The following is a 137,518-nucleotide window of genomic DNA, read 5'->3' on the forward strand; positions in this document are numbered from 1 at the left end:
CCCTCTGAAAGCATGTCCCCCGGGGCGAGGCCTCTGCCTCCTTCTAGATCTGGGTATGCTCCTCTCCTCCATGAGTTCATCTGTTCCTGGGGCTTCAAACGCCATCCCTGCTCATGCCTTATCCTCGCGGTCTTGGCTGGACACCGTCACTTGGACGGCATCTTAAACCTTCAAAATGTTCCCAACTGTTGAAAATGTTCCGAACTGGTAAAAAATACAAAAAATAAATAAAAAATTTCCTCTGCCAGGGGTGCCTGGGTGGCTCCGTCGGTTGGACGTCCGACTTCGGCTCGGGTCGTGATCTCACGGTCGGTCTGTGGGTTCAAGCCCCGTGTCGGGCTCTGTGCTGGCAGCTCGGAGCCTGGAGCCCGCTTCGGATTCTGGGTCTCCCCCTCTCTCTGCCCCTCCCCCGCTCATGCTCTGTCTCTCTCTCTCTGTCAAAAATAAATGAACATTAAAAAAAATTTATATAAAAAATTTCCTCTGCTGTACCCGTGAAATCAAACGACCTCTTGCCCTCCTATAGTCATGAACTTGGCAACTTGTACTGCTGTCTACCCTGTCACCTTGACCCTCAAATCCTAAGGTTCCCCCTGGATCCCTCCACCACGGCCGGTCAGTGGGCACAAGCATCCTAGGGTCACACTGCATTGCCCCTGCCTCCCTCCTCAGTGCCTCTTCCCCTACAAGACCAGTATTCTGCTCTCTTTCCACTGTATTCCACCCTGCGTCCTCTGATTAGTTGTTCTCCCCGTTTCAAACACCTTCAGTGCCTCCCTATTACCTAAATATGTTATAACTCCTCACCCTGGCATTTAAGGCTCTTCAGAGAACAGCCCGTTTCCAAGATTCTGTGGGGGCTGCTCCACCAAGGTGCTCTTACGTCCCAATGGGTCAGTTGGATGGCTGGTCCTTCCTTACACCTTCTACACCTTTCTCCTTCCCCTCCACGGCGCCACCTCTGCCGTCTCCACTTCAACACCCTCCCGAGCCAGCTTCCCTTGCCACAATCCTGCACATCTATCAGTGTCACGTCGGGTACCCCACTTTCTCTTGTGAAGCCTTCCCGGGAGCTTGCCTACTACAGTCACACTCTCGAGAACAGAGGGATGTCCCTGGTTTACCGCGCCTGTTACGTTGCATTGTATTATTATCCCATGAGTCCTTGTCTAACTCCCCTCCCCACCAGCGTATGTGCTCGTGACGTTAAGGGCTATTGGCTGTGAGCAGTTTACCCAGGGTGGTCCTGCACTGGCCCTCAGCGACATGGCTGTCGACTGAATTCAGCAGGGGCTGATTTGCCTGGAAATACAACTCAGAAGACAAGACGCCTGGCTTCTTGTGCCTGTAGGACTGTTTGCCCTGGACATGCAGCTTAGCCCCAGGAGGACAGAGTATCGTCCCTGTGTCCTGGGGGTATCCTGGAGCCCCGCACGGTGCGAGCTCCCTCAGAGGAGAGAGACTTCTAGCACCCGCCCAGGATTTGGATAGTTCTCCCGCCTTGGCTCTCCTCCCTTAGCCCTTTGGGTCTCCCAGTGCCAGGCTCACACACAGGTGCCGGGCAGCGCTCGGAAAAGAGCACGTCGGGCATTTGCTGCCATCTAGTGAAGGAAGCGTGGCTCAGCCTGTGGCTAAAGCGAAGCAGAGCCTGTGCCCTCCCCGCGACAAGGAGCAGCAGGTCAGAGGCTCAGACCCGAGACCCGGGGCCGCTGGCAGGCACCGGCCCCTCCAGCCTGCCTGCAGCCCCGGTTTGCACAGGGTTTTCCTCCACGCCTCCACTGTCACGAGGTAGGTTCTCCGCCCCCAGGGCAGCCTCTTGCCAAGTCTGTCTTGGTCTGTAGACACCTCCGGTTTTTAGGGAGGTCCTGGGCCTTTTGAGAGGCCTGGTTGGTTCTCTGGACTGCATTTCACCCATTCAGCCAGAACTGAATGTAGGGCTCATCAGCTCACCCGCTACGGCTCCCCCACCCCGGGGTCCGTGTGTGGCTAAGAAGGTGCTCTCCCTGCCCAAGGTGGCCACTGCAGATATTTTAAGTGAGGCTTTCTTTCTTTTTCCCCTGATGTTTATTTACTTTTGAGAGAGAGACAGAGTGCAAGCTGGGGAGGGGCACAGAGAGATGGAGACACAGAATCCGAAGCAGGTTCCAGACTCTGAGCTGTCAGCAGAGAGCCTGACGCGGGGCTCGAACTCACAAACCATGAGATCACGACCTGAGCCGAAGTCGGACGCCCAACCGACTAAACCCCCCAGGCGCCCCATTAAGGGAGGCTTTCTTACTGGTTCCAGCCAGTGGTGTGCTGGGGCCAGCTCATGAGAACTGGTCGGGCATCTCTTCCCCGCTCCACATTCAGTAATATCATGTCGGTAGCCTGAAATCAGGCCTGATGGGAGAGTTCACCACAGAAATCAGTACATGTTACAAATCGTGGCCCTTTTTTTTTTTTTTCCTGAAGAGCCAGTTGCTATACATTTATCAGCAGATGACTGGCTTCCACCGAAATTCGAAGCAAAGCACCACTTTTAAATGACTAGACCACCGCCAAACAAGATGTTTTTTTAGTGTGCCATCTGAATGAAAGGCCAACTAAAAGTCTCATTTATTTATTTATTTTTTCGAAATGTATATAACGGAGATTGCAGCTGGTGAAAGATAGGGTGGTAACTGAGAAGTCAAGATCATGCCTTAGGTTCAAAACAAAACCAAAACACTAATGGCTGGTAAAAAAAATATCTGCAATAGGTTATTTATTTATTGGCAGGTTTTGAATTTTTACTCATCATGCAAAGGAGTTATATGGGATAAGCCACATACTTGCATTGGGGAAAACACTGAACGAAGGTATTGAACAATGTGCTTAGAAACAATATCGAAAAACACCATCTACAGTTTTAATGTGGTTTTTGTTTTGTTTATTCTTTTTTTTCTCCATGATTTGAACTGTGTTTCAATCCTAACATTGGCGTGTCCTCTACAGCCCTTCTAGTGTCTTCCTTGCTAAGATACTGCCAGTGGTTGATAGTCAGGCAGCCTTATCGTGTATCTCTGTAAGAACCATTTGAAATACACATTGACATATCACTTCTTTTAGGCAGAAAAAGAAATGGGATGGCTATTTTGGGGAGTCAGTTGCTTGTTCACACACCGAGCTGTGGACCCCTGGAGCTGAGAGGCCGGAGGCAAGGTTGTGAGGCTGTGAGGTAGGGGCTCAGTCGTAGTGGACCTTGCCCTCGGCCACCCCGGAGCTGGAGAGGTCTCCGTTGCAGAGTGTCTGGAGTGGTGAACGAGGCCCGTCTTCTAAGGCACACATGGACATCTTCAGCTTGTATTTTCGAAAGGCCTTTTGAATAACAGCAGCACATCTTTCCTCTTCCTTCCTCTTGGTGGTGGTGACTATGGGTTCGTACAACTTCTTGGAAGGGTTGGCCTCCATGAACTTCTCCTCCATCATTGCTTTCATGCTGTCCAGGCCGCTGGAGTCACCAAGTACCCTAGTGGTGAACGCGAAGAGGATATCCAGGCAGTGGAGGCGATCTCCACTCACCATGGGCAAGTCCATCATTAGGAACTGAAATCTGTTTGGCTTTGCCACCCGTAAAGGCTCAGGAAGGGCATCGGCAAAGTCAGAAAGGGCGGGATACTTGATAAACTGTGTTGCCTCTGGGTCAAACTTTTCCCAGACTTCATAGAATATTTCAAAGTCATCTTCACCCAAAGGGTCCTCGCTTTCTTCAGTGGCAGTATTGAAGTTCTCTAAGATCACAGCAATGTACATGTTGACAACAATGAGGAAGGAAATGATGATGTAACTAACAAAGTAGGCTATGGCTATGGCAGGGAGGTGACGGCTGTCTAAGTTGGGGTTGCATGAATCATTTGATTGCAGCATGGGCCTGAGGAGGGCATCCCAGCCTGCCGAGGTGGTGATCTGGAAGAGACAGAGTATGCTGCCAACAAAAGTCTTGAAGTTGAATAGGTCATCAATTCCAAACCCTTCCTTCACTTTGCAAAAGCAGTTCATACCAAAAATGGCATAGATAAACATAACCAGAAAAAGCAGAAGACCGATGTTGAATAGAGAGGGAAGGGACATCATCAGAGCAAAAAGGAGGGTTCTAATTCCTCGTGCTGCCCGAACAAGTCTCAGGATCCGACCAATCCGAGCCAAGCGCACAACTCTGAAGAGCGTTGGAGGGAAGGGAATGTGCTGCTGGTTCTCCAAGGCAGAAACCATGGCACCTTAGGAGAAGGAGATAGGTCGATTAATTTCCAGCAGGCACACTGCTTTCAGATCCAGCTTGTCGCTCCTGCCTCGGAATCTTAGCGTGACCGACTTTTCTCGGTACTTTGCAATTTACGCACCGCACGCTTACCCATATCAGGGCAATATCTATCTGTGCCTTAACTTGGAAAATAATTTCCAAGCACTGTACAACTTTAAGATGGGACTTTGGATGGAATAGGAGATGATCTAAAATATTGAAGGCACCCAAGGAATGGAAAGAGAATGCAGTTTATAAAAGGCTATTTTGTGAGTTATCTCATACACTCGAAGTACATTTTCTGTGCCGGGTATTGAAAGTCATTCACGGGATAAATAGTTTTCCATATTTGTTGGAAATGGAAGTGGAAAACAGATGGAAAACAGGTAAACTAAGGATGGAGTCCTTCAGATTAGAGCGCAGGGAGAAGTGTCTGTTACCGAAGGTTGGCTTGAACCTGAGCTGTCATCAGAAACTGTGGAAACCCTAACCCCAAAACTCCTTAAAAAGGCCAGTTACTCTTTGTGTAGGGGAATGTGAGCACAGCCTGCTACAGGTGATGACAGGGCTGGAGGGAGAAGGTGTTGGGAGGCTCAAATCTGGGCGGAAGCTGCAATGGGCGTCTCATATTTGTCAATGCTCATCCCAAGGAAGGACTCCTGGGGTCTGCTCAAAAAGCTTGAGGGACTGGAGATACTTTCCGTATTGCTGTGGACACCCCCCAAAAGAGCATCTCGAGCAGAGGTTTCTGCAAACAGCTGAATATTTGCCCTAAAATGTCATCCTGTTCTCTCATCGCCTGCTGTGGAAGGAAATGATACAGGATTTGAAACAGCTCACTTTTTGGCCTAAATATTATAGAACGGCTGGAACCTGCTTACCCTGTGTAGATATGGCCTTGGTCTTGCTCTGGGGGGTCCTCTGAGGTCATTAGGGGGGGTGGGCAGCCAGAATTGTCTGCTATCACCTAATGACTAAAGAGAAGTGGTGGATAATATACTTCACCAACTGCCCTGTTGTGCCAATGAAGTTAAATTCACATGTTAATTTTGCAGCCAACGCTGGTAGATGTGGAATTTATTAAGTTCCAATTTAGCAACAACTGGAGGAGGTCCACCCTTTAAGGCCACCTCCTCCACGAATATTTCTCTGACTAATTGAGCCAACAGTAATCCGTCCGTTATCTGAGCTCAATTCTTCTGGGTACCATGAGATTTGGTGTGCAGCTAATTTCTCGGTTTCTGACTCTTTAAGGTGAGTAAGTCTCAATACGTCACCTGCCTCGTTAACTCCTAGAGAGATTCACTTTGACTCGCACTCATTTTGTATTTATCTAAAAGCTTAGGAAAGAGCTTGAGAAAGCGTAGAAGCTTAGTGTTGGGTGGCATATCTATCTACTGGCAAAGGCAGATAAAATGCTGCCCACATCGGTGAGTAGGATTTGGCTCAGCGCATGCATTTTCTCATCCACTGGAGCAAAATGCGATACAGGGCTCTGCTGGGGTCTGTTCAAATTGCCTAGCAGTTGTTCAAAGGACAGAAGTAAGAGATATTCCCACAAACTGCACAATGGCTGGCACTGCCTGGAAGGAGCTCAGTAAGTGGTGGGATAAGTGAGCTGCTCTCTACATTTTGGAGGAAGGGCTCTTCAAGTTCTCCGAGGGCTGTGCCAGACCCATCCTTACCACAGTTTTCTGGTTTTGCTGTTGCTGTCAGTTTCACCAGGACTTGGGATTGGAAGTGATTGACGAAGATAAGCGATCCATTTCACTGTAGGCGTGTGCAAGGATCTATTGCTAAACTTTATCTACATAAGTTTCATGGCTTAGAAGCCAGAACAGACTATCATCTGTACCATTTTCTCGTTCTTGGAAACATCGGCATTGCTGCCGTAGTGATAGGAACCAAAATATTTTGATCTCGCATATCTGTTGAACCCATCCTTTCTGAAGGAGCACAAAAGCTCCCACTTGTGAAATCAGTTTTCATTATCTTCATTGCTTTTTGAACTACGAGAATGGCCTCTGGGTGGTTGCACACAATTATAAAAAGTCAAATTATCGGTTTAGTTAAAAGCAAACTGCAAAAACCCAGAGTGTTAACTCTCACGGTTTAGCCATGAAGATAATTTCAAAGTTGATGTGTGTGTGTATGTATGTGTGTTATAAAAGGTATACAGCAACAGCTCTTTTTTTTCTGTATTCTTCTTCCATAAATCTTCTAGATAATCCTGCTTATGTTAAGAAAAATATACTGATTATAGAGTAAGGCTGGTTGGTGAATGGGGTCCAAGCAGTAGAGACAAGCATCGTTCATGCTGTGGTTTAGGTTAACGTGGGATTCAGAATAAAGAGAAAGCTCTGCTTATCTTTAGGACACACTCTTGGAAGCCCAATTTGGAAGCCATGGAGGCCCTGTATAGGAGGTGAGAGAGGGCCTAGGAATGTCCCAGGGATACAGTAATTGTGATCTGATATCCACATGGATTTTGAACTAAGGAAAACCATGGGAACTAAGTGCGAAATCCTTGAAACTAAAAGATGCTGACGAGAGCTTATAGTTGCACAGGAAAGGTAGAGCTTTGGCTCAACTATGTGACTGTACCAGGTACCCCCACAAACACTTTAAGGTCATCTTAACTTTGTCTCTCTCTACTGAATAAATGGATCCGCACATTTATTGGACTCTCTATTTCACTCATGTAAACAGTCAAGAGAATGAAAATTGCTCCGTATCTCCTAGCAACTTCCCAGGAGAGAATGGCATCAGTACACCTATTTTTTCAGAATCCACGTTAAGCCTAATTTGTGGCGGTGCGGATAGTCTGGACACGCTACCAAATGATAAGATTTACTTCTAGCTCTCAGATGAAGGCCCCTCTGGCTTCTGATTTTACTTACTAACAATAGAGAGAACCACGATCACACAGTCGAATAAGTTCCAGCCATTGGTGAAGTAGTATTGCCTCAAAGCAAAGATTTTGATGAGACACTCAATTGTAAAGATGACCACAAAGGCCAGGTTGAGATCCTCAAGGATGGCTTTTGTGTCTTCGGGATGGTTATTTGATTCAGCCATCATGATAACCATGTTGAGGAAAATGAGGATGATGATGATGACGTCAAAGACCTGGTTTGTGACCAGGTCGAACGCGAGACCCTGGCATTTATTCTGAGAGGGGGAAAAAAAAAAGAAATCTTAGATCATTTTGCATTGTAAGAACGAAGTCACGTACATAAGGAAGACACACACGACAGAATTTGTCCTCCCTTACAATTAAAGCAGTTTCTTGAAAAATGAACACCCTTTTTAAACAAGAAATTCTTGCATATACATGTTCATTTAAATTTAATTACATGACTGCTTTTAAGCTGTAGGCTTACAGCTTTAATTCCATTTTAAAACACAAAAAATTAAAAATTCTTAGTAACAGCATAACTTTGATATGATGGATGATGTTTTGCTAAAATAGAACAGCTCATGTTGGATTTAATGACAAAAAGATGACCTTTGGTCTCTATACTTCATCTGTTTCTTTACTTTGACTTCAATAATACCTGCTCACATAAGTATGCTGGACAAAATGGAATTCACATCCCCAAGGCTCCGTTCATTAATTCAGAATAGTCAGACCTTGTACTTAACCCAAACTCTGTATGCGAGCAGTTCTTGAATGCCAATGTTCCACATGTGGCTCACTTGAAAATAAGGCTAGGTAAATGGGATTGTGAGGCAATGATTACTAAAGACAGAAGTGGAAAAATGATTTCATTTTATTACTGATGGTGAACTTGCACAGTGGCTGGTACACAGATGGCCATACGATGCACAGTTGCTCTGGTACAGGTTCTATCTCAAGTTTGCACACCTAACCCACCACACGCAGTGATATGACTCAACTATTCCACTATATTTTCCGTAATCTAACGGCTGCGAAGCACTACTTTGCTCTTAGTGGAAAGCTATTCTTGAACACAAACTCAGACACTAATATTGCATGGCATGCTTGACTATAAATTGATTGTTTTATAATATATGTACATGTTAAGGTATTTTGTATTATCACCCAATCAAAATATACACACGCCAGTCTACTTGGAAAACTCCTAAACCCCTAAGAATCATCGTTAGAACCCTAGCATCTGTTACGGTAATCAGGCAAAAGATGATGGTTGCTTGTGGTGGTAATAGTGGAGAGAGATATAAGCATTTAGGTCGAAGAGCTAAGAGGGAAGTAAATGCAGAAGGAGTGTGTTTTCATGGCGGTGGCTGCGGGAAAATGATAAGCTGAGGCTATCATCTCAGGCTGGTGGAACCGGGCCAGCCACAGAGCAGACAATGCGGAATTTCGGAGGGAGATGTTAAGATCTGTCCTGAGAACATTGAGTTTGAGGCACCAGTGAGGCATCCGAGGGCCCTGGGCAGGTAACGGTATGGGTACGGAGCTCAGGTGCAGAGCTGGAACGCAGATGTGGAGTTCAAGGGCACCAGTGCCGACATGACTTAAAACCATGAGAGTGAACGGTATCAGTCAGGAAGGGCGAGAGCAATGAGAAGAGGGGTTAGGGACAGCACTGGAGGGATACTACACGTAAGTTGGTGTCTTCCAAATTTTGTCCCAGAATCATTAAAGGAGTCTGGAGGAGAAACTTGAAAGTCAATTGCATTTGCTATGTGAGAATGCATCTGGGAAGTCAGAAAGGAACTGGAGAAAAGGTACTTTTAAGGGCGCTGTCCGGGGAAGCCCAGTGAGTGGCAAGAATTAAGAGTGAGGGAGGGTAAGCCTAGGCCTAAGAGTTCAACTCTAACAGAGGAGATCAAGAATACAAGGTAGCTAAGTTGGCAGAGATAAAAAAAAGCATTTGCATGTACAAAAAAGCATTAGAATGTACAGTGAATCCTGCACCTCAGTATCATTTTTAAACCGGTAATGGAGCCCCCCTCCCCCCCACCACTGTGTGGATGGTTCAGGAAGAATCAGAAATGACTCCAGATCCCTTCCTCTACTGTTAAAAAGAAAATGCATCACTGCTCAGGTAAAAACAGTTAGATTCCCCCCCCCATGCAATTGTTATTCATCTGTTCCAAAGATAATATTTAGATTTTAGAGATTGAAAAAAGTCAGTAGGAGGGGCGCCTGGGTGGCTCAGTCGGTTGAGGGCCAGACTTCAGCACAGGTCATGATTTCACAGTTTGTGGGTTCGAGCCCCGCGTCGGGCTCTGTGCTGACAGCTCGGAGCCTGGAGCCTGTTTTGGATTCTGTGTCTCCCTCGCTCTCTGCCCCTCCCCCACTTGCCCTCTGTCTGTCTCTCTCGCTCTCAAAAATAAATAAGCGTTTAAAAAAATTTTTTTTAATGTCAGTAGGGAGATCAAGTTGCAAGTTAAGTGCTAACAGCTGATGTAAAGTCCTAAATTCAGGGACATCGGGGAGTATGTATTTACCTCTTGCAAGACTGCTGTCTGGAACATAGAAGTTAACGTAAACGTGATGCGTTAACTGGGGAAATGATACTCGGTTGTTGGAATCGCTCGGTGTGAAGCTATGACTGGTAAGCTGCAGCTACACGGGGGATTACGGGGTGACACCTACCCGCAGACAATCCATGGGCCACAAACGCCCTAAGACACGGTTCAAGCACGGAGGTGGCAGCTTCCCTGGGGTAAAGTAGCTCGTGCCCACTGGAAGCTCGGCGCTTGCAGCCTAGCATGCAAAGTGCAGCGGAAAGGCCTAGAAGCTGCATCTGTGCCCTTGCAACATCTGTCTGGCTGTGTGCTGCCTTGCTTGCTTCATACCCTTTACGAGGTCGACGGGTAAATACGTGGGAACATACTGTGTCTCTTGAGTCTTCCAGTTAATTTCAAACCTAGGACCAACCAGTCCCGAATCAGCGGTTGCACAACACCCACGGGCAAATAAAAATTCTCTCTGTCTTTTTTGTTGGCTCGAGGTCAAATGACAACCTCCTCAAATATAGTTATATCATTAACCTCCCGGTGAAAAATTCTTCCTGGTATAAATTCTAAACCCTTTGCCCGAACACTCACAGGTATTTTTAGCGCAACGCAAATATTTAATCCTAGTGGCGTGGACTCTGTGTGGACCCTCGAACATAACCTCTCACTCAGCTAATGGTCACGGACAATACACGCTGTGCCACGCTCTATTCTGCGTCACGGGAATAGCAGTAAACGAAACATACCTTGGATCATTTGGGGTCTCGTGTTCGAGTGGAAGTCTCTATGTCCTCTACATGCTGCAGACATCAAGCCCCTCTTCCATATTGCCTTCCTGAACTTTTCAGCCCCCTCCCTACCTTGGAACTCACTTGTCAGAGCTGCTAACTATGGCTAGCCATCCCCTTTTAATCTGGTGTGCCCCAATTCCAGAGCCTCAATTAAGCTGCAAGCCTGAGACAGCCCCAGACTACCTGAGAAAGCACGATTCACAGAGAGCAGGGGTCAGATCTGGCCCGCAGTTGGTTTTTGTGTCGCCTGGGAGCTCAGCATGGGTGTCACATTTTTTTTTAATGTTTGGGGGAAAACTCACGAGAAAAAATAAAATGTCAGCATGTGAAAATTAAAGAAATCCAAGTTTCAGTGTCTATAAACCAAGTTGCCCTAGAACACAGCCATGCTTTATGACCATTAGTTCAATACTGTCTACGGCTGCCTTTGTGCTAATGCCAGAGTGGAGACCACACGGTCCGCAAAGCCTGAAATATTTACTATCTGACCCTTTGCGGAAAAAGGTGTGTCAACCCCCGACACAGAAACTTCGTGGTAAATGCTGGTGAGGTGGAAACCAGTAGGCATGGCCTAGACTTCACACCAGAAAAGACCGGTCAAGGATATAGTATAAATACATTTTAAACTGGTCAAGATTTAGTCAAAACTACAGGGAGAAATCACCTCACACCTGTCACGGTGGGCAGAATTAACAACATAAGAAACAACAGGTGCTGGTAAGGACATGGAGAAAAAGGAACCCTCTTGCCCTGTTGGTGTGAATGCAAACCGGGGCAGCCATTGTGGAAAACAGTATGGAGTTTCCTCAAACACTTAAAAGTAGAACTACCTTAAGGTCCCACAATCGCACTCCTAGATATTTGCCCAAAGAACATAAAAATACTAATTTGGGGGGATACATCCACCCCGATATTTATAACAGCCTATCTACAATAGCCAAATTATGGGAACAGTCCCAAGTGTCCATCAACTAATGAATGGGCAAAGGTGGATATACACAATGGAATATCACTCAGCCATAAAAAGAATGAAATTTTGCTACTTGCAACAACATGGAGGGAGCTAGAGCCAAGTGAAATAAGTCAGTCAGAGAAAGACAAACACCATAGGATCACACTTGCATGGGGAATTTAAGAAACAAAACCAACGAGCAAAGAGAGGAAAAAGAGAGAGAGACAAACCAAGAAACAGACTCTTAACTGCAGAGAACACACTGAGGATTACCAGGGGGAGCTGTGTAGGGGGAGGGGTGAAATAAGTGATGAAGATTAAGGAGTGCACTTGTCGTGGGGCGCCTGGGTGGCTCAGTCAGTTAAGCGTCCACCTCTTGATTTCGGCTCAGGTCACGATCTCACGGTTCGTGAGTTTGAGCCCCGCGTTGGGTTCTGCAATGATAGTGTGGAGCCTGCTTGGGATTCTCTCTCTCCCCCTCTGTCTCTCTGCCCCTCCCCCACTTGTGTTCTCTCTCTCTCTCTCTCTCTCTGTCTCTCTCAAGAAATAAACGTACAAAAAAAAGGGGGGGAGTGCACTTGTCACAATCATCACCAAGTGATGTACGGAAGTGTTGAATCACTATACTCTACACCTGAAACTAATATAACACTGTGCGTTAACCACACTGGAATTTGAAATTAAAAAAGAAAAAAAGATTTAAACTGTTAAGTTCACATCATTGCAATGAGCATATTCTAAACACCTATTGTGCGCTTACCAAAAAGCAAATGAAAGGTTTTTTGCCCAAGTTCTTATTATTGAATTTGAATGTCTCATTTCCTTAAAGACACTAGTGTATCTGGGTTTTTATGGAGTTCTTAGATAATGTGTGTAAACTTAGAAAATAAAGGAGAATGGCACAGTAGACATCTGAGCTCAAGACTACTTAATAGATCTATGTGTTTAGAACAAATCAGTTGCTCTCACCAGAGGCCTCGGAATGGGCTTTTGAGGTTTTTTGGATCCTAATTTTTTCATTGCATTATAGTATTTCTTCTGTTCTTCTGTCATAAAAATATCTTCACCACCTAAGTATATGGAGAAGATGAGAGCTAATTATCATTAACAGTATTTTTTTTTTTGGAAACAAGTTCTAAATTTTCAGAAACAGTTTCAAAGTTCTACTACATTCTATCCTAAAATTCCAGTGGGAAGCCAAAGAGGCGCGACTCTAGGGGAAGGCTGAAAGGTAACAGGGTTTAAATTAAGGAATGAGGAAATAATGTCACTTTTATCAGCTATATTTTACTTTTTAGAATGTGAACAAAGATTACCTACTCTTTGCAAACAGCCATGGAATCTTTACAAGAACTGAATATATTTCAGGTTTCATAAATCAAACCACAGTGCAACAAAAATCTAGTAACAAACATTTAAACAAAAACTCTCACGAAGTGGCAATTAAAATTCTCCCAAATAAGTGTATAAATGCACATACCACCATTAATAGGATTTCATAAGATTTGTTCCGACCAATTCTCAGAAAACAGTAACAACTAGAGAGCTTTAAATGTCACTATTGAGCAAGAAAGAATAGAAATATGAACAAGAATTTCTGTTTCTGGAAAATTTGGGAGGGAGTAAAATATCTAGAAATGCTGGGTAAATCAGAACAAATTCTTTTAAAATGTACAGCTAAACTGGCACAAAAGACAGGAAAATCTCCAGGGTCTGAAAATCAATAGTGATCAAAAAAGACAGAGAGTAGGAAACTAGCTTGAAGCCATTGTGGGCCAAGAGCATTTGCTAATCTCTGTAAAAACTAGAATCTTGGGCCTTAATAAGTATAAGGGAGTCATGAGGGAAAAAGGCAGTGGGTTTATGCCAAGATGCCTCCATGAATCTGGGACTCCCCAAGTGCTACCAATGAAAGGGTGAAGAAGAAAACAGAATCTGTCTGTTGGTGGAGGAAGATAAGTAGGAAACTTAGTTTGGACTCAGGGTAAATATCCAGTCTTCCCTGATAATTTGTGAATCCAGGCCTGCCTTGATGACAGTGTGGGATTTGAATTTTCACCACTACCAATGTAGACCAAAAATATACAGCCTTATGGCAGTGTTTTCAACAATGGTGCTGGGGAAACTGGATATCCCCAATTTTCCCAGCACTAAGAATAAAGGTAAATCCTTAACACCACACACACACAAAAAATACTCAAAAAAGATCAAAGACATAAAGGTAAGATCTAAAACAATAAAACTCTTAGAAGAAAACATAGGACAAAAACTTCACAACGTTAGATTTGGCAATGATTTCTTGCATGTGATGTGAAAGGCACAGAGAACAAAATTAAAAAGAGACAAATTGGACTTCATGAAAATTTTTAAATTTTGTACATTAAAAGACATTATCAGTGGAGCCAAAAGGCAACTCACAGAATGGGGGGAAATATTTACATATATATATGTATATGTATTTATTTTATATATGTATATATCATATACATATTTTTCTATGATTTTATTTTTAAGTAATATTTATACCCAACATGGGGCTCAAACTCAAACCTGAGACCAAGAGTCACATGCTTCACTGACTCAGCCAGCCAGGTGCCCCTTATATATCAGAAATCATGTATCTGATAAGAGATTAATCAGAATATATGGAAAACTCCTAAAACTAAAAAACAAAAAAAACCAAACAGCCAATGTCAGAGAAATGACTATCCGTGTTCTCTTCTAGAATTTTATGGTTTTAAGTCTCACATTTAGGTTTTTGATCCATTTTGAGTTTATTTTGGGGTATGGTGTTAGATAGTGGTCCAGTTTCATTCTTTTACGCGTAGCTGTCCTGTTTTCCCAACGCCACTTATTGAAGAGACTGTTTTTCACCCATTGTATATTCTTGCCTCCTTTGTCACAGATTAATTCACCAGATAAGCATGTATTTATTTCTGGGCTCTCTATCCTGTTCCATTGGTCTGTGTGTCTATTTGTGCCCTGGTGCCATGCTGCTTTGATTACTACAGCTTTGTAGCATATCTTAAAATCTGAAATTGCAATACTTCCAGCTTTGTTCTTCTTTCTCAAGATTGCTTTGACTCTTCAGGGTCTTTTGTGGTTCCACACAAAGTTTCGTGTTATTTGTTCTTGTTCTGTGAAAAAATGCTGTTGGTATTTTGATGGGGATTGCATTGAATCCATAGATTGCTTTCGGTAGTATGGACATTTTAACAATATTAATTCTTCCAGTCCATGAGCATGGAATATCTTTCCATTTGTATCATCTTCGATTTCTTTCATCAATGTTTGTAGTTTTCAGAGTATAGATCTTTCACCTCTGTGATTAAATTTATTCCTAGGCATTTTATTCTTTTAAGTGTAATTGTAAATGGAGTTGTTTTCTTAGTTTCTCTTTCTGCTACTTCATTATTAGTGTATTAAAATGCTACCAATTAGTGGGTATTAATTTTGTGTCCTGCACATTTACTGAACTTATCTATTACTTCTGGTAGTTTTTTGGTAGAGTCTTTAGGATTTTGTTTGTATCGTTTCATGTCATCTGCAAATAGTGGCAATTTAACTTCTTTAACAATATGGATGACTCATTCCTTTTCTCTTGTCTCACTCTCTTGTCTCCAGCCATGGCTGGAACTTCCAGTACTATGTTGAATAAAAGTGCCAAGAGTGAATATCTTTGTCTTCTTCCTGATCTTAGAGGAAAAGCTCTCAGTTTCCCCTCCACTGAGTACGATGTTAGCTGTGGGCTTTTCGTATATGGCCTTTAATACGTTGAGGTATTTCCTTCTAAATCCCCTTTGTTAAGAGTTTTTATCATGAATGAGTGTAATATTTTTGTCAATATTTTTCTAGATGTCTCCTGAGGCAAGGGGGAAAAAAAGCAAAGATAAATTATCAGGAATACATCAAAATAAAAACTTTTGCACGGTGAAGAAAACCATCAACAGAACAAAAAGGCAACCTACTAAATGGGAGAAGACCTTTGCAAATGATTTATCCAGTAAGGGTAAATATCCGAAATATATAAAGAGCTTATACAACTCAACAACCCAATTAAAAAATGGACAGGGAACCTGAATAGACACTTTTCCAAAGAGGACATACAAATGGCCAACAGACACATGAAAAAGTGCTCAACATCACTGTTGGGATCTTGATGCAAATCAAAATCACAGTGAGATATCACCTCACACCTGTCAGAATGACTAAAATAAAAAGGATAAGAAAGAACGAGTGTTGGCAAGAATGTGGAGAAAAAGGAACCCTCACGCACGTTGGTAGGATGCAAAATGGTGCGGCCACTGTGGAAAACAGTACGGAGGTTCCCCAAAACATTAAAAATAGAAATAGCATATGATCCAATAATTCTACTCCTGGGTATTTACCAAGAGAAAATGAAAACGCTAACTTAAAAAGATGCACACACCTCTATGTTTATTGTAGCATTATTTATAATAGCCAAGACATGGAAGAAACCTAAGCATCTATTGATAGACGAATGGAGAAGGAAGATGTACTACAGGGGCGGGTGCCTGGGTGGCTCAGTCCGTTAAGCATCTGAATCTGGCTCAGGTCATGATCTCACGGTTCATGAATCCGAGCCCCACATCGGGCTCTCTGCTGTCAGTGCAGAACCCGCTTTGGATCCTCTGTCTCCCTCTCTCCCTCTCTGCCCATGCAGGGCACGCTCTCTCTCTCTCTTCCTCTCTCCCTCAAAAATAAATAGACATTAAGAAAAAGGGAAGATATGGCACACATGTGTGCAATATTATGCGACCATTAAAAAAGCAGGAGTTTGTGCCATTTGTGACCACCTGGGTGGGTCTAGAGCATATTATGCTAAGTAAAATAAGTCAAACTGAGAAAGACAAATACCACATGATTTCACGCCTACGCGGAATCTAAAAACCAAACGGATAAACAAACAGAAAGCAGAATCAGACCTAGAATACAGAGAACAAAGTGATGATTGCCAGAGGGAAGGGGGGGTGGGCAAAATGGGGGAAGGGGAGTGGGAGATACAGGCTTCCAGTTATGGAGGGAATAAGTCATGGGAACAAAAGGCACGGCATATGGAATAGAGGCAGTGATACTGTAATAATGTTGAAGAGTGACAGATGGCAGCCACACCGTGGTGAGCACACCGTAACGTATAACCTTGGCAAATCACTATGTGCTACACCTGAAAGTAATGTGATATCATGTGTCCACTATACTCTAAATAAATAAATAAATAAATAAATAAATAAATAAATAAAACAATCCAATTCAGAAACTGGCAAAGGACTCGACTAGCCATTTGTCTAAAGAAGACATATAAATAGGCAACAGGCCTACGAAAAACAAAAATGCTCACCACCGGGAGTCAGAGATATCTGCACACCGATGTTCACGGCAGCTCTAGTCACGAAAGCTAAAATGTGGAAGCAACCCAGGTTGCTTCACCGTCCATCAAGAGCTGAGCGGCTGGGCAAAATGCGGCATATATACGCGGTGGAATATTCTTCAGCCTTAAAAAAGGAGATTCTGACATACGCTACAGCACGGACGAACCTTGAGGACACGATGCTGAGGGAAATAAGTCCATCACAAACGGACAAATGCCATAGAATTCCACTTACACGAGGTACTCAGAGCAGCCAAATTCATAGCAAAAGAAAGTAGAATGGGAGTTGCCAAGGGCTGGGGGAGGGGGAAGGAAAATGGGGAGGCAGGGTTGAACAGGTACAGAGTTTCGGTTTTACAAGACGAAAAGAGTTGTGGGGATGGGTAGGGGTGATGATTGCACAACATTATGAATGTACTTAATACCCCTGAACTGTACATGGAAAATGGTTAAGGTGGTAAATTTTATGTTATGTATATTGTACCACCGTAAAAAAAATAAATACATTTTTTTTTGTAAAAAAAAAAAATGCAGCCCTAGAAGTTAACCAGATTGTCTCAGGACGCCTGGCAGATATGCGTCTTCAGTAATCATATGCATCATGACAGTATGTATTAGTGCTGTTATTCTGAGACTGTCCTGTGTGTGTGTTGGGGTATAAAGCAAAAATGAGTAATCATGGAAAATGTTAATTCTATCATTTCCTATGCCCGTGAGAATCGGTTTTCTCAGCATGGGAAGGAAGAGATTCAAGTTATTATCAGAGAAGAGGTTAAGTGAAAACCTTATAGTTCTCAACTTGAATGACCAGTATTCATATTTCTACGTACATTTCCTTGAAGTCCTAAATGTGAATAGCTCTGGCCACTGAAAAATCCTAGAAGCAATGGCAATGAGCGTTCCAGGTTGTGATCTTGGGATACCACCTCCCCACCCCACCCCCACAAAAAAAAACAGAACTCCTTAGAGAAATGGCTGATTCTTGATCTGGCACAGGAGTGATACCACTTAGCCCTGGAACATCTTGTCATTCCAGATGGCAAGGAAGCTGTCAAACGGGAGGACCTGATTTTAATCCTGATTTGAAAAGAAACAAACTTTAAGATCACTTGATCAAAGGATGAAAGATAAATATTTTAAGAAAGTGAAAGACTCAAAGAAATCTGAATGTTGACTGGGTACTTGACAAGCTTAAAGATGTAATGTTAAACTTTTTAGGTGTGATCATGGACTGTGTTTATGTTTAAAAAGAGATATGTCTTGAAATATCGGTGGATGAAATGATGTGCTGTCATTTGCTCTGTTGAAAAATCTGGTGGCAGGATTGGATAAGGGGAGAGATGCCATAAAGATGGGTTTTTTTTTTTTTTTTTAGTTTTTAAAAATGCTTTATTCACTTTTGGGTGAGAAAGAGACAGAGCATGAGCAGGGGGAGGGTCAGAGAGAGAGAGGGAAAAATAGAATCTGAAGCAGGTTCCAGGCTCTGAGCTGTCCGCACAGAGCCCAACGCGGGGCTCGAACTCACAAACAGTGAGATCATGACCTGAGCCGAAGTCGAACGCCTAACCAAATGAGCCGCCCAAGCGCCCCCATAAAGAAGCTCTTAAATCAATAAACATGTTGGGTGACGGGTAGTGTAGGTTTATTTTAGTATAGTCTTGTGCATGTTGGAAATCTTCTATAATAAAAAGTAAAGACAAAACGAAATGCCATGGCCTGATCAAAACAGTGATTTCAAATGTAAGCTGAAATCTAAAATCACAAGGCCTTGACATCCAAATTGTAAGTATTGACTGCAGTCAAGCCGCATATAACAGAGGTGACGCCACACCACACACCTCCAAGTAATAGCAGCAGTAAACTTACAGAAGGACAATGAGTGACTTTCCCAGAAGTCACTAAAGGCTAATCAGGGGCACCTGGGAGGCTCAGTCAGTTAAACGTCTGCCTTCGGCTCAGGTCATGATCTCACGCACGGTTCGTGGGTTTGAGCCCCGCGTCAGGCTCTGTGCCGACAGCTTGGAGCCTGGAGCCTGCTTCAGATTCTGTGTCTCCCTCTCTCTCTGCCCCTCCCTTGCTCTCTCTCTCTCTCTCTCACTCTCTCTCAAAAATAAACATTAAAAAATATTTTTAATAAGTAACAAAGCTAATCAGTATCAGTCTACATTTTGGATAGATTACAAGAGTTCAAGAAAAATTAAAAAGAGCCATAAAAAAGTTAGAAAACCAAAGGTGAATATTTAGTTACCTGATTTTAGGATTTGGGGATTCAGTTCCTACATGTAAGAGAAGAAGCCAAAAAAGGACAAGATTGGGAGTTCGGCCCCATAAAAATACTAAATGCCTACAAATCAAAAATGTCATTACAGAAATATAAGAAGCAAGTCACAAATTGGACTTAATATATAAAAACATAAGAAAAAAATGACAATTTCCATTTGGAAAAGAGACAAAGGGAGAAATATAGCCATCAATCTGAAAAAATATATAAGCTCACAAATGATTAAATAAATGAATATAAAATAATGAGATAATACCTTTACCCATCAAGCTGGAAATGAAAAATTATAAAAATATGAATGATGAGAACAGAACAAACAGGCATTTTTATATCTGGCAATCCTGTTGCAAGGAGCGCCGAGCACAGCATTTCTGAAAGGTTATTTGGCAATATATGTTTAATGCCTTAAATTCTAGAAACTTATCCTGAGAAAATAATCACAGATACAGAGAGAATTTCAAGAATGTTCATGATTGTTTCAGAAGAGCAAGAAATTTAGAAATGACCTAAATGTCCAAAAAAGAAGGGAATGATTAAGATAAATTACTATCTATCTATAATATGAGATGCAATTCAGCCCTGAAAATTCTCACAATAGAGATGATTTCATCACATGGGCTCAGTACTAATGGGGAAGGGGGGTGCTACAAAATTAAAAATATTCTGTCATCTCAACCATGTACAAGGAATACATATTTAGTGAGAAAGTAACTGACGAGGCTTACTCTAAACCTGTTATCATCTAGTGACCACCTTAGTGGCGATTAAATTTTTTTAGTCTTCTTTTATTTTCCACATTCACTAAACATCCCCTATAGATTACAGAATCAGAAAAAAAAATACACATCTGTTTATTACAATGCATGACGAAAAAAAACTCCCTAAAAAAACCCTGCCTCTTTCCCAACCAACTTGTTTCCAAGTAAGTTCACAAAATCTGCCGAGACTCGCGTGCTGGGAGCCAGGACGCAAGTTTGCTGGAAAAGGAGAGTTCTTCTTTTTATCTTGGATTACAAGGTACACTTGAAAGGTTACTTAAATATGACTGTAGAGTCATAAATACTAATCCTAGTACGTGTTTTTCTGTTGGGGTTCAACAATGTCCTCTGTGTAAGGGGGTAGAATGGAGAATAAAAAGCAGCGATTTAATAAAAACCAGCTATCCGCAATCTCTTTTCAGCCATATCTTCAAGAATCTTCTCCAGGTGGCTTTGTTCCCATGCAGATGATGCTTTGCACCACAATCTAGATCAGCATTGTGTTCCTTCCAAGCCCTTTGGGGAAGACGTAAAACCACCAAATCAGAACAACCCCCATACTTATCTTTTTCTGCTGTTGGTTGAAGTTGTCAATAATAACACCGATGAAGAGATTCAGAGTAAAGAATGAGCCAAAGATGATAAAAACCACGAAGAAAAGGTAGTTTTGTGGGTTCTCCTCAAACCCTGGCTGTAGTTCTTTCTGTTAGGGAGTTTTTTAAACAAGAAAAGAAAACAATTACCGGAGAGAATTAGAAGCCATCTTAACTACCTTATCTAAAAGACCACAGTGTCTCTCGGCAGGAGCTTTAGCTCCCCAGCCTCCTCCAACCAGCCATGGCTCGTGCAGGGAGACCCTCCTTAAGCTTCCCCTTGAGGGGCTTAAGTGGTACCAGCAATGGGGAGGGCATGTGAAAAGAGGCGTAGGCTTTTTCTCCTAAGCAATAGAGAATCATGAAAGGGTTGTAAGATTGGGGAATGGCATGACCCCATGTGTCCTTTGAGAAGGTCTCTAGAATGTCTATATGGACACATAACTGGAAGGAGCCAGACTGGAGATGAGGCCACTGGAGAAGGGGCACAGTCCCTTCAGGCAGAGGTGACTACCAACTCTTGATGAACAGCTACATCCTTCAGATAGAGCCCACTGTTGTATCTAGTCTGTGCTTGTGTCCGGTCACTCTTGAATTCCCAGTGCCTGGCATACTTTGTGACATGTAGATTCTCAATACACCTTGGATGGATGGATGGATGGATGGATGGATGGATGGATGAGTGAATTAATAATCAAGCACTAGAGCAGACGCAAAAATGGACCACAACTAAGTTCCCCCAACTCAAGGTGTGACCAAAAGCATCCAAAATCCCCTTTGTCCAAGTTCTTCACATTGTCATTGGCTTTATGCAGTTTGGGGACAGGTGGCAGGAAGATTTCTCTTTTCTTTCTCCAGATTACATGCGAAGATATATCTATGAGTGTTGATAGCTCTGTCACTTGTTGAATGTTTTTATGATGTTTGCTATTTAATACCCACCACACAGACTAATGTAATGAAGGTAATATTTGAAAATATTTTTGTCTTTTGCCTTGAAGAGTACCTGGCCTTGGTCTCAATTGGCTTGAGATGTCCATTTGTTTGAACTAAGGGTAGCCATTAGTACAAAAACTATATAATGGAAAGAATCATTGCTTGAGATGTCCATTTGTTTGAACTAAGGGTAGCCATTAGTACAAAAACTATATAATGGAAAGAATCACCACTCAGCATCTGACATTTAAAATAAGGTTATAATGCAGGCTAACCATCCTGCAAAGGGAGGTTCAACTAGGGAAAGTAAATGATAAAAGCTCACCTCTCTTGTACCCAGAAAAAGCAGTAGAGCGACAGAGAACATCAGAGTCATGAGATGTGTATCCTGATTCTCCCTCCACGGGTTTGGAGAGGGGACTTGGGATTCAGTAAATTGAAAGGAACATGAAGGGGGGAAAGAGGATGGTTTTGCTCAACTTCTGTATTTTTCTAAAAGGAAGCTGCTGCTGGGAAGGCCTGGGATACATTGCGCAGGCAGGATGACTTAAGAGGTTAGAGTGGCATACTTGGACCGAAAGAGTCTCTCAAACTTTTCAGTTTTCATGAGGCTGGGAAATGGAGTTGATAGCCATGGGCCCGCCCTGATGGGCTTTTGGTAAGTGATGGGAGTAGCCTGCTGGGCCAGGGAGCCAAGTAGAGGACATGACACAGAGTCAGTGTTTAAGGCCAGGAAGAGTTAAGGGAGGAGAAAGGCCCATGTTTTCACCAATATTTGAGACCCGCAAGATTCTCTGTGACTACACAGACAAGGGTATCATCATGCTAGGTGCCAGCACATACCAGCTATAATGTCCCAGGACCAGCATCAGGATGGGCATCCCTCCACCCACCGCCACCCACCTATCATTCGCTCAGGGAACATACGTAAGCCACGCTTCCTGCAGACTTCTGCGTAAGATTCCCTCCCCATCCCCCATCTCCACCTCAAGGCAAACGGATGCCTAAGGTAAACTAGGGTGAAGGTCATATACTCAAGAGACAAAAATTAAGCACATTAATACTTTAAAATACTGCGTTTGTTATAATTTACTACTGTACCACTTCTCACACCCCCAGTGCTGCCTCTACCAGCTCACGTGTATTGAACATCTACTCTGTGCCAGGCATCAATTCTGCAGACTCTCAGACAGAACATGTGTGTGACGACAGGAAGAAAATAATGCTGGCTCCATTCCTGATTCAACCACTTGCTTACTCCATGGATTTGGGCAGCATTCTTCCCTTCTAGTCCTCAGTTTTCCCTACTGGGAAATAGAAATGGCCTAGATGGCTGAGTACCCTTCCAACTTTGGGAATCCATGATTTTACTTCTTACTTAACTAGAATTTAACAGGTGGCCATCGCCAGAAGCCCGTTTAGTCTCTGGAGAGACTGTAGCCACGGGAAGCCTCTCTTATCAGACGCAGTCCATCTGTAAGGTCTTCCCACAGCCCTTGGCTGGCACCCTTTGAAATCTGGCTTCTGCCTGTATACCCATTTGGAAAAGAAGTGAGAGAGGAAAATCAAGGCATTCTGTGATTCTGTTGCTTCTGGCTCCAAAGCATCCCAAATCCCTTTTGTCCAAGTTCTCCTCCATAAGAGGTTGTTCCTTGGTCACTATGGAGAAACAGGACTGGGCTTTGGAGCAGAATGGAATGGAATACTCATCAGAAGATGAATGGAAACTTTTTTTTTTTTTGATCCCTATTTCATAGTGTTTGTCCCAAGGAAAACAGGGCAAGAACGCTAGCCAGTGGAACTACGACGTGGGAAGTTCTAGACCGTGTAGTGATAACATCCCTGATGTGACCCTGGCACTCTGTGTAACATGGCAGAACACGAGCTCACCCCTCTGGAGTCGACAGCTGCATACATGATATCCATCCAGCCCTTAAATGTTGCCTGTAACAAAAGCAGAGAAACATGAACACAGAGACTTGCTATCTACAGATGAACAGCAAGCGAGGCCCAGTGGGCAGATGCGTCGAAGACGATGCCCCACCCTTCCAGGACGGAATGGCCAGGTGAAAGAGAATTCCTTTCCTTTGCAAAGGAATTCAGACTATGGGTGTCTTGTGGGTTTTTTTTTTTTTTCTTCTTCATTTATACAAAATAAAGAGTTTTTTTTTTTTTTTTTAAAGAAATTCCTGCCTTAAAAATTTCTGGAGAAGCTGTGTTAAAGCTGCTGGAAAGAGCCTGGCTGAGGCTTCCCTCGTGCCTCATGTTTGTGCCGTTCAAGCCCTGGCAACCGTGGTTTGACCAGAGGACTGACTTCCAACGAAGAAGTGCTGCTTAGCAACTGAGTCTCCGCTCCTGTTTGGCTCTGGAGAGTAAGGCGCCATACGGAACAGGGTGAGAGATGTACAGGGCCTTGCGTGGAGGTTGAGGCTCAGTAAACAAGAAAGTTGGAGACACTCAGTGGGGGGCAGTTCCAGAGGGCACTGGCTTCCACATGAGGAACTGGGATTCGATTCTACCAGCTCAATGCAGTCACTGTGTTTTTCATTAACCCGAGAAACGATTTATGCTTCTTTTAAGGTTTCTCTCGTCAGAGTGAAAAATATACCAACGGCACTTACCACTTGCAAGAGGGCAAGGTAGGCCATTCCCACATTGTCAAAGTTGACCGGCGGGGTGACCCAAGAGAAATTTCCACTTTCGCATTGACTTTGGTTTGCAACAACGCTGTAATTTATAACTGAGTTTGTATCTGATGCGTTAATGCATCTTCCAAATTTTCCAGAGAAGAAGTTTACTCCCAGGATACAAAATATGAGCCAGAAAATGAGGCAGACAAGCAAAACATTCAGAATGGCAGGTATGGCACCTATGAGAGCATTGACGACCACCTTAAAAAAGAAAACGGAAGAAAAAGTAGGATTCACCAAGCTCTGGATCTCAGGATGGGCCTGATGTGCAGGACTGGACCTCTTAGGGTCTGTCTTTACTCTCTACCCTCAAACTCCCAACCCCGCATCCTAGGACAAGCCCTGCTCTCGGCTCCATATGGACCCGTTTCTCTTGTCACTGAGGATCACTTGAGAAGTGTCCTCTGATGACAGTGTCACAGACCTATGGGACACCTGCCCTAGGATTGAAGGAAAGCCGGAACCCATCTTGCCTACCACAGAATGCACGCTACGTCCTAAATTTTTCATCTCTCAAATTCTAAACAGCGCTTTAGGTAGGAAGGAGTCCAGAAACAGCTTGACGATTTAAGGGAAGCCCAGCCCAAGAAGAACGATTGGTGTTTCCACCTCTCCCTGACAGCTGACCTTCCTCCCCTTTGCTGAAGAACGTACCTTCATTCCTTCAAACTGGGACAGTGCGCGCAGGGGCCTCAGTGCTCGTAGAGTCCTGAAGGACTTCAAGCTCTTTAGGTCGATGAGACTGGTCACAGAGACCTGGTGGGAAGAGAAGCGATAGGTAGTGTACCTGACTTGGCTCCCAGGGAAGCCAGTGGGGGGCTGGTAGCCCTCATTCCGAGAGGCAGACACAGGGTGTCCTCAGTGGATTATCCAGAAACAGAAGCCGGCCAGCCTTCTAGAAGTCGGAAGGCAAGTGAAGAGGCTATTTTTGCTCCAGTCTGCCAAAGCTACAACCCATGCAGGTGAGGGCAATGCACTTACATGATTTGTTTAATGAAAGACAAAGAAAAGTGAGAAATTGTTAAAGGAAACCAAAGGACATGACAATGATGTGTCACTTAGGGTCCTGAATTGGATCCTGGACTAGGGGGAGGTGAGGGAAGGTGACACAGGTGGATAGAAAGAATTAACCCTAAAGGACCTTACTGAAACGATTGACAAAATTAGAAAATGTGTATGGATCTTACTATTGAGTCACGTTAAATTTCCTAACTTTGATAATTGTGCTGTGACCATGTGAGACAATTTCATTGTTCTCAGGAAACACACACTGGAATGTTTAGGGGTAAAGAGGTGTGGTGCCTGCCACCTAATCTCAAGCAGTTTAGCAAGAAAAATGAAGAGAAAAGGACAAAGCAGATGGGGTGAAATGTTAACAACTGGTGAATCTGGGGAAAGAGTATAAGGGGTTCTTTAGGCTGTTTCTTGCAACTTTTCCGTAATATCCTCAAATATCCGTTTCAATATCAAAATTAAAAGTTACAATGAAATAATAAATTGTTTGCTAGTATTTCCCCTCACTCAGTTAAATTTGGGGGGGGGGAATTAAATCCAATTTTCTCTCCCAACATACTTCTTCCCAATGAGTCAGGACTAAGGACTGGATAGCTCTATAAACACACTAAATTGAAACTTAAATATAATGAGCTTAAGTTGCACACCACCATTTGCGGATTCCAGTCACTCTCATCGATTATGCAGAGGCTCAGCTTGCGAGACGGGTTGCTCAGTGGGACAGGAAGTGAGTTATCCTACAACTGACTATGCTGATATTAGAGTTCACTATTATCTAAAACCATTCCCCACTAATCCTGTCAATCTCATCGTAGTAGTAAAATACTGGCAAATTCAGAGAAATTAAGTGAGTTGGTATGGCAGAATGACAAAATTTTTAAATGGGTAATTCAGCTTTTAAAAAATTATCGATTCAAAATGCTCTTATTTATAAAGGTTTCCTAAAATAGGCTGTTTGTTTGTAATGGCACTGCCCGTCGGGAGAGTTATTTCAGCAGCTTTTCCACAAATACTCCTTCTACCTGGTTCCTGGCAAGAGGGAAAAGAACGGCACAGCTTAACGGTTCTTCTGGCTTTACCCAGTAGCTGTTATGGGTGGGGAAGAAGGGTCCCTAGAGGGACATCGTACACCTTTTCACCTGGAATCCGATCCCCAGTCTCCGTTCCACTAGATTCAGAAGCACTGATGAGACACGCAGACATGAAAACACCCGCATTCTTTCCCACTCTACAGTCTTCTGCTGCTTTTTATCTTATCTTTTTTTCCTATCTAGCTTGCATTTATCAGTCCGCACCGTGTGAACAGTCACCATTTTGATACATATCTTTTTTTCCTTGTGGTTTATTCCTTTTAACTGTTGTAAAATATTACAGTATATAAATATTCATATTTTATGGATCCATTCCCCCTTGGTGAGTATCTAGGTTATTTCAATTTCTTTGCTGCTATGAACAAACTGGACAGCTGTATGCATTTTTCCTGCCTACGTACTCAAGAATTTTCCTTACATGTCTAACTAGAAGTGGTATTTCTGGAGAGTAAATTACAAATTGGGCTCATTTGCAATTTTACTTAATAGTGCAAAATTTTTCTGGGGCACCTGGGTGGCTTAGTTGGTTAAGTGTCTGACTTTTGATTTCAGCTCAGGTCATGATCCCAGGGTTACAGGATCGAGCCCCACATCAGGCTCGGTGCTGAGTGTGGAGCCTGCTTGGGATTCTCTCTCTCCTTCTGTCCCTCTGTCCTGCTCTCTCTCTCTCTCTCAAAATAAACAAATAAACCTTTTTAAAAAATACTGCGAACATGTCCCTGAAATTTTATTACATTAGTAGCAGTGATTAGAGATTCCATTTTCTTATATCTTTCTAAGTATTAGAGATTTTCCAACTTTAAAATTTTTGTCAGTCTGATGAGTAACACAGTTTCTCATTTTACCATGTACTTCTGTGCTAATTGGTGATGCAGCTAGTATGTATTTCTTCATATATTTATTACAACTTGAGTTCCTTATGCGAATTACCTGTTCGCATCCTTCTCCCATTCTTACATTGGGTTGTCTTTCTCTTGTTGAGCTGTAGGGAGTTTTTTATACTATGGATAATAATTTTCTGTTATGTATATGGCAAATACTGTCTCCAGGCCCGAGCCTGTCTTTATAATTACAATTCTACTGAATAAAAAACCCAGAAGTTTTACATTTTGGGATAGTTGAATTCAATTATGTTCTTGTGGTTGTGTTTGTATTTTTCTTTTTACATACATTTTTTTTAAGCCCGACCATTTATTTTGAGAGACAGAGTGCATGCAAGCAGGGGAGGGGAAGAGAGAGAGAGGGAGAGAAAATCCCAAGCAGGCTTCTTGCTGTCAGTGCAGAACCCAGTGCAGGTCTCCAACTCACACACTGTGAGATCATTACCTGAGTTGAAATCCAGAGTTGGATGTTTAACCGACTGAGCCACCCAGGCGCCCCTCTATTTTTCTACTTCAAAATTATAAAGATCATTTTACACAATGCTGATTAACAAGCAGTGTAAAAGGATTATTCACAGACATTCTCTTATTTAATCTGCACAATAATTTTCTGAATTAAGTACATTTTATATCACCTACCATGTTACAGACAAGGAAACCCAAAGCCCAGAGGATTAACAACTTACTTCAAGTGGAATTGGCGTTCACACCCTGGCCTATGTGGTGCTACAGCTAATAATAGCAATAGTGGACCACGCTTATCCAGTGCCTTGTCTGGGATTTATAAAGCATATAATTATAGGATTATTTCTTTCCTTGTTCTACTCATTTTTGTTCCGTTCATTTTGTTATCAAGGTTATACTTGTCTCATTAAGTAAAGTTCGTAAGCTTCCTCTCTTTTCTTATTCTTTGTGACAATTTGAATAAGGTTGGGGGTAACTGCCTATCTTAGTTCAGGCTGCTGTAACAGAATATCGTGGCCTGGGTTGCTTATAAATAATGGAAATTTATTTCTCACAGTCTGGAGCTGGGAAGTCCAAGATCAAGGTGTCAGCAGAATCACTGTCTGGTGAGAGGCCACATCCTGGCTCACCTATTGCTTTCTTCTCCCTGTGTCTTCCCGTGACAGAAGGGGTGAGGAAGCTCTGTGGGGTTCTCTTTTATAGCAGCTGTAGTTCCATTCATGAGGGCTCTTCCCTCATAACCTCTGCTCGCAACCTAATAAACACCTCTAAATAGGAACACATTGAGGATTATGTTTCAACATATGAATTTTAGGGGATGCAAACATTCAGCATATAGCACTACTCCTTGAAAGTTTGATACAACTTGCCTGTAAAACCATCTCGGCCTGGTGCCTTTTTTTGACAGTGTGGTATTGAACTACTGTTTTGGTATTTTAAATGGTTATTGTTAGATTTATGTTTTCCATTTTGTATCTGGTCAAATTTTGGCACTCGGTAAAAAGTCTATACTCTCATTTTTATTAATGTGAAGATTTATGTCAAAAGAAGGAAGCACTTTGCTTAAGGTTGCACAGAAAAAGCACAGACAAGAGAGCTTTAGGATCAGTTTCCTGAGTTGAGGTCAGTGGACCACAGGTCCCTAGAATGGAGATGCCAATCATTTGTCCACTGTCTTATGGGTTCTTCACTATAATATAAGAAGATAATGGATTCAGAATGATTGGCACCCTGGAAACTGACAGGGTTGACAGACGTGGATATATTTATTTCCTTTCCTTTTATCATTCCTGTTGGAGCTCCCATAGCACTGCTGCCTTTCTAAAATGCCTGAAACACATGGCTACTTGTGTCCACCAATAATTTTTTTAATTTTTATTTAAACTCTAGTTAGTTAACATACAGTGCAATACTGGTTTCAGGAGTAGAATTCAGTGATTCATCACTTATATACAACACCCAATGCTCATCCCAACAAGTGCCCTCCTTAATGCCCACCACCCATCTAGCCCATCTCCCTACCCACCTCCCCTCCAGCAGCACTCAGTCTGTTCTTTATTGTTAAGAGTCTCTTATGGTTTGTTTCCCTCTTTCCCTTTTTCCCCCCTTCCCATATGTTTATCTGTTTCTTAAATCCCACACATGAGTAAAACCATACGGTTTTTATCTTTCTCAGTGTGACTTATTTCGCTTAGCATAATACACTCTGGTTCTATCTACATTGTTTCAAATGGCAAGATTTCATTCTTTTGATGGCTGAGTAATATTCCACTATGTACATATATACCACATCTTCTTTATCCATTCATGAGTCGACGGACGCTTGGGTGTGTCCACAACATTAGCAACATTATGGTTCTCCAAATAGGTATGCTGACCACATGGTTTATGCACATATCATGTCTACTTCTTTAAATAGCAGGGACAAAGTCTAACTAGTTAGCTCACGGTAGAAAGGATATCAATGTTAAAATCAAGGGCTTTAGAGTGAGGCTTCCTGGGTCTTTGAGTTTCACCTCCGCCATTTCTAGCCAATCTTTGACACGTTTCTTAACTTCTCTATGACTTAGTTTCTTCCTGCGTATATGAGAAAAGTAATAGTGCCTACCGTACTGAGTGGTTGTGATAGCTAAAAGAGAGAATGCATGTGAAGCATATAGCAGAGTACCTGGTACAGACAAAGCTTTTGATAAGTGTGATATACTATTATTAGCTTTAGCATCACACAGACCAAGGTGTGAGTCCCAGTTTCATCTGAAGCAAGTTGCTAACCACCTGAGCTTCAAAGTTCTTTGTCCGTAATCTGGTAGGTGATGTATAACTCTGCTTAAGCCAGAGCACTGATGTGCAGATTAAATGAAAGAATGTTCTTATGTTGCTTGACAATCAAAAGGGAGACCAGCTTAGTCTACTGGCTTCTGACCTGCTTTGAGAAGTCTTCAGAGAAAATAGAAAGTTGGAAGGAGAAGGGTAGGACACTCAATATTATTCTAGGCATACATCAGACATAAGCAGGGCTTATGGAGAGAACTGGATGAGTCATCATGGAAAGGGCTGGGGTGGTGAGAATATGAAGTGCAGTGTGAAGAATGTGACCCAGAACAGACGGGACTGCTGATGGGTAGATGACGACTATTTGCAAGTACTGTGGAGAAAAATATTTTGGAGAGGCACCCATATAAGGCACACAGGAAAGGCAGCTCCCGTAGGATGCCCACCCCTCCCCTCCCCCCAACCCTTGCCCGCATGGGACACAGAGACGGTAAACTTACAATTACAATGATGAAGTCAAGCCAGCACCAGACACTGGTGAAATACTTCCCAAATCCAAAGGCTACCCATTTTAGACCCATCTCCAGGATAAAAATGTATGTGAAAATATGGTCAGTACAATTAAGTAATGCTTGGATATTGGGTCGTTTCTCAAGGTGAATATCTTCAAATACCTGAAATGATAAAGCATAGCCATAGGCCAGGTTGAATATTTGCACAGAACTGCTTGAGGACTTTACTTTTTAATTTTTCTTCCTTATTTGAATAAACTAGTATCTCTTTTGGTGACAAGGTTTTGCTCAAAAGGTATTAAGGATGAAATGTCTCAGTGGAATCAATTCCTTGAGTAAGTAAAACCACAAGAAGGAAGATCCTATTTCTAGACTTCCATTGCCACAAGAGCTCCCTAGGTTCTCATCACTGACCCCTGAAATGTGAAAACATCTTCCTAACAGATCACCACACAATTTCCTGATCTTCCTGATCCTTCCAACTCTTGTCAACAATATCTTGCCAACGTTTCCACCACCACTCAGTGAAATATTCCATCTCTCTCATCCTCCTAGTTACTTTAGTAGCCCTATTCAGTGGCTCTCCATTGCCTGTAACACCTTAGGTCCAAACGCCTTAGCTCCCACTCTAAATCCTGCCAACCCTGATGCCAACGACCTACCGCAAACAGCCTTACCACTTACCCCTGTGCTCACGATGGATGTGCTCATTTTTATGTGTACCAACACATGCAAAAGTTGAGGAAGCTCTGGGCTAGTGTAACTTACTTTGAACGTGAAACATTCGTTCAGTGTGATCATGAAAATGAGATGCCTTAGCTTCTGAAGAGACCCTTTTTCATGCTACATGCAAGCATTTCCCTCATTCAAAGTGCATATGTGATTCTTTGGGGTCTATATAACTAGGGTAAAAACTGAGAATGAAACAAAAAGAAGATAAGGGGACCTAGTACTGAACCTGTCAAGACATCTGGGCAAACACTGAAGGCAAGAAAGAAATTGGTCCTGCTGTTGAGTACGAAGGTAAGCCCACGGCCCCATGGCCCTAGGGAACAATAATGCAAAATAATAAAACAGTCTGACTTTCAACTCCTAGGTGGGCTTTGACTGGAAAAGACCCTCCACTTCCTCTTGTCCCCTGTCATCTCCTCATCATTTTTGAAGTCTCAGTTTGGCTGATATTTTCCATAGGAAACTGTCCTTCTTCCACCAAGAATGAGTTAGATGCCCATTCTACATGGCCCCATGTCATCCACTGCTTCTCTGAGTGTATCACTATGGTCCTGGTCTACAATTCTTGGACCCCATCTGTCTTCCCTACTAGACTCCCTGCTCCTGGAAGTCAGGGACTTATCTGTGTGTTTGCCTCTTAAAGACAGGCAAATGGGAAGGGTGTAGAAGCTCAGTTCCTCTGTCATTTTGGAAGCTGGGCAGCAAGCTGGCTCAGCAGATCTGTTCGCTCCGCAGAAGAGTAGGCCAATATTAGCAACTGAGCTTTGGAGGCTCCCACATTATAATGAGGACACTTCCTTGTCCAGGAAGCTCCCATTATTACACAGTTGTCCAGACCAGAGCTTCCCAAACTCTCATGAGTCCCGAAGCATCTAGGTTCTGATTTCAGCAGGCCTGGGGTGGGCCCAAGACCGCATTTCTAACAAGTTTCCAAGTGATACTAAGGCTGCTGGTCCACACAGCACAGACAGTGGCAAGAGACCAGATGTTTCCTGTCTTCCTTTCTCTGCAGATACGTTAAGTGGAACTAGACCCGAGTCCCTCTCCTATAACCCTCAACATTGTGTGTTCAGTCTTGCTTTGTCCAACCTACACTTCTCTTAACATAACAAAGATGAGAACTAGAAGGAGGGTACTATGTCTCCCTGGCCTTCTGACAACACCGTGCTTTCCCACTGAGTAACATAGGGTTTGGTAGACACCAGTTACCATTGTGGAATAAATGAAGAGCCCTATTACTTGAATAAGGTAAATAGCCAGTGAAAATGTAAGCCCAGAAGACTTCAGGGGATCCTAGACCAAGGGTTCGCAACAAAAAGTAAGAGAGTTCTCTGATACGGTTTAGAAAAATTTATTTTTTTTTCTTGAGAAAGAATTTGTACTGCAAGTAGATAAATGGAGACGGGTGCTGATCATAGGTCCGGGGGGCCCCAGCGTGCACTCATCTGTTTTCACCTGGAGATCACACAAACGTAAAGCACTAGCCAGGAAAGCAATGGTGACGAAGCAAGACATTTCCTTGTCCCTTCCAATGGCTAGTGACTTAATGTTCTGTGACCCCAAATCAATAAGGGAGAACCTAAGGTTCCATTCACTTACATACCAAATAGTAAGAGAGTTTAGTTATATATTATGTCCATTTTAAGGGAAAACACAAGATAGAAGGGGACAAAGGGAAAGAGAGAGAGAAACATGTAGGTAGTAAGGAAGAAGATACTATCACTCAAGGGTGGGAGGCAAAGAGAAGGCAAGGACCAAAAGGTGAGGAGAGAGAGAAGGAAGGATATATGCTATGGAGGCCAATGGATTTGGAGTTATTTCCAAACCTCACTGGGACACACCTGACACCTCAATCTAGAAGGGTCTGCCATGTACATAAAGCAGTATCTCTTTGTTTCTCCTCCCCAGGGAACATGAGTGGTGGAAAATACCAAGACAACGTATTATATCCTCATCTGGTCCCTGTAGCCTTTCCCTCTTAATGTTTTACCTTTTGGAGAGCAGCTCTATGTTCTTCTGGAAAAGAGAGGTAGAAACATTGCTGTCCAGAGGAAGAAATATGTAGGATACAGTGAAAATGTCTAGAAATTCTCCAAGAATGAGGGACAGGCCCGGGGTCAAGGGCAGGCTCCAGTAGCCACTTTAAAGTGCTGATTTGAGTCACGCTTCCCCACAGGTAAAGTGCCTTTGGCTTGGGGACTTGCCAGTTGGAGCATGACTCTAGAAGTTGTGTAAAATCTTGCCCTTGAGGGGACCCAGCAGCACAGATCCCACTTCTGCCTTGTCTCCCCACATTCACAGTCCCATGTCAGAATGTAGCCCAGCTGCCTTGATCCCCAATGTCCCCACAAGACCGTGATAATTTACCAGTGCCCCACTGCTCAGCAGAATCACAAAGATAACAAAGCTCTCAAACCAACTGTGTTTCACTATTTGGTAGCAGGTTTTCCGCAGGTTCCACCAAATGATCCAGTGGGACTTTCTCTTGTCCGTGGCACAGCATGGGAAGCAGTGACCCAGGCCTGCAAGAAATAAGCAGTAGCATTATCATTAGTGCCTGCCTTGAACTGTATTAATAATCCTAACTCTTCATCCCTGCCTTTATGTTTATCCCTTACCTTTGCAATTTTTCCCACTGAAGAAAGAGGTGAAGTCGTTTTCCAACCCCTCAGTTCCGGGCTTGGCCATATGACTTGATTTGGCCAATAGAGCAGAGTGAAAGTCACACATGCCAGTCACACACACATTACAGGCCGTGCATGTTTCCACTTGCTCTCCAGGACCATTTCCATAAGAAAGGAATATTTGGGCCAGCTCACTGGTTTCAGGAGAAGGAGGATGGACATGTGGTACAGAACCAAATGGCCCAGGTAAGCCCAGGTTAGGTTGGCCAGCTCCCAGTCATTACCACTCATACGAATAAAGCCAGCCAAAATCAGCAGAGATACCAGCCTAGATGAGCGGAATCATGTAGATGCATGTTCACTCTTGTGTGCCACTGGGGCTGCATGGCCGTTTGTTATACTGCAATTTCTTTTGGCAATAGTAAGCTGTGTCCTAAGGACTGAGGGGAATGAGGTAAGGAGGGGCACAGGCTCTGTGAACCACCCAAACCACACAGGGGAGAATCTGATCCACTGTCGAGGTGCTTACACATAGCTGGACATTTGACTTCAACACACACGAGCCCTCGGCATGAATCACGTCACCCTTCTCCCCTTGTCTCTTCCGCCCATCCTCCAAGTCCTGTGGATGCTAATTTCACAGCGATCACAACATTCCACTCCCTTCCTCATCATCTTCCTAAGCAACCGTGAGGTCTCCTCAGTCTGTCCCTGCCATCCTCCATTGTTTAGAACACCAATAGGTCAATCTCCCTGAAAGGTTATTTCTTCTTTTATGCCACCCCTCCCTTCTTGAAACCAACCTTTCTTCTCCAACTCCACTGTTGACAACCTGTGCATACCTCAAAGACCAGTCCAAATGTAAGTCAGGAGAACGGTGATCTATTCCTAGCCTGACTTCTGACCCCGTGGGAAGTTGGGGGGGCCGTCAAACCACCTGGAATATGTTTGAAACCATTCTTGGTGTCTTGTCTGAGACCGGTCTAGTGTCAAACTTATGGAGAAATTTTTAATTTTTAGATTCATTCATTCACTTAAGTCCCTATCTATCTATCTATGTTGAGCCCATAATCTAGGAAAGATTCCATTCTCACCCTAGAGATACAATATTAAGTCACTGCCTATGTTTTTAAGGACCTCACAAGAGAGACAGACACAAATAAATTCCCCACATGAATATAGGAAATAATAAAGGCACATAGGAACGAACCACTATAACTACTCAAGGAATCAGGAGAGACTGCATTTATTGATCGCTTATTATATGCCAGATACTCTTCTAGAAGGTGATTTACATTCACTCTTAATACTAACAACCCTTCGCAGTAGATACTAGTATTATAGCCATCTTATAAATGAGGCACAGAGTGGCTAAGTAAATTAAGTCACACAGCTAGTAAGTGGAGAGGCCAAAATTAGGCTCAGGCAGTCTGGGTCCAGAGCCAAAGGTCCTACCTACAATGCTATCTTTCTTTCAGAGAAAAATCTTGAGGGATGGCAGGGCTCCATTCAACCCTGGTCAGGTTCCCTCTTCTACCACCTCGTCTACATCCTGACAATGGATGTACTGGGGGTTAGAGAAAGGGGAAGACGTATCGGCCCAGAGGGCTCTCTCGGAAAGTTTTCTAGAGCTTCTACCCTAGTTGTTAGGTGATATAAGTTGAGCCCACCTAAATCAAGAATTTCCTGAAATCTCCTTTGCCTGGATCTGATAATGGCCCCGAGAATCGATAGATGCCCTCTCTTCACTTTTGTCTCCGGTAGAAGTAGAAAGAAGGCATCTACAGAGCTTCCAAGAACAACAGAATTTCCTCCAAATGTTCTGCGAACCGGATGCACGAACACTGCCACTTACCTTTGGGAAAACATCTCTCTGGTTCTTTTTTGGGAACCATTTCCGGTACCCTTGCAAAAGGATCCTGTGGATCAATGGTGCTACATTCTGAGAAAACACTGGTAGTATCAGACTTCTGCACATGAGAACAAAGGAAAAAGGGGATCATTTACCAGGACTGTCTCTCACCATCGTAGCACCTAATACCTTAGTGTGCGACATTTTAGGAATAAAGCTAGCTAGACAAAGATTCCAGGTATCGGGGTTTCTAGAAAGTGTCCCTCTCATTGGGTGTTTCTAAAAAGTGCTCTGAGTAGCCCTGACATTAGGAGAGAATTTCCTAACTGCTCTCCCCTGGCTGAAAAAAGACAAGGTATATGAAGATACAGTGTCTCAACCTTCGTATCTCTGATACACTACCTAACTCCAAATAGGGAAGCTGGGTGATGAGGTGAAGGCTACTTTACTGAGACTAATTTTCAGCTCTCTCAATCCCTGGAAGAGTAGGCCTATGTTAGTGGCTCTCATTGATTTTTGTCTTCCAGGATACATTTTGACAATGTCTAGAGACACTTTCGATTTCACAACTGGGGGATACTATTTGCATCTAGTGGGTAGATGCCACGAATGTTGCCAAACATCCTACAGTAGACAGAAGAACCTACCACCATGAGGAATTATCGTGCCCCAAATGTCTTAGTGGAGAGGTTAAGAAACCCTGGCCTACACCTTTGCTTAAGATCTGACTCTGGAAATTGGTTCCGCATTAGTCTTGATAGCCATAGTGACTGTCTTGGAGAATGTGTATGGATAAGCCACAGGTTCCTCTTGGGAGCACCCTGGGAAAATTACCTTTCGGGGGTTCTGTGCTGACAGATAAATGTCACCTTCAGAGAACACATCAATTTCCACACTTTGAGCTCCTGGGCTGGTAGACGTCTTGGTCTCCTGAGGGAGTTCATAGGCCTGACACAGAGGAGGCCAATTAAGTACAATTAATATTCCTCCTGGACAGCTCACTTGAGATAAAACAACTTTGAATTATGACGTTTTACTCCTTTTCTTTTCACTTTTTAAAACTCTCCTGGAGAAACTCCACACAAAATAATTCTGGGAAAGCTACCATAGGAAACAGGTAATGAAACTTACCCAAAAGTCATTTAAGCAAAACTGTATGGTTTTGGTACAAAATTCACCAAATAATTCAGAAGGGAATGGCTAAATAATAAATTATTTAAAAAGTGGTGCTGGTATAATTATCCCTGAAAAAAATAATATAATACAGAATGCAGTAAAAATAAAATCCATAATGATTTGATGTACTAATATAAAAACAGATGAGTAGAAAATGTTAGAAGAATAATTTGGAAAATAATTTTTTTTATTCTTTGGGGTACAGAGGGTTGGCTTGGTGAAATAGAAAAGGGCATAAAGAGACAAATGAAGATGTATTACTACAGAAAAATAAAAAGTAAATTTTGTGTGACAACCTGCTGGTATATTCAAGAAAGATGAACAAAGTCATGCAGGTATATGTGATTACACCTGCAGGTATAATCAAGGAGGATGTCACGGTGTATGTAAATATTCCTGTGACTCTGACACTCTAAGGTCATCATTTAAGAACACTTCTCCCTTTTGAACACATGCATGGACACATTACACACACACACACACACACACACACACACGAAACACAGGTAAATGTATCTATGGACCAGACACAGAACAGAAATATGAAGTAGTAACAATTTAAAGTGTGTAGCAGAGAGGGGCGCCTGGGAGGGTTCAGTCGGTTGGGTGTCTGACTTCAGCTCAGGACATGATCTCATGGTTTGTGAGTTCGAGCCCCGCGTCGGGCTCTGTGCTGACAGCTCGGAGCCTGGAGCCTGCTTCAGATTCTGTGTCTCCTCCTCTCTCTTCCACTCCAACGCTCATGCTCTGTCTCTCTGTCTCTCAGTCATAAATAAACATTAAAAAAAAAATTAAAGTGTGTAGCAGAGAATGATAACTAAAAGTGCCCCATAGGAGGAAGGGAACCACAGCTATGCCCACAGCTTGAAACTGTGGACTGGGTTGAAGTTCTTGCACTTAGGAGAGAAGGCCAAAACAAGTTGTCAATGCTTGGAATTACAATTATACACAGCTGCCTATCTAGGGAGGCAGAAGGAAGGAAGACCTCAGCAATAAGTCCTGAGTAAAGGTACCCACTGGATCTGAAATACGCCTAGTGTCACTATTAGACAAGAAGCTCTGGTTGGCAATTTAAGACTTGGTTCTGCGCTGGTTGCCCCAGAAGTATCTATTAAAGACATCACAGAACTTAGACTGCAGAGGGAGTGACAGATCCTCTCACTACAGATGAAATTTTAAACGAAGACTCCAAAATACAGGAGAAGACAAACAAATCAGTAGCCCTGTAAATTAACTACTAGGAGGTGGATTTACCTGAGAAAAAAACGAAATCATATAATAATCTGGAAGTGTCATCAAAATGAGTAAGTTTAGGATTTAATCAAAAGTATACAGAGTTTCACTTCCTGAATGGCAATGTAAGGAGCTCTGTGGACATGTTCTCCAGAGAAATGAGCCTAAGTGGGGAAAAATATTTTTAAGAAATCACTTAGAGTCTCTGGAAATTGTCCTAAGGGCATACAGCAAAGGAAGAAACATTCATTCAAAAAAATCTTCAGAATTCAGGAACAGCAGCAGGAGTCCATGGCAATCGAGCCATGATTTCCCCTCTCCCTCTCACCTTCCAGCTCAGTTTGATGGAAGCCTTACTCGAGGCAGCTGTAACAAAGATGAGGTTCCCTCTACCCTCAGCCCCCAAGGAACGGATATGTATCTTATCAGGAGGTGGAGATCACTAGCTTTTCTTATCCTCTCCAATGCGGAGTTGACGAGGCCACGTTCCTGGTGAATGTGGCCAAGAATTTGGGCTCTCTTTTTCAAACCAGTCTCCTAGGACAGAGACTATTCCAGGCTCCCCAGCTTGAGAATACTGGAATCCTGATAAGCCTCACGCCAGCTAGTTTGTAGGGAAGAGGTTCCCTCTTTTTACAAAGAGGGAAGCTGAGAAGATGTGAGACCACTGTCCCTCCAAGCACTTGCATTAGTAGCTAAGGGCTTTTGTCTATGGAAGGAGGCATTCCATAAGAAACAAGAACTTTGAAGCTCTCCACAAAAGAACCGACTTTATCTGACACAATGTGAGGGAGTCCAAGCCTAAGGGTATTCTTGAAAACAACGGAGATTTTGACGGTAAGCAAGTAAGAAGAGACTGGTAGCTCTTCATTAAAAGCAACAAACTCTAACTAATTTGGATGTAAATCTTAAAAAATAAAAAAATAAATTTAAAAAAAGCAACAAACTAAACCACAAGTCAGCAAGTTCACCACAGAGAACCAAGGAAAGAGACAACTGAGAAGAATCTCCCTGGGTTGGGGGCGGAGGGGAGGGACCTGAGTGGCTCAGTCAGTTGAACATCTGACCTCGGCTCAGGTCATGATCTCGCAGTTTGTGAGTTTGAGCCCCACACTGGGCTCACTGCTGTCAGTCTGTCAGCGCAGATCCCACTTTGGATCCTCTGTCCCCTTCTCTCTGCCCCTCCCCGGCTTGCGTGCCTCCAATAAATGAATACATAAATAAATAAATATTTTTTTTAAAGAAGAAGAAGGAGGAGGAGGAGGAAGAGGAGGAGAAGAATCTCCCTGGGGTCAGAACAAATCTCCAAGACTGGCCTAATGAGTAAACCCTACCTGAATTTAATTAGGTCAGACTGCGGAGCAATCAATGCCCTGTGGTATCGTCAAAAACAGTAGAGCAATTAAGCCAGCAATTAGTTGAGCCTAAAATCTGGGTGTGACGCCATATATGGCAGACAGAGTAACAGGGAGATCGTGGAAAGAGACAGTCAAAGAGAGACCTACTAAAATAACTGTCATCCTGCAGTGACGGCCAGCAAACCCAAGGGTGTGCCCTCCAAAGCGGCACCAAAGACTTCACATTTGTGTGTGTGTGTGTGTGTGTGTGTGTGTGTGTGGTGAGGGGAGGTAGGGAAAGGAGGGAATAGACTTCACTAGAATAGTCTAGCCAAGTCACCAAAGAATCCCCAGAGAGGAGAAAAGGGAATAACTTCCAGGTCCGCTACAATATATTAAAATGTCCAGTTTTAAACAGAAATTATAAAACATGGGAAAAAGCCCAGGAAAGTATGACCCATACATAGGAAGAAAGCGGACAACATATACTGCCTGTGAGAGGGCCTGGATGCCAGAGTTAATAAACAAAGAATACAAAGCGGCGAGGTTAAATATGTTCAAAGAATTTTTAACAATATTTAATAAATAAGGGATGCTATGATAACAATGTATAATCAAATACAGATTATCAATGAAGTGAGAAAAGTTATTTTAAAAAACAATAAAAATTCGGAGACCCTGGGTGGCTCAGTCGGTTGAGCGTCCGACTTCGGCTCAGGTCATGATCTCACGGTTTGTGAGGTCGAGCCCCGCGTCGGGCTCTGTGCTGACAGCTCAGAGCCTGGAGCCTGCTTCAGATTCTGGGTCTCCCTCTCTCTCTGCCCCTTCCCTGCTCATGCTCTGTCTCTCTCTGTCTCTCAAAAATGAATAAACCTTAAAAAAATATTTTTTAAAAAACAATAAAAATTCTAGAGTTGAAATGTGTAATAACAGAAATGAAAAACTCACTAAGTTGAGCAACAGTACATCTGAACTGGCAGAAGAAAGAACCAGTGGACTTGAAGAGGGACCAGTACAGATTGTACAATCCAAAGAGCACAGGAAAGAAAGAAGAGAGAAAACCTAAAGGAAACTCAGAGGAATGTAGGACACTATTAAGCACACCAACCACAAAGAAAGGAGAGAGAGAAAGGAGCAGAATAATGGCTGAAGACTTCCCAATTTTGACCAAAAATATTAATCGACACCTTTAAGAAGCTCAGAAAACTCAAAATAGGATAAACACAAAGGGATCCAAACATAGATATACCATAGTAAAAATGCTGAAAGCCAAGGACAGAGGAAATATTGAAAATAGCAAGAAAGAAGCCATTCATCATGTACCATGGGATTCCAACAAAATTAACAGCTGACTTCTTATTAGAAACAATGGAGACTAGAAAGCAGTGGAATGATATGCCGTGAGTGCTGAAATTAAAAAGCAAATGTGAACCAAGATTTTATTATCCAGCAAAACTATCTTTCAAAAATGAAGGTGAAATAAAGACATTCCCAGATTAACAAAAAGGAAATTCTTGGCTAGCTGACCCACCTTACAAAAAAATGCTGAAAAAGATCTTTCAGGCTGAAAGTAAGTGATCCTAAATGATAGTAAAAGTGCACACAAGAGAGCAAAGAGCGGAGGTAAAGGTAAGTCTGTAATTATAAAAGGTGAGAAAAATGCATATTTCTTTTCTTCCCTTCTGATTTCAAAAGAAATCGTCTGAAACAGTTTAAAATTAACGTATTTTTGGACATGTAACATATAAAAATAAAATATATGTGAGAATAATAATACCAAAGAGGCAACCAGGAGCAAAGTTTTATTGTAGTAAGGATATGACACCTGAAGGTAACTCACATTCACAGAAACAAATGAAGAGAGCTAGAAATGATAAATGAGAAAATTAATAAACTCTATAAATAGATACTTGTTTTCCTTCTTTTCTCAGCTTCACTAGTAAACATATAATTATATAAAGCAATGATAAAAGTGTACTGTTGTGTTTTTAACATATATGAATGTAATATGTATAATAAAAATAGTACAAAAATATGGGAGAGGGAACAGAGCTCCACATGAGTAATGTTTCTGTATCTCATTAGAACTAAGTTAACTTATCAGACATCAATTCTGAAGAAGTTAGATGTATGTGACAGCTCCTAGAGCAATCAATAAGGAAGTAACTCAAAAAATGATGTGAAAGTTGTTAAAGGAATTCAGATGTTATATTAGAAAATACTCAAATAATGCAAAATAAGGCAATAAAGGAGGAAAAGAGGAATAAAAACACATGGAACTTATAAAAACAAAAAGTAAAATATTAGTAGATAAACTAAATCAATAATAGTATTAAATGTGAATGGGTCAAAAAATATAATTAAAAAGGTAGAAAATGTTAGACTGGATAAGAAAACAAGATCCAATTATGTACTGTCTACAGAAGAGACATTTTCGATTCATAGATACAAACATTTTGAAAGTAAAAGAATGGAAAAAGCTATCATACAAGCAGAAGCCAGAATAAAGCTGTAATAACTATATTAATATCCTACAAAACAGACTTTGAAACAAAAAAATTTACTAGAGATAAAGAGGGACATTTTATAATGACGACAAATCACTGTATCAGAAAGATATAACATTTATAAACATGTATGCACCTAACAGAAGAGCCACAAAATATATGAGGCAAAAACTGACAGAATTGAAGGGAGAAATAGACACTTCAATAATAATAGTTGGAGACTTCAATAACCCATTTTCAAAAATGAATATAACAACTAAGTAGAAGATAGAAATAGAAGACTCGAACCACCTGATCTATCCATTATACTGAAAAGACACCTGTGGAACCCTCAACTCCAAACAGCAGAATATACATTCTTCTCCCATGCACACAGAACATTTCCAGGATAGACAATATGCTAGGCCATAAAACAAGCCTCAATAAATTTAAATGTATTGAAATTGTACAGACTGTGTTCTCTGATCATAATGAAATAAAATTGGAAGAGCAAAAAGACACTTGAAAAATCACAACTATGTGGAAATTAAAGAAAACATTCCTAAACAACCAATTTGACTTGTAGTCAAATGAAAAAATCACAAAAGATACTAGACTTTAAGGCTGAAAGTATAAAAGACTTTAAGATAAATGGAAATAAAAATATTATATGCCAAAATTTGTTGGATACATGCAGCTAAAGTAGCACTTAGAGGGAAATTTATAGCTATAAATACCTATAATTAAAAAACATCTCAAATCAATAACCTAACCTTCCACCTGAAGGCACTGGGAGAGGAAGAGAAAACTAACTCAAAACAAGCATAAATAAGCATACAGTAAGTATTTGAGCAGAGATTCAGAAAATAATAGATATAATCAACAAAATCAAAAGTTGATTATCTTAAAAGATCAACAAAATTGACAATACTTTAATAAGACTGACCAAGAGAAAATGAAAGGTCAAATTGCTAAAATCAGGAACAAGAGGGGACATTGCCATCAACCTTAGAGAAACCAAAAGGATTCCAAGGAAATATTATGATTAACTATATGTTAACAAATCAGATAACTTCAAAAAAAGGACATATTCCTAGAAATACAAAAACTACCAAAACAGCCACAGGAAGAAACAGAAAATCAGAATAGCCCTGTAATTCCTATAACAAAGTAAACAGATTTAATTTGTAATTTAAAAACTTCTCACGGAGGGTGGCTCAGTCGGTTAAGTGACTTCCGCTCAGGTCACGATCTCAGGGTTTGTGAGTCTGAGCCCCACATTGGGCTCTGTGCTGAAAGCTCAGAGCCTGGAGCCTGCTTCAGATTCTCTGTCTCCCTCTCTCTCTGCTCCTCCCCTGTTCATGCTCTGTCTCTCTCTCTCTCTCTTCCAGTTTCTGGTCTGACATGTAAGAAGGCCTGGAAGTCTCCACTCCATCCTAACATGTGAAAAGCTAAATGAACTGGAAAACCAATAACTCTTCTTAGAGCCATAAGAGAAATAAGTCCAGGGCAAATTATTGTCCCCCAAACTGGAGAGAAAGACAGGATAATACAGAGAATCACAATTTACCAAAGAGGAAGCCCAGGAGCAAAATCCTCCGTGGGAATCAGTCCCCGAGGAGGGAAACCTAAACTGTAATGGACAAACTGCTGGAGGCTCAGTGTGAACAAGTCTCAGAGATAAAAGTCCTAGAGGACCCAGTCAACAGAGGCCCCCACACATTTGTGAGTTTTAACTCTTAGAGCTCTACCAGGTTCTCACAGTAAATGTAGGAGAAAAATCCACACTTGCTTCCAGCAGGGGGAGAGTAAAAGGAACCATTTTGAAACATGCTAGAGAATTCTATTCTTAACAAGCCCTTCCCTCAAGAGAAACTAACCAGAGCCTAACCTGCTGGGGTTTTATCAGGACCTAACTGACCCGGGGGTAGGAAATAACCCGACTCTAGCTCACGCTAGCCACACTGAGAAGGACTGTTCACGGTCCAGAAGCACAGGCTCACTAAAAGACTGAGATCTAATCATAGGACCACAGAGCTTCTTCATTCCCCTCAAACCTCACCAACACATTGATAAAGGCCCATTTAGAGCATTTCCATCTACCCAGCACATCATGTCTGATTCTGAAGAAAAAATAGAAGGCATACTAAAAGGCAAAAAATATAGGTTGAAGAGACAGGCAAGCATCAGAACCAGTCTCAATATGGTAGTGTTTTTGGAATTGCCAGACCAGGAATTTAAAACAGCTATGATTAAAATACTCAGGGCTCTAATGGACAGAGTAGACAGCATGCAAGAACACACAGGCAAATTGAGCAAGAGAGATGAAAATTCTAAGAAAGGATTTAAAAAATGCTAGAGATCTAACACATTGTAATAGAAATAAAGAATGTCACTGATGGGCCTATTAGTAGACTGGATACAGCTGAGGAAAGAATCTCTGAGCTTGAGGCTATCTCAGTAAACATCTCCAAACCTGAAAGACAAAAAGAAAAAATACGGGGAAAAAAAGGAACAGAATCCTTAAGACCTGTGGGGCACCCACATAGGTGAAACATACATGTAATGGGAATACCAGAAGGAGAAGAGAGAAAAGAACAGAATATTTGAAACAATACACACAATGTTCTAGCCTCAATTATAACTGATAATATTTGGATGGACCCCAGGACATCACACTCAAGTGAAACAAGTCAGAGAAAGACAAATACAGCATGGTATCACTTATGTGTGAAATCTAAAAAAGCCAAATTTGCAGAGACCGAGAACGGAATGGTAGTTAACAGGGGCTGGGGGGTGGGGGGTGGGGGGAGTGGGTAGTTGTTGGTCCCAAAATACAAACTTTCAGTTAGAAGATGAATAAGGATATAATGTACAGTGTTGTGATTATAATTAATAATACTATGGTATATACTTGAAAGTTGCTAAGAGAGTAAACCTTAAATATTCTTACCACAATAAAGAAATAATTATGTGACATGATAGAGGTGTCAGCTAATACTATGGTGGTAATCATATTATAAGGAGGCCCGTGTTAACCTGATACCAAAACCAGGCAGACACATTATAAGGGGAAAACCTAGGGATGCAAAATCTTTAACAAAATACTAGCCAGTTGGATGCAAATATACATAAGAGGATAATAATATACCATGCCCGACTAGGGATAATCCAAGGAAAGCCTAAGTGATTTAGCATCCAAAATAAATGTTAAAAATGAGTATCCCAATAAATATAGGAAAAGTATTTCAGAAAAATCGATATACATTCATAATTTAAAAGAAAAATAAAACCTCCTGGCAAATGGAATGAAGGGAACTTCCTCCCCTAAGATCTTACTTAATGGGAAAAGACTTTATGTTTCTAACTAAGACCAGGAGCAAGGCAAGGAATACATTCCCATGATTCCTATTCAACATTATACCAAAGGTTCTAACCAATGGAATAAGGCAAGAAAAAAAAAGCCCACATAAAAAAAAAAGAAGCTTTTATTTACAGATGAAATACTTATATGCCTAGAACATTTTAAGGAAACTACAAAAAAGCTATTGGAATTAATAAGTCAGTTTACCAACACTGCAGGATAGATACAAAGTCAAAACACAAAAGCCTATTTATATCCATGTACTAATACCGAACATTCAGAAACTAAAATTTTAAAAATTACATTTACAATAACATAAAAATATTAACAGATAGAGCCAATTTGATTTTTGACAAAGATACCAAGTTGATTCAGTGGGATAAGAACAGTCTTTTCAAAATACGGTACTATAATCACTCATATATACAGGAAAAAATGACTCAACTCATATCATACACAAGAATTAAGTTGAAATGGATCATAGACCTGAACCTGAGAGTTAAACCTGTAAAATTCTCAAAGAAAACATATGGGAAAATATGTCCAGTTTTGGGTTATACAAAGATTTCTTAGAATGGAATGAAAACCCACAAACCATAGGAATAATATTGATGAGTGATACTTCACCAAAATTAAAAATTTCTGCTCACTGAAAGATACCGGGAAGAAAATAAAAGATGAACCACAGGCAGTTAGAAAATATGTGCAGTATTATACCTATCAAAGGACTTGTATCAAAATATGTAATAGACTCTTACAACTCAATAATAAGAAATAAAGATGGACAATAGATACTTTACCAATGAAGATATATTATGCAATATCATTATTTATCAGTGACATGAAACTTGAAACCACAATGAGATACCACCACAAACCCGTTAGAATGATTACAACGATTGCTAATGGGAATGCAATATGCTACAACCACTGTGGAAAACTCAGGAAGATTGAGACAGCCCAGCTGCATCCAGAATGAAGCCTGTCGTTGTTTATTTAGGGCGCTCAGCTCCCTGCCACTCCCTGACCGCCTCATCTCCCACCACTCCTCGCCTACTGGTCCCTTCAGAGACTTTGTTCTCACCACCATCTCCTTTTCTGTGCTGTTCAGTTCACTTCCCACCTTTCAGCTAATCCAAACGTTACGCTTCTTTTAGGGCTCGACCACAGTCACTTGATTCCCCTGTCACCCTGGCCCACTCTGATCTCGCTCCCCTCTGGACTCCTCTGCCATCTCTCCACCTCCGTACGTGCGGGACCACGATTCGAACCGGCACTAGGATGTGCACGCAAATACTGCGTGGCGCTCAGAACAGGGCGGGCCACCAGTGCCCCATGGCAGCTCTCCCTTCATGTGACCTCTACGTCTACGTATGAAGCTTCGTACCTGTTTGCTAGCCTCAGGTGGTGCAACGCACTGTGCATTGATTTTGCCTGAAGATTCAAAATCATCCTCCTCCTCTGCAAGTGGGGCCAACCAAGTCCGGTCATGCTCCACACTCAAGGTCTTTGGTGCAGACGTGACTACACCGAACTCCTCCCAGGTCTCCAAGCCCCTTTTCACCCCTGCGGCCAGTGGAATGATGTCTTTGCTTTTGGCAGGAGGGCCTCCCGACACCTCTTTTTGCTGCGGTAACGTTTGCCTCCTGCACCACGTGTGACAAAAACGCGCAAGAGTATGGATTACAAAGCAAAAAGCCCGGTGGAACCGATCCAGGGCTAACTGGACTTTGGTTTTTTTGGCCTCTCCATCCAAGCTTCCATCCCTCTCCTCATTACTGAAGGAATTGAGCAGCAAGGCAATGAAGAGGTTGAGTACCTGGGGCGGGGCGGGGGAAGGGGAGACACAAGGGGAATAGGAAGTTTAGCAGATGGGAAGATAGTGTAGGTTTCCGGAGCAACTTCTCCCCCAAGACCCCAAACTAACTCAAATGAGAGTTCTACGTCCTTCTGGCTTCTAAGAAAGTTTACCTATAAAATGAATAAGAGGAGAAAAATTGAGGAAGAGAGCAAGGTAAAAGAAAAACAGAAGGGAAATGGTGCAAACAGCCCAAGTCTGGCTTGTCTACATACAAGCAACAGATGTTGTAAACCCTGGCCACGGTAAAGCAGAGCTGTGTGGCCATGTATATTCCTTGGGGATCCGTCGAATCCTGACCTTGGTTTTCCTGGAATTGCCCACAGGGATATGGGTCTGATGTCTCATACTGCCGTGGAGTCCTCTCCTGTTGGTACAGTCTGAGAGAGGATGTGCTTTGGGCAGGCTTTTTAGGTCCTGTTGCCTGAACCACAACAAAGTATTGGGACTGAGCCGGAGGGGTTGGAATCGAATCTGCGACTCTTCTGTTGAAGCTTGGATCAATTTAAATTCAGATCATCTCATCAGCTTCCTACTTGGGATTTTTTTGCTGACACTTACACACCCTCCCATTATCATCTTTACCTCCTCAAGCGCCTTTGTGGCTGTCACCCACTCAAAAATAGACTGCCTTCGGGGAGGCGTATCTCATGAGCTCGAATGGGTCTCATCACTCTCCCTCAGCTTCACCATAAGAATTCCCAACTGTGGATCTTTGCTCATGCTTTCCTCTCTTTGCTAAGTCCACCTTGCCTCTTTTTTTTTTATAATTTTTTTTTTTTTGAGAGAGAGTGTAAGCAGGAGAGGGGCAGAGAGAGAGAGGGGGACAGAGGATCCGAAGCACTCTCTGGGCTGACAGCAGCGAGAGTGATGTGGGGCCTGAAATCACAAACCGTGAGATCATGACCTGAGCTGAAGTTGGACACTCAACCGACTGAGCCGCCCAGGTGCCACCTCCTTGCCTCTTGAGTACCCTTCTCAAGTACTGTATCTTCCACACATCCTTTGTTAACACTCCGTTCCCACTCCCATTGGTGGTACCCTGTTCCGAAACTTTTGTATCACTTATTGTCTTTCTAACAACGCTGATCTCGTACATAGGATGAAGCAATGGTGTTCATGCGGATGGTTCATTATATTTGCACGATAGCCCCAACTTGATTCTCAAGACCTTGTGGTCAGATGTCCTGTGTGTCTCTTGTCTCTTCATATCTTTACTGGGTACCCAATTAGCTAATAGTGTCTATGTTTCCGGCTGCAGGTAATAGACTCAAGGTAACTTACACAACAAGAAAATGTAACACAACAAGACACTTGAAAATAAAACAGGGGGATGGGGTGTCTGGGTGGCTCAGTTGGTTAAGCGTCTGACTCTTGATTTCAGCTCAGGTCATGATCTCACAGTTGTGAGATCAAGCCCCGTCCCAAGCTTGGGATTCTCTCTTTCTCCCACTCTGTCCCTCCCCTGCTTGCACACATGTGCGTGTTCTCTCTCTCTCTCTCTCTCTCTCTCTCTCTCTCTCTCAAAAAGTAAAATAAAATACAAAAATAAAACATGGGGAACACGAAGATAGGTTCGTTCCCTTTTCCCTCTACCTTCCTAACAACTTTGTGTTAGGCTGGCTCTTCTCCTGCTTGGATAATGTTTGCAGCTCTGAGATGAATCAGTCTTTAATAAAAAGGCCCAGGGAAAGTAAAAGGACCCTTTTTTTTTTTTTTTTTTTTTTTAGCTCATCCCTTTTTTTTTTTTTTAAGAGCAGGAAATCTTCCTTACTAGATATCCCTTTACATCTTATTGCCCAAATTAAGTCACACATCCCTACCTCAGCCATTCATGGACAAGGAGAATACAATTATCTTAGAATAATCACCTGTAGTAGAATAGATATTGAGGCATCTGTCAACATGAGTGCTGTGTGACAAGGAGGTTTTGTTTCATGCTTATAATAATTTCCTCAAGTCAAATTCAAATGCATATTTTAATATCATGTAACATTACATGCATAATTTTATATTTAGAGTAATAATCACTAGCGAAGCATTGCAAAAGAAGGTAATGCATCCGTTTAGTCCGTATATTAAAAAAAAAAGATATAAGACACTCACCACGAGTTTTCCTATCACCATGATCAACAGAAAGACGACGACGCACAGTGGTTTACTAGTTTCTTGCATACATTCCCACATGTTTTCGATCCATTCCCCACAGAGGATGCGGAATACCACCAGAAAGGAACGGTAGAAGTCCCCCATGTGCCAGCGTCGTAAACATGGGACTGTAGGGCCACAGGATTTGGTGTTATTCCTTACAGAATTGAATTTAGAGCCAAAAAGCTGCATGCCAACTACTGAGAAAATGAAGACCACAATGGCCAGGACCACGGTCAGGTTTCCCAGGGCTCCGACGGAGTGGCCAATTATCTTTATCAGTGTGTTTAAAGTCGGCCAGGATTTGGCTAACTTGAAAACCCTTAGCTGTAGAAACAGACGATAAACAAAAGTGGAAGAAAAGCCTGTTAAAGACAAATTCCATCTGCTCAGCTATGTAGTAAATGACACGTTCCCAAAGCACAGCATTTATGATTATCAAAAATCTTTTCAAAGCCAAATCCATCCTAAACATAGTCATCAACTCCTTGTCCTACGCTAACACCCATATTTACTTTTTGTTTTAAAAATGGAAATATTTGGGGCGCCTGGGTGGCTCAGTCAGTTAAGTGTCTGACTTCGGCTCAGGTCATGATCTCACGGTTCGTTGGTTGGAGCCCCGCGTCAGGCTCTGTGCTGACAGCTCAGAGCCTGGAGCCTGCTTCGGATTCTGTGTCTCCCTCTCCCTCTGCCCTCCCCTGCTCACGCTGTCTTTCTCTCGCTCTCTCTCTCTCAAAAATAAATAAAAATTTAAAAAGTTAAAAAAAATGGAAATATTCTACAGAGAACAAACTAAGGGTTGCTGGAGGGGAAGTGGGTAGGGGGATAGGCTAGATGGGTGATGGGTATTAAGGAAGGCACTTGTTGGGATGGGCACTGGGATATATGCAAGTGATGAATCACTAAATTCTACTCCTGAAACCAATATACACTATATGTTAACTAACTAGAATTTAAATAAATTAAAAAAAAGAAATATTTTGTTCTGATTTTTGTTAAATGATACTTTGGAGTCATGACGGTGGAATTAAGCATACGTGTCTGTTGCATAAAATGAAATGTTTTGGAATTCTATACTATAGAATACTATAGAATACTATACCCAGAGTCAAAAAAGTCTGGCCCAAGGACCAAATCCAGGCAATGCCTGTTTTGGTATGGCCTAAGGGCTTAGAATATTTTACATTTTTAAATGGTTAGACAATAATCAAAAGAAGGGTATTTCATCACACACGAGAACTGTATGAAGTTCAAATTTCCACGCCTGTGAATAAAATTCTATTGGAACACAGTCACGTCCATTTCTTCTCGAATGTCTGTGGCTACTTCTGTGCTATAACAGCAGAGTTGAATGATTTCGACAGAGACCACATAGCCTATAATGCTGAAAATATTTACCATCTGGCCTTTTACAGAAAAAAACTGCTAACTCCTGCTTTACATAATTCAGGTCACAAGTCTGAATCTAAACTGTATAACAGTGATGAGAGTAGTATGACATTTTGTACCCAGGAGAGAAAAAGCAATCAGCTACTCAAAACACACACACTTTTTCCAAAAAGAACATTTTTTCCCTGGAACCTTATAGACCCTGTAGGAGACAACGTGGCAACTACGTTCATGGGTCATTTCCTACATTGACTTCCAATGTAAACCAATGGGTTTCATTCCAAAGTACAATCCTATCAACTATTTGGGAGAAACATTTCAGGTCAGTAAGACTTATGGCCCAAGAGAAGGATCAGCGCTGTGTCCCCAGAGGGTAGATGGGGGAAATCACGGTTCTGTTCTCATATAGACAACTCCACAGAGTCCCTCCCCTCAGAGCATGGCTGTAATAAGCCTAAACGATCGTAAAGCAAATGTAACTTTGCTCACCTGAGCACCAATAAAACTTCAGGCGAGCAGCCTAAAACGATGCATGACTTTGGGCAGTGTGATCGCCTAACATATCCCAAGTATAAAATGTACACCTTCTGTAACTGGGGCAACTGTCTTACTCCTGGAAATCTCACCCCTGCCCAAATCAAAAGCAAATCTCTGGAAGGGGACAAAAGGCCACCTTTTCCGGCTTCCTGCTTCCCCTGTTAGATGTGGTCTCTCTGTAGCTTTCCATCCATTCTTCTCATGGGGTCTGTCACGTTCTCTACTTTGCCTCATGGTCATTTCTGGCCCTGCCTTGTCTCGTCTCTAGATGCCAGACTCCTTGAAGACAGTTCTTTTCCTCACCTTTCAGCCCTCCTTTGGGTCAGCTCCTATCAGGTGCCTCTGCAAAGGTCACCAGCATGCCTCCGTGGGCAGTAGACGGAGGGCCGAGACGACAGGATGGGAATGTGGCCCTGGAAGCCGTGAGGTGGAACCTCGTGCCTGTCGGTCTTCACCCCCCTTGGTGAGCCCAGATGTGAGGGTGCCTGGCTCGGAGCTCAGGGGTGGATGGTGGGGAAGAGATGGAGGGAGGGGTGGTACGCTAATCAAGGAGCAGAATCCTGACACCAGAAGACACAACACTGCACCTGCTTGCCTAAATGATCATCTTGGGAGTGGGGAGGGAGGGGTTCAGCTGGGAGGAGACCCCCGCGGACTCCCAAGAATATGCAAAACCTGGGTGGCAGGAGGAGCGCAGTTTTGAGTCTCTGGTAAAGGCAAGAGGAGTCCAAGTTGAGTGCAAAATAGCCACTGAACTCACTCAAGACTCTCGTCAACCCTGGCAGCTAAGGCATTTCAGTCAAATACAACAGTAAGTGCCTTACCACTCTTAAGGAATGGAAAAACAGAGGACTTTGTTTTCCTACAACTACACTGTTCATCACATCTGCAAAACTCAGAAGAGCGACGATGCTGTCAAAAATGTTCCAGCCTCGGCGGAAGTAGTTGTAGGGATCGAGCGCGATGATTTTTAGGCACATCTCTGCCATGAAAATGCCAGTGAAAACCTGCAGTGAGACAGGGAAGAATGAGAAAAGGGAGCTACTGCTCCTTGAAGATACAATTCTAAGAATGGTCCGAGGGAATTGCAGAAGTCACGAAGAAATACAGCGCATTTTGATTTACTTGACTCCTCTCCCCCCATTCCTCTCCCCATAGTGCCCATTCCAGTGTTCCCAAGCTCGCAGACATTGGCGTGGAGAATAAATATTATTTCCCATTCAGCTGAAAATAAGGCAGAGTGATAGAAAATGTCAAGCGATCCCTCCTCTAAGTTCCTTTAAAATGTCAATGAAAGTTCCAAAATGGGGGAGGCGGGGAGTACACGGCAGCTCTGAAAACTGAAGATAAATATTCTCCATAAAGCAGAACCCAGGAGGAGTTCACCCAACCACTTTGATCAGAAAAAGATTTAAAAGGGGCCCAGAGCAGAGACTTGAAAAAACACTGCCGGGAACAGGAAACATCGTTGAGCAACTCGATATGTAGGCTTAGCCTCTATGATGAATACCATGGGCTAAACCCCACATTGGTCATGGTTGAAAGGAGAAGTGAGTTGGCATATAATCCTAAACATTCACTCGCAGAATGCAGGGTTCCTTATTCCAGAACAAAATACTGGAGAATCAAAAAGAAGGGCAAGAGTTACAGAAAGCGCTAAACGATGTGATTTCCACGGGCACAAATATATGTTTTTGGTTTTGTCTTTGAAAATTAGATAAATACAGGCTGAAAAACACTGCAGTGTTGAATAAGCGGCAGCCAAATTCTACATCATCTATCATCTACATCTTTGCAGACGATAAAACAAAGCATTTCTTCATAGCAAATAGCACATTCTCTCTCACACATATACAAATAAATAGATATGAGAAAACAATAGTATGAAATAATATGAAATATGAAAACAATAGCATGAAATAAGTAATAATAGTATGAAACAATAGTATGAAATAAGGTAATACAAAAAGGTTGTCAGCTATAGGACTCTACAGCTTTGGAAAAGAAAAAGAAACACCCCTGAAATGATTTTTAAATGTCCTTATTAAAAGTAACAGATGATCCATTTTTATAAATAATTTGATGACGTACTATTTATCTTTAAAAATCCCTAAAATAAAGTGACACAAGTTAAAAAAAAAGGGGGGGGGAGGGGGGAATTGGCAAAGATAAATCCAAGATAGGCAAATAGAAATCAAGGGGGCAAAACCAAAAACCAAAAACCAAAAACCAAAAAACCCAAAGCTCGTATCAGTCTTTTCCCTTTAAATATTTCTATCTACTTCTGCCCAAAGCTGCAACCAGAGTCTAAAAGCACACAGTGTTACCTGTTCTAGTTAACTGTGCTGGACTGATCCCTTTCCCCTTTTGAGCTCCTCCTCCCCCTCCTGTCCCCTTCAGGCTTAAGCCGTCTAGCCCTACAGCAACCCTACATGCCTTGGGACCATGGGTTTTGCAAGCCGACTCAACTGCTACTCGTGGCTTTTCGGGAGCTCAACGTACTCCCCTGATTTAAGCTGTCCCAAAGCCTAGAGAGTCCATTTTCAAGTCCAGTCCCACAGAACCTCCACAGGCCAGTTAAAGCCTCGTCCACCCATCAGAGGAGGGAGGCTTGGATGTGTTCTTGGGAACTCAGGGCTCCAAAGCCTCCTTCCACGGCTGCTACGGGGGCACAGATGAGGTGGCTACCACCCTCGTATCGTGTGCCTAGGGAACGGGGCGCAGGGGATGGACGCACAGGCTACGTGGCCAGCAATGCAGGTTTCGTGTCAATTTTCAGGGGGCCGGGGTGCAGCCTCTGCCTGTGAACTCAGACACCAACAATGTCCCTGGGCCTCCTTCTATACCACTTCTGGGGAGAGTGAAGAAGAATGTCACTTAATTATCCAACTTCTGACTGCAAAATGCAGCTTCACCTCAACACCCAGAACGTCTAATCAGTGGGAAATCTGAGAGGGTGGCTTTTGTCATTTCCCACACTTGGATCAGAAAATGAAGGGATGGACAGACAGGCCACCTTTGCAACTGGAAAGCCCTATCTAGGGGCATGACTTTGGGTTCTTTGGGTTATTCTCTGGAACTAATCTAATAACTCCATCCACCAGGAGGTGATGAAGGATGGCTCTGCTGACTCCGTTGAGCCGGGAACCATGGTCTCGTGGGCACAGCTTTCTGTCTCCAAGGGAAATAACACTGTCAGCCCATGTCTGGGATACGTCAGCAGGAGATAGCTGAATACGCTGGCCTAGAGCCCAGAAGACACCAGCCTATTAGAAGGGACCATGTGTGTTAGTTTCATCGAGCAGCATGAAATCTGATCTGACCCACACACACCCACAAGGGCACTTCCTCCCAAGGGCAGTTTGGGGAAAGAAACGTAAATGCAGACTGTATGGAGAGCCACCTTGGTCCTGCCCTGTGGTCCCACTGGACCCCTGCTCCTCCTGAGGGGCCCTGGAACTGAGGGTGACAGTTACCTAAACCTGATGCATGGAAGCAGCTCTGTGAACCAGCTTCTGATTCAATAGGCATAGCGGGTTCCGAGCAGCGGAAAATAATTAATTAAAAAACACATACGTACATATTGCCTAGAAATCCTCTGCAATGCTAAAAAATGATCATCTTTGCCAACAGGACCATAGGAAATAAGTTTCTGCTTTGTATTCCCCTCATCTTTAAAATTTTCCTTAGTTTTAAAATTTAAAAAAAAAGCATGTATTACTTTTTTAAGCTGGAAAAATAAAATAAAACTTTAAGAATAAATGACTACAATTTGCAACTATGTGGATGGAACTGGAGGGTATTATGCTAAGCGAAATTAGTCAGAGAAAGACAAATATCATCTGACTTCACTCATATGAGGAATTTAAGATACAGAAAAGATGAGCATAAGGGAAGGGAAGCAAAAATAATATAAAAACAAGGAGGGGGACAAAACATAAGAGACGCTTCAATATAGAGAACAAACAGAGGGTTGCTGGAGGGGTTGTGGGAGGGGGGATGGGCTAAATGGGGAAGGGGCATTAAGGAATCTACTCCTGAAATCATTGTTGCACCATATGCTAACTAACTTGGATGTAAATTATTTTTTTTTTTTCCAACGTTTATTTATTTTTGGGACAGAGAGAGACAGAGCATGAACGGGGGAGGGGCAGAGAGAGAGGGAGACACAGAATCTGAAACAGGCTCCAGGCTCCGAGCCATCAGCCCAGAGCCTGACGCGGGGCTCGAACTCACGGACCGCGAGATCGTGACCTGGCTGAAGTCGGACGCTTAACCGACTGCGCCACCCAGGCGCCCCACTTGGATGTAAATTAAACAATAAATAAATTTTTTTAAAAAAAGAAAAAATGGCTACATACTCTGGTAAGATTTTTAGCCTATTCACTCATTAGCTAATTAGGATAGAACGTTCAGCGGGTAATTTGCTATTTCTGATATTTAGGAGACTAATTAATCCTCGGGAAAAATGCCTTCTCCGGGAACAATAAATTGAGCAGTTCATGAAACGTCTGCTCTCCTACCTTAATTTTCCCAATTTAACTTGGATTAGATACATCTAACGAGAAACATACTGAAGCAGGCTCAAGTCGGGAGCCCCACCCCACCTTCATAAGCATTGTACTTCATAAGCTTTGCACATAAGCGTAAGCTTTCCCTCCTGGGAAAGCAAGCCTCCCACAGCTGCCACGCCCTGGCCCACCTTTCCAGGGGGAATAATAACTAGTAATGGCAGTCACATTATTTTGTGACAAATGATGCCATCAGCATCACTGGGGACCATGAGACACGTTACAAGGGTCTCTGGACATCATTAATGTTTTCTTGCCCCCAAGGTCGTGCCAAATAGCTGACCTTTTAAGATGTCTGCTGCCTTCTGGCTTACCACTGGAAGGCTAAAGAGGTGCCTTGGCATACCAGAGGGCCAACACGGGGGCCATGGAAAATTACCAAACGAGTAAAAACAAAATTCTAACAGTTGTATTTGCCCTCGACTCTACTTAAGGGGACCAGGGATCTAGGCTAGGTTAGGCCACTTACAAAATGTTTAGACTTTGAAAGAGTTATAAGTCACAGTTTGGAATATTTGTATATTTTAAAAAGCCTAAAGTTACCAAATTCCCTGTATACAACATATACTCAAAACTCTGGTCCATTTTGTAATGCTCCAAGGCCAAGAAGACAGTGTTGATTACGATGCAGATGGTGATGACCAGCTCAGTAAAGGGGTCGGTCATCACGACTCGCAGGGCCTTCTTAACGCACAGCCACTGGGGGCTGCAGTTCCACACGAGGTATCTGGACGCCACGTTTCCCCCACACGGGAGGCAAGGCTCCTGTGATTTCTCTTGCTCTGGAGAAGGAGAATGGGAGAGCAGTTGAGTAGTTAGCTATGAATCCATCTGGCCGCTGTTTGCCTGAGTGCATTCCACTCTCTTCCCTCCCTCTTCCCTACGGTCTCTTGTGAACAACGTGATCAGCCAAGGAGGGCGCTGACGGGTGCAGCCTGACTTCCCTGCGGTACAGCCGTGTACATCCAGTCTTCATACTTGTGTCGAGCATCTGGGAGCTGAGCCGCACCGTTAGAGATACAGATGGGGAAGTCAACACTCACAGGCTGTGAACCCGTGAGAGAGAAACGTATAAGCTCAAATTATGTTCATTCAAGGCAGACCACGGTGACAGCTGTACCAGAGGCACACAGAGCTACCAGGGCTCAGAGGAAGGCCAGGTATTCAGGCAGGGGCATCTTTTGTTTTGAACCAAAAGGTACTCTATCAGCAGGTTGAATTCAGGCCACAAGGCCACTGTACCCCTGATTTCCGATTTCCCCGGCACCATTTCAAGGGACTCATACAAGCCAAATGAAGTGATGCAATAGGGCTCAAAAGTGCTAAGGACGAATCTGACCCCGTCCCTGTAAGGACTTGGGTCCTGCCTTTGAACACCAACCCCTCAGTTGGGGGTCCTGGTTACCTGCTGTTGATGAGGTCCATCAGATGATTCCAGCCTATCTACACAGGTCTTCCACTTTGCATGCCAGATTCCTAACTCTAACTTCCATGACAACCGTCACCTTCTGGAAACTTCTGTGTCGTCTCTTCTTTGGTCACTGTCATTGCCACTGTGACCCCCTGTGACTGCCTGGCCTGATCAGGGTGGGTAAGGGTGGGGGTCTTGTCTGTACTCTTGGTCCTAAATGCCAAAGCTAGCCAGTTCCCACCAATACCCAAGGGCCAACTCAGGGTGGGCCTGCTTCCTCAAGCCACTTGGCTCCCATGCTCCAAAGAGGCACAAGAAGTCACTCTGCAGGAAGCAGAAGGGGCTACAGAGGGCTTCTGGGGGAGATGGAAAGAAGGAAAAGGGAGGGACGTCACTGCAGTTGGGCTGTCCCTGGGGCCAGGAGGGCAGAGCTTACCCTGCATGGTGATGGTGAGGATGCTGACAGCACTCAGGGCCCTCTGCCTTTGGAAGGGGTCCCCGTGCTCATCACAGAAATCCACTGACAGATTCTGGGACAGCCGTTTGGTTTGCTCTAGGATGTGTGGCTGTAAGAGAAGGAAGGCATGGTAGACCTTCAAAGGGAAGGGACTGCCCCTCCTCAAAAGGTCACAGGCTACTCTGTAAGACTTAGTATCTTATATAGCTCTGCTCCCTTCCATCTCATGGCAGGACGAAGGTTCAGCTTTCCTGTTTCAGATTTCATAAATAACTAAAATGCAGGGTGGCGTTCATACTTTTTAATGTATGCACATTTCCAGGATCCTGACTATGGAAATGTTTCTTTCTCTGTGATTTATTCATTGTCAACAAAGAGCAAACGAAATTTTACAAAAAACGAAGGAACAATAAACGGTTCAGGACACAAAAGCAATAAAAAGTCAAAATTAGAAATAATGTTTTTGAGTGGCAGGAGTGGGGGGATAGATACATTTAGAAGGGTGGATCGGGGCCAGGTTAGAATGGCTGCCTAAACTGATTTTGAAACAGTCAGTAACTAAAAAGAACGGCCAAAATAAATATGACAAAGTCTATATACTAAACCTCAAGCACTCTCTCAGGCTGTGCTTGGGGGCTCGACTCTCATCTTACCTACAATTCTAAAGTCTCTGGACACGACAGTACATAAATCTTCAGCTACCTAGAGAATTACCCATAATGACTTGTTTCCCCGAAGTTCTGACCAACCGTGGCCCCAGAGGGAACTATTTTTATTTTAGTTAAGTTTATTCATTTATTTTGAGAGAGAAAGCATGAGTTGGGGAGGGGCAGGGAGAGGAGAGAGAGAGAATCCCAAGCAGGCTTCACGCTGTCAGCATGGAGCCCCATGCGGGGTTCAAACCGTGAGATCATGACCTGAGTTGAAGTCAGATGCTTAACTGACTGAGCCACCCAGGTGCCCCAGTGATAAGCTATTTTAAAGGCAACCTGTAGTCTTTCTATAGCTATTTCCTATTTTGGCTTAGGGAAAAGACACTTTTCATTAGCTGTCTGCTCTTGGTCTATTGTTTTGTGAAATGAGAAAAAAAAACCCTTCAAAATACTAAAAAATATTTGCAGGCTCTTCAATATGCTATGGTCTGACATTAGAGAAGCCTCTAAACGGAAAGATGGGTCCCTGTCACTCCACCAGAGAACTGCACACAGCAATGGACGAGGTCTGCCCGCCTACTTCTGTAAAGGCCCCCGACCCCCTTTCCCCACCCCCCCTCAGGCATGCACCCTCCCTTCCGACCACTTCACCTCTTCCTCCCATCTCAGAAAAGTGGCTCTCGCCATGATTCCCTGGCCTGTATCTTCAACGTTTTCCTCTCCTCCGATTTCTCTCTCCACAATTAAAACATGTTCAAACATCCCCCACCACACTGATAAAGATAGGGTTTTTCTCTACCCCTCATAGCTTCATATCCACTTGGCCTACAAAATATCCCTGCTAGGATGCCCCCCAGGCATTTCAAACTTGCCACACCCCAAACTGAGCTCGCCATCCTTCCCTCCCCCAGGACAAGCTCCTTTCCGGTCTCGGTAAACTACCGTCCATCAAGCTGGCTACCCAAGCAGTCAACCTGGCATCTTCCCCCTCTCTGCATCTATCTAGTCAAGTGCCAAATTTTCTCTTCTGGAAATCACTGTACCACTATTGTCTCTTCATCCTCCTGCCCTCACCACAGTTTAAGCCCCTGTTGCCTCTTACTTGGATTGCCGCCACAACTTCTCAACTGGTTCCCTCCAGTCTCGTCCTGCTCTGGTCCGGTCTCTTCAGTGCATCTAGGATTTCAAAACTGTCAACCTAGTCAAGTCACTCTTTTGCTTAAAACCTTTCACGGGTGCCCGGGGGCTCAGTCGGTTGAGCGTCCAACTTTGGCTCAGGTCATGATCTCATGGTTCATGAGTTCAAGCCCCGTATCGTACCAGGCTCTCTGCTGTCGGCTCCGAGCCTGGGGCTGCTTTGGATTCTGTGTCTCCCTCTCTCTCTCTGCCCCTCCCCTGCTCGCACTCTGTCTCTTTCTCTATCTCAAAAATAAATAAATATTTAAAAAAACTAACAAACAACTTTCAATACTGCTTAGCCCTTGGTCCCTGAGTAAAGGGTGAGCCCCTCAGCTCGGCTTCAAGGCCTTTTGTGATGACCCCATCCTACCGCTATAGCCTCTTGCCAGGCCGTCTCCAGCCTCATACACACATGCACGTGCACACACACACTCACAAGTGTTCTACGAGGTCACATTCTCCCGCTCTCCTTTGCCTCCAGGCCTTTGCGTGTGCCGCTCCCTCTACCTGTGGTGCTCCATTCACTTTTTACCCAGGGATGAAACATCAATTCATCCTTTGGGCACGGATGCTTTTTTCCTCTGGGAACTCTTCTGATCCTTGGCTCTTCTCCCGCCCCCCACCCCCCCCCCCCAAGTCATAGATGCTGCCGCTGGCTGGATCTGTATGTCCCCGGGTCCTCCCTGAGGGCCTTCTCTGGCGACCTGACCACCCTCTGCCCTAATGAACACAAAGTCAGAAATGCAGGAAAATGATTGTCACCTGAATCCAGCAGTCCGGAACCAATGATGGACCAAAGTCGGTGTATAAATACTCTAGTGCCCTCACTCCACGGAGGTTAAACTCCAAGTACCTTCAGTGGTAACCAGCTTAATGACGAACCTTAGTTGGCCACTTTATCTTCCGTGTAACCCTTCTTCTCACTCCTCTTGGTGCTTCTTGGGATCACTTCCCAAATAATCTACCTGCACTTTAACGTCTCAGGGTTTGCTTCGCAAGGAACCCCCACTAAGACATGGCTTCTCCTCTGTTCTCCCATATGGGATCATCATGTCAGCTGTCATACTAAACAATAACTGCCTCCTTGTTCGTGTGTCTTCATCGTTAGTCGTCTGTTTCAGACATCTCACATAGCCCTCGTACCTACCCCAGTGCCACGTGGCTGGTAAACCCTCTCAACACTTCAAATAGATGTTTGTAAAGAAATGGGTAGTTGAATAGATGGATGGATGTGGGAAAGTACGTGCAAATGGATGAATGACTAAATGAATGAATGAATCCCTTCAATTAGGCTGACAACTTGACCTGTCCCCCTAACGGTGCTATAGGATCATTAATCCCTGGGCCGAGACTTGCCTTTTTCGTGGAATCTTCATCAGAATCTGATTCTGGAGGCTGGTCTTTCCCAGAGTCTCTCAAAAAAAAGGACTTTCGTTTCCTATTACCAAATAGCTTTCTCTTCTTTGGGGAAAAAGATGATGCCTCAAGGGAATTAAGTGAACTTCTGTCAATTCCCATGGCAACCAGAGCCTTAGAAAGTGAACAAAAGCAATTAATAAACAGATTATACCTCCCCATAAAACACTGCAAATGACCTGACCTCCGTGAGCGTTCTCTCCTCCCTTCTGGAGGCGTCCACCCACTTAGATTGCTCATCGCCGACTTGGAATATGCTAGCTTTGTTATTATTTACCAGAGGGACATATCCTGTTTATTTATCCACAGAGACTGCAGCCTCAAAGCAAGGTTAATGCTTTCATGTCTCTATCGCTAAACCGTAGCACGGCACTCTATACGTGTCTGTGCCTGATGATGCCGGTATTAAACATGGTGGGGCCTCCCTCTGACAAATCTCCGTGGAGGCTGAGAAAGAGAACAAAACATGTTCCTGAAGTCTTCGAATTGGAAAAATGTAAAGACGCCAAGAAACAGTGAGAATGGCCTGTAAATATGACGGGAATTTCAAGAAGGGAGAGGTAATCACGGCTATTGTGTCTAGAGCACCATTGTACTTTCCCAAAGCCTTGGCAAGCAAAGGTCCTGAACACAGGCATCTCCGGGTTCCCATAAACAAGCCTGGAGCACAGCCTTAATTTACATATACGTATATTTTATCCTCTAGCCCCGGTTTGGGGTCTGTCCTACAAGGCCCAGGTCTCAGAAGACTGAGGATTTCCTGCTCTCAAGAGCTCTGTGCCTGGACAGCTCAGTAAGAACAGCAGCAGAGCCAGTCTTCAAGGGGCTTAAATTCTCCAAAAAGCATAGTAGAGAAGGCTCTGAGCCCCGGCCTAAGGCTCAAGGCTTCGTGACCTCTGCAGTCCACCCTCTAAGCAGACCCCACTGTCTGACGCTGCGTGTCCCTACCTCCTTTTCCTCCTTCAGCAGCCGCTGGGCTTCCTGGAACATCTTCTCCTTGGCCTCGGTCTCGGCAGCTACGTTTCTGTTCTGCTCCTCGTAAGCCATGGTGACAACAGCCAGGGTTAAGTTAATCAGGTAGAAGGAGCCCAGGAAGATGACCACCACGAAGAAGAAGACTGAGAAAAGCCCTGAGGTACGCAAGGTCTGCAAAGGACACAGCACACGCTTGCGTCTGAAGCCTTGTTCCGCAGGAGGTGACCGTCACCTCAAGGAGACACAGCACAGTGGCAAGCGGCCCGCCCCCAGCACCGGTTGGCTGAGCCGCCCATAGCAGCATCATGGATAGCCTCCCGTTCCTGGGGGGCTCCTGCTGCCCATCAGTGAGGAGAGGCCGGCCCTGAACTCCCATGTGAGTCTCGGAACTTTATGATGACTTTCTCAAGGGTATTTGCATTTTAGAATTGAAAAGGCAGGAGAGAAAGGAATGCTTCCTGAAAACCCCAGCATGGGTAGCAGAACCTCAGGCTGCAGGGAATCTGGAGAGGGGCAGCATTTCTAGGAAAAGGAGGCACTTTTTTTGGCGTTTCTAACGGAATATCTGAAGTAGAACCTAACGGTACAACTGCTGAGGACAGAGAGCAGAGGACAATGGCGGGGAGTGGATGGCAAGTTATGAATAAACGACGGAAATGTCGATGAGTGATGGAGGGGAAGGGAGGGAGGGGGGAGAGGGAGAGGAGGGAGAGGGGGAGGGAGGGTAATTAGATAACCTGTTGATAAAGCTTCTCCCAGGAATCTTGGGTTATCAGCCGAAACATGGACAGAAAAGACCAGCCAAAGTTGTCAAAATTGGTATAATTATAGTCAGGATTCCTTTTGGTGTGGTTGCACTGAAATTGTTCAGAACAGGCACTAGATGGAAACAAAGGAACAGAGGAGGAGTTACATTCCAGGCCAGCTTCGCTCCTGCCTCCCGCCCATCCTGGCCAACGCACCTGCTCTTCTGGGGACCACGGCTCCCATTGGAAAGCCCTAGAGCTTTTGTCGAGTGACTGTGCCCCAGCTGCCAAGCTTCCCAGCCTGCACCTTACTGTGGGCACTCACTGGCTCTTTTCAACTGGATTGATTAGTAAGTTCATATTAGCAGGTTTTTTCTTTTCATTAAATGGGAGCGTTCTTTGACCGCTCTCTCGCGCCTTGTTTTTTTTGATGGAACAAGATAGCACGGACGCCTTGCCACACGACCATACAGGGAAATATCTTATTTCTTTTCGTGCCTTACAGCCCGATGATTTATTTAACTGCTGTGCGAATGGTGAAGATTTATGCTTCAGTTGTTAAGTCTTTTTGGTCTCACAAACATTTGGGTTTTACTTTACAAACAGTGGATATGGTGTACATGGGTCTTTGCCCACGTCATCAAAGCACACATCACTAAGTGCATCTATCAGATAATACTAAGGGTACATACTTTCTTCATTTTTGATAAGTACAGCATTTTGATCGAAGGAATACATGCATACAGTTTAAAAGCCATGTGGTACCCAAAGACTTGCAATTAAGACCTTTATCACCACTCTTTAACCACCATTTACATACCCCAAAGTCAACAACTTTCAACTCATTTATGTCCGTACCTCGAAAGATAATGTTTATGCCGATATCTCTCAATTTTAGTCCTTGGTGATTAAGTTGCTGCTGTGGTAGATGAGGGTTAGCTCCCCAACATCCTATCCCACTCCATCACCACTTACATCCCTCTTTCCAGAAAAGTACCGCAGCCTTGGTTGATGGCTCTCCCCAGTCAGATCCATTTTTTGTTGGCTCTTGTGTGTTGCTTTTTCCAAGTTGTATTTCCTCATTTTTCTGGAACAAATCTCAAGTGGCTTCTAAAGAAGACTGGGTGATCTTTGCCTATGTGAGTATACTTTTATCCTGCCTTCACAGTTGATGGTTTGGTCAGAAGTAGAATTCTGGTTTGAAAATAATTTTTCCTTAGAAATATGAAGGCATCGTGCAGTGGTTATCCTGTGTCGCTGTTGAGAATTCTGATGTCATTTTGATTTTTGTTCCTTTGTGGGTAACCTTTTTCTCTTTAATTTAAGATCTTGACTCCTGAAGGTTCTGAAATGCCACAGTAATGCCCTTGGCATGGCCTTTCTTCATTCACGGTGTTGGGCACTTTATGGGACACGGAGGGACAGAGAGACGTGCATCCTCAAGCTCAGGAAAATTCTTTGTATTGTTGCATTGCTAATTTTCTCCCTTTTGTTTTTTCTGTACTCTGTTTCAGAAATTTCTATTTGGTTGAAAGTTGGAATTTCTGGATTGATACTTATTCTCATATTTTCTGTCTCTGTTGTTGCTACTTTCTGGGGAGTATTTCCTCAACTTAATCTTTAAAAAAAATTTTTTTTAATGTATTTATTTTAGAGAGAGAGAGAGAGCGCGCGCGCACACGGGCGCACAAATGGGGGAGGGGCACAAAGATACAGAGGATCTGAATCGGGCTCTGTGCTGACAGCAGAGAACCCAGTGTAGGGCTCGAACTCATAAACCATGGAATCATGACCTGAGCCAAAGTTGGACGCTTAACTGACTAAGCCACCCAGGTGCCCCTCCTCAACTTAATCTTTTAATTCTATTATTGAGTTTTTGTAATCATGTTACAAAAAAAACTTGTGTTCACTGTTCCTTTTTTTATGTTTATATTAAAAATTTTAATATAATAATTAAGTAAATAATAATTTAATAATTAAATAATATTTAGAATTTTTAATGTTTATATTTATTTTTGAGACAGAGAGAGACAGAGCATTGACTGGGGGAGGGGCAGAGAGAGAGGGAGACACAGAATCTGAAGCAGGCTCCAGGCTCCGAGCTGTCAGCACAGAGCCCGACGCGGGGCTGAACTCACAAACTGGAAATCATGACCTGAGCCGAAGTCGGACGCTCAACCGACTGAGCCACCCAGACACCCCTGTTCCTTTTTCATAATGAGCTATTTTTGTTTTGATGTATACAATAGCTCTTTTAATTTCACTGAGGACCCTATTTAAGGTTTTAAAAGTCCCTGTTGGTTCTCTCTAAACCGTTGTTTTGTCCACAGCTCTTATGGCCTGAATGTTTGGGTCCTCCTGAAATTTGTACCTTGCAGTTGTTATCTTCAGTGGGATACTGTTTGGAGGTGGGGCCTGTGGGTGGTGATTAGAGCAGGAGAGTGGAACCCTCATGATGGGATTCGTACCCTCATAAGAGAGACCCCAGAGAGCTCTCTCACCCCCTTTCTGCCATGCGAGGACACAGCAGCGAAGACTGCCACCTACAATCTGGAAGAGACCCCCACTAGAACCCAACCAAGCTGGTGCCCTCATCTTGAACTTCCAGCCTCCAGAGCTGTGAGAAATAAATTCCTGTTGTCGATAAGTCACTCCGTCTACTGTATTTTATTACAGCTGCCTGAACTATGACAATGATCATTTTTCCCATTTCTTTATGTCGGCCCCTTTATGCCAAAGGCTTTCTTCAGATACCTGGTAAGCCTGGGCTGTTCAGTCACATTTAATCAAAGGTCCTGACAAATTGATTGGGAGTTTGCTTGGTGGGCAGAACAGGACTCAGTGAGGGGTAGACTTGGCGTTAGGGTGACTCAGAAGGAAGACATCCATTGTGCCCCTTTCTCAGACCTCAGTGAAACCCTACTATTCAATTCACAGATCTTGCTCTTTCTGTCTCCTAAATGCCTTTGGAACTCGTCCATCCATTTCTCATCATCTCCACCGCACTGCTTCGTGACTCTCACCTGTATCAACGTAGTCTCCTAAGTGGCTGCCTCATCTACTCCATGCATCCATTCTCCATGTAGCAGCCACGGGGACCTTTATAGACCCCTAACCTGGTCAGGTCTTGTTTCCTTTGTGATCAAAGTAAAAATCCTCGGGGCGCCTGGGTGGCGCAGTCGGTTAGGCGTCCGACTTCAGCCAGGTCACGATCTCGCGGTCCGGGAGTTCGAGCCCCGCGTCAGGCTCTGGGCTGATGGCTCAGAGCCTGGAGCCTGTTTCCGATTCTGTGTCTCCCTCTCTCTCTGCCCCTCCCCCGTTCATGCTCTGTCTCTCTCTGTCCCAAAAATAAATAAACGTTGAAAAAAAAAAAAATTAAAAAAAAAAAAAAAAAAGTAAAAATCCTTGGCACTGACGGGCTACCAGACCCTGCAGCCCCTCTGCCCAACAAGCTGCTGGGTTTCTTCTTACTCCCCCTGACCACTTACCCTCAGGCGCAAAGCCTTCCCCGTTACTTTTCTACTGAATGGACTTGTTCACACTATCTCCTCACCTGCCAGAACCTCCTACTCATGCTTCAGAACCAGCCGGATGGTCTTCAGGGCACGAGGCAGCGAGGAAAGGCTGAAGACCAGGCCTGGGCCCTGGGCAGATGGAGACCTGCCTAGGAAGGTGACCTGAGACCTGCCATCTCCTTGGAAACTACTGTGCTATGATCAATGCAGAAGATCATGTACTAAGAGTTGGTCTACCAAACACCTGGCCCACCTGGGTGGCTCAGTCAGTTGGGCGTCCGACTTCGGCTCAGGTCACGATCTCGTGGTCCATGAGTTCAAGCCCCGATTGGGCTCTGTGCTGACAGCTCAGAGCCTGGAGCCTGTTTCAGATTCTGTGTCACCCTCTCCCTCCGCCCCTTCCCTGCTCACGCTCTGTCTCTCTGTCTCTGAGAAATGAATAAACCTTAAAAAAAATTTTTTTTAAGAAAAACAACGCCTGAGCTTTGAGACTACACCTAGACTAGAGAACTAAGACCGGCATACAAGCTTAGAGAGACGGAGACACAATAAAGACCATTTAGAAGCCAAGGCTGCGGTGTCTGTGTGTCCAGGTGGCCCGACCCCCCTTGGATTTTGCCCATAGTAACTGTACCTGCCCTGTGCGGGGTCAAGGAAGCACTGTACGTTACAGTGTTTGTCTCCTCATTAAACGAAAGCACTGTGGATGCAGTGTCCTGCCGGGGACCCTTTCAGAAAGCTCAATAAACTGTGTGTTAGATTAAAGCCTATGGCGTCTTGTGAGTTTGGCTGAGTCTGAACCTGTGACCGTCCCACGTGGTATCACAGGATGCTTCTCTCGTGTTATAGACAGGGTTATATCCCCTGTTATTTCTCTCAGTATCTACCCATCTCTCTTAAAACACTCATCATACTTTCAAAGAGTCAAACACATTTTCTCTCGTTCCTGCGAGAGGCCAGCTTCAAGAGGAATATGCTCCCTGGTTCGCACTTGGACTCTTTGGGCTTAGCACAGAGCTTGGCATGCTGCTGGCCTTTGATACTTATCTGTTACTGGGGTGCAAATTTAGCCTATTTTGTGAGAAGGATTTGCGTATTATCTTAATTTGAAATATGCTCATCAGGGGCGCCTGGGTGGCTTGGTCGGTTGGGCGTCCGACTTCGGCTCAGGTCATGATCTCACGGCCTGTGAGTTCGAGCCCCGCATCGGGGTCTGTGCTGACCGCTCAGAGCCTGCAGCCTGTTTCAGATTCTGTGTCTCCCTCTCTCTCTGCCCCTCTCCTGTTCATGCTCTGTCTCTCTCTGTCTCAAAAATAAATAAACGTTGAAATATGCTCATTAAATCACCCTGAATTGAATTTCTCACCACAAGAGAGCACTGAGACCCTGGAAGAAAGAAGGGTATCCCCAAAGGGCCAGAGGGCTACGAGCGGCCTGTGAACACACATAAAACCGTGTATGAAATTAGAGGCTTCGGTGATCAACACGTGAGCACCTGAGAAAGACGCTCAGATAGCCTTGCATCAGGACCATGCCATTGAACAGAAAATAAGGATTCCATGAGGCTCTCAGTCATAACATTCTTCCTAACCTTTGAAAGTCCTGAATACTCACTCCATAAAGTCAAAATACTACATTCTCAGTAGGTTTCTTCAGCTACTAATTCAACCTAACTTTGGGGAGGAAGGGAAGCTGCTGTAAACACTTGGAAATAATTATTATATTTTTTTTAATTATGTTACATTATTTTTTTATTATTTTTAAGCTATATGAAATTAATTGAATTATATTAAATTCATGTTTAAATGAATATATCAATTACAGTAAGTTTATTGTTTTATTATTAATTTTAAAAATAATTGATTTTATTTTTATTAATTACAGTGGTGAGTCGTTAATAACTTAATAATGTATGTCGAAACTTGCGTAGATGCGTGCAATAATCGGGACTGTTTGTCAACTGCCGTCACTGTCTCCACGAGTCATTAGATGAAGACCGTTTGCAACATCACCCCAAAAGGTCCACAAGTGATCTGCTTGGGAGAAAAAAGGAGAGTGTGAACCTCTTACCTTTCACCCATCCAGCTGCCACATATTCTGAATTCAGTGGAATCTTTCTTTTCAAAGCAATGGTCTGAAAAGGGAAGAATCATAAATTCAGATTTAAAAGCAAAACCTGAAAGGAAAGACAACAGCCAATGTGCCAGGTTTGCTTGAAACCAATGGTTTGGAATCCTCTAAAATGATCGGAGTGGGCAGCCAGAGAAGAAGCAGACAGTAAGCCCTCAGGAAGGAGCAAGAGAAAAGGAGGGAAAGGAAGAAGGAAGAAGGACGAGGAGGAAGCAGGGACACCACCATGCCCCCCTGGCCTCTCAGTGCATAAAACTGAACCGGAGACCAGGCCCTGGGGGAAGCTGGACACAGACTCAACCCACGAGAAGTTAAATAAACCAAGACAGACATGGAAACGGGGTAGCCATGTGAGATCCAGGACATGCGGAATTGCTAGAGGGTCGACCTCAGTGTGGAGAGGGTGCAGCAGAAAAAGAAGTGATATCGGGGCTCCTGGGTGCCTTAGTCGGTTGAGTGTCTGACTTTGGCTCAGCTCTTGGTCTCATGGTTTGTGAGTTGAAGCCCCACAGTGGTCTCTGTGCAGACAGCTCAGAGCCTGGAGCCTGCTTCAGATTCTGTGTCTCCTCTCTCTACCCTCCCCTGCTCACGCTCAGTCTCTCTCTCTCTCTCTCTCTCCCCCTCCCTCCCTCTCCCTCTCCTTCTCCCTCTCTCTCTGTCTCTTTCTTAAATTAAAAAAAAAAAATAAAGCAAAACATGACACAGGGTGGACAGATCCACAGGGGAAGGGATGGGAGCTGACACCACTTGTATGGATATGGCTTCAGGCTTTGCCTTCTCCATAGAAACCCAAAGAATGAGGCAGTTCTCTAAGAAGCGCATCTGCCCATGTGAGACCCCTGGAAGGATGAAATCATCCTTCCTGCTAAGACTCTGGAACGTAGATCTGTAGATAGCATGAATGGTGAGAATAAAAGTTAACCATGCACGGACCAAGGTGTGGAAGGTAGAATATTTACCGTCAAGGTTATCCATATCCTTACAGTCCTTCCTGACACATCTCTGGTTCAGATTTTCCTTAAAGAGCTGCTGACCTACCAGGGCGAAGATGCTGAGGCAAAAGAGAGTCAGGATCATCACGTCAACAAGCTTCTTCACAGAGCGCAGCAAGGCCCCAACGATGACCTTCAGACCTGGGGAGGAAAAGGACCAGGGTGGGAAGAAGCCCCCACTCACGTCTACAGCAGACACAGGCAAAGGGCATGGAGCGAATGTCCAAGGCCTCGGGTGTCACCTGACTGCCGGCTGGGACTGTAAACTAGCCTGGCCCGGGATTCTGCTGCCACGGGTTCTGGTTCTAACTCTGCCAGAGCAAAGTTACGTGCCATTGGGTGGACGCCGGTCTAGGGCTCAGCCTCTTCCCCCCGCCCTGTGTCTGTGACGGGGTTGCTCCGCAGGGCAAGTTAGAAGACCGAACAGAAACATCCCATACAGGCAACTTGATTACAGCTGTGCGGACAACGCACAGCTGGGGGTCACGTGCAGCATTAAGGCCACAGTGAGGCCACCCTAGAGGAGGACACAGAGCTGTATTTAACATGCAGTGGTCACTACCAACCACAAGCTCTGCAAGGTGCCGTGAGACCTCGCTAAATCAGGGGGCAGGGAGCTAGAAGGAGGAGCTCTTTCTGGACTCAGATAATGAGAATATTCTAGGGAGGGGGGAACTCAGATTACTACTTCTAATAGGGGTTTTTTGAATTCAAGAAATATTTACTAAACACCTACTGTGTCCACGGCACTCTATAGGCTGCCAAGTTACAAAATAAGGACACCATGTTTGGTACGACGGCAAATGTTTAAAATCAGCTTTCTGGGGAGGGGAGAGGGGGTGTATGTGCAGGGAAATTCCCATCTGTAGCATTTACAGCCTTCCTTGTTTGCAGAATTGTGTAGCAGATCCCTCTTCTCCCTCCGTACAGCCCTCCCATGCAGCTGGCTTCAGGCTACACAGCACGACGTCCCTGGATGCGGAGCTGGAAAAGGAGGTGCACGTTCTCCTGCTGCGGAACCAGAACAAGTCAGCCCCAGCACATGACTGAGCCAGGGGCCCCGCTGTCCGCACAGGTGGAGAGAGAAACAACCAGACAGGACTTACAGTGTGTGGGATGGCACCAAGTGACAAAGTTTCCAGTGATCAGTGTAAACCACGACAGGTAGACTTGAGAACAGAAAGTGCCACCTGACAGGAGGCCAAAGCGGCAGCAAATGACTTTCCCACAAAGTGCAGTGCCGCATAAGGAGGAGGCTTCCGGCCAAGCTGGGACATTCCCTGTGTCCCCAGCGGCAGCCAAACAAGTGGACGCTTCAACCTTACCTAAGCCCGACTCTCATCTATAACGACGTGTTTGAGTCTTCTCCAAAGCAAGGAAATTTGGCTGAAAGACGGCTGGGACGCCTGAATAATTTTTACAAAGTTCCTTAAAGGATCATACCTCACGCCCTTACTTCCAGAAAGTATCCAGGGATCTCATGTGTTTCATGGGTCAAAACAGAGACTATGGTCACCCGTTTAGAGATGAAGAAGGAAACTCTACAGCTGCTAAGTGACTGCCTGATGTATATTTTACCCATAGGAAACACAAGGCACTGAGCCCCTCACTTAACTTGGGAAACCAAGGCCGACCTTGCAAAAGAGGAAGAAAAGAAGGAGAGGGGCAAATCCTACATAAACTGTCCTTGACTGCCAGTTTACCATTACGCGGCTGTTTTTCTGAGGTTTCAAAAAATAACCAACCCACTGCCTCTTTTTGAAAGGATCCAAATTGCCTAGCGTTTTGGTGGGGGAGCTAAGCATTGATGGAAGAGACTAGAAGGGAAGGGAAGAAGAAGGGGGAAGGGAAGGACTGCAGAGAGAGAAAATTTTTTAGTGAAGAGGGTTTACAGTTAATGACGACTCCATCTGGCCAGTCACTCGGGCCAAGAACCTTGACTCACTCCTCCACACCACCTGATCCTAGAGCACAACCGTCTCTCCTCTTGGATTATGACAGTGGCCTCTTGTGCCTCTGTTTGAGTTCTCTGAGAAGCAGACACTCTGGAATGAGAACTGCATGGGATGTGTTGGGTGACACGCCCGTGAAGAAAAAGGGGAAGAGAGCACAGCTGGCAGGGAGAGCCTCGGGCTGTGACACAGCGCTGACAGCTGGGAAAGGAGAGTGGGAAGCAAGCAGGAGTGGACAAGAAGAGCCGCTGTGAGAGGAGCCCCTGAACTGACGTCTCCCACTCGAGGGGGCCCGTGTCCTTCAGCAACGGGCCTGCACTAGGCCCCCTGACATGCAGGGAAAGCATGATCTTGGCGTGGACACGGATGTCCAGAGACGTGGCAGCTGGGATCATTATTCAGCTCTGCTGCCCGCAGCAGATCTGAGTGACACATTTCCATGGCGACCACCATGTCTCCTATCCGATTTCCCTGCTTCTGCCTTTCCTTCCCTTCATTCTATTCTCCACGCAACAGCCAGAGCAGTCCATTTAAAACCTGTCAGATTAGATGAATGGATAAATGAGACGTGGTAAATGTAAATACACACACACACACACACACACACACACACACACACACACACAATGGAATATTACTCAGCCATAAAAAAGAACGAGAGTGTGCCATTTGCAACAACATGGATAGACCTAGACGCTCAGTGAAATAAGTCAGATGGAGAGAGGCAAAGACCGCATGATTTCACTGACATGTGGAATCTCAAAAACAAAATAAATGAACAAACAAAACAAAATAGAAACTCATAGATACAGAGAATCGACTGGTGGTTGCCAGAGAGGGGGAAGAAGGAGGATGGGCAGAAGAAGGGGAGTGGGAGGTACAGGCTTCCAGTTTTGTAATGAGTAATCCGTGCAGAAGAAAGGCACAAAATAGGGAATAGAGGAGCCCCCGGGTGGCTGAGTTGGTTGAGCATCCGGCTTTTGATTTTGGCTCAGGTCACGGTCTCACGGTTCATAAGATCGAGCCCCGCGTTAGGCTCTGCCCTGACAGTGGGGAGTCTGCTTGGGATTCTCTCTCTCTCTCTCTCTCTCTCTCTCTCTCTCTCTCTCTGCCCCTCCCCTGCTTGCACTCTCTCTCCCTCTCAAAACAAATAAACACTTAAAGAAAAGAATAAGGAATATAGTCAATGGTATTGTAAGAGTGCTGTATGGCGACAGATCGTAGCTACACTTGTGGTGAGCACAGCATAGTTTATAGAGCTGTTGAATCACTATATCGTGCACCTGAAACGAACATATCATGGTGTGTTGGCCAACTTCCATAAAAACAAAACAAAACAAAACAAAAGCCTTGTCAGGTCATGTGACTCCTCTGCCCAAAGCTCTCCCATTTATCTCACAGCAAAGCCCAAGTCCTCCTAGTGCTTACATACCTCCCCCCCTTCACTAGGGTGGTCCACCTCCACCACCTGGCCCCTCACTCTGTCTGCTCGGCGCATCTGTATCCTTTCTATTCCTCAGTCTCATTGAGAAACGTTTAACATACAAGAACATCCCTCCCACTAAAAGGCAATGCTGAAAGTCAGACTGACTTACCTGAAACCACCGAAATTGCTTTCAAAGCTCTGAACACCCGGAAGGTACGTAGGGACGACAGACTGATGCCACTGGCCCTGATACTTGGTGAGTATGATACAAACCTAGAAGACAAAGCACAGGGAAAGCCGGGGCCTACTCAGTCCTGCAGCTGCACTGTGTATCTCCACACAGGCCACAAATAAACATGGCCTCAGCTCTCTGTCCACCAAGGTGAAATCTGGGGCCTCACCTTCTTGGCCCCACCTTCATCTCGGGGTCTGTAGTATCATTCTCCATAGCTGTGGGCCACAGATTGCACGGGAGGCTGTTCTCAGCTAATTTTTATATTTGGACATAGATTAAGATCCCTTGGAATAGTCCATGCAGTTGTGGCTACAGCTATCGATAAGAGAAATCAATCAAAACATGTATTGACTGACTACCGGGTTCCAGGCCCAGTGCATTTACGTAAGGTCTCGCTACGTGGCCAAGCCCAGAAGGAACCCAGGCAATCTGACTCTTGAGCTCTCACCACTGCACTATGCCGCCTTTCAATAGCCAAGATCACCCAACCGTGGAATTTCAAATGTAAAACTTGGGAATTAATAGCATCTACCTCAAAGGGCTTTTGCAGATACTAAACAGGAAAGCATAAGCAAAGTGCTTAAGACGATGGCTGGCACAAATTAAGTAATGTTAGGTTACTATTATTGTGCCAGTGATGGGCCATTGCTTTTCTTGTTCTTCATTTTGCCGACCCTGTGTCATCATTCAGATGCCAAACTGATGCCCTTTCCTCCGGGAAGAACTTCAATCCTCACCTCATGTCATATACAATATACACACAATAATTAACTCAAAAGGGGCCGTGGACTTAAACATAAAGGCCAAGTCTAGAAAACTTCTAGAGGAAAATGAGGAAAACTCCTTGAGAGCTTGCAGTAGCCAAAGATTTTCCAGATTCCGTGGTTCCTCCTACACGTTCTGACAGCCCGATACATGCCCAGCTCCTGTCCCAGCACTCACCCTACCAGATTGCAATGGTTGTTAATTTTCCCTCTTCCCATCTGGACTGTGAGCTTCAAGAGGGTGAGAACCATGTCTGTTTGTTTTGTTTTGTTTTCATTATCACAACCCTTGTATCTTGCACAGAACTTGGCCCATCATAGGCCACTGTTTGGGGAGTGAATGGCTGGAGGAAGGAGAGCATGAATGTGGCCTAGAAATGGATTCACGTGTGGAGGCCTCTGGCCAATTGGCTGCATGATGCCGTTCAGGGCCAACCCACGCTGCACTCAGAGCTCTAGGCATTATTAGGACATGCTTAGCTACTCACATGGACCCACAGAGACCCCTGGTGGAAGCCAAGGAGCTTCTTTCCCACCCCGAGTCTCCTCAATAAACATCTTTGACATTCTTACGCTGTTGCAATGACAATGGAGTCCAGCCAGTTCCATGGATCTCGAAGAAAAGAAAACTCATCCAGAACAAAACCTCTTGCCAATATTTTTATCAAAGCTTCAAAAATATAAATCCCAGTGAAGACATACCTGCAAAGTAAATCATTCAGAACAAGAAGGAATATGGTAAGTGATGTGAAAAGCAGAGAGGCCATCTGTCTTATCTGGCTTTTATGTGGTTTTTTTACATTTCAGTGTGACGTTTAACATTCTGATTTTCAGTAAACCCGAGTTCAGAGTGGCAAGCATCGTAAGCAAGTTCTAGTAGTCAGAATTTCTAAGCAACAGGCCCACAGATAAAGTCGTAAGCTGCTGTTCAGTGCTTAGTTCCATGGCCACCTTCTTGAGAGTTGTTTTAGCAACCTGGGGCCTTGGGACGGGGGTTGTCACTGCTATTTTGTCATCACTATTCTAGAATTGTCACTTTGATGTACAGAAGGGGATGATGGCAAAGAAACAAGGAGAATAAACGAAAAGGTTAAAAGCTGGATCTTTCCATAGCCCATGTTCATGGATCAGAAGACTTAATACGGTTAAGATGTTTGTACCACTCAAAGTGATCTACAGATTCAGTACAATCTCTATCAAAATCCCAATGACATTCTTTGCAAACATAAAAACATCCATCCTGGAATTCATATTTCGGGACCCCAAATTTCAAGGGACCTTGAAAAGCCAAAATGATCTTGAAAAACTTGGGAGGTCTCAGATTTTCTTATATCAAAACCTATCACAAAGCTAAACTAATCAAAATAGTGTGGTACCTGTATAAACACAGACATATAGAACACTGGAATAGAACAGAGAGCCCAGAAATAAGCCCTAACATATATGGTCATATGATTTTCCACAAAGATGCCAAGACTATTCCATGGAAAAAGGACGGCCGTTCAGCAAATAACGCTGGGAAAGCTCAGTACCCACATGCAAAAAAATGAAGTTGGACCCCTACCTTACGCCATGTATAAAAATTAACTCAGGGGAGCCTGGGTGGCGCAGTCGGTTAAGCGTCCGACTTCAGCCAGGTCACGATCTCGCGGTCTGTGAGTTCGAGCCCCACGTCGGGCTCTGGGCTGATGGCTCAGAGCCTGGAGCCTGTTTCCGATTCTGTGTCTCCCTCTCTCTCTGCCCCTCCCCCGTTCATGCTCTGTCTCTTTCTGTCCCAAAAAATAAATAAACGTTGAAAAAAACATTTAAAAAAAATTTAACTCAAAATATCTAAATATCTAAGTGCAAGGGCAGAAACTATAAAACTTCAAGAAGAAAATATTTGTAAATCATATTACTGATGAGAGGTTAATATCTAGAAGATACAAAGAACTCCCACAACTTAACAACCAAAAAAATCACACCATATACAAAAACAAACTTAAAATGTCTTAAAGATTTAAAGGCAAGAACCAAACCATAAAATTCCTAGATAAAAACTTGGGCGGTAAGCTTTCTGACACTGGTCTCAGGAATATTTTTTTGGTTCTGTCTCCCCAGACAAGGATAACAAAAGCAAAAATAAACAAACGGAGCTGCATCAAAGTAAAAAGCTTTTGCACAGCCAAGGAAACATCAACAAAATGAAAAGGTAACCTACTAGGGGTGCCTGGATGGCTCAGAATAAACGAAAAGGTTAAAAGCTGGATCTTTCCATAGCCCGTGTTCGTGGATCAGAAGACTTAATACGGTTAAGATGTTTGTACCACTCAAAGTGATCTACAGATTCAGTACAATCTCTATCAAAATCCCAATGACATTCTTCGACTCAATGACAACTTCGGCTCAGGTCATGATCTCGCAGTTCACGAGTTTGAGCCCCTCACGCCCGTGTTTGGCTCTGTGCTGACAGCTCAGAGCCTGGAGCCTGCTTGGGATTCTGCATCTCCCTTTCTCTGCTCCACCCCACTTGTGCTCTATCTGTCTGTCTGTGTCTCTCTCTCTCTCTTTCTCTCAGAAATAAACATTAAAAAAAATTGAAAAGGCAACCTACTAAATGGGAGAAGATTTGCAAATGATATATCACATGGGGGTTAACATCCAAAATATATTAAAAAAAAAACTCATACAGCTCAGTATCAAGTGAACAAATAATCTGATTAAAAATGGGCAGAAGACCTGAATAGACACACAGATTGCCAACAGGAATGTGAAAAGACATTCAACATCACTAATCATGAAGAAAATGCAAATCAGGACCACAGTGAGATATTACCTCACACCTGTCGCATGAATATTATCAAAAAGCCAAGAAACAAGTGCTGGCAGGGATGCAGCAAAGGGAACCCTTGTGCACTGTTAATGGGAATGGAAATTGGTGCGGCCACTGTGGAAAACAATATGGAGGTTCCTTCAAAAATTAAAAATGGAAGTACCATATGATCCAGCAATTCCACTTCTGAGTGTTTATCCAAGGAAAGTGAAAACACGAATTTGAAAAGGTACACATACTGCCATGTTCATTGTAACATTACTTACAATAGGCAACATATGGAAGGAATCTAAGTATCCATCAATGGACAAATGGGTAAAGAAAATGTGGTATATGTACACAATGGAATATTATTCCACCCTAAAAAAGAATGAAATCTTGCCCTTCATGAAAACAAAGATAGACTAGAGGGTATCATGCTAAGTAAAATCAGACACAGAAAGACGGATACTGTATGATTTCACTTCTATGTAGAAACTAAAGAGCGAAACAAAACAAAACAGACTTCTAGACACGGAGAGCAAACTGATGGTTGCCAGAGGGGAGGGGGTTGGGAGATGGATGAAATAGGTGAAGGGGATTAAGAGGTACAATCTTTCAGTTATAAAATAAATAAGACATGAGGATGTAATGTACACCATGGGGACTACAGTCAGTAACACTATAAAACTTTGTATGGTGACTAGACTTATGGTGATCATTCCATAATGTATATAAACTTTGAATCACTATACGCATGGAACTAATACAGTATTGATGTCATTACATTTCCATAAGAAGATTTTAATTAAAAAACTAAATTTAAAAAGAAACAGCACAAATCAAGTAACCTAATTTAAAAATGGCTAAATGACTTGAATTAGGCGTTTCTCCAAAGATGACATCCAGATGGCCAACCAAGCACACGACAAGATGCTCAATACCACTAATCATCAGGGAAATGCACACCAAAACCACAGTGAAATATCACCTCATACCCATTAGGATGGCTGCTTTAAAAAAAAAAAAAAGCCTCAGAACATAACAAGTGTTGGTAAGGATGCAGAAAAACAGAAACTCTCGTGCAGTACTGTAAAATGATGCAAACAGCCACGGAGAACACTACGAAGGCTCTTCAAAAGAATTAAAAATAGAATTACCACGTGATCCAGCAATCCCACTTGTGGGCATGCACACAGAAGAACTGAAGCAAGATTTCAAAGAAATAATTGTGCATGCACGTTCACAGCAGCATTAGTCACAATAGCCGAGAGTTGGAAACAACCCTTAATGTCCACTGATGGATCAACAGATCAATGGGGTACATACCAAAAAATATTACTCAGCCTTAAAAAGGAAGGAAACCCTGACCCAGGCTACAACGTGGATGAACCTTGAAGTCATTCTGCTAAGGGAAATAAACCAGGTGCAAAAAGATAAATACTGTATTATTCCACGTAAGTGAGGCGCCTAGAGCAGTCAAATACATAGCAACCAAAGGTAGAATGGTGGTTGCCAGGGACTGGAGGGGAGTTAGTGTTTAATAGGCACAGAGTTTCAGTTTTGCAAAATGAAAAGAGTTCTGGAGCCGGATGGTGATAATTGGTTGCACAACTATGTGACTGTACTTAATACCACTCAAAAGTGGTTAACGTGGTACATTTTATGTAATGTGTATTTTACCACAATTAAAACAGTCTGTCAAAAATGCTGGGTCTGTCCGTGTGCACGTGGGCACACGCACACAAACGGGTTCCACTTTGGGGACAGAAACAATCAATTCAAACAATCTGTTGGTTCACAGTAAAAGAAATGGACCTTTTCTGGTAGAACATCCAACCACTGTCAGCCCACAAAGCTAAAGAGCTAAGATCTTGGAAACTTGAAAAATCCAAAGTAGCCAAATCCAAGGGCTGAAATGGTTATGAGCTGCTCTCTGCTTCAGCCTTTTTTTTTTTTCTAAGCTGATCACCTTTTAGGTGACAAAAGAACACAGCAGATTAATTCATGTCTGCCCTGAAATACTGTTTTAAAAAACCAGGCATAATTTACAAAGTTAAGGGTATTTTGGGAAAAGCTGTAATTGCAGATTTGTGGGATTTTGCAAATCTCCATCTAGGTCTCAGGCAAATGAGACAGCAGCCCTTGACTGCCATTTCTACCTAACCACCTGGTCTCCCACCTCCCACTCCCAGCCAAAGCCTGGCCAATAGAGGGACAGGCAGACCAACCATGATATCTGATATGGAGTACAGCCATGCCCACCACAAGGAACAGGGCTTGGGAGCTCCGTGACAGAGAGATCCCAACCCACCAGGCAAATGAGGCCCTCTGGAGCGTGTCACTGTCAGTTCAAGCATGGTTAGGGTATCCAATCAGGGCCACAGGTGGTGTCCAGGTAGGTTAAGAGAACACCATCGCCTGATCCTAGGGCACTTTGGCATTCATTCTCTGAGAGCTATAGACCTGGAATCAATTTCCCATTTAAAAGTTTTCTAACCAAAGGACACTGACAAAATTAGAGAAACTCTCCCCCCATAGGCCTAATAACTCAGTCACATGCCTTCTTTTGTAAAAACATTTTCAACCTCCTCCTCCCACCCTCACTTTTATGCATCCATTGTCAGTACAAATGCCACCAGGAGACAGCAGCAGCTTCCCTACAGCCTAGACAAGGGTTTTTTCATATCTTTGCCTTATGGGTCTTTTAGTAGCCTAGACAAGGGTTTTTTCATATCTTTGCCTTATGGGTCTTTTAGTAGTGAAAATGACCTTTGAGCAGATTAGCATCCAATTGGGCCACTGCTTTCCATTAATAGGAAAAAGAAGACTCATTGCATCTCACTAGAAGAGCCGAGCAGGCTCAGCTACACTTTGACTACGAAGGCTTCCAGAGACACTGCAGTACATAATGAGCAACTCCTCCACTCTCAATTAGCTCCTCACATGGAATAGCCAACTATCTAAATGGGAGACCATTTTCCCCAGTGATATTGCCCAGGATCACTTCTATTCTCAGCAGTATCCATGCCCCTTGCTTCAAGGCATAGCCCCAAGCTCACTGTCCTTAACTAGACCCAAGTCCCACTTAAGGACAGAGAAGGAGCAATCACTAAAAAGTAATGCAAAGAAGTAAATCTAAAAGAAAAACAGTAGAGATTTAAAATGAAATACTAAATATACCTGATTAACAAAAAAGAAGGTAGGAATGGAAGAACAATAGAAGAGGAAAGGAACAAAAAACAGATGAGAGCAATAGAAAAACAGCAGACCTGAATTTAAGCATATTCATAATTACATTAAATGCAAATGAAATAAATATACCATCAAAAGGCAGAGATTAGAAAATAGACTGCATAAAAAACAAAAACCAACTATGTGCTCTTTACAAGAGATACACTATAAATACAAAAACACACAAGGGTTGAGAGTAAAAGGATGGAAAAAGATATACCATGCAAACAATGAGCCTAAGAAAACTGGAGTAGCTGTATTAACCTCAGACAAAACAAATACTAAAAGGAATATTACTAAAGATAAAGAAGGGCATTTCATGCTGATAAAAGAATGCATACATCAGAAAGATATAATAACCATAAATCTGTATGTGCCTAATAACAGTGCTGCAAAAATATATAAAGCAAAATTTGCTAAAAATGAAGGGATAATAGACAAACTCACAATCATAGATGGAGATTTCAAGCCTCTCCTCAGTAATTCATAGAAGTACTAATTGAAATGGCAAAAGGATAAATATATAAATGCCACTATCAACCACCTTAACCTAATAGGACTATTTACAGACAATCATATCAAACTGCAGAATCCACATTTTTTCATGTACACATGAAACATTCCCCATAGAGCCATAAAATAAGTTTCTCCTAATTTCAAAAGATTGAAAACTTACAGAGTATATTCTTTCCATAGAATTAAATTGGAAATCATTAACAATAAGGCAACTAGAAAAATATAAAATATTTGGAAAAAAACACACTTCTAAATAACACATGGGACAAAGAAGTAATTATAAGAAGAAGTAGGGAATGTTTACCCAAAAGGTAATAAAAACACAACATATCAAAATATGTGGGAAAGGGGCGCCTGGGTGGCGCAGTCGGTTAAGCGTCCGACTTCAGCCAGGTCAAGATCTCGCGGTCCGTGAGTTCGAGCCCCGCGTCAGGCTCTGGGCTGATGGCTCAGAGCCTGGAGCCTGTTTCCGATTCTGTGTCTCCCTCTCTCTCTGCCCCTCCCCCGTTCATGCTCTGTCTCTCTCTGTCCCAAAAATAAAAATAAACGTTGGGAAAAAAAAAAAAGAAAAAAAAAATATGTGGGATGAAGCTTTCTTTAGCAGTGCGTAGTGGAAATTTATAGCTTTATACAATTGTACAAGAAAAGAAGAATGGTCTAAAACCAACTATTTAAGTTTCTACCTTAAGAAGCTAGAAATAGAAGAGCAAATTAAGGATGAAATTAATAAAGACTTTGAAACCTTCATATATTGCAGGAATGTAAAACAGTCCAGCCACTTTGGAGAAGTTTGGCCATTTCTTACAAAGTTACTCACTCATATACTTCACATATGTCACAGCAATTCCACTCCTACGTATTTATCCAAGGGAAATGCAAACATATATCTACAAAAAGACTTTTACTTACCTACTTAATTAATTCAATTTTTAGAGAGAGAAAAAGAAAGAGCATGAGCAGGGTAAAGGGCAGAGGAAGAGACAGCATCTTAAGCAGGTTCCTCACCCAGCACAGAGCCCAACATGGGGCTCTGTCTCACGACCCTGGGATCATGACCTGACCCCAGATCAAGAGTCAGATGCTCAACCGACTGAGCCACCCAGGTGATCCCCATAAACAGACTTTTATACAGAAATGTTCTTAGCAGCTTTATTCATAATGGCCCAAAACTAGAAACAACCCACATGTCCATCAACAGGTGAACGGGAAAACAAATTGTGATATGCTCATACAAAGGAATACAACTCAACACCAAGGAGGGGGAAAGCTAGTGATACAAACAACAGCACGGGTGCATCTCAAAACATGCTAAGTGGAAGAAGCCAGATAGGAAAGTATGGTATCATATACATTATATGAGTCCATTTATATTAAATTCTAGAAAAGGCAACACTGGTCTAGAGTGACAGAAGGCAGATCAGTATTTGTCTGGGGTTGCAAGCGGGGGTCAAGGGATTGACTGCCAAGTGGAAATTTTAGAGTGTCTGGAATGTTCTGTACGTTCTGCATGTTGACCGTGATGGTTTCTATCACACAGTTAAGTTAAATATGGGATAAAAATATGTGAATAAAATAAGTGATTTCTTATTATTCTCTCAATTATTCAATACATTCCTGAAAGACTAAAGCAGCAAATATGTTAAATTAGAAAAACTAGGACAACATTCTCTTTGATAAGAGAATACTTATCAAAATATAGAACTTTCTAAGTTGAAAAATTAACTTGCATTACTGAGTAGCCAACTAAAAATTACAAAAAGTTAATATTTTAATTATAGGAAGAACTCACTCAAACTCACCAGGGAAAAAGCAAAAATGATACATGGGAAATGGAAATATTGTTAACTCTATAAATTAACAACTATCCCAAACCTTTTGGAAAACATTTTGTCCCCATATGTTTTTCAAGCATTGAAATGTACTTTTGATCTAGTAAGCCCATTTCTAAGACTCTACCCTAAGAAAAGTAATCATTTTTGAAAAGTAGCTTTATGCAAAAAAGATGCTTGTTGCAGTGATATTTATAGGAGTAAGATACTAGAACGGTTAAGTAAATTATGGTTTATTCACCTGATAGAATGTTATATTACCATAAAAGCAGATTCCTATAAAGCCTCTACAAACACAAAGAAAACCTCTTAAAAGCTAGACATAAAAGTTGTAAGTGTGCTGCTTATTATTTTTGAGGTCTTTAAAAATAATTGTTAAAAATATGTGTACCAAACTAAAAGGGACCCTTCCGACATTTGCACTGGGAAGTTGGGATCATGGGTGACTTTGTCTTTCTCTGTATAGCTGAACTCTGATCTAATCACAGGTCGTTTAGGCGTATTTGTTCCAAACCTTAGGTTGGATGAGCGCAGGACAAACACTTACTCGGCATTGTCGGTATATATGTTGCTGTTGTCCTTCCCACAGGCGGTGGCCATGAACACGCAGTTGATGATGACGGTGCAGATGATGAACATGCTGAACAATGTAACCGCTGTCTGTTAAGGCAGGTACACTTCAGGGTGGCCCGGGTCATCCGTCACAGTGGAGGCTGCGGGCATACCTCCAGGCCCCATTGGCCGCAGGTGCAACCTGTCTGCGGACGGTGCGTGTTGGCGGGCGACTGCCCACACCTGTCCCCTCCCCTGAAGAACTGTCCTCAGCCAAAAGGCAGCCCCTTCACCTGGAGGGCTACAACTCCCTCCCTCATGTCTGACTGACTGAGACGTAGAGAAAAGCTGGCCCTCGCTTCCAGGTGGGCTTCCTCTGCGACGTAATCGGTGCTCTAGAGCTCCTGGTGGACTCCAGCTGATGTGGGCTCAGCTGAGACCCCATCCTTGTTTGCTCCTCTTTCTCTCCATCCTGCTTCCCTCTTTCCTTCTCCAGAGGGCAACTCCTCTACTAAGTCATCATTTAGTATTAAATAATTAAATAATAAAGATGGGGGGGGCGCCTGGGTGGCTCAGTCGGTTCGGCGTCCGACTTCGGCTCCGGTCATGATCTCGCGGCTCGTGGGTTCCAGCCCCACGTCGGGCTCTGTGCTGACAGCTCGGGGCCTGGAGCCTGCTTCGGATTCTGGGTCTCCCCCTCTCTCTGCCCTTCCCCTGCTCATGCTCTGTCTCTCTCTGTCTCTCGATAATAAATAAACATTAAAAAATTTTAAAAATAATAATAATATTAAAGATGGGGATTAAATAAGAATCCCCATCTCAGATTCTGCTTCTAGGGAAGCCAACCTGAACAGTTATTCCTTCCCATCCCCCCAGTACTTCAATACATGTACCAGTCCATGTCTTTCTGACCTCCCCCAGTCTAAAACTGCCTGGCATCTTCCACCACCCCCTGCACACAGCAGGAATGCTCAATAATCCCCTCCTATCTTTATCCTTAAGACTGAGGTTGCAAACTCAAAGCCTTAAGAGTCTCGGGAGTCCTTTAAATGGGTAAAATGGGCCACAGAGAGGGGTGGAGAGGTGGTGAAGCAGAGGTTGCATGGCCCCTCTAAAACAGGCAGTGGTTCCTCACTACACCGATTTTTGCCAGCTAGGACTATAGGCTGAGCCTTGAGAGAGGTTCCGTTTTTCAAAAGAAGCCAGAGATCTGGACTTCCCACATTACAGAATGTTTCCATAAAGCTTTAAATTCTGTCTAGGTCCGGGGCGCCTGGGTGGCTCAGTCGGTTAAGCGTCCGACTTCAGCTCAGGTCACGATCTCGTGGTCCGTGAGTTCGAGCCCCGCGTCCGGCTCTGGGCTGATGGCTCAGAGCCTGGAGCCTGCTTCCGATTCTGTGTCTCCCTCTCTCTCTGCCCCTCCCCCGTTCATGCTCTCTCTCTGTCTCAAAAATAAATAAAACGTTAAAAAAAAATTAAAAAAAAAATAAATTCTGTCTAGGTCCAACACAACACCGTTAGCAGGTATATACAGAGACAGGTAGATGGTTTGCCACCTTTGTCTGGGCCCCAACCTAGATGTTCCTTTCTCCGGGAAGTCCCCCTGGATGCCTCCAAAGCACAGCGGTGCCTCTCCACACTACCGCTCCCAAACTGCCCGATCCACTGAAGAAATTGCCCGCCTTTTGGCCCGTCTCCTTCTGAGGTCACAGGATCCCAGGGCAGGGCCAAGCCTTGTTCACACGCAGTAAAAGCACAGCCCCCGCCATGCAGCCGCAGGCACTCTGCCATTATTGGTTCCAAGAATCAGCTACTTCCCCTCAGTCTGGGGCTCTGGCACTTTTCACATGACCTGGACTTGGCGGAAGATGCCACGAAAGGATATGAATGGACTGAGATCCTAATGGCTAAACTTCGGATTGGATTGAAAGGCCCAAATATGAACAAGGCACGATTGGCACTGAAGCGATAGATGGTCCTCTTTTTGTTCAACACCATAAACGTCTGCGAAGACAAGCAAACAAATGCCACAAGAATTACATGCAGTGACGGAACAACATTTATCGCGAGTTAGTTCATTCAGAGGAAATTCAGTGGGACCGCGGACTGAGGCGTGGCTTGGCTTATCATGATCATGACAGTTTCTGATTGGGCTACTGTCACTCTGTAGCCTGAGGCACTTTCCAACCGGCCCACGCTGTGACTCTGGACACCAGCAAAACCCTTCGTCTTGTGTCTCCGTCTAGAGAGATAAGAACTAGGAGGGAACTTGAAGAGATGGGGAGTAGTATTGAACACTCACATTCAGCAGATTATTTTAAATTATTTTGATTACGAATAAGAGCTTCGTAACAAAGGTTAGAACAGTCAGGGACCCGGGGAGTCTGTGTTGCTGTACCTGAGCAGTTCTACGCGAGATAGTCTGCCGATCAATTCCAACCCTGAGGATCTTCAACAGAAAAAGTCATCAAGCTTCCCAGACTTGCTCTCCCATTCTCCCCACTGACGTGTGAGCAAATCTGCCTCCGGTTCCCAACTGGTGGGGGAGGCCCTACAGAAGGCGTCTGGAAATACATGTGGGTGTTTTTGGCTGTCTGTCACAACGACTGGAGGCTCTACTGGTCTTTAGTGGGTAAGTCTAGGGATGCCGAACCCCGGACAGATCTGCTAAGTGGTACACTGTCCCATCCAAAATGCCCACTGGGCTCCACTGAAGACAACACCAGACGTGTGCCCAATTCTTCCTGGGAGCTAGGAATGAGGCAGTGCCTGCAGAAGAACCCATCACTCACAGGGTCTCACATCAACCCCCCGAAACCTCCTTCTTTCCATTTAGCTATAATCTGGCTGTCCCCTTACATGTCCCCAAGGCTGTTTGTTACAAAAGCCTTCACAGAATGAGGGTCATTCCTGTTTCCCCATGTCTCTGCTCCTTTCAGATCTGCAAAAGTACTACTTGGCATGTAATCCAGTATGTTCTTATACAGGAAAGACAGGCCTTGTCGCCAAGGCCCAATATAGCAGGGTGGGTGCTGCCTTGGCTGAGGTACCAGAACTTCAGCCACTGCCAACCATCAACCTCCCTTTGCTGAGTTGCTGGAACTTACTTGTCTGCTGGCCATCTGGCGGCAGGAAAAAATGGGGCAGGATATTTTCTGTTGCCTCCATAACAAAAGGAAATGGGCCACAGGCTTCTTTGAAAGCTATGAGCTCAGGAGCCCAAGACCCACTTTAGGGATTCTGGGCCCTTCCTTTGGCTAGAAAGACAATTTTAGGGCAGAGAGCAAACCCCTCCTTGAGGCAGGTCACCCCAGATTAATAGGTGGCATGATACGGCTCTGTCTCTGTGCCCCTTGATATTTTATTAATGCCATCTCTCACTGCTTTAAATATTTCAGCTAATGGTGTATTTAACTATACTCACCAGGGTTTAAATTATTAAAATGATAGGGACCTGCTCCTTCTGTCTTCTTGCTGACATATCTCCACCCCTTTCTCTGTAGCTCTTCAAAATGGAAGCTTCAAAAGACAGGAAGTGGCCTTAGACTATCGAAAGAGCCCTTGGGTTTAGGGCCCAGCTTCATCCCTTACTGGTTGCTTGACCTGTCATAATCCTCTTCCCCATCCAGTCTTTGGATTCTCATTTATGAGGTGGAGAGCTAACTATCACATATACCTCACATGACTGCTGAGAGTACCAGCCATGCGGGGTCATGGGTGTGCAGAGCTCTAAAAAAGTATCGTGTCTTCTAATTTAAAGGGAGAGCCCAAGCTGAGAAGAGATAGATAGTCCTAGAACATTCAGCCAGGCTGGAACAGAACCTGTCCTCCCAGGACTGTCTGCAGCATACCAAGCTGCCACCTGCTCCAGCCTTGAAGCAGAAGGCCTGCAGAAATCAATTCGCATTTAACAACTCTGCCTCCAAGAAGCCCCTGGGATTCTGGGGCATAAGAAGAAGGAGAAATATTGGGGTGTTTTCGTTCCTTCATCTCTCCTCTTCTTTCTTGTCTTTCCCACTCACACCCCACTTTCCTCTATACACACAGTTCCCATTTGGTCTGGTAACCCTAAGTCTGTCCCAATGCAAGGTAACATACCAGGCAATATTTCTCTGGAGAGATCAATTTCTCATGGTTGCCAGCAGAGAATGGTCTCAGCATCTCATATTTCTAGGACTTCTACCCAAACTTCCTTCCTCTCTGCCCTCAGTCTGGTGAGGTGGGTTTTCCATTCGCTGCTGGATCACACAATGGGATTATTATGGCAAGGTCTTCTGAGCTTTTCCGGATGGTCTGCAGAGGACCGTCCTCACTGTCCCAGGCTTCCAAGCAGCCATCAGAGGAGCCCAGAGCTCACATTTCCTCACTTAGGAGCCCCTTTAAAGAACTTTTACTAGAATTTCCCTGCAACAACTATATTCAGGTAGGTTAAATAGCAAGCCTATCACATATCGGCATGGGATTTATGCAAAATCTCCACCTGCCCACTTGATTACCATATTCTTGAACATCACTTATTGAACTTCTATTATGCATCATGTTGGTGTATGGTTCCAACCTCCAGAATTCTCATTTAATAGCCTAAAAAGCCTATAGCTGGGGAGTTTTTCAAGGAAAACTTATTACTGAATTGGACGTTCCTGGACAGTGATATTCATGTCTCATATCAGTATAATGCGTTACAGTTTATAAGTGCTTCCATGGCCTGTCCATGTTGTAGGAAGCATGCTTTATTCCCATTTTACAGATTAGAAGAATGAGGATTAGGGATTTATCCAAAGTCAAAAAGCCAGTCACTTAAATGGCCTACACCTAATTTTTGTGACTGCTAGTCCAGTCCTCTTTCCTGACACCATTTATGTTTTCTGTTTTTCTTTTAACCTTCCTGCTGCCCCCTGGACCTTCTCTTCTTCGCCAAGACATGCATTACAGAGAGAAGATGAAGACTGAAAGAGGGTCTCAGGACTATGGAGGCAATGACAAGTGGTGACAGCAAAGGAGGACAGACACCCCTGCAAACCCCAAGATCAATGTTCGGAGGTTCTTGTAACACCAGTTATAACTGCATGGCTAGAACACCCCAGAACCCCATCCGACTACCTTATGATTTCTGTAGAACGGGTCCAAGTCTTCCAGGGGCCTTGCTATCAGCTCATGGGGAATGTTGCCATAGAGTTTGGGCAACTTCCTGGAGACCTTTAGGTCAAGCTGAGGCCGAGGCTGGGGTTCTGCTGGTGTCTGGTCTTTGCACTTCTTTTTCTCCTTTTGGATGGCAATCCGCTTCTCAATTGTAGCCAGGGTGTCCGAAGTGAAGGGACGGAAATTTCGTTCATCTGGAAAGATCACCGGGTAGCACCTGTCATCCATTTTCATCCTCGGGACAGAGATAAGCAGCAGATCCTCAGAGAGCTCTGGAAGATAGAAATCACACAGCCTGCCCTGGAATTCTGCTCCTTAGGGGTGATGTCATGGGGAGCTATAAGATTGGGTGAGGTGAGGGGGCTTGGGAGCTCACTGATTGTGGGGCAGGCCAGCAGAGGTGACCACCATTGTGGATACAGCAGGAATTCTGGGCGCAGGGAAGACCAAAGCAGGCCATCATTCCTGGAGGACCTAGATATAAGTGGAAAGTTAAGTTCAGGAACAGTGGGCAGAAGAAGCCCAGTCTCTAAAATTGAGACCCAAGCATTGAGCAACACAGTAAGACTGAACCAGCTAAACTACTGAAATGGGGCCTGCAGATGGTGACTAAGTGGCCATAGTGTGAACAGGAGAGGAAAAAATAGGGAATCAAGTGGGACATAAGTATGAGCTGCAAAATCAAAACTATTAAGTGCACACATCTTCTCACATTTGGTCAACAAAGTTCTTAAAATATGATGAAATGGAAACAAAAAGGCCATAAGCACAGGCAAGAACATTTACGCTAACACCTCTGATTCCATGCCAACTCTCTTACTTCTGAAACCCACACCTGGCAGAAGTAAGGATCCAAGAAAGCAGAAATGATTTGCCAACACTAACAGGGTCGCTCTACCATGGGATAATAGCTGTACTGGCCCCTATCCCTGACAACCCTTCTACAAGGACTTTCTCTATAGCTTCAAGTTTAAAAGTAGGCTCTGAAAGGGGCACCTGGGCGGCTCAGTTGGTTAAGCGTCCAACTTCAGCTCAGGTCATGATCTCACAGTTGGTGAGTTTGAGCCCCGCATCGGGCTCTGTGCTGACAGCTCAGAGCCTGGAGCCTGCTTGGGATTATGTGTCTCCCCCTCTCTCTGCCCCTCCCCTGATCACTTGCGCTCTCGCTCTCTCGCTCTCTCGCTCTCTCTCAAAAATAAGTAAACATTTAAAGAAACAAAAAAGTAGGCTATGAGAAAAGGCAGTAGGGCTCATGTTAAATGCCTTTACTTCCCATGCCATGCATCGTCTTCCTTTCTTATTTACCTGAATACCAATCTACGATTGACTTCCAAGGCACTCCAGAGAATTACGAGTAATCCAACATAGCCCTGGTTTGTTCATTCAGCAACCACATGCATGGTGTCTGCTCTAAGAACAGTGGTAGGCACTAATGGAAAAACACAACAGTCCCTCCTCCTGGTCCTACAAGTTATGCTCTCCTGGTGTAAGTGGAGAAGACAGATAAAAGGCAGGAAATTATAAGAGTAACACAGATGCTGTTATAGGGAGAAAGAGAGGGTACTATGTCTGTGCATGGGCTAGGCGTCTAACCAGTCTTGGGGAATCAGGATGGTCTCCCAAAGCTTTAATGTCTCAGCTGAAACCTGAAGGATATGTAAGACATAGATAAGCAAAAAGGAGGACATTAGAGTATGGTAGGGGAAACAAGCAGCATGTGCAGTGACCCGTGGGTGAAAAAGAACATGATGTCCATCAACAAGTTCTATCTGCCATTGTAAAATGGCCAGATAAGGCCCCAGTCAGCATTGAGAGAGGATGTGGGACCCTAGAATCCTAGTGAAAACCATGGACCTCACCCTGACGGTAATGGGGGGTTGCTAAAGAGTGAGTTGCTACTGTTGTTGTTGTTGTTGTTGTTGTTGTTGTTGTTACAGAGGAGTAACACTATCAGGGTTTCAAAAAAAAAATCCCTCTTACTCATGAGAATAGATAGGACTTGGGACAGGGGCTGAAAGAGGTGAGGAGGTAGAACTGAAGAAATTGTTGCAATGATCACAACCACTGAGGATGACCTAATGGAGTGGGTAGATTGGAGAGTCACTTTCGAAATAGCCATGGTGAGGGAAAGATTCGAGGGACAGGAAGGAGCTGAGGTTCCCGGCTTGGGCACCAATGGCTTGGTCAGAGGTGCCACTCACTCAGACAGAGAGCACTAGGGAAGGAAGAAGCTTTGGGGGAATAAATTGAGTTTAAAACAGATAAAGCTGAAGCTGTTTATGAACCTGCAAGTAGAGAGAGCCAGGAGGCATTTGAATACAGGGCAATCATAGCTTACACATTAGCCTCTGAATATAGCATATAAGAAAAAAAAGCATAGTCAAGTTTCTCTTGGAAATCCCTCAGGAAGGCACCAGACTGAAGAGACATCCCAACTCACTGGTCAACGAGGTCAACATGGCCAGTTTTTCTTCTAGTGCCGGAACCAGTCACCCTTCAGTTATCCACAAACAGAGTGGTCAGGTTGTGTTTAAGGGCCATGATAAAGGCAACATATGTGTCTTTAAACACACTAAGGGTAATTCAATGCCCACAGTGTGAGTCATATGTCAACTGAAATGACATATGGAACCTAGATTCACTGCATTCTGTCCCATCCATTCAGCATTAAGCTCTTTATGGATATGCCTGGATGATGGAATTGGCCACACAATTTAAATTACTCTCTCTCCCTTCCCACCCCTCCAATCCTCTTCTCTTCCATTCCACTTCCTTCTCTCTCACAAACATATATTATTGAATTTGTATAAATAAAGTGGGACTATGTGAGACTCTACTGTATTTGGTTCTGGAGCTCATGAAAGACATTTGAGACAGGGATGAAGTCCTCTGCAGTCAACAGCCTATGGATGCTAGTTGATCCTGGAAAATAGATGAGCATAGAAAGACCCTGGATGGCAAAAGCTTACGCTAAGTTACCGCAAGGAATCCAATACAGGACTGCTACCATAATAAGGAGACTATTAAAGAAGAAACTGTATACTCTGACCCTGTTGTTCTGACCCTAAGCATATTTCACCCAGGTTCTAGCAGAAAAGAGACTTAATGGAAATAAGTAACACAAAATAAAAACTGCACACATTAAAATTGTTTACAGATATATGCATGAAAAGATGCCCAGCATCACTCATCATCAGGGAAATGCAAATCAAAACCACAATGAGATAGCACCTCACACTTGTCAGAATGGCTAAAATGAACAACTCAGGAAACAACAGATGTTGGCGAGGATGCTGAAAAAGGGGAAACCTTTTGCACTGCTGTTGAGAATGCAAGCTGGTGAAGCCACTCTGGAAAACAGTATGGAGGTTCCTCAAAAAATTAAACATAGAGCTACCCTACGAACCAGCAATTGCAATACTAGGAATTTACCCAAAGGATACAAAAATGCTGATTCAAAGGGGCACATGCACCCCAATGTTTATAGCAGCACTATTGACAATAGCCAAAGTATGGAAACAGTCCAAACATCCATCGACTGATGAATGGATAAAGAAGATGTGGTATATATATATATATATATATATATATATATATATATATATATAATATACAATGGAATACCACTTGGCGATGAAAAAGAATGAATTCTTGACATTTGCAGCAACATGGATGGAACTAGAGTGTATTATGCTAACCAAAATAAGCCAGTCAGAGAAAGACAGATATCATACGATTTCATTCATATGTGGAATTTGAGAAAACAACAGATGAACATAAAGGGAAAAAAATAAGATGAAAACAGGGAGGGGTGCAAACCATAAGAGACTCTTAAATACAGAGAACAAACTGAGGGTTGTTGTAGGGGAGGCGGGTGGGGGGATGGGTTAAATGGGTGATGGGCATTAAGGAGGGCACTTTTTGGGATGAGCACTGGGTGTCACACATAAGAGATGAATCACTGGGTTCTACTCCTGACGCCAAGACTACACTGTATGCTAACTAACTTGAATTTGAATTAAAAATGAATAAATAAATAAAATTTGTTATAGACGTGGAAATAACTAAAGAACCACATGTTAAAGGTAACATTGAAAACTACAAAAATTGACCTAGGAACAAGAGGACTTTAGGGGACCCTGGGTGGCTCAGTCGGTTAAGTGTCTGACTCTTGATTTCAGCTCAGGTCATATTCTCACGGTCATTAGATGAAGCCCAACATTGGGTTCTGTGTTGAGGGCGGATACCGCTTAAGATTCTCTTTCCCTCTCCCTCTGCCCCCCTTCCTCGCTCATGCTCTCTCTCTCTCTCTCAAATAAAAAATAAAAATAAAAAAATAAAAAAGAGGACTTTATAAAAATTATCAACTCAAATAAATCTGAAAAAATAAATCACACACAGTAAAATTGTCTTATAATTGAAAAACATTGATGAATCAAATATTTTTAATAAAAGTAGACTCAGGAAAATTGGACTGTGGAAATAAAGCCTGTGCATGCAAAATTAACTCAATTAATAAATTAATAAAATCAGTATGCATAATTGGTAACATTTGGAACAATTCAAATCTTCATTGTGAAATTTATACCCCAGATACTTGACGCTGAGAATTTTTCTATATAGCAAGTAGACTGCGTTGCACGGAAAAATTGGTTGAAAAATTGGCTACAGTGCAATCTTTCTCAAGCTTTACTAATAATCAAATATGACGGCAAGGTTTGCAGACACTGAGTGATTCTTTACAAAAAAAAAAATTATTTGGGTATATGCTTCCAAATAATGAAAACAGAATCTCAAAAATGATGGGCACATGAATTCCAAAACATAGTGTACCAAACCCAAGAGTGCAGTAAAAAAAAAATTCCAGGATAACTGCACTACGATCAGCTTAAAAAGCAATTGATCTAAGAAGAACTAGAAGTCAGAGAGCCCTAAGAAAAACCTTTCAAGTATAAGTTAAGTTCTCTGTCACAAGGAATATGATTAAGCAAGTGGTTTCTTAATAGGTAAAAAAGAAAGGTAACTAGAAATTCCATCAAAACAACAGCTCTTCAGAAAGTCAGATTTTACGTATGAAGCTGACTAAATGGCTTGAGCAGCTGACAGAAGAGGGGAAAAAGTCCATTTGACCCTGACACTTAGGACATTCTCCTTCATGAAACAGAAGGTCAGTGACATCAGAGTCCATTCGCATCTCTATGGGTCCAAATAAGATACCAAATATTGGTTTTAGAGACTAGAAGCTACAAATTCATTATATCATAAAAGTTATACACCAGTTTTTTATTTTAACAATCATCCTATAGATAAAGCAGAATTAATTACAATTACAGAATAGAATTCAAATGACATAAATGTTATAAAATTGTATTGCAAGCTGGAGTTGGAGAGCAAAGATGAAGGGATGCTCAAAGCTACAGTTTCCTCATCCTAAGCACCTGAAGAATCAAGACATTCTATAGAAGGTCTGTGGATCAAGCAATACAAGTATAAGTCTATCCCTGAAAATTACGCAGGTAATCCAGTGCAAGACCAAATTAAAAATATGCTAAGTAGCCGAAACTGAAGGAATCCTGGGTACGGAAGAAGGATTACCGTCAGTACACTAAATTCCTCATCTTGCACAGGGGCAATTCAATAACTGTTACTTAAACTTGATAACTCAAGAAATAAAAGCATTAACAGGATCAGTTCGAGTTAGCTAGACAACAACCAGAACACTGAAACACTGAAGGGGTTCAAAGTGGGATGGAGGAGATAGGCAAGGGGGGGGCGGGGCGGGGAGTCATTTTATTTTTCATGTGATACCTTTCCCAGCATTTCTTCCTTCTGAGTTATTGGAATTATGTACACCTAAGTGTCACTTTTACAGATTTGCTAAAAGACTAAAAATCCTTCCAGGCCTCCAAGCATCCTCGGATTTAAAACAGAGAGTCAAAATATCAGGTACAATGACAGGCTCTAAACTAACTTGAGTCCTAAAGGAAGCAAGCAGAATCTCAAGTTGAAGTCCAAAGCAGGAGGCCAGCGCCGTGTGAATTATGATGTGATAGGGAAACCACAGAGACCAGGAGCCCCCCCCCGCCCCCCCCCAGAAGGCTCTGCCAGACCTCCCCGAGGGGATGCCCTAGACTGGCTGGAGGGCTCCCCGTCAGAGGGGGCTCTGTCCCTGCTCCTCTAAGGACTGGCCCTCAGCAGGCTCACAGGCCCACAGGCCCACGCTTGCCAGATAAAAAACAAGCTCCCATCCAGGGAAACAGGGCTGAAGCTTCATTCCCTAAGCAGAGAGCTTAAATTACTCAGGGAATTCACTTGCAGTTAAGATCAGGTCACTCCGGGCTTTGTGTCCAATCTACAAGCCTTACAGAGGCATTAGATCTGAACTCCGATTGCTCGCTCATTCATGCTCTGGGCACGGGCAATGCAAAATGATTTAAAACACCATCCCAGGCCCCAAGGGTCTTACAGTGGGGTGGGCACCTGGGTGAGTCAGGGACCGAGGCTGAAACCACACAGTGAATACGGCTGCACTAGCGGGGAACCCGAGGTGCTGTGGGAGCCCAGAGGACAACGTGGTTATGAAGAATCGGAAACCACTGAGCTGGGAGGATGGAGGGAGGTGTGAGCATGTGTGAAAACACTGAGGGTAGCAAGCGGCTTTCTCCCCTCTTTATGACTCTACCAGTCATTATAAAAGTTGAGTAACCTCATTGTGCTGCACATCTGCAGTTTGCGCTCCAAGCCTCTCCCTGTCCTTCTCCTCCTTGCTCAGTGCCTGTGCAGCTGATCCACATGGACCCCTCAGTGGGAGCCCCTAAATTCTGGCTTCTGGTTCCGTTTGGCCAGTGGGAGGCACCAGCAAGAGACCCAGAGAATGGTGGAGAGTGAGGTCAGGGTTTTCCTTCCCAGCTCTCTCCCCAGTGGCGGCCATGCGCCACGGCTCCTGCCCGGTGGCCCATCCACACGGCTCTCTCTGGTTCTGTAACACCTCCCTCCCCCGGCCCCTTCAGATGTGGGTGTAAGGCACCCCATTCTCACCACCCCTGAGAACTGCACCCTCACCGGTTGCTGCTACTGAGCTCTGCCTGTACCTTTAAAAAAAAAAAAAAAGTCCCTTTAATAAAATATCCTCGAAATGCCCAGTTTGAATGTGCCATCTGCTTCCTGCCAGGGCTCTGACTGATGGAATCATCCATTAAATAAAATTTAGAAAACAAGAAAAGGAAATGATCGCCCACAAACCAAAGCCACCTAGCACATGCAAGTTTTAACATTTTGGTATATTTCTGTTCCGCGGTCTTTTTTCCACATATGTACACTGCTGGCATTGTCATGCATAGGCAATTTTATCTCGTGAACTTTTCAATTAATGTGATATTGCAAACATTTTTGCAAAGATAGGTATCACTTAATGGCATCTACCCTGTTCCAGGTAAAATTTTAAGTGTGCTAGCACACATTATCTCCGTTAAGCCTCAGAACAATCTCATGAGATAAATATTAACCTTGAGGGGTTTCTGAAAGGAAATGTTCATCTGGAATGAAGGTGAATTATTTGTGGCCTTCTCTTAAGAGGCAGGGGTTTTAACCTTATACCTTCCTTGGCTAGAGTTTCTCTCCAGCTCTCTCTGTTAGTAGGAGAAAGGACAAACCGACCCTCACACTTGACCCTAACCAGTAGGGGAGGCCATTGGGCAAGTCACCAAAGGTTTGCAACCCAAAGCCTTTCGATGTGGATCTGGTCCACACAACCTGAGACGCAACACTGCGGTTAATAAAAGCTATACACTATGGGCCAAGCACTGGGTCAAATGCTTTAGATGGATCATCTCTCATAATCTCTCCTAACTTCCCAGGAAATCTACAAGGTAGATATTGTTATATTGCCCCCATTCTACAGAAGAAAGCACGAGGACGTAAAGGAATTGGGAGGCTTGCCTAAGATCACATACGGAAGTGCCAGAGAATCTCAATCCCAAGTAATCACCACTGTGCAATCCACCTACCTGCCTAGTTCTTCATAGTCCAAGCTAAGACAACCCAAGAAGGTGAGAGAAGGGAGTCTGGAGGAGAAAGCCACACAGCTTCCAGCTGGGCTGGGTGGGGTCTATGACATCCTCACTGTGTGACATGCTTCCCAGGACATCAGCCTTACTGCCACAGCCTCACACGTCACTCCCTCGGGCATCCCACCACCCCCACCGTGACACTGTCTCATCCACCCAAGCCAGACAGCCCGATGGTAACGTACCCTATAAGACACCCCTTTGTCCATTTTGGATGGTGGTCTGAACAACAAGATCTTACCTCTGATGACACACAAACCATGTCCATTAACACAGGTTACAAATAAATAATGGCCCCTTCCTCCTTCCTAGATCCCACAAGAAGATCAGAAAACAAACGAACATGAATAGACTTTCATTGATCTCAATCCAAAATCAATCCCAGGTTGATGAGCTTACTACCTCTTCAGAAAAAAAAAAATTTTTTTTTAAGTACACATTAATTTCTGATTAAGTTAATTGGCCACAGGGAACTCAGAAACTATTTGGAGGGTCTGCACTGCAGTCTCAGGATAGAAGACTTGAGCACATCTTTTCTAGAAAAACCCAATTCCTGACATGAAGTCCGGTGTTGCGAGCACCTATCAGGCCAGGCAGCCATCTCCCGTCCCCCTGGCCCCACGTCTTCTCAGAGCACTTGAATGGAGGAGAAGCACCCGATGGACCCCATCACCCGAGCCGTGTATCTTGTACCTGGTCCCTGATCTGAGTAGGACGTGGTTACAAGAGGCCTGTACTCCATCCTGATGGAAAACACAGAGCAAGTTCCATAGTGACAGGTCTAGCCTCGAAAGCCCAGAAGAACAGGGATGCCACCGGCCCAGAGGACTTACCTGCCTTGGGAAGGCGGCTCCGGACAGCAGCCCCTCTCAAAGCTCTCCACGGAGCAAGTCTCACAGAGCCTGAGCCTCTGCTCCTGGCAGTTGGAGGCCTTCTGGGAGGGGCAGCTCGGAAGCTGGGTGGAGAGTGTTGAGGAAGGCAAATGGGAACACAGCCAAAGTGATTTTAAAGAATCGTGTAGGAAACCCTGTAACCGGAGAAGTGACTGAGATGGTACTTACATTTATACTTTGGAAGCATCTGCCTTTAATCAGCGCTTAATCTAACCCTGCAGAGAGCATCATTAATAAAGAAACAGGTTGTTTTTTTTCTTTGGCCTCGTCCAAGTGGGTGAGAGAACAGCGGAGAGTCTAGCTGAAAAGCCACGCCGCTCAGCCTGGAGGCCACCTGACCCAGGCGCTCCGGCTTCTTGCCCCCCGGAACCTGCCAAGGCCCACGATGTGAAATGGTTCATAAGGCGCCCGGTCGGCTGCTCCTCCCTTCTTTTCTCTCGGGCCATCAACACCGAGGGTTCAGACCTGTGAAAAGACATGCTTACCTAGGTGGTTGTCACCAGGGACGCCAAGCACATCCCTTGGCCACCAAAGCGATGCGACAATGATCTGTCACCAAACCCCAAACTCCCCCAACTTAGCTTTTGTTTTATTAATTCTTGGGGAAAACTTAGATCTCTTTGGGAAGTGTTGCACCATAAGCTATTTTCAGCCGCTGTCCCCTTCCAGAGGCTAGCTGACAACCAGCTGAGATAAACGATACAAGATGTTTATACGGGGGCAGGAGACAGGAAGTAGGTGTTTAAAGGAGTGCTGGATTGCAATTACAGGCAGATTTCGGTCCTGTCAGAAGTGGCACTGAACACTCGTCAAAAGAACTGGGCATAAATCCCAGCTCTACCGCTAAAGCTGCATGACATTGGATGAAGCACTCAATTTCCCTGAGCCTTAATTTTCTTCGCATAAAATGGGATCATTCTTTCAAACCTCCTTAGCCTTAAGAAGCAAATATGATAACAGCTACAAAAACACTGTGCAAACACCGGATATGAGTATCTTCATCTTTAAGAGGGAAAAGGCCTCGTTGCTTTTCTCCCCCTACTGACTCAACACCTAAATCCCACGCAGCCACACTGAAGTCACAGACATGGGATTAGTGCTGGGCTTGGCACAATGTATATGCCCTGACTTTTTAAAGCAGTGATCAGAAATTCTAAACCTCTGTCTGATTTCAGGGCGATTCTCAGAATAAGAGAAGACCAGTGAAGAGGAAAAGGACGTAGAGCTAATAAATAAGCATTTTTTTTACATGGTTAAAAATGTGTGTGTCTGGAGAGGTTAAAGGAGGCCTCTAAATCCATTATCTTAAAAGGCCCTGGCTTTTTTTAAAATATAAACTCTTGGCAAATATTATCTTCCTAAGCTATTAAGTCATTTTCTGACTTCCCACTCTGAAGTCTCAGAGAACATCCTAGCTTCTGTCTTCAAGGTAAATGCAAATGATTCCAAATGTAAGGACTTCCAAAGAGTAATACACCAACGCAGGCCACAGAAGCAGCATGGGGTTTGCATGCAGGACGTTCCCCAGACTCGCCTCTCCTGCGGAGCACTTGGGGAAAGCGAATGTGCACCTGAAGGCTGGAGCAGAGCCCCTGTGTTGAGTCTGCATTATAAGGGGATGCCAACATCGGCACGTGGGCAGGATGCCCCCACATCTGCTGTGCCCCTGGAGCACTGTCACCTCCCTTGGGTGCTAGCAGGGAGCAAGATCCTGACAGTCTCAGTCCTTCCATCTGATAGGCTGGCCAGCTTTGACCTCAGTGGCCAAGTAGGGACCATCGGCTTTAGCAGCAGCCACACACCCACCTGTTTATTTAGCAAAGATGACATTGAACCTCTATTACTGCAGAACGCCTGGAAATACCAAAACAGGACCTGAGTCCTTGAGGAGCATGCAGCCTCCTGCGTGGGAAAGAAAGATGTACAAAGAACTAAAAACAAGACAGAGGACTTCAAGAAGCTGCAAGCAAGATGCAAACAGAGGCCTTCACAGGAGGGAGCGGAGAGCCTTGGGAAGGCTTCCAAGAGGAGGTGGGAATTTGAGCTGAGGCTGAGAAGATGAATGAGAACTCAGTATGCAGAGCAGGTAGGGATGGACCTTCCAGGAAAAGCCTGAGCAAGGACACACAGGCCGGCAAGGACAGGACATGTGTAGAGAACCTCAGGTTGTTCCATGAGGATGAAGTGGTGACAAAGAAGAGGATACAGAAGAGGAGGAGGCTTTGCGTGGCCTTGAACACCACTTGACTACCACTCGGGAGTTTGAACTTGAACTTGTATGGAGTCACAGGCATGGCGCCGGCACAGCCTTAAGCTTCTGATGATGTATAACCACCAAGTCTTCTGTTTCCCTAATGTGCACCACCACCGATATCTCACCGACAGTAAGACATCCGTGCAAATAAACAATGTTCACGGATAATGCCGAGGGTTCGATGTATGCCACAGCAGGTGTGGGCAGCCGAAGTGAGCGGCACGTGTGCGGGAAAACTCGGGAGGGAGGAAACCAACCCGGGGGAACTGGCTGTGACCTATTTAGCTGAAATCGGAGGTAGTCCGAGGAAATGCAGCAGTGGGTACCAAAAGCAGCCGCTCTAGTCAGAGACCTCCTAAAAGCTGGTTCCTATATATTCTTCCCTTCCCCGATGCCACACGGTCAGCCAAAGGCTCGTACAAGCATGTAGGGACTGAGCGAAGGCTTCAATGTCCAGCTCGTGAGGTCTCGTGCAACACAGGAGTGAAGACAGCCCCATCACCTAACTCCTACCGTTCATTGCTGGAGCCTGTATTTAGCATTTAGTCCACAGAGCTTCCACTGTCTGATATGCATGCTGACATGATGCGTATTTCTGATATGTAACCGTGAGGACTCTTTGGGTTGCAGCTAACAAAATCCTAACCCTGGCGTTTAGTATAAGCAGAAAAGAGATTTTATTGGCAGGGATCAGGGGTGTCGCACAGAATCCAAGGGACGAATGGCTGTGGCCCCTGACGGAAAAGCCGAAGTCCAGCAGGAAACTCAGGAAGCTCTGTCTCTCCTCATCTCCTGTTCCTGTTGCTGTTCCCCAGCCCCTGTGCTCCCTTTTCTGCTGTACATGAGTTTTCTGTGATCCTAGTTGACCCGGCAGAAAATGGCATCTCAACCTCTGCGTTGAAATGTGGAGCCTTTCCACTCTGGGATGCAAAATCCCTGGGGAAGGATCTGAATGACCCCACTCGGCTCCAAGGCCTGACTCTGAACCGATCAACAGAGGCCAGGGCGCTGGAGGTTGGCCACTCCCACTGCCAACCCGAATGGATCCAGGGGGAGCAGCTCCTGGAGAACCCCAAATGCGGACAGCACCAACATCACCATGTTTTAAGGATCAAATGAGGCAACATGTGTGAACTTCTCTCTGTACAGTCCTACACGGTATACAAAGAAACAACTTTATCGTTCTTGGGGAACCACAAGACCTGGCCTGGAATCCCGCCTTGTTGTGCCACCTAAAAGCCACGTGATCTCTTTTTCAACGTTCTCTAAATCTTGGTTTCTTCGTCCAGAAGCGGCACTGATAACGCCTGCTGTAGGCAGCATTTGTGAGACTTAACTGATCAGGGGCTACCGCTTTTGTGAACTGTAAAGTACAAGCTGAAATGAACGCAGGCTCGTTGCGGTGAGAGTCAGCGTTCCCATGTGTGGTCGCCCACTGGCTACCGCGTCTTTACCCCCCACCCCCATAGATACAAATACACACAAGCTCCAACGTCTTTATGCCCACCGCAGCCCCTACCCTTTTTAATCCCCAGCAAGTAGTAGCTACAGTGTATTGCTAACTTATTTGTGTAGGAGGGAGAGGGGAAGAGGTAGAGGGAGGGAGCGAAGGACGGAGGGAGGGGGGAAACAAGGCAGGCAGACAGGCATGCCGCCAGCCCGAGGCTGGGATAGGTGGCCAAGTCTATAAGGAAGCCCAGGGAAGGGACTGGCTGGAAGTCAAAAAGGATATAATTAACTTAAGAATCACAATAAACTTGTAGCCACACTTAATAGGTTTCAAACATTTTCTCAATTTACCCTGGCTTCATTCTTCTCGGTGGTTTGCCCGTGTGGAGGAGGAAGGGAAGGAAAGGAATACAGGCAAGGAAAAGTCTTAAAGGGACAGCACCCCCCAAGCGTGTAAAGGAGAGGGACCGGTCTAGGCTTTGAACAAACACGCAGCGGCCTGCCTGACATCAGACCTCTGCACAGCTCTCCTTCAGAGAATAGACAGAGGAGGGGGGGTTGAGCTGTAGTGACAGGAAGAAACACATCTACCTATGAAGCTGTCTTGCCCCAACTGCCTCCCCACCCCGCTCCCAGCCCGCCTCCCCCACCCCCTCCCCAGCAGCCCTTAATCCCCTAGGGGTTGAAGGTGGTCTCAGGACTGCAGTTCAGCAGGTTTGCCTCAGGATGTCCCCCACCCCACCCCCCCGTTGTTTTGTCATTTCAGCGTCTTCTCTGCTTTTCCCTGACTGGGCAGAAAGTGGATGTTGGTATTTCTGGAGCAAATGTAAAGCCATCTGGAAATGAATTCACCGTGTGCAACAGAAGAGAAACAAGGTCTTCTGAGGTTCAAGTTCAGAAACAGAAGGGGGGTCCCAGGAGAAGCCCGAAGACGTTCCTCCTCTGCCTCCCCTGGCCTCGGGTTAAGTGCTTCATGCCAAAGCCTAAACTTGATGCTATTCCGGTCTCTTTAAAACCCTCAGCACAGTAGCTCCTCTGGCCACCGCTGTAAAACGTGGCCCGACCCAAACCTCTAGGAGGGCTGGAGCTTGTGGCCGTCGGTGGCCATCGGCGGCCATCTAGAGAAGGTAGCCTTTTAACTGTAGCACCGATGCCAGCGGTCTGTCCCTCCAACGTCTCCTGGACCCACCCCGGCTGTCCCTTGCTTCTGGCTCTGGGGAAATCTCTCTCGGCCTTCCCCAGCCCCTCTGGGCCCTCAAGTCTTTGTATTCACTTCAACATCCTGCCATCTTTCCCCTCAAGAATGAGGCACATTTCTTTCCAAGCCTTGAGCATCACGGTTTCAAAGATGCCCCCTCAATTTTTTTACCCGCAGGCCCTTGGGTCTCACCTGCCATCTCAAGCGATTTATCTGAGCATTTCTTTCGAGCAAATAATACGCTCTCTGCAAAAGAAATGTGGTAAAGAAACAAGTCTTTACCTCACTGGATTGCCATACTTGGGAATTAAAGGTACTACTGTCTTATTTTGTTTGCCATTGGTTTTACGTTTAACTTTAGAAATCAAAATGGATGCCGCAAATCCTCATGTTTTTGAGGCCTCGTTTTTAAGACAGTTTAGTCTTAAATGACACCATGAAGCGAGTACGTGTGTAGACGTTCCTAGATGCCTGGGGAGTCAGACCACTGGGGTGCAGCTTCTCCCCCTCTGCTCCTCTCCGATCTCTGGAATTATCTGTGCCCTGACCAGTCCAACCTGTCAGCACCTCAGCCCCTCGAGGCCAGTGAGACCACTCTCCCACAGCACCCAGCATCAATTTCCTTCTGAGAAGGGGCCGGCTCAGTGGGTGGGTGGGCCCTGACCATGGGACCTTCCGTGTGTCCCCAGAGGCCTAGGACCTTGCTCAAGAGGAAGGGCCTTCCTGGGTGCTCCCTCAGCCCCTCTGAAGGCCCAGGATTCCCTACCTCCCCATCCTTGGGCCCATCCTCCACTATCAAGGAGCCTGGCAGACCTCAAGGTGAGGACAGAGCTGCTACCAGGGTCCCCGGAGTGGGGCTGAGGGTCTCACAGCGTCAGTGACTCAAAGCTATCGCCCCTGCTGCACCAATTCTGTTATTATCGCCCTAGGCTCAAGTCCAGAACACAAGTGTCTGATGAAGCTCCCTGAGAGCCCAGGTGTGCATTCACACACACACACACGCGCGCGCACACACACACACACACACACACACACACTCATCCACACAACCCAGCAAACAGAGACGTGACAGTAAATAACACCAAGAAAACCTAAAACTTCGTTGGGGCCATGACCTGATTTCTTCTATAAGAGTGTGCTCCCCACACCCCCAAACACCAGGAGGCTAAGAAAGGGAGGCTCACAGGCCAGGTGATCCCAAAGAGGAGACAAACTAGCAAAAGCAGGCAGACAAAGGGCCGCCCTGAGCAGCCCTGGCTTGGTTAAGGCTCACCTCCCTGACCTTTACTTACCTCCCTTGTGCCAGCTGGAGGCTCACATTCAAAGCCACACCTGTGCTCCTGCCAGTCCCCTGCCCACGCTGCCCTCCCCGCTACCTCCTCCTGGAATCCACACCAACATTCAGAACTTAGGTGACGCCCCCTCCTCTAGGGAGCTTTTCTCATAGCAAGGTCGCACTTTGCTGACACTGACTGCCCCCCCCCTTCCTCCTCTGACCATTCCCTGTTGGATGAGCCTCGTCACCCTGTTTGAAGGCTGGTCCAGGGCAAAGGCTGCGTCCTCTTCCCTTTGCGTCTCTCAGCACCCCGCTCTCTGGGTGCCCATGAATTAGCATTCAAGCTCCCTGTTAAATGGGATGAAGGAAGCTAGATGAGGGATGGCTCAGCTGCTTCCAGAAAGACCCTTGTGCTTCAGAGCTCGAGGAAAGCAGGAGGAGGGCGGGAGAGAGGGAGAGGGAGGGAAGGAAAGGCTCACTAAAAGCTTCTCGAATACACAGAAGAGCTGAGCATCAGAACAAAGACTCATTTAAAAGGGCAAAGGAAACACTAGATGGCTGTTAATGGTGAACTGAATATGATAAATTATTGCTTAAATCACTTGGTTTCACTCCTTGTTGTTATGCACAGTTAATTGGAGGGAACGCTGAGCCTGCCGAACAGGGTGGGAGAACAGGGTGGGAGACGGCAGCAATCTCAGGTTTGCAGCTTCTCTAGGACCGCAAAGCCATCACGCAGGGGTGACAAGCATGGGGCCAGCCTCACTCCCTAGCCCCCTGCGGTGGCCAGGTCCCCTTACCCACACTCTGGTCCCCAGCGGCTGTAGCTGTTTGCAGCCAAGTCTCCTAAGGGAGAGAGAATCAGAGGGGTGAGCTGAGTGGCAGGAGGTCACCTTATGATCCCCCAGGCTCTGAACACCAACCTTGCCCCACGGGGCCCTACTCAGATGTCTCTCACCCTAAAGAAAGCCAGGTGGCTTCAACAGCAGATTCAATCTCTGTTCAAAAACTTGGATTTTGACTGTTATTTCTTATGTTTCTATTCTATTTCCTATATATATCCTGAGTTCCTACCAAATTATAAAGCGCTTAGTGGGAGAGAGGGTTAAGGAGACCCAGAAATAAGTAAGATGCAGCTTCTGCCTTCACTCAGCTGAGAGAACAGACATGGAACTCACTGGCTGCATAGAAAAAAAAAATCTCTCTAACATTTAATTTAAGACAAAGGATCTGTTAGAGTCTGGGATTTTATTGACAATCCTGTGGCCGAAGGAAGAAGCAGGCAAAGCTAGCCTGATAACAACATCCGCAAAGAAAGAAGTTTCGAAACATTTAGAACTGTTACAGACTAGATTTTCACAAGTAATGTTTACATGACAATTAGTTAGCAAGGCTTGGAGAGTTACAGTTACCTGATATGGGACATGACATTCAAATGTTGAAGTCTACCCATCTACAAGATAGTTTAACAAATACTATCAAGAGACATTTTTATGGTTACAGAAATAAAAAACAAGGGTTATAAGACATAGCACAAGTAGAAGGTTGAAGACCCTGCCCCTTTTCCTAAAAGTGGATTTAAATTTATATTTAATCTTATGTTTAAAGACTGCTCTCAACCTTCAGTTTTATCACAGGAAAAACTTTTTAATTGCTGTATTCCTTTCATGAAGCTTTTGTGTAAATACATGTTATCTCAGGAGAAAAAGCTTTTTCACAGGACTATTAATTAGAGGTTCACAGACTCTCCTTACAGTCAGGAGTCAGTACTGGGAGAAAAAAATAATTAATATATATATATACACGTATATATATATATATTAATTATTTTTTATAATGATAAAATTACATGTATACATAAAATTTTATAATTATAAAATTATATAAAATACATGTATATATAAAATATATATATGTATATACGTGTATATGTGTATATATACAATATATATATACATGTATATATACACGTATATATATATACGTATATATATAAAATACACGTATATACATATAATACATGTATATATATATATATGGAGAGTTAGATACCTTGAAAATTTCTTGTATTTGAAACAACTAATATACTGGATAAAACATTAAAAGATGAAAAATTAAAATATTTAAAAAGCTCGAAGGACTCTACAGATAAAGACAAAACAGAAACCCTTGGATGGAAAAGAGTGTTGGAACCAGCTTTTACCTAAAGGATCTCTGCCAAGCCTTAGAGACCTTATGTGTCCAATAGACGGCTGCACAGTGTGTGGGGCAGGACAGAAAGCCTAGGGTTTATCTAAAGTGGGATGTGTCAGAACAGTCCACTGTATACGGTGGAAGCCTCAAAACGCTTACACCCACAATGCACAGTAAACAAGAAATAAAATCTGCCTCTAGAAGGAGTCTGGCAGAAGCAAACACAAATCCTTTCAGGAGAAATTCCACTGTGATCCAGGGCCTCAAGCAATTCCCACAATAATGTTTTAATAAAACTCAGCAGTGCACAATCAAAATCACAAAACATGGAAGGAAATAAGTCACCAAGAGCGAGAACCAGTCAAAGCAACAGACAACACAAAGATTTCAGGTGGTAGAATTATCTGACAGGAAATTTAGGAACTGATTTTAAAAAGCTTAAAAATATGAGGGAGCAAGAGACTGTAAATAATGATCTTTGCAAATTTTAAAACGAAACGAAAAATGTCTAGAAAGTAAAACATTTACTAACTGCAATTAGAAATGCAATATACAAGTAAAGCAGCAGATTAGACACATATAAAGAGAAAAATTTTAAACTGGAAGATAAATATAAGGAAATTAGAACAAAGAGCAGCACAGGATGTAAAATTAGTAAGAGGGGTTAGGAGATATGGAAGATAGATTAAGCCTAACATAAGTTCATATTGAAGTTCCAAAAGGAAAAAATAGAATAAAGAAAAGAACGTTCAAAGTACAGTTGGCAGAAATTCCCAGAACTGTTAGAAAACATCAATCTTTAAGTCCAAGGAGCTCAATAAACCCAAAGAAGGGAAAAAAATTTTTAATAAAAAAAAAAAATTTCAGAACCTCCCAAGTAACTAGATTCTAAAAGCTTCCATGGAGAAAAGACAGATCATGTACCAACGGATGGTGAGGTAATTGACGGTTAACAACTCAACAGCAATAAAATAATCCGGGAAGGAACCGAATAAAACATCCAATGGAATGGGAGAGAGGAAAAAAAAGTAAACCTGAAATTCCATGTTGACAAAACTATCTTTTGAGAACAACAGTGAAATATAGACAATTTTGGACAAAAAGTAGGAAAGGTTTCCAACAAAAGATCCTCACTAAAAATATACTGTAGTAGGATTCTCACACAGTCGTGACACCAAGACTTTTCTGTCCAGGAAGCAACTTTATTCCTGCCGGCCCTGCTCAGGCTCAGTTGGGTTCCTACCTGAAGAACTGAGCCCCACAGGCCACGTAGCCTCTTTTATATACATTTTCTATTTCTTTGTCTCCCATATATGGTAACACACAAACATGCAGTCTGATCAAGTGGTCTCATGGTACAAGGTCCTATAGCCAGGTTGCCTTGAGTGGTTTGTTTGTTTCTTTGTTTGTTTCCTCTCCTTAGGGAGGGAACTCTGCCACAATCCCTCAAGCTAAAGAAAAATTTTCCCAGATGGAAAGTCTGAGACACATGAAATGATATTGAGTAAAAATATGTTTTTTAAAAAAAATTTTAATGTGTATTTCTGAGACAGAGAGAGACAGAACATGAGTGGGGGAGGGGCAGAGAGAGAGAGAGACACACACACAGAATCTGAAGCAGGCTCCAGGCTCCAAGCTGTCGGCACAGAGCCCAACGTGGGGCTCGAACTCACGGACCGCGAGATCATGACCCGAGCCGAAGTCGGCCGCTCAAGCAACTGAGCCACCCAGGCGCCCCAAGTAAAAATATGTTAATATGTGGGTAAAGCTAAACAAACACTGACTTTAAAAATTAATAATAATAACAGTAACATTAATAATAATGCTTAATTTGAGGGGTGAAAGGTAGGCTAGAAATAAAATACTGGATCACAGGGAGAAGGATCAAAGCATGCTCAGACCCTTGGATTATCTAACTCAGTAGGATTAAAATGTTGATTAACTTTAAACTAGCGAAGGCATGTTAAAATAACTTGCTAAGAAATAGACACAGAGGGGCGCCTGGCTGGCTCAGTCAGAGGAGCGTGCAATTCGGGGTTGTGGGTTCAAGCCTTGTGTTGGGTTTAGAGAGTACTTAAATAAAACTTAAAAAAAAAAAAAGAAATAGATACAGAGTATATAACTTCTAAACAAGTTGACAAAAAAATTATAATAAAAAGAAGAAGAAGAAAACAAGGAGGAGATTGTTGGGCATTCTGCTAGGAGAAATAAGCCAGTCGGAAAAAGATTGCACCTACATGAGGTACTTGGAGTAGTGACTTCATACAGAAAGTAGAACGGCAGTTGCCAGGGGCTAGAGGGAGGGGAGAACAGGGGATTGTTGTTTAACGGATAGAGAGTTTCAGTTTTGCAAGGTGAGAAGAGTTCCCGGGATTTGGTCTCACGACCACGCGAATGTATTTGACGCTTGAACTATACCCTTAAAACGGCTGATGGTAAATTTTATGTCATGTGGATCTTACCACAAGTTTTTTAAAAAGAAAAAAGAACGGAGATTTTCTTTCTTAACAAATTAGAAAACAGTGCAGTATAAGAAGAAAACAATAATGTAGTAGAAATGTATCTTGGTATATCAGTAATTACTGTAAAAGTGAACAGGGCTCTCCAGTTTCAAACAATGTTGTAATATTAGATTTAAAATTAAAACTCCAGGTGTAGGCTCGTTTTGAGACATGATTAAAACATAAGGAAACAGAAATACTGAAAGTCAACCAACAAAACACACATACCGTGACAAACCAAGTTTCCATAGTTATGAGTATTGTTTCTCGCTTTTTACACACTCGAAGCATCCACTCACACCCCACATTAGACGTTTCTGCGTGCAGGGGACCTTACTGAAGGTCTTGGGAGATGGTGACAGGGCCTGCACATTGCAGATATACAAACCTTTTCAAACCAAAGTTTGAACAGTTCTTTGGTCACCCCTCAAAGTCCCATGCCTCAAGTGACCTCACTGGCTTAGTCCTTCTCCCTCCACCCACCCCTCTGGCAACCAGGGTCTCCAATCCTCCCTGGTCTTTGTTCTGAGCAACTCAGTTTTCTCCCGTCCCTCTGTCCAAACTCAGAGGAGCCTTCCTCCTCAGAAGGCAGTGACTTATCACTACATGTAGAACTAGAAGTAGCCGGAGAAATAATTTAATATCCAATACGGCTCACAGAGTGTAAATCATTCGAGAGCAGTGGTTCCTAACTAGGGTTGAGAAGCAAACCCTCTGAAAGCCTCCCTTCAAACCCTCTCAATCAGATGTCTTATGGTGAATTTGGATCCCATGTGCATTTCTGCTAAAAAAAAAAAAAAAAAAGGAAAAAAAATGACATGAACAAAATTATTGTTGCTGAGTACACAGTGATTACTCCAAACAAAACGAAACGAAACAGTAGGTTTCTGCTTCACAACGAATTTCCACCAGGCTAGTCCAACGCTCATAGTTTGTCCGAAATGTTATGGTTTCTTCCCTGGCTATCGCTTCTCGGCCTTTTGGCCAAGATCGAGTGCGGTTTCCTCCCTGGCCGTCGCTTCTCGGCTTCTGTTCCTCTTCCCCTCCATCCGCCCCACACACAAGCACTCCTGAGACCACAGCTGCTCAGAAGGCTTGGAGGACCCCCGCATTAGCTACTGAATTAAGAGTTGCACAACCTTGAACACATCACTTAAGCCCTCTGTGCCTCAGTTTCCTCCTCTGTGAATTATAGAAAACAAAACTCACATGAGGCATGAGGCTGATAGGAGAAGGAACACTTAGTGTTTGAAAAGCCTTTCAAACATTGCCTGACACATCATAAGCACTCAACAAATGTCAGCTGTTACCACTGTTGGTTATTTTATTTTATTTTTTGCTCTGTCTTGCTTTGCTCACAACTGTCCACCCTGCAGATAAAGCTGTGCACTGTGGCCCTACCCTCACTGATGCTTCTTGACTCATTGCATGCTGTGACTCAAACTGGACCATCTCCATTGCCCCCAAACATGCCCATGAGTTCCTATCCCTGCACTTTAGATCACTCTGTAATTTCCACTTGGAATGCATGCTTTTTCTCTCTACATATTGGTTAATAGGCAGATGGGCCATTTTCTTAAAGGTGTCACTCAAATATTACTTTCTCTCCAGACGTTCCTCTTGTTGCCACCATCCTGTATCAGAGTTGTATCACCTCCAAACGGGAATATTTGCAGAGTCAAACAACCCTCAACCTCTCTCCACCAATGTCACCATCCTTGATGCTTCCAGAAAATTCTCTTCTCCTGAGACGAACATTCTCTGATTACCTGGGATGTGCCAAGCACCGCTAGAACCTTCTACAATATTTCATTACTCGTCACAAGCACCCTCATGAAGCGGGTATTACCATGCTTATTTTACAGACAAGAAAACTGCTACTCAGAGCCAAGGTCACAGAGCTAGTGGTGGAGGGGCCGGAATTTGGAACAGGTCTGTTTCCTCAATTCCACAAGTATGGTCTCTGAGCTGCGTTTGCAATGTTTGCCATTTCTGTTTACCACCTAACTATTAACTTACCATTTTTATTTAAATCAAGCCAAATTTTAGTCTTAAATATGTTCTTCTGAGAAAATCTGAATGTTACTACTATCCATTAAAAATTGGGGCGCCTGGGTGGCGCAGTCGGTTAAGTATCCGACTTCAGCCAGGTCACGATCTCGCGGTCCGTGAGTTCGAGCCCCGCGTCAGGCTCTGGGCTGATGGCTCAGAGCCTGGAGCCTGTTTCCGATTCTGTGTCTCCCTCTCTCTCTGCCCCTCCCCCGTTCATGCTCTGTCTCTCTCTGTCCCAAAAATAAATAAAAAACGTTGAAAAAAAATTAAAAAAAAAAAACTAACAACACTTGCCATAGATAGAAAGTAATCCTGAATAACAATACCGGGAAGGTGCCATTAGGCCTCGCCTGCCCCTCCAGCCTTGAATCCCTTCATTCTTCCCCTGCCCTTTCCACTCTGGTCACAACAGTTTGCTTTCTGTTCTCAGTGCTTGCCATGCCTCCTGAAGCCACAGGGTATTTGCACATGCTGTTCCCCCACTCAGAACACTCTTCCCCACTCTCTTAGCTTACTCTTAAACTCCTTCAGGCCTTGGGGCACCTGGGTGGTGCAATCAGCTAAGCGTCCGACTCTTGATTTCGGCTCAGGCCATGATCTCATGCTTGGTGAGATTGAGCCCTGCCTCAGGTTCTGTGCTGACAGGGCTGAACCTGCTTGGGATTCTCTCTCCCACTCTCTCTGCCCCTCCCCCACTTTGTACAAGCTCTCTCTCTCTCTCTGTCTCTCAATAAACTTAAAAGAAACTATGAAAAAAATTCCTTCCGGCCTTCCAGATACCAGTGTAAAATATTTCCCTGGGAAAACCTTCACAGACCTCCCTGAGTGAACTGAATCCCCCTACTCTCAGGTCTCAGAGCACTGCTGGTCTCTCCTCAGCACTTCTGCCGGCAACACTTTTCTTTTCTTTTCTCTTTAAAAAATTTTTTTTAATGTTTGTTTATTTCTGAGAGACAGAGAGCGACAAAGCATGAGCAGGGGAGGGGCAGAGAGACAGGGAGACACGGAATCCAAAACAGGCTCCAGGCTCTGAGCTGTGAGCACAGAGCCCGACCTCACTACCCGTGAGATCACGACCTGAGCCCAAGTCGGCCACTCAAACCGACTGAGCCACCGAGGCGCCCCATCCACCACACTTTTCCGTTTGTCCACTAACATCGGTCTTTCCCGCCGGCTCATGTAAATTCCACCAGGGGTATGCACGCTGTTGGTTTTGCTCACCACTGCATTTCCAGAGTCAAGCATAGACACTTAATGGTATTTGCTGAACGAATGACTCGCTGAACGAATGAACGATTCCTGGATTTTGGAGATAGCAAGTAGTGAAGTCCTGCAATTCCTTGTGGGTGTAGCAGGGAAGTCTTCTGTTCCCTGCTCAGCTTCTGTGTCTCTGATGGGACGGTGAGGCGTGGATTTGCCTGACAAGCCTGCAGGGTGGTCCTCTGAAACTTCTGGATCGCCCCGTCTCCACTGCCGACCTCTAATGCGTGCCCTCATGCTCTGGCACCTGGACCATCGTAACACGCCCCTCCGGTCCCTGTCTTCTTCAACCGATTCGCCACACAGTCAAAAATTCATAGGGGCGCCTGGGTGGCTCAGTCGGTTGAGCGTCCGACTTCAGCTCAGGTCACGATCTCGCGGTCCGTGAGTTCGAGCCCCGCGTCGGGCTCTGGGCTGCTGGCTCAGAGCCTGGAGCCTGTTTCCGATTCTGTGTCTCCCCCTCTCTCTGCCCCTCCCCCGTTCATGCTCTGTCTCTCTCTGTCTCAAAAATAAATAAAAACGTTAAAAAAAAATTAAAAAAAAAATTCATAGATGAGCAGACTGTCTCTTAGCTGAAAAACCCTAGGTCCCCAAGATGTCCTCAAAACCCCCCGGCAAACATTAAGTCCCTCTTCAGCGCGGCCCCAACCTCACATCCAGCCTCTGTGAAGAATGGGAGAAAGAAGGGGCTCCTTTCCAGGGGCAAAGTGGTTTTTAAAACATCTTTCCGGGGCGCCTGGGTGGCGCAGTCGGTTAAGCGTCCGACATCAGCCAGGTCACGATCTCGCGGTCCGTGAGTTCGAGCCCCGCGTCGGGCTCTGGGCTGATGGCTCAGAGCCTGGAGCCTGTTTCCGATTCTGTGTCTCCCTCTCTCTCTGCCCCTCCCCCGCTCATACTCTGTCTCTCTCTGTCCCAAAAATAAATAAACGTTGAAAAAAAAAAATTAAAAAAAAAAAAATAAAACATCTTTCCGGGGAGGGAAGTTAATGGGTGAGCAGCACAACAAAAGACCCAGAACCACCGCAGGCAGCCGTGGCACGGCGATCTCAGTCATTAGTGGGAGTCAGGGGTCACCGCTACCACGTGCCCTCCCTGCAGGGACTCAGGCACGTCCCTACCCGTGGACTCTCCGAGTCCGTACCAGGATCCGCAACAGATCGTAAACTGAATGCCACTGGAAAGGCAGGATGACAAGGAGAAATGCGTGAGAGGCTGCTCTAACTGTAACCGGGCTGCGAGGGCATCCGAGCCCAGGAGAGATCTGGGGGCTTTTCGAGTTTCCAGTGGGTGCTGGTGTCCAGCAGGGAGGAGCTCACGGTAGAGTCAGGTCAGATGCGGATTTTGGTCCTGAGCTTTGCTGCATCAGGCGCATTTCATTTATTAATAAAGCAGTTGTGACTGCTATCCTGGGCAGCCTCTTCCCAGCATCAGGATTCCAGGGAAGCCAAATTAGTACCCAGAAGTTCACTCACTGGGTGGAAGTGAGCCGTAGGGGACCAGACAGTTGTAGACATATTTTTGTTTGTTTGTTTCATAACCAAGACTACACAGGGCCTGGGATGTTCGATGTAGTGGGGAACCGGCCCGCCTAAAACCCAGAGTGAGGTACTCAAGAATGCCAGACGCCGTGCCTCCCTCCCTAGGCTGCAGCTGAATAAACTCTGACGTTGGTTTTCTCCCATCTACCTTCGTCTACCCTCTCTGTGGGTACATGTCTGTCATTACCACGTCACCGTTTCTAAGGCTACAGTTTATTTGATGTGGCTCCTTATCTTCGTCATTCGGAAAAACCGGAATCTCAAATCACCCATGGGTTTACAAGCCTTCTCTGGCATTGGGCTTCCCATCTATTAGCCAAATTCTTAGTACCCAGGGATGTCGCTTCCTGACCTGAGGGACAAATGCAAGGGTGCAACTGTCTCGCCTTGCACCTTAATTATAGTTCCAAGAAGTGGTTCGGAAAAAAAGAGACCTGGAAAATGGCTCCAAGTCGGCTCCAGTATGAATCAGAGCTCTGTCTGCTGAGGAGAACTGAAAACCAAGGGCAGCCAGTGCCCCCCCAGCCCCAGCCCTATGGGGCTGTCTTTAGGGATCAGTCCCGAGTCTCTCTTTCTGCCCCCTGATCCACGGTCTTGGGAAAGGGCAGCAGGCCATCCGACTTAAGGCAGGCTTTTGAGGTTCAAGTGCCATAGTGGCCATCCTAGGGCAAAGATGAGGCTAGCTACAGGTCAAACAACAGGAACATTCCAGTTCAAAACATGCGAGGGATGGGGAGTGACCTCACTCAACCTCAGACTTTCCAATGAGTGGGATGAATCTGACACAGAGTGCAAAGTGAGACACGACTGACTCAGAACTATGCGAACGAGTGTAAGACAAACGTAGGGACTGGGGTCAACACCAGGCCCTATTTAGAGCTGTGATGAAGGACCAAAAAACTGAGGAGGAAACAGTAGCCCTGACACCTGGTCTGTTGGGATCACACCTGGAGCAGCCCAGGATGCAGAATTCCTGGAACTTTTAATGAGTATAAAGGGCATTTTCCACAGAGCAAGAGGAAGTGAGCTTTACTCCCAGCAAAGTGCACAGATCGCCCTGGCCCGCTAAGCATCGCTGTTCCTAATGGTTTAATGGGCCCTGGTGAAACAGTAGGTGAGCCCCTGACTTAAATGGAAAAGTGTGAGTTTATAGAATACAGCCCCACAGAGCTAATGAAGCAGGGTGGGGAGCTACTTTAAAGTTGCTACTCCTGCGTGAACCTAAAGGGACATAAAAGAACCCTATGGACTGTTCTACTGGAATAAGCCGAAAGAACGGTTTCGTTTACTAAGGGAAGGAGATTCCTGTGAGAGTAGGCAATCAGCAGAAATACCGCATGAGAGCTACAACAGCAAAGCATTATGCGGTTACCTGAAATGTGTCGTGCTACATCATAAAGACGGTTGATGGCTTAGGAAAGGGGTGACGGCAGGAGGGGGAAGCCGGGAAGGAGGGCCCTGGCCCAGGGTCGGGAGCCTGGGCTGTCATGTAACATCTACCTGTTCATTGTAAGCTTGGGGGGCCCCATTCTGGGCCTTGGCTTCTACATCTGTGAAGTGCTGTAATAATAATAGCAACCAACACTTGGTTCCCTCCAGATGGCAGATGCACGTCCCAAGCACCTTGTATGCAGTTATTTCGTTTAATTGTCACAACGATCTCATGAGGTAGGAGAAGAAAATTTCTGATTTCTCTGAAAAACAAATCAGGAAGCCTGACAATGTTGGGCGCCAGTCCAACATAGCAGAAAAAAGCCAGAGCTGAGTAGAAGCTGGGCTTTTTTAAGCGAGACCATCAGCCACACCATCACACTCCTATCATACTGTTTATTTTCTTTATGGTGCCTGGATGGTTCTTGCAGCAGGTGGGCTTGTGGCTCCTGGGTTCAAGGTCTCCATGATCCCGCCCTCTACTCCTGAGAGTTGGTGTTCTTGGCTCCGCATCACCCCGCCCAGAGTGATCAGGCCGCTCAGTTCTCAACACTCAGGCCTCAGACAGAGGGTGCTGGGTGTTGGGCCCCCCCATTCAAGGACTCCAAGGTAGCAGGCACTGGGGACAGAGGGCGGGCACTACGCTGCCCTGTAAAGTGATGTTTCAATGGACACTGGGTCCTCTGCAGCCTGCCTACCCCTGAGCCAGAAGCTTGAGTCTCATTTGAATGGGGAAAGAAAGTAGTAAAGAACAAGGACATTCTGAAACCCCCAGGCACTGTGCCAGGATGAATGAGGACCCTCCTATCCTAGAGGCAAGACAAGATGTGACACTAAGGCAAGTTATTCAACCTCTCTATGCGTCGGCTTTCCTCAACTATGAATTAATAATAGTCCCTACCTCATAAGGAGGCTGCGAGAAGCACAGTAAGAACCCCTATAGGTTGCCAAAAACTCTGGTCCCAGTCCTTTGGCCATCATAAGAGAACGGCGGGTTCATAAAACAATGATCTATCTCTATTAAAAAAAAACAAAAGCAAAAACCTTTTTCTGCTTAAGCTAGCTTGTTTTGGGTTTCACCCACCAGGAAGTTAGAAACCGAACCTACTTAGAGATGAGCTTACACATTATAAATCCTTCAAGTCTGTGTGCTTCTTCCATTACTCTCTTTCTAAATGGTCCTCTGGTGCAGGTCAAGGTCAGTTCACTGGTTTGTTTCCAGGACTAGAATGGGGTAAAATGAAATCCTGCTCATCACATTTCTAATTCCTTTTAGTCCAATCGCTTTGGGAAGGTTTCCAGAGCAGTCACCATTCCCCAACCTCAACCACCAGACCAAAGGAGGAATCCTGGAGCAGTCTTGCTCTATGACCTTGGTCATATGGTCCTTTTCACTAGGAGCTCGCTCTAACCACATTTCTCCAGTTGGGTTTACTCATTCTTCATCTGAGGCCCCTGCCCTGGGGCAGGTGCTCTATTCAGAAACTTCAGAGCTGCCCAACATCTGCTCCTTCCTGGCCCTTCAACACTGCCTTCCATCAAATTCTGCTCCCCCTGGCTTCTCATAATTGCTATTTTAGCTTAAATAGGAAAGAGTTGGTTTCTGTTGCTTGCAACTCAAGAACCTTGGCTTTAATACGATACCTCACCTGTGAGGGAAAGAGAATAGATGGGGAAAGGGAGCTGTTTATATAGAGTTGTCAAGAAAAGCCTTTCTAAGGAGGCAAAATTTCTGATGATCCTTCAACAAAGTGTGTGAACAAGGCAGGCAAGGGGTTGGGAAGGAGCATTCTAGGAAGGCAACAGTAAATGCAAAGACCTTGAGGTGGGAACATCATCAAGGAGTAGCAAGGAGGTCAGCGTGGCTAGAGCCAAGTGAACAAGCGAGTGGAAGGAGTCGAGGGCAGAGAGCTAGGCAGGGGCTGGATCCTGAAGCGTCTCTAGGCTGCAGTGAGGGGTTGTGGTTTTATGCTATGGTAAGAGCCCCTAAAGGGCTTGAACAGAGTGACCTATTCTGATTTAAAAACCAAACGTATTTCTGGCTGGTTGTCTTGAGAACTTCCCATGGAAGACAAGTGTAGAAACAGAAAGGCCAGTGAGGACACTATTTCAGGAGTCCACAAACACACACTATTTCAGGAAGTGACTGTGGCTTGGGTGCAAGTCAGGGTAGTGGAGGTGGGGAAGAGTGGACATACTTGTGATAAGGTTTTAAGGAAAAGGTGCCTTAAAAAACGTGTTGATGTGGGGTGGGAGGGGAAGAAAAGAATCCAGTTTTACTCTTGGATTTTGGACTGAGCCACAGAGTAGATGGAGTTGCCATCTGCTGGGATGGTGGAAACCATGGGAGAGAGAGGCCTGTCATTGTATTCGTCATCTAGCTCCATAACAATGACCACAAAATTTAGTGGCTTACAGTAACAATAAACTGTCACTATCTCACTGTTTCTGTGAGTGGCCACAGAATTCAGGAGTGGCCAGCTGGGTGCTTCTGACTCAGGCTCTTTCATGAGGCTGCAAGCAAGCCGTTGACTGGGGCTGCAGCCCCTGTAAGTCCTCTTTGGGGTCGGAGGATGTGCTTTGCAAGTGGCTCACTCACTGGCCGGCGGGCTGTGCTTGCCATCGGTAGGCAACTTCCGTTACTCACTACCTAGACCTCTCTCCAATCTCCTTAGTGTCCTTACAACACGACAGCTGCCTTACTCCAGGCAAGTGATGTAAGACCTCTTATGACTTAGCCTCAGCAGTCATACTCTGTTATTCCCATAGTATCCTGTGGGTTACAAAGGTCGGCCCTATTCAGTGTGAGAGGGGCATGATCCCAGGGGGCAAAAATGACTAGGAGCCATCTTGGTGACTGGCTCCCACACCGTCCACACTGATGCTGGGACACAATGCAGACAGAGCAATCAGGGTGTTGAGGGGCCCACCTGGCAACAGGGACCTGGAGAATAGGATTAGAGCAGATTTTAGAGGTACAGATGAGAAAACGGGAGTGATTCCAGACGTGTAAAAGTGGACTTGAGTGGGGCGCGATGTTCCCCGTTAAGAGGCGAGCTGGGCTAGAGAGACACAAAGCCCTATTTGTCGAAAGGCTTGTGGGTTCCTGCTTGGGGTTCAGAACACACGGAGGGGCCCACAAGAGTTAATGAATCATCATACAGGGAGGTGACCGTATCTGCTGAAGGAAGAGGAAACCTGGAGCTGAAGATGTAAAAGAAATCGACTAAGGCTAGTGGTCAGTGTTGAGATGCAAGCATCCCCACCCTACAAACACACACCCCTCTCTTCTTTTACAAGAGTCACTGTTACCTTACAGGTCTGGCTAAAGGCACAGGTATGCCTGGGACCCATATCCCTAGTTTATGCCTTCTGCCACAGGTGATCCAGGTGACAGGATCTCTCCCAGTGCCCGAAACTTCTCAAAGACTCCACCAAGGAATGTGGGTCGAATACTGAGGAAGGTATTAATCTCCCTGAGACACTCTGAGACCAAGAGTTGGCTCCTAAGAGCAGGCAGCACAAGAAGGAGGAAGCTCTCCACCCCTGTGATCTGGAGGGTTGTGACCTCAGCTCCGAGATGGTCACCTTGTGAACACTATCAAACTCAGCCTGGGCACTGACACGTCCATAAATGCTAACTGATCGGATTTACTGAGTCTTACCTTAAAAATGCAAAGACCGGGCTCTGTGAACACCCAGGTGGGCTCCCTCGGCGAGCCCAGGTCCTGTCTTGCCCCAGGACTGGCCTTAAGGAAGAGTTCTCTTAACAAAGGACCGTGCCTCATACCCATCCGTCTTCGCCAGTGGCAGGACATTTTCCCACCCTGTGCCCATCTCCAGCCTCCATCCACGGAAGCACATGCGTTCACTTTGCTATCCCATGAGGGATCTAGGCACAAGTTCTGCAGCTGAGCCTCTGATTAAGCCTGAAGGCGACAGTCAAGCTGCCCTGCCTACAGGACCAAGTTTATCATTTGCAGCGCCCCGTGCAAATGGAACCGTGAGGTTCCTTGTTCATACATTATTAAGAATTTCAAAATGGTGACAGCAGAGCATTAAACCAAGTGCAAGGCCCTTCGAAGTGCAGGGCTCTGTGTGGCTGCACAAGGCTGCACACACACCAAGCCGGCCCTGCCCACCTGTCCCTTCCCCTGAGTCCATAGCTTTGATGCCTGCCATTGACATTCATCCTGCCAGTCTCCCTGTGTGCCCCCTCCAGCCCTGGGCTGGGCCACACAGGACCCTGAAGGAGAAATATTCTTCCTTCCTCTACTTATTATCCATCTTGTACTCTCTGAGCCTAAGCAATTTCATCTGCCCCCCTCCCTGGCCTCCACATATCCTGTGGTCTCCATCATCAAAGTTTCTGGACCATCCCATCCCTCCTCCTTACAATGTTCTTCCTATTTGGGGGCAGCAGTGGCAGCCCCATAGCCCACACTCACCCTCTTGGATCACCTTCCAGTCTCTTTCTGTCTCCGGTGATCCCACACGTGCCTCTCACCTCTGTCCAGCTCTGCTCCATTTTCCCCACCGTTGCTCTCAAGGCCCTCTACCCATTTCTCCATTGTTACCAAGCTTTTGCCTGACAAGAACCATACACAAATTTGGGGACATTCCAATCCTTTCCAAAAACCCTTTTCAGATCTTTTTTAGGACAGCTACCTTTTAAAGATATTTTATAAGTGACAAAAGATATCCAAAAGTTTGTTTGTTTTATAGTAAATGATTTTGTAAATGAGAAAATGGAAATTTGGATGGGTTAGGTAAATTGTGCAAGGTCACACAACTAGGAAGTGGCAAAGCAAAGGCAGGATTTCGGCACCTGCTGACTCCGGCCACAGTTTCTAAAGTAATTAGGAATTAGAGGGGGTCATAAAAAAATAAATAAATAAAGCAACAACGACATAAAGGAATAAGACAATGGCGGTTTTTAAAAACGATGGCTGTGTGTTCTTTGGCATTGTTGAGTGGTGGGGTATCTGTGTTCCTTCCTTCGAGTCTGAGCACCCTTATGACTGCCTCAATCAATAGAATGGGTCAGAAGTGATGCTCGGTCAAAAAAAGGTCTGTCAAGTGCTCCTGGGAGGCTCACTTTGGGGAAAGCCAGCCCCCGTGTAAGGGTACCAAGTACCTTGAGACTGCCATGCTACAGGGGCCACACGTGGGGCTCTACTCAACAGCACCAGCTGAGCCCCATGATGGCCAACATCAACTGCCAGCCATTGATAAGCAACCCTGGACATCCACCCAGGTGGACCCTTAGAAGATTCTAGCCCCAGCTGTCAAGTGACCCTCGTGGGTATGTCTTCCCAGCAGACGCCCCAGAAAGAAGACACCATCCTCACTGTTGCCCGGTCTGAATCCCTGAGCCACACAATCTGTGAATATAATGAAATGGTTGTTGCGAGACCATTAGTGCTGGGGTGACCTGTAATGCCGCAGTAACCAGAACAGACGTAGACAGGCCGTACATCTGTCCGCTGAGGTTTAAGTCATAAATTTCACATGACTTCTTCTAACAGTGTTCTCTTAATAGACAACAAGAAGGTGCTTTTGGAAGATGTGCTTGGGAGAAGCAAGGCTTCTTCCCCGCTCCCCATTCACACTCGTCGCTCCAGCCAGGTTTGCTTTCTGGAAAGAAGTGGACAAGCTGGAGTTTCACATCCAGTGCTGTATTAAGGTCTCTGAACTTCAGTTCCTCTTCTATAAATGACAGATGGGGTGTGATTTTCACTTTGTGGATCTGGTGGGGGGTGAGGGAGGGTCCAGGAAAGTGAAGGCATAAACCTATTCACTCTAAGGGGATCACAGCGGCCACCTACCATCTGTTCCCCGTCCTGCCTACTCCACAGCCCCCCTCGCCTTGAGGCCTGGGAGATACAGCTCGACTTGGTCCAAACAACGTTCCCAGCCCAAGCCATTAACTCGAGAGCCTCTCGCAGCTGCCATCCTTCCCCTCTAGTTTGCACCTTTCCAATAAAAGCATTGCCTCTTTTGATTACAAGAGAATTCTCCGCTCTAATTGACTTCCAGGCATTAAAGTTTTACTGAGATGATCTCAGAAGCTCCCTGGGGACAGGAGAAGTGCCGAGCAGTGCCGCCCTGAGGGCCCTGGTGCGAGGGAAGAGTTTCTAAAACTGTTTGCTCTAAATTTTGGCAGGGCACCTTCTGGGGCATATAAAGAGCAGCTCAAAACAAGAGAAGCCCTCCATTTTCCTCTCACCCCAAGCCCTGGACAAGAAGGGCAGCTGGGTCCCAGGTCCCTGCTGCAGCTCACTGATCTCTGACAGGGGACAGAGCAGGACAGAGATATGGAGGCACCTGTGTTCCTGCCCCAACTCTGTTCAAGCGGTGCCTTTACAGAGACACAAAGAAGAGGCGTGGCCCCTGCCTTGACAGTCAGCAGGACACATGCACATATGACAGACGGTGGGACAATACGAGGCAGTATAATTGGGTGCCAAATTAAGTGGCATGATTAGCACTAAAAGAGGTAAACTGGAGGGGAGCAGGGATTAGGGCTAATTGAAGGTTTCCTAGTAAGGAGGAAACAAGTGCTAGGCTTTCGAGAAGAAGAAGAAGAAGAAGAGTAAACATGTATTTATTTTTTTAATGCACCCATTTTAATGTTTTATTTATTTTTGAGAGAGCGAGAGAGACAGGGTATGGGTGGGGGAGGGGCAGAGAGAGAGGGAGACACAGAATGGGAAGCAGGCTCCAGGCTCCGAGCCATCAGCACAGAGCCCGACGCGGGGCTCGAACTCACGAACTGTGAGGTCATGACCTGAGCCCAAGTGGGACGCTCAACCGACTGAACCACCCAGGCGCCCACTTATACACCACTTGCTTTGTGCCAAATCCTGCCCCAAGCCCTTTATACACTTTAGCATATTTTACTCCTCATAACAACCCTTTGAGGTGGATTCTGCTTTTAATCCCCTTTTACAGATGAGAAAATCATGGCACGAAAATGTTGAGTAACTCAGCTAGAATCAGAGTTAGCAAATGGTAGAACGGATGTGCAGCCAGAAAGTCTGACTCGGGAATCTGTCCTTTGCCACTACATGGTGCCGCCATTCAAGGCATTAATACAAAGAGGTGAGGGGACAGGGAAAGGAGGAGACCCTACAGGTGAAAGGCACAGAGGTGGGGCTGCGCTCTTCATTCAGTGGCCAATCACATCTTTCCTCTGACTCCTGGGAAAAAAAGGAAGCGTGCGTATGGCTTTATATGCTTAGCAAATTTCTGGAACGATACACACAAAAACATGTTATCAGTGATTACCTCTTAGGAGTGGAAATGGAAGCGAGTAGGGGGGAAGGAAGAGGAGCTCTTACTTTTTACTTTGTATTTTCCAAATGTGAGAAAGTTTTGTCTTGTGTCACTTTTACAATTCTATATTGTTTGGTTAAAAATGAACAAAGGAAAGACTCTCCTCCACCTGCCCCCACCATTCCCTTAAGGGAATGTCAAGAGGGGGAAAACAGATCAAGCCAGAGCCAGCCCTTGGGCTACGGAAGTAGCCAGGGACCATGAGCCTCTGTATCCTGTCCTCCCCAGAGTGAGCTGGGGACCCGCCCTCCTGCCATGCAGAGGGCCCATCCTTCGGTCCCAGGATGCCAAGCTTACCCCCACCACTCCTTTCTCTAGGAGCCCCCCCCCCAGCTTTCCACTCACCACTACATGTTTGCAAAGATCCCAAAGAGAGCTACAGACCCATGTTTTATAATTTTTTTAATTAATTGAGAACCTACAAAAATTCAGAAATTCCATATAGACATCTGGATTTCTTATCTCTTTTGACCAAACCAGAAGACCTGGCAACCATAGGCCTTCATTCTCGCTGGGCAACTTGGGAGCTGAGCTGAGGTTCCTGGCCCATTCAACAGGACCCATGCTGTTTGCCTCTGTCTTTACCACCCCCTATATTTTCTTATTAAGTCTAAATGCCATCGATATGGCATCTATGCATTTCTTTCTCTTATAACTGGTGTCCTTCCTCAGCTACGTCACCTGCTGGGCCCTGATAAGCGGTCGAATTTTCAGTTCGTGGTTTAGATTGCAAATAATTCCCAGTTGTCTCGCAACTCTATTCTCCCCACGATCCTGGAGCACAGGAACAAAGTCCAACACATCCTTTCCATTCTGTGCGTCCTCTATCAGTGAGACGTTTCATTGAGGGCCTGACGAATTGATCTGTCAAAGTTAATTTCAGGGTAAAGACCCAGATTTCAATCTATCCAGGATGGGTCACGGCCAAATCATCCATACAGCTCCCCCTCATGAATGCTGTGCTTTTATGCCTCAAAACGTTAATAGACAACACACCGCTCACCCCGAGGCCTATAGTTTTGCTAAATATAACTGCTGACTTCTGTTATGTCTTTACAGACAACCTGCATCCCTTCAGCTGATCTCGTTTCCCCATTGACAGTCAACTCCCCATCACCTCTCTCCTGCTCGCGCATATTATATAAATGACTCATACCCTGACCTTCTACTTATTTTAAATAGTAAAAATGCCCTTACAGTTATTCTGTCAAGCTAATATTCTTTCACACGCTTAATCTCACTTGACTCTTACAGCAACCTCATTAGAGTGGCATGGCACTATTTTAGAGATTAGGAAACCAATGCACAGACAGGTTAAGTGCCTTGCCAAGCATCATACTGCCCAGATGGGGCCCGACTCTAATCCAGTGCATTTTCTTGATTTTCAAAGACAGGTAGAGTTGGCTGATTTTTAGGAGCAGTGGTTAATGCTGCACTTGGCCCACTGAGCCCCAGAGAATGGGTTGCAGTGAGAGGAGGAAAGGAAAATTCGATTTTTCCAAGGCACTTCTCTGTCACAGATCAGCTGTGGCTGGTTGGTTGTTTGGAGTGACTGACTCCCAAGTGTTTGGGTATCCACCTGGACTTCTTTGGGGGTGCCCATGAGAGCAGAAGGAGGCTTTCTAAAGGGTCTTGAGAGGGGCAACAGACCCCAGACTGGGGGTACTCCTTGGAGTCCTACTCATTCAAGAATCCAGGATCAAGTCTATGAGAAACCACAAAAATGGAGCCCTACCAAAAATGAATCTCCATTGACACTTAGAGGCACTGAGCCAAAATCATGTCTCGCCTTTTCTCAGCCAAGTTACATCATATTTAGGTGTCCCAAAGTTATGCTGCTTTTCTTGGTCATCTCAGGCTTCAACAAATACCATAACTAGGTGGCTTGAACAACAAATATTTCTCACAGTCCTGGAGATGGGGAAGTGCGAGATCAAGGTGCTGAGAGATTCAGTGTCTGGTGAGAGCCCACCAGATGGTGGTTTACAGATGGTCACCTTCTTGCTATGTCTTTACGCGGTGAAGAGAGAGAGCATGGAGCATGAGCTCTGGTCTCTTATAAGGGCACTAATCCCATCATGAGGGCCTCACCTCATGACTTCATCTAAACCTAATTACTTCCCAAAGGCCCCACCTCTTAATACTATCATACTGGGGGTCAGGGCTTCAATATACTAATTTGGGCGTACAGGGCGGAATAGGGACATTAACATTCAGTCCATAAAACTGACCTTGGCTCCTTCTCCTCCTTCTAAAATTATTAGTTCCCAATCAAATACTTTTATACTAACCAAGAGAAGGATGAGGTTCACTACAAGAATCAAATTATGCACTGATCATAAAACCAGGCCGATAGAAGCTTCTAGTCACTGAATGACATTTCATAAAATTACAGGGAGACACTGTAAATCCAGAAGAAACAGAGGTCTGAAAAAAATCTATACATTCAAAGAAAGAAAAACCCAAGTGGAAATACCTCTCAGAACACTGGTAGTTAAACTGGTAAAGATTCAGGTAAAGGTTGGGATAACATATATTTGAAAAGTCAAAATGGTCCCAGGACCACAACAGCAAGAACAGAAGTCCACCACAGCCTCATTAATAACATATGCAGTAGAGAGTAGGTAGATAAAGGGGCTGGTCCACAGAGAAAATATACTCAAAAAGCAGAGTCCAGAGGCACCCGTATAGCATTATCCAGAGTGGGGGATGCCTAGTAGACAGGATATTTCAATCTGTCCTTTTCAAGGATGGGTGCATCTCGCTGTTAAGTTCTATGACATCAGTCATCAATTACCCAGTTAGTCCCTTTTGTAGGAATCCCAGGCTTCATGGTTGGGTGGCTTCCATGAAACAGTCCCCTAAAGGAGGACTCTAGAAAGGTGCCATAAAGACCTAGTTCTCTAAGCAGTTTTCTGGTTCATTGTAAATGAATAAATCAACATCAGCCTGGTGTGAGCTTCGAACTTGAGACCTTAACTTAAGGAAACTGAAGCACTCAGAAGAGAATTCCCCAGAATCCCACAATTATATCCGTTTACCTACTGGGATCTGCATTCATACTCACTGCCTTCTGTCCTGTCGCCAATTGCAAAAATGGCCACAAACTCTTCCCCTCCCTGAATCCATGTCCCGTTGGAATGTACTTATGCAGCTTCTTCTATCAGGAGATAGAATGTCTTTCTCTAACGTTTGAATCACTTTAGCCAGGAGGACATTAGTCAGTGCGATGCAAATAGAGGCTTGAGAAATATTTGCACACTGGGGTCTGCCTTCCCCTGGAAATCTGAGACTACCATGTCAACAAGTTCAAGTGAGCCTCCCAGCAGAGTGGTGGCCACGTGGAAAACCACCAACACACTCCGGTTGACAGCCAACTGCCAGATAGATGAGCGATGCTTGAGTTCCAAATCATGATCTGGATCACCCAACTTCTAGCCAACCCACCAGCTGACCCACAGCAAGCCCAGGAAAGACCATTCAGGCCAGCCCAGACAGGAAGAACCACCCCACTGATCCACTAATCCATTAAGCTTCGGGGTGGTTTGTTAGGCCACAAAAGCTAACCAACACACTCCCTATTACTTTGGATGGACTCTCTGCGACCCATCTAAAGCCAGCCCCTCCACTTGCACACGTGTCTTATCCCCTCTTATAACTTTAGAGCCACAATTCATCATTTCTCCCCTCTCTTTTCTGTACCCCAAATGTTTCCCACTTTAAGGAATCATCCCTACCGGCTTGCAAACATGCTGATATTTCCCCCACACCAAAAAATAAATCAAAACCTTCTCTTGACTCCACTTCCCCTGCCAGTTTCTGTCCCAATTCTCTACTTCCTTTTGCTCTAAACCTCCCCAAAGTGTTGTCTCTTCTTTCAGTCTCCTGTTCTTTTCCTCCTGCCTTTTCTGAATCCCATTCCAGTCAGGCTTTGGCCTCGATCCCCATGACAAAACCTCTCATGCCAAAGTCACCGCTGCATCCCAAGTTGTTAAACTCAATGACTAGCTTTCAGCCATTTAGTGACACGTGATAAAGTTGGCCATTCTCTCCTCTTATATATACTTTCTTCCCTTTGTTTCCAGGTCACCATACTCCCTTGGTTCTCCTCTGGCAGCTCCTTCTCAGTCTTCAGCTCGGGTCCTCCTATTTCTCCCAACACCTTTACATGTTAGTGCCCAGGGACTCCATCCTGGGCCCCTTGTCTTCTTTACTACCCCTGGCAACCTCCTCGATCGATGTGGCTTTAATTATCATCTATCTGCTGGTGACAGTCAGTTTATATCTCCAGCCTATACCACTCTCCTGATCTCTAAACTCTATTTTCAACTGCTTATTTACTATCTCCACGGGGATGACTAGCAGACATCTCAAATTTCGCATATCCAAAGCTAAACGGCTAAGATTTTCTTACGCTTGAAACAGTCTTCCCTCATCAGCTGATGGAAACTCAGTCCTTCCAGTAGCCAAGAAACTTAGAATCATTCTTTGCTTCTCTTGCATCACACATCCAACGTACCAAAATACATGTTGGATCTACCTTCAAAGCGAATCAGTTCTGAACACTTTCTTTGCCTCTACCTCGGTTTAAGTGACCATCATTTCCTGCTTTGGTTATTGCAGATAACTGACCTCCCCGCTTTCACCCTGGTCACACAGTTTAAAAAATAAATGCATTAAATATCTACAAATTAGGGATAGGGAGGGGAAGAATTTTCAAAACATTTCTCTTCCAAAAAAGGAGGAATCCTTTGCTCCTGGTATAACATGGGGATTCTCTGTTTTTTAAGTATGGACTTCCCCCCTCCCTTAGAATTGACTCACTTGATAAATATTTTATTTACATGTATCACTTTTTAAGAAATGTGGCTGCACCAGGGGTGCCTGGGTGGCTCAATTGGTTGAGCGTCCGACTTCAGCTCAGGTCATGATATCACGGCTTGTGAGTTCGAGCCCCATGTCAGGCCCTGTGCGGACAGCTCAGAGCTTGGAGCCTGATTCTGATTCTGTGTCTCCTTCTCTCTCTGCCCCTCCCCCAATTTTGCTCTGTCTCTGCCTCTCAAAAATAAATAAATGTAAAAAAAAGAAAAGTAAAAAAGAAAAGAAAAGAAAAGAAATGTGGCTGCACCATTAAAGGAAGGATGGACAGCCAGTTATATCAGCAGCTGAATTCCTCACAAAACCCAGAGAGTCTGCAATTTCCACTAACCAAACACAGAGCACATCTAAAATGCTCTCACGCCTAGTGGGCCCTATAGGCTCTCACAGGGTAGAATTAAGGAGTTCCTTAAGGAAAAAAAAAAAAAAAGGTTTTTGAGGATAATTGGTCCTGGCAAAAGGTCACTTTAAGTGAATCCACTTAAATGGAAAGCAACATTTTATAGCAAATAGAGGGGGTAAATGGGAATGCAGATCAGAGATTTATCTCAAAAAGAACTAAAAATGATGAAAGTAAATTTATTTTATATTTAACCACATTTTGATTATAACTGCAATGGACTAATTCATGGAACAGAAAAATGAATCCAGACTTGTTTGGGGCATGCTTTTTTTCTGAAAAAAAGAAATTGTAACATAGCAAAATACAACATTCATCATTTCTCACTGGAACTTCACAGTGAGGTTTTAAAGAAAGTAAATTTTGCAAATAGTCGAGGGCTTCATGACTTTTCCCCAGGGCTGCTCCTAATTTTTGAATTTCTCTTCATCCCCTTCTGAAACCTCCATTACGTCATCATCATTGTTGAGTTTCTTTTTTTCAGTTGTAACCAGATAAACTCTGCCAGACCCTCATTTCTTGGAGGCTTTGTAATAATTACTGAATCAGTCCTCCACCAACACTTCCATTATCTTAGCGAAATCCTACATCTTTGGCGAGACTGGCAATTTCACTTTGCAATTGTTTGACACAGTAGTAATCACAGTGAAAACATCTGACATCAAGGTTGGGTGGGAGTAGATTGTCAGCGTTAAGCCACAAGGAGATGTGATGGGGGACTGGCTTTAAGGGATCTGTCTGTCAGTGAACATTTCATGTTGGGAGGTTGCTTCCCAACTGGTAATTATGGGTACTCCGATAACAAACACTCTGATAATGCCGTTCCTTTACACTCAAAAACAGGAATTAGCACTGCAGTTTCTGGGTGAAAGGACTCCTCTGGGAGAAATGTGAGGAGTCCACCACGGGTGAAGGTGGTCAGCTCTGATGTAAGTGATGCTGGCTAAGAGGCTGACTAGGGTCCCTCCAGGCTGTGGCTTCCAGACCCTGCGTGGTGAAGCCCTAAGGCTATGGTCAACACCTACAGCCAAAATCCTGGGGGAAAAGAAGACACAAGTATCTGCTTTGTGAACACTGCCACCTATTGAAAGTAAGCGTCATTTCCAATGTTACTGTTGTAGACAATATAAAGGACTCTAGGGGGCAATGCATTGCAGTCTATGATTTGTGTAGATTTGCTTAGGCCTAGTCAGGGCTGAGGAGTCCCACTGAGGAGGTCTGGCAAGGCTTAAAACCCCTTCCTCCTAATGGGAGACTGTTGAGAGATTCTGGTTTTGTGTCTGGTTTGCTCTGGACTGTGTTGGGTGTGGCTCTACAAGCCTTCAAGGCTTGCACAGTAACAGGGAAATCCATTCTTGGAATATGGCTCATTCTTTCATATCTGACTTTGCACACGTTCTTTATACTAATGGTCCAATCAGCAAACTGTTCTTCAAGATCAAGCTCAAATGTCCCCTCTACAAAGACTTTCTCAACTTTCCCAAAGTTGTTCTCCCTTTCCTCTGTGCTTCAAACAAGTTTTAGTCAGTTCTGTTGACAACACTTAACCACATGCAACCTAATTGTTTAATAGTCCATCTCCTCCTCTAGACTCAAGCTTTTTGAGTATAGCTGTCATGATTTAATTTTATTAGCAGGTGTTCCACTACCTAGCACATGGAAAACACTCGCTCAAAATTTATTAAATGAATGAATCCTGTAATTGTGTCAAACAGCCCAAGGTTTCATCAGTCTCCTGAAGTCAGTGTTTTCAAATGGGGTAAAATTCATGTAACATACAATTCACCATTTAAGTCCTCTTAAAGTGGACAATCAGTGGTTTTAGTATATTCGCCATGTTTCACACTAGATATAGGCACCCTAGTGAGTATGAAGTGGTATCTTATTATGATTTTGGTTTGCATTTCTTTAATGACTAGTGATATTGAGCATCTTTTCATGTGCTTGTTGGCTATTTGTATGCAGTGGCTCAGAATATATCACCTCAAGCTTTGCCATTTGGCATGCTGATTATTTTGAATTAAACTTGAGAAACACCAAGCACAAAACACTCTGACCTGTCTTTGTCCTTCTGAAAGCAGGAGATAAATCTCCCCTATGAAAGGAAGCATCCTTATCACTAGAGACGGGGAATTTAAGGCCAAAAAGGATCCTTAAAACTTGTTACTTCTTCTCCATTTTACTACCCTTAGTCCAAACCCCTTTACCAGTCAATTCTTCAGAAATTTATTGTTTCCTTGTCTAAAAGGTAAAATACTTCCTACTTTGGTCACTTCTTTATCCCATATCTTTGTGGGGCTCCTGTACATACACATGTAATTAAATATGTTTTCTCTTGTTAATCTTTTTATTATAAGGGATCTCAGCCAAGAACCTAGAAGAGTACAGGAAAACTACTTTTCCTCCCCTACATGTATATGTTCTTAGAAGAAATATCTATTTCTATTGGGTTGTCTCTTTGTTGCTCAGATGTAAGAATTCTATGTTCTAGATATGAGGTCCTTATCAGATCCTATAATTTGCAAATATTTCCCCCATTCTGTGAGTTGTCTTTTCACTTTCTCGATAATATCTTTTGGGGCACAAAAGTTTTAATTTTGATGAAGTCCAATTTGTCTATTTTTTCCTTTTGTTGCTTATGTTTTTGGTGTCATAACCCAAGGTCATGAAGGTTTATACCTACATTAGCTTCTCAGAGGTTTATAGTTTCAGGCCTCACATCTAGGTCTTTGTTCCATTTTAATTTTTGTATATGGTGTAAGGTAAGGGGTCCAACTTCATTCTTTGGCATATGGCTATCCAGTTGTCCCAACACCATTTGTTGAAAAGGCTATTCTGTTCCCAATGAATGGTTTTTGCATCCTTATTAAAAATCAATTGACCAGAGACATATGAGTTTATTTGTGAACTTTCAATTCTATTCCATTCATCTACACGGTTATCCTTATGCTGGTACCACAATGTTTAGATCACTGTAGCTTATAGTAAGTTTTGAAATCTCACCAGTGATTCTTAAGCAATAAGGCATAAAGAAGTTTAAGTGAGGGCCGCCTGGGTGGCGCAGTCGGTTAAGCGTCTGACATCAGCCAGGTCACGATCTCGCGGTCCGTGAGTTCGAGCCCCGCGTTGGGCTCTGGGCTGATGGCTCGGAGCCTGGAGCCTGTTTCCAATTCTGTGTCTCCCTCTCTCTCTGCCCCTCCCCCGTTCATGCTCTGTCTCTCTCTGTCCCAAAAATAAATAAAAAACGTTGAAAAAAAATTTTTTTTAAATAAAAAAAAAAAAGTTTAAGTGAAATACAAAGACTATGAAAGCATGAACTTGTAAGTTTATTTTGCCCATAATATGCCCCATGACCAGTGCTATAATAAATTCTCTTTACTCAAAGATGTTTTGTGTGAATGGAATATGTTTATGAAGTAAAAAGAGAGCTGAGTTTCACCATTTGGAATGATTCATATGAGCAAAAGCACAGAGGCAAAAGGGATCATGAAAACTTGGAAGCAAATGAGAGGTCCTTTAGTCAGTGAATGGATAAATCAATTATGGTACATCCAGAAATGGAATATTATTTAGTACCGAAAAGAAATGAGCTATCATGATATGAAAAGAGAGGAACCTTAAATGCATATTACTGAATGCAAGAAGCCAATGTGAAAAGACTATATGTGGTATGATTCCAACAATATGATATTCTGGAAAAAGCAAAAATATGAGGACAGTAAAAAGATCAGTGGTGTCAGGGATTAGGGGTCAGGGAGGGACAGATAGGTCTGGCACAGAATACTTCTAAGGCATTGAAGCTATTTGATATAACACTACAGTGGTGGATACATGACATTATACATTTGTCAAAGCCCACAGAATGTACAATATCAAGAGTGAAACCTAACGTTAACTATGGACTTTGGTCGATACTGATGTGTCAATGTAGATTCATTGACTGTAACAAGTGTACCACTTTGGTTTGGGGTGTTGATAGTTGGGGAGAGTATGAATGTGTGGCAGTAGAAGGTATTTGGGGAAATATCTGTACCTTCTACTTGATTTTGCTGTGAACATAAAATTGATCTAAACAATAAAGTACAGGGGCACCCTGGTGACTCAGTTAAGTGTCTAACTCTTGATCTCAGCACAGGTCATGGTCTCATGGTTTGTGGGATTGAGCCCCATGTCAGGCTCTGTGTTGACAGTGTGGAGCCTGCTTGGGATTCTCTCTCTCCAACTCTCTGTGCCCCTCCCCCGCTCATGCTCATGCTCTCTCCCTCTCTCAAAATAAATAGATAAACATTAAAAAAAAATAAAGTATAGGGGCTCCTGGGTGGCTCAGTCGGTTAAGCGTCCGACTTCGGCTCAGGTCATGATCTCACCATCCATGAGTTCAAGCCCCGCATCAGGCTGATAGCCCGGAGCCTGGAGCCTGCTTCGGATTCTGTGTCTCCCTCTCTCTCTCTGCCCCTCCCCTGCTCATGCACTGTCTCTCTCTGTCTCAAAAATAAATAAAAACATTAAAAAAAAGTTTAAAAAAATAAAAAATAAAGTATATTAAAAACTTTAAAAAGATTTGAGGGGCTCTAGGTGAACTAACAATGTCTGCAACAGGCACCATTTTGAAATTAGGAAGACTGAATGTTTACTTGCTGAGTGCTAAGATGCCCAGTGCTCTTCCCTCCAGAACAGTGGTAGCCAGACCTGTGTATATTCTTATGAGATTGTAATATGTAATAAATATGTACATTTGGTCTTTGTCTCATTCCCAGAACAGAGCTCCTAAAACATCCTGAAGGATAAAGAGTGATGGGAACATCTTTTGCTATAATATTTGGTCTTTTGTCCTTGGTTCCTAAAACGTCTCCAAAGCGGTAAAGATTTTGTCACTCATAACACTTTCAACCACACCGGAGTTCATGTTAATGACATAATTTTTGTAAAGTCCCCAGATAGACTCAGGATGGGGGGTGGTTGCCTGGGAGCACCAACCATGTGACTAGAGGGTTGGATCTAGCAGTCCCAACACCTGACCTGCAGATAGAAGACAGGGACTAGAGGTTAAGTCAGTCACTAATGGCCAATGATTCAACCAGTCATACCTATCACAGGTCATAGGTCTTCAGGTTACCTATCCTTCTGTCTGATTTTGGTTACAAAATGGAGGTTCCTACAACTCTCTCCTCAGGTTCAATAATGGCTCAGAAACTCAGGGAAACACTTTACTTAATATCACTGATATATTATAAAGCATACAGATAAAAAGCCAGATGAAGAGGTACATTGGGCAAGGTCCAGAAGGGTCCCAAGCACAGGAGCTTCTGTTATCATGGAGTTTGAGGTGCACCACCTTCTCAGCTTCACCAACCAAGAAGCTCTCCAAACCCTTTCTTTTAGGGTTTTTATGAAGGTTTCATTATGTAGGCATGATTAATTAAAAATTGGTCACTGGTGACTAACTCCATTCATAGCCTTCCCCTCTCTTTCCCCAACTCCTGACACCCCAGAAGTCAGGGGGTAAAGCTAAAAGTTCCAACCCTCCAACCACAGGGTTGGTTCCTCTGGCAACCAGCCCCCAACCTTCAAGTCACTTCATTAACATAAACTCAGGTATGCTTGAAATGGATTTGTTATAAATAACAAAAGATGTTCCTCTCACTCCTACCACTCAGGAAACTCCAGTGGGCTCACACCAAGATATATCACTGTGAGATTTCAGAACAGGGGGAACAAAGAGAAAGTACTAAAAATTCCCTGAGGATAAAATACCAGGATCAGGAATCACAATGGCTTTTGACTCATCAGCGACAACGTAGGAAGCTAAAAGAAAAGATGATGGAGTAATGCATTCAAAATAATGATGGAAAGATAATTTCCAATCATTATAAATTCAGCCAATTCCAATGGAGTATGAAGGTAGAATATTTTTGGACATGCAAGTTCTATGAAAGTGTGTTTCCCATGCATCATTTTAAAGAAAGCTACTGCAGGATATACTCCACCAAAACCAGAAAGAGGAAGCCTTGGGATATATGAAACAAAGGATGTTTCCTTTGGAGACAGGTGAAGGGAGATCCCGGGATAATAGCTAAGCACTTGACATAGAGGGAAACCAGGCCGTATTGGAGAACTCAGAGGATCCAGAAACACCTGTTGCATCTGAACGTATTTAAACCAATAATTCTCAAAATGAGGTCCAGTGACTGTAGGAGGTCCTCAAGATCCTGTCAGGGAATTTGCAAGGTCAAACTATTTCCACGTGGGCATACAGTGGAGTTTTCCAGAGGCTACTTAACATACAACATACATACAACAGATTGAATGCAGAAGTAGAAATGAGAAGCCAGATGTCCACTGATAAGCCCAACATTAAAGATACTTGAAAATACACAAAATAATACCACTCTTCTTATTAAATGTATTTTGATTTGGAAAATATAGTTATATTTCATTAAAAATATTATTTATGTTCACATGAAATAGATTTACTAATTCTTTTGAATGTATATATAAATTTTTTTTTGGTTTTGATTTCCAATATGGCACATGTCAGTGGATATGACCTACATAAACAAAAACTCTTTGGGATCCTTCCTAATATTATGAGACCAAAAAGGTTGAGAACTACTAATTTAGACAGCTAGTGGAGTGTGTGGACTGCATTCGTGTTAAGTAGACCTAAGCAAACGAACAACTGTAAACTCCAGAGAAAAGAGAAAATCAAATAGAAAAGGAAAGTATCCATAGCATACTGCATGGCTCAGCTGAGGAAAGCATTTATTTACATAGACATATTAATGTAAACTGATATTGTCTAATCAAAAGTATGGCATAACTGGGGCACCTGGGTGGCTCGGTCAGTTAAGCAGCCGGCTGTTGGTTTTGGCTCAGGTCACGATCTCGTGGTTTCATGAGTTCAAGCCCCATATCGGGCTCTGTGCTAGCAGCACAGAGCTTGCTTGGGATACTCTGTCTCCCTCTCTCTGCCCCTCTCCCACTTGTGCTGTCTCTGCATCTCTCAAAATAAATAAATAAACTTAAAAAAAAAGGTATGGCATAACTATGTTGGGGGACTGGGGGCAGGACCAGGGGGCTAAAAGGACGGTAGGCAAAAGAGTGCTAACTCCACATCTCCCACAGTAGAAAGCCAAGAGATAACATAGTAAATTTGGGATTTTAAATTCTGAATTGAGAGGTGGGAGATTATAACATGCTGGTTTTCAACTGGGGAAGGGAACATAAGAGAATCACAAGAGTCAGAACACTGAGGAGGGTAGGTGTGGTTTGAAGACAAACCACTATTTGAGAGCCGCTAGTATTTATGGGAAGCAGTGAAGGTAGAATCAAGAGGGTGGTTTGTGGTCCTGGCTTTGCCACTTACTCGCCTAACCAAGTCACTTGGTCTCAATTTCCTATTAAATTAGAGGGCCGCACTTGACGGTCACTAAGATTACAATTAAGTCTAAAAACCTATTGTAGGCTCTACCAGTAACATTCTGGACAGCAAAGGCAGGTCAGATTGATCTGAACAAGGAAACTCTTCTATCTTTAACACAGAAATGAAAACATTTTGGAGAAGAAAATAGCATTTGATTTGGGCTTCAAGATTTGCCAATTAAATAATCCATAATTCTATTCATCGAATAAAATTGGCGTTGTGGATACAGTTTCATTACATGCAAATGCCATAGTGTTTTTATCTGAGCTCCTCGTCAACAGCTTCTCTGCTTGGTAAATTCTATTTAAGATGCTGTTTTCTCTTCCTGATCTCTGTGGCTAGAAAAAAGGAATTATGCTTAAGTAATAAGTGATGATACTCTTACTTTTTCTTATGTTCATTTCTATGGTTTCTACTGCAATCATGTTTCTTTACTGAGGATAGCTAAAAATGTACCTGTAGCAAGAGCCTGTAAATGCAAGGTAAATGCTTGATTAGCTGCAATTAGGCGTGCATGAAAATAAATACCAGGTGACAGTTTGCACTATTCATCAAAGAGTATTAACGGAGGTGAGAGGGGGCATACTGTTTTTTCTTTTTTAAAAATAACCAAATGAAGAAAAGTCATCAATAATGCTACCACTTAGAGAAAACCACCTTTAACAGACTGCATCATTAATAGTGTCTTCCAATCTTTTTCCTTAGCAGCTCTAGCAACCAGTGACCCAGGGACACGTTTCAAAGGCACATTTTAAAAGCGCGCACACACACACACACACACACTGTCACAGACATAAAAGCGTATACATGTCATAGCTGTTCTATGGAGGAGACGTGGCCCCCCGCCAGAGATGATGCCCAGAACAGAGAAGAAGACAAAGAAATTCCCTGGCTTCCTCCTTTCTTTTCTTTCTGGGTTCCCAGTGGTGCCAAAACGCGGCCAGAAGCCAGCAGACATGAGGGTCTGGAAAGTGTGGCGGACGGCAGGCAAGCCCCCATCAATCAGGGAAGGGGCCAGGTGAGGCATGACAAGAGCCACATCAGCACAGTGCACCCCTTTTGCTACTCAGCATTCGTTCCCATCTTTCTACCCATGCTTAACCCTCTGAAACAACTTCATGCCCCTACCTAACATAAAACTGCAGTGTGTGTGCCTGGCGTTAAGCTTTCGATTGCTGAAGCATCCACTTTCAAAGACATCCATCTTGAATAAACATTTTGCCGGCTGTGTGACACAGCTACTAGCAAAACAACCAGATAAGGAATCGAGCCACCACTACCCATGAAGTTTCCGCTTTCAGACAGCACTGGGTAACCTAGACAACTGACCGCTCAAATGACCCTGATTCTCTTGTCCCATGCCCTAATTAATTCCCACTCTTCAGTGTTACACTAGCCAATGAAACTTATGAAACCCCAGACTGGGGCGCCTGGGTGGCGCAGTCGGTTAAGCGTCGGACTTCAGCCAGGTCACGATCTCGCGGTCCGTGAGTTCGAGCCCCGCGTCGGGCTCTGGGCTGATGGCTCGGAGCCTGGAGCCTGTTTCCGATTCTGTGTCTCCCTCTCTCTCTGCCCCTCCCCCGTTCATGCTCTGTCTCTCTCTGTCCCAAAAATAAACGTTGAAACCCCAGACAACCCACCCTTAGACCCTAATAAAGGCAGAGCCCTAGGTCCTCTCTCTCCCTCTCTTTTTCTCTCTCCCTCTTTCTTTCCTTCCTTCCCTCTTTTCCCTTTACCCTAGACCTCACTATATGGCCCTCCAGCACTTGTGAGTAATAAATCCTGTTCCTCAAAGTTCTCTGATCATTTCTTGCTGAAATGCATCCTACAATCATGATAAGAATCACAAGGGGCACCTGGGTGGCTCAGTCGGTTAAGTATCTGACTTCGGCCCAGGTCATGACCTCGAGGTTTGTGAGTTTGAGCCCCGGGGTTGGGCTCTGTGCTGACAGCTCAGAGCCTGGAGCCTGCAGCCTGCTTCGGATTCTGTGTCTCCCCTCTCTCTGCCCCTCCCCTGTTTGCATTCTCTCTCTCTCAAAAATAAATAAACATTAGAAAATAATAAAATAATAATTAAAAAATAAGAAGAAGAATCTCAAGGGCTAATCCAGCCACAATGCTGGCCCTGGTGGGGAACTGTCTGTGGGGTCTTGCTAACAATAAAATAGGTCTGGGCAAGTGCTTCAGGCATTCCTAGCCAACAGCATCACTATGAATCGGCTGGAACCAACACAACACAAAGGGTTGTCAGTCTATGGGTTTCTGGAGATTAGGCCAGGCAGAAGATGTATCCTACAAATGAAGATGCTCTCACCTTCTCCCCAAAAAGAGGGAACACAGTTCCATCTACCAGGTTGTCCGTATCAAGTCTAGGATCTCCAAGGGATATGCAGCACCATCAGGCCTGAGTGTGATACCTCATAACCTGGTTGCCTATAAAGTTTGAAATTATAAAATTATAAACACTTTTTTTTAGAGAAAGCGGGGGGGGGGGGGTGGAGAGACAGAGAGAGAGAGAGAGAGAGAGAGAGAGAGAGAGAGAGAATCTTAAGCAGGCTCCATGCTCAGCATGGAGCCTGATGCAGGGCTCGATCCCATGACCTTGGGATCATGACCTGAGCTGAAATTAAGAATCAGATGCTTAACCAACTGAGCCCCCTCCCCCCACAAGCACTGCCAAAACTCTTTATGCAAAACCACAGGGAAAGGAAGGGGGTGTTGAAACCACTCATTAAAATACACATAATAGAGCAGCCTTAGTTCTCAACTTCATAACTGATCACAAGGCCATAGCTGATTATTTATCATATCCTTCTCCCTCTACTCATTCCATGTTGCCCTTGACTTCATTCAGAACCTTGGCTGCTTGGAATTCTTTACCTAGTAAGGTGACCCCAACCTTCATTCTTAATCATCCTGCCTTTTGGGGTTGCTATTATCCCTTTCCCCTATAGTGACTGACCTTTCCTATCGAATTTGCAGGTATTAGGAAGCACCTTAATGAATCCCAATTCCAGACAAAGTCTTATTTATCTCCATTGTGTAGAAATGCCTCCACATCAATGGAACCGTTGCTGTGTATTTCATTGTATAGATCCAGATTTCTATGTGGCATCATTTTCCTCCTGCCTGAAGGACATCCTTTAATATTTCTTCTTGTGTGTGATGTAGTAGTGATTAATTCTTTCCATCTTCGTTAAGTCTAAAAACCTTTCACCTTATTTCACCTTCTTTTTTTTTATTTAAAAAAAATTTTTTTAAGAGACACAGCATGAGTGGGGAGGGGCAGAGAGAGAGGGAGACACAGCATCCGAAGCAGGCTCCAGGCTCCAAGCTGTCAGCACAGAGCCCGACGCAGAGCTTGAACTCACAGACCGCGAGATCACGACCTGAGCCAAAGTCGGACGCTTAACCGACTGAGCCACCCAGGTGCCCCTCACCTTCATTTTTGAAAGATATTTTATTGAGTATAGAATTCTAGGTTGATGGGTTTGTTTTTCTTTTAGCACTTAAAGCTATTGCTCTATTATCTTCTCACTTGCATTATTTCCAACAAGAAATCTGAACTCATCCTTACCCTTGTTCCTCCATATGTAGAATGCCTTTTTTCTCTAGTTGTTTTCAAGATTCTCTCTTTATCACTGCTTTTAAGCCATTTGATTATTGACGGGGTTTTGGAGTAGTAGGGGTCCAGAGCTGATGGCCAAGAAAGAATTCTTGAGATGTCTTTAACGCAAAAAGACATTATTAAAGCACAGGGACCCTACCCATGGGCCGAAAGAGCAGCACTGGGGTTGTGAAGAGCAACTG

The 137,518-nt window shown here is 44.2% G+C and overlaps 1 protein-coding gene across 1 annotated transcript; it reads right to left on the minus strand.

Moving 5' to 3' along the window:
• Nucleotides 1–3,177: 3,177 nt before the first annotated feature.
• Nucleotides 3,178–87,824, minus strand: SCN11A (sodium voltage-gated channel alpha subunit 11). Its single transcript, XM_047099412.1, has 26 exons — nt 87,520–87,824; nt 84,305–84,423; nt 82,415–82,516; nt 74,071–74,199; nt 72,668–72,771; nt 69,088–69,261; nt 68,069–68,132; nt 62,475–62,616; nt 61,711–61,908; nt 60,703–60,876; nt 57,494–57,623; nt 56,190–56,428; nt 51,900–52,082; nt 49,108–49,476; nt 46,531–46,962; nt 36,382–36,495; nt 35,551–35,665; nt 33,439–33,593; nt 30,328–30,501; nt 24,760–24,861; nt 24,037–24,306; nt 23,306–23,359; nt 20,448–20,589; nt 12,428–12,528; nt 7,162–7,432; nt 3,178–4,238 (listed from the first exon to the last, which is right to left on the minus strand). The coding sequence occupies exons 1-26, from the start codon at nt 87,790–87,792 to the stop codon at nt 3,208–3,210; spliced, it is 5,361 nt and encodes a 1,786-aa protein (XP_046955368.1). The 5' UTR covers nt 87,793–87,824; the 3' UTR covers nt 3,178–3,207.
• Nucleotides 87,825–137,518: the final 49,694 nt, after the last annotated feature.

The sequence above is a fragment of the Lynx rufus genome, unplaced genomic scaffold, assembly GCF_022079265.1.
Source record: "Lynx rufus isolate CCGP_SWC_20201006 ecotype Redwood Valley unplaced genomic scaffold, mLynRuf1.p SCAF_5, whole genome shotgun sequence".
NCBI lineage: Eukaryota > Metazoa > Chordata > Mammalia > Carnivora > Felidae > Lynx > Lynx rufus.

Excerpts from the sequence above, each read along its gene's own strand:
- SCN11A (XM_047099412.1), bottom strand. The coding sequence starts at position 87,792 with ATGAAAATGGATGACAGGTGCTACCCGGTGATCTTTCCAGATGAACGA. Across the intron at positions 69,262-72,667 it reads AGCAATTTCGGTGGTTTCAG|GTCTGAAGGTCATCGTTGGG; the intron begins GTAAGTCAGTCT and ends TTTCCTCCCCAG. Across the intron at positions 56,429-57,493 it reads CCTCACCATCACCATGCAGG|AGCAAGAGAAATCACAGGAG; the intron begins GTAAGCTCTGCC and ends CTCCTTCTCCAG.